This window comes from Dipodomys merriami, unplaced genomic scaffold (assembly GCF_024711535.1).
Source record: "Dipodomys merriami isolate MVZ:Mamm:240054 unplaced genomic scaffold, mDipMer1.0.p SCAF_1, whole genome shotgun sequence".
Classification (NCBI taxonomy): domain Eukaryota; kingdom Metazoa; phylum Chordata; class Mammalia; order Rodentia; family Heteromyidae; genus Dipodomys; species Dipodomys merriami.
Window position 1 is genome coordinate 119,659,253 of NW_027202270.1, and position 144,179 is coordinate 119,803,431.

General features: G+C 34.8%; 1 long non-coding RNA gene across 1 annotated transcript; it reads right to left on the reverse strand.

The window, feature by feature from the left end:
- Positions 1–51,438: 51,438 nt before the first annotated feature.
- LOC138804901 (uncharacterized) lies at positions 51,439–120,469 on the reverse strand. The gene is made up of 3 exons (XR_011365383.1): positions 120,394–120,469; positions 77,029–77,098; positions 51,439–51,533 (listed from the first exon to the last, which is right to left on the reverse strand). It is a non-coding gene; the product is annotated as an uncharacterized lncRNA (long non-coding RNA).
- Between the last annotated feature and the right edge of the window lie 23,710 nt (positions 120,470–144,179).

Sequence of the window (144,179 nt, forward strand, 5' to 3'; positions counted from 1 at the left end):
GATCTGAGGATCATGATTCAAAGCTAGCCCAGAAATCAAAGTCTGTGAGACTCTTACCTCCAATTAACAATCAGAAAACCAAAAGTGGCACTGTGGTTAAAGTTGTAAAGCACTGGCCTTGAGCTGAAGAGCTCAGGGACAGTGCCCAGGCCTAGAGTTCAAGCCCCAGATTGATTAAATAAATAAATAAAAATTAAAAATAAAGAAAATGTCAAACATCATCAACAGATACCTGTTATGACCTACATTATACAGGACTAATAGTCCTGACTTAATCATAAATTCACTCACCCACTTTTTAGTTTTCTCTCAAAAGTGAGTGAAGGATATGCCTTTTACTCCTCTTCCCTTATCAGGTAGTTCAGTATTAAAAGAGGCTGTTGAATAATGTTTTTGCTGAATAAAACATCCGATCACCCATCCTCCATACATAAAGGCCTTGAAGAAATTTATTTGGTGGAAAATACCTTAAATGAATTTAGGAACTTTAATATGAGGAAAAGATGTGAATAAAAAACAAAAATATGTTCAATGCTTTCTTTTTAAGACCAACAAGGCTTTTTCATTTGTGTACTCAAAAAGATTTTACTAGCATGTTCAAAATTAAACCACATTAAAGCAATCAAAACACTCATAGAACTGACTCCATAATAATGACTGGACTTGAAGATACAGCTGTTTTTATTTAAAGACTCCCTCTTGAAAATCATTTGCAGTAAAATGAATAGTAAGAAAAAAACTAATTGTCTATAGTTTAGAATATTAATATATGAAGGCACCAGGTGGGGAGGTTGGCCAAGAATCAATGGCATTGTTGTATAAAGGGACCCTTTGACTAGAAGGATGTGGGAAAACTCGGAAATGTGTCAATGTTGTTTATATCAAGTCCATAGTGCCAGAATTTCCTCTCCATAATCCAGGCATTCCTCACACTTTTTACTCTTGGCTATTCAGAAAGCCAAATGACATATAATGCACTTGTTTCCACCCTCATCCCCGTTTCTATTTCTTCATTCATTCAGTGTTTAGTTTACCAAGTTCCACTTCTCATATGTGAAAAGATGATACACATTGTGCCACAAGGGACTAGTTTTGAACCAAGCCCCTAGTTGAATTGTGCCTTGATTCTTTATTTTAACATTATAAACTGTACTAAGATTTGTCAGATTGGAAAAGTTAGTCAGACAATAATGAAGACATTATTCAGTACACCAAAAATATAAGCTTTACCATGAACATACACTGAACCTTGGGTTAACTAATTCATTTTATTTTAGGGATAATATGAGTCATAAAATGTTTCAAAACATAGTAGGAACTAGTGATTATAATTATGATGATGATGATGATGATGATGATGATGATGGCGATATTAATTTTGAAAATAGCAATATATAAATTAAAACATACAAACAACCCAAGATTGTCCAGGAAAAAAGGAACTAGAGAAATGAAACATTATACTTATTGGATCTTTTGTGTGGACTAAATTCAAATTAAATAATTTACACAAAGCAATTTGTCCTTTCTTTGTTTGCATTGTTCCATTTCTTTTGCCACAAAGCACTTTTTTTCAACAGTATATTTTGACTTCCTTTCCTTAGAATTCAATGTTTTTTTATCCAAGAAAGTGGACCTATTCTTTCCTCTTTTTTGAAAGAACCTCCAAGTATTCCTAGTTTCTTAGTGGAAAAGTGCTATTCTTCTTGCTTTTTAGGCCAAGTGTAACCTGGTCTCCATAGACCAACCTTTCTTTCCTTTCCAAATACTTCTACAACTTGAGTAAACTAGTATTATGAACTTTCACCCTGTGATTAGACTATATCCTTGGGGAAATCAGCATGTTGACTGACTAGATAGTCAAGATCATTGAGTGAAACTCTCAACACTGCTTTCTTGACTTTTTCTAATATTGAGATTTAGTGGAAAGCTTACTGCAAACATAAACTTTGTCCCAAGATCCCAAAAGGGAGCCAACAATAATTTCCATGTATTAGTATTCGAAGAAGGGAATTCTTATAAAGATTATATCAAAATTTGTGCCTTAAATAAAAGAAAATTGGCATAATTTTATCTAAGTTCCCTACTTGTAATTTCTTACATGATCTAGAAACATATTCTCTCTCCTTGCTCAAACACGCTGAAAATATGTTACAAGGTGACATTCCTATCACTTTTCTGGAATTATAGATTAGACAACATTTTGATCTTTCAACACTTCAGTTTATGAAATGATACTTGCTTAATTTGTGGATAACATATGGATATAATAACTTTTTTTCTTTTCTTTCCCCCTCTCCCTCCCTCCTCATATGTTTGTCTTTCTGCAAAAATTATGTACAAAATTCTGCTGAGATTCATGTTATAGAAAGACAATCTACTTTGGTAAATAGTTCTTATATTACAACAATGAAAAATTGGAAGAAAAGTAGATAGAAAGGAAGGAATGAAGCAAAGAAAATAGAGAGAAAGAACAGAAAAAGGAAGAAAGAAGAGAAAAATAAATAAATGAAAGAAGGAAGGAAAAAGGAAGGAAGTATGAAATTAGAAAGGAAGGAAGAAGGAAGGAAAGAAGGAAGGAAGGAAGGAAGGAAGGAAGGAAGGAAGGAAGGAAGGAAGGAAGAAAGGAAGGAAGAAAGAAGGAAAGAAAAAAGAAAGAAAGAAAGAAAGAAAGAAAGAAAGAAAGAAAGAAAGAAAGAAAGAAAGAAAGAAAGAAAGAAAGAAAGAAAGACTGAAGACTGATTCTTGGTTAACATATCATTAAGTCCTTAACAGAAACAAGAAGAGTAGCAGTTTCCCACTAAGAAACTAGGAATGTTTGAAGGTTCTTTCAAAATTATATACTGAGATTTATTATTAGGAATTGAGTCAGGCAATAATAATTTATCTTGAGAATTTCCATGATATACTGGATGAGCACCCTGGAAAGTGGCTGGTGTATTTCTGTGGTTTGTGAATCAGTGTCAGTAGTGTAAATGCTATGTTGGGTATGAAAACTTAAGCATAAGAAGACTCAAGCACAGGTGAAAGTTAATGTCCAGCACAAGCAATCAGGCACAAAGAAAATTCATGTTTCTACTTTATTATTTGATTTAGGTCCCTAGAAGATTGAATAATTACTAAGCACATTGAAAAGGCTAGCTTCTCTACTGTGTCCAATTATTCAAATGCTATCCTCATCTAAAAATACTCAAGTAACAAGAATATCATTACATATCTGGGCATCTTGTAGCCAATCAAGTTGACACATAAAATCAACTGTTATACCAATAAACTCTTTTTAAAGTGGAATTTCTAGCTTTTTAAAGGTGAGCTGAAACATTGTTGTTGTTTGAAGCTCTCTACTACCATATATGTGGTCAAGTGCATTGTTAACAAGAAATATGGAAATGATGCAAAATAAAATACTTATATGGCAATTATCCACTCAGTCCACTTCAGTGGTTGAAATGGAGGAGAAAAGAATAAAACTGAATTTATATCTGTACTGTATACAAAACAGAGTTAGGGTATTTTTTCATGCTGAGGCTTACTTCACTCTTCTTCATTTTACAGCATTCCATTTCAATGAATGATATTCCTGGTGTACATTTCCTTAAAAGTACTAACATCTGTTCAGATTCTTAGTCACCTTTTCAGACAAAATGGGCTTACCTTTATCTATCCATACTCTTTGTACTTGCAGATTGTGATTTTTACCAAAAGCCACCAAAAACCAAATGTTCTTTCTGTCCTTTACAAATTAAATCTTGCTTTCACCCCAAAGCTCAGTTCCTTGCTAAAATCTTCAGTAATTCCTCAGCTGGTAGCCCTGGTTAGAAAGTGGTCACCTTACTATCCTTCCTTCCATATAACCTCTCTACTTTGTCATGTTTTCCCTGTTACTAGAGCCATTCTCATGACTTTATGGAGAACATCTATATGCTCAAACTCGACAGTTCAATAAACATCATTTTATATGATCATATGCACCTAGTTATTGAGCCTTTGTGATCCTCTCCTAAGAATATTCTCCTTTAGTCTCACTATGTGAATGTTTATAGTCCTGTAAATTTATCATGTCCAAGTGTATTTTTTGTCTTTTACCATTCAGTGTATTTACCTGTATATTTATAGACACATTATAATTACAACAAATGAGGGGGCCATACAATGTATATTTCTTCGGGCCTGGCTTACTTCTCTTAATATAATTGTTTCCAAGTCTTTCCATTACTTTATGAATGGCACAATATCCTTTCTAATGGAAGCATAGAATTCTATTGTGTATATATACCACATTTTCCTGATCCATTCATGTGCTGAGGGGTATTTGGGTTGATTCCATATCTTGGCTATGATAAAGAGTAGTAGCCATCTTCTACTACAAGATATTCAAATAACAATCTTTTGAAGACATTAAAGCTGCAAAAACAGGATGCCGAAGTCATTATTTTTAGTTGTGGAGATTCATTTCTCACTGGAGTATGGAAAGCATAAGATCCAGTTAATGATTACTGCCCACATCCTAGTTTACAGATGATCCCATAGGGTAGAGAACAAAAAGCTGGTGCAGGCTCTGTATCACTCACAAGGACACTGATTCCATATCTATGGCTGAACCTTTCTGATCTACTTAATTGTATAGGCCCCCACCATGTAATATAACCAAAATGGAAGATAGGATTTCAAAACTTGAATTGGGGAAGACTCAGATTTGCAACCCCTTGCACACCCTTCAGGGTTTCTTTTGTTAATGTTACATCATTTTTCTATTGGGTCAATATAGAAATTTCAATTTTCTATAGTGATCGTTCTCATAAAATGCTTGGTTTGGGTGAGAGGTTTATCTTTCTCACCTTATGAATTGAAAGATGTTCATTTCCACTCATAGGCAGCAATGTGCAATTTTAAAAAAATAGCTTATTTCAACCTAAAATAATCACTAGATTTGGAAGTGTAGCAAAATTAAATTAGAATATTTAGGTCTTGTTTAGGATTAACTTCAGACCTGACACTTTTTTAGTAAGTTTTTTATTGTGAAAATACTGTACAGAGGGGTTACAATCACATGAGCAAGGTAATGAGCACATTTCTTATCAAGGATTATTGCCTCTTTGTTTTTTCCCTACCATCCCTTCCTTCCACCTCCACAACTGCATTTCTCCCTTCTCCCCCTGCCTAAATTGTAAAGTTTTTTCAACATAGCATCTTGTACATCTTATTGTTGCAATGGGCCAACCTCTATCCCTATTTAAACAATTTTAAACAAGTATTATGAATATGCAGAAAATAGGAATAAAATGAATGGTTCAGGCAATCATTAAATAGAAAATATTTACCAAATTCTAGGTCTGCCAGAAAAAATATGCATATAAGCATGTATATGTAATGTCACTATATAAAATACATATTCATAATATATATTATAGTATATGTAACATATTTCAATATATTTTTCTTTCATTATATATAATGAAAGCTACAACAATAATATTAGTATTTTTCCAATCACATTCCCTTATCAAAATAAGCATATACATGAGTATCTTGGTTTGGGAAAATGCTCATTAGACATTAAAAAATTCAATGTAAAACTGCTTGAAGAAATATTCAAAGAATATTATATTCCAATTTTATTTTATATTTATATGCATATATGAAGCAACATTCACTTTATGTAAATTATATGTAGATCTTATGAGTCATCAGAACATTATGTGAATGATATGCATACATAAAATTATTTGCAAGACCTACACTGCCTTCTTTGAATATTTTTATTGGTAGAACTTCATCCCAAATTGTCAATTCTGCCCCTTAAGTTCACTTGTTCTATCATTCTACACACACAAACACACACACACATTCACATATGTGCACACACGCGTACATGCACAATTGCATAACCGCTCTCATTCTCTGTAACTCTATATAGATAGAGGGAAATATTCATAGATCTATACTAACACCATGCATGTGGTTGATTATGAATATATAAAAATTTCCTTAAAAGGTCACTATCATCCATTGGAGAATGGAATTTTATAGCAGAAACTTTCATTGTTCTCTGGTCTGTGGCTCCACATTGATGCAACCCTCAGACTTTGGCATTTGTATTTCTTCCTGGATTTCCTGGATCATTGAGATCATAGTTCCTAGGTACTTGTTGTTACTTTTTACTTTTCTCTTTTCCATCTTAGAGTAGAACACATTTCACAATAATCCCTCAGTTTCCAAATAACATAAATATATGAGAAGATAGTGTTGTTTATCACTGTGCAAGACTGTATTCTGTGTTTATAGAAGAGAGCTACACATTTTCTCATTGTACACCAAGTATCTCTTATCAGCGTCATCTTTTGATGAATTTTACTTAAATAAAGCAAAGGTAGACTTTATACAATTAAAAAATTACATTATAGGAAAAAACAGTATTTCCAGGAAATATTGGGAAAATGTGTTTAATTTACTACATTTTAAACACTTAAAAATAATATAACATGGAATTCTTAGTGGAGCAGTTCAACTTTATTGTTCTGACGGTGTTTATATAGATCTGCACTGAAATGCATATGAAACAAGGGAAAGTCTCCAAATAAACTTTTAGTCAAAAATATTAGACATTTTGTGACCAAAGAGGATTTGATCTTTCAAAATAGTTAGCATGGAAAGTTGTAAATTTATTCCAATCAGATTGTCATTTCATAACACTTCTCAGGAATTTCTAGAATTATTCACAGTGTTTGCGCTTGAATGTCTCAGAGGTGGTAAAACTTTGTTATAGAAAATCAATTCCAGTCCTAAAGGTTAGTCTAAACATGGCCAGAGTTGGTGGGAAATTTGGCATAACGCCCTTGCCTGGCAAGAGAAGCCTCTCATTGTGAAGCTATTTCACTTCAAGGATTGTGCACTGATGTGAATTGCAAATGCCATTTTCTGATAAGCTCGACATGACACATTGGTTAAAAATCAAAGGGAAATACACAATATGTTTTACATCTGAAATGAGAATGCATTGAATAGTGAGAAATTGTTCTTTTAGATTTAGGAAGCAAACTCATCAATCACCCACTAGATAAATGATACATTTACTTTGAACATGTCAGTAAGGAAGATCAATGAATCTTATCAGTCTGTAAGAACACAACAGGATGTCATTTGTTTCTTGACCCGGTTCAGAGTTCAGCATTTGCTCTCTAGTTGTCTAATTGGAAAAAAAAAATTCTTCATTTTAAGAAAAAATTTCTTTGATAACTTTTAATGAATCCTGATATGTTGAAACATATTTACCCTGGTTATTTTCAGTATAGTGTTGTTGAAAAATGCACTCTAATACTTTTTCTGTTCTAATTCAATTGTTTACGTGATATTCTGTTCCTGAAAACTATTACAGGTCAGAATATGCTCCAAACCAAATGAGAAAAACAAAAACAAAAACAAAAACTCAATTGTGACTTTCTCTCTCTTATCCTGATTTCTAGCCACCCCCAATTAGATTAAACTGAAATTTCACAGTTCTTACTTCACTCTTCCCATTTTTAGTAAAGACAAGGTAATTATGACCCAAATTATTTAAGTTTCTTGATATAGTACTACTTTACCAGATTATTTACCTTCTGTAATATGAAATGATGATCAGACAACTGTATTTCTTATTTTAACAAAGTGGTTATACTTTTTAAATGCATAACTTGAGACATCCTAATATTCTTTAAGTATAAAGTTAAGGAAATCCAGTAATTTTATATTTATTTACTATTATTTCATGTTACAACTAAATAAATAAACTTCTTTCAGGTAGAAAGTTGCAATTGTTTGGAAGGACTTTGCTGTTTTCTGTTTGTGGCTTGTTTGTTTTGGTGAATATGTTCAATGTTAGAATATTGTCCCAAATTGACAATTTTGTACCTAAATTTTCTATTCATTTTTCTAGGAATCACTCTACTTGCCTATGCACAACACACCCCCATACAACACACATACACAAACCCATACAGAGGTCTCTCTCCCTTTATTTTCATAAACACAGAGCACCATAGATACATAAACAGATATACACAAATGCGATATACATTATGCATGCGGTTGAGTGTGAAGATATAACAATTTCCTTGAAAGGTCAGTGTCCTTGAGTGAAGAATTGAATTTTGAAACAAAAGTCTTGCTATTCCTTTTGTCTCTGGCTCCAAGCTGTGAGACTACTGAATAAAGCATTATATTTCTTAAATCATGTTATCCTCTCTACTTGTAAATATAATGATCATATTCCATCTTTATAATCTTTTTCTCTTTTTAACTGAGTTGTAGTTATTTTGCAATAAAACTTTTCTGCCTTTCTCAAGGTTCTATCTTCCTCAACTGATTTGTTGGACAAATAGATTTCCTTTCACTTTTTATATACCACATTTCAGTTGTATACGTTTTGCATTGTCTTTTTCTCACTCCTAGATTGAGAACTTGTTTAGAGAAATTAAAGCTCATTATTATGGTTTTATATGACATGAACATTCAGTAGATAACTGTTTGGCCAAAGTGATATTTATAACATCCTCAGGGGCATTTATACACTTAGATGATTTTACATGTTGAGATTAGTTGCTATAGAATTCCATGTAGGAGAAGAGCATTTTAAGGTCTACTGCTATCACAGTCATACTATTTGCAGTAGAACCAGGACAAAACACCCAGAAGCCAATTATCTATTGAAGTATGCCACTAAACTCACATCACTGAGACAATACTGCTCAATAGCATGATAGCAGTCTTCTCTCAAAATGGAGATACCTTTATCTACTTTGTCTACTGTGATTACCATATCTAATTCAACATAAATAAAAAAACATCCAACCAAATCATCCAAGAGTAAGTTATAAACTTAAAACATTTTGTAAGTAGAAATCTTGACAAAAATGGAAGATAATACATATCCGTCTTCTCAAAAGCATGATTTCATAAATGTCAAATTATCATTCATTAATAATCTCATGTAATTTGATACAAATCTCTGTTTTTCTTTTCCCTTATATCTTTGGTAATTTATGTGTTGTTTGTAGTTCTTGTGGGTGAATCATAAAACTTGAAAGACTATAAATTATCATTTACAATGATAATGTCTGAGAAATTCATGTATTTTACTATGCAATTTCTTAAATTAGAGTCATATGGAAGTATAATTTTTTTCCTCCATATGCTTTTAGTTGCCAGGCCACAAAACATGTTTTATTTGAAGCTATGCCTTAAACAGGACTTTTTGCTTAATTATTTCTTTTTTTTTAATTAACAGACAAAAGAAAAGTAAAAAATATAAGCATAAAGAAAAATTTTAAAATAAAGCAATAAAGCCAATAAAACAAATGCAGACCATTCTGACAATGTCATTCCAAGTGAGAATATTTTGAGGATTCATCATCAGATGTAGTAAACTGTGTGCTGCTAGCACAGAACATCTGAGGCTGGAAACTTTGTAAAAGAGAAAAGTTTTGTTGATCTTACAGCTCTGTCTATTAAGCAGTATGGAGCCAGCATCTCATGTTTTTGATGAGGGCTTCATGGTGGATGCTTCATGAAGCTGGAACATCTGCAGAACAGAGATATCTTACGTTGAGATAGAAAGGAAGAGACTTGGTGAGTGGTCATGCTGTTCCTCCTTTACTGAAAGCAGCCATGACCCAGTCACATCCCAGGAAGCCCAGCCTCTTGAAGGTTCAGTGCTACCACTCTTCAACACCACCAAACTGCTGACCAACTTTTTATCCTTTGAACTCTGGGGCCATAAACTTGTATCCAAATCATGGCAAACTTAAAAAGATGACAGTCCAATTCCTTAGAATCAAATCTTACTGGAGGAAAAACCAGAGGCCAACAGAGAAGGTATTATTCTCATGAGAAGTCATTCAGTCTAGGAAAGTCTGGTTGTACATAGTGGAATTTCCTTTCCTGGAACAAGTCCACCATAGAGCAGAAAACATCCTACCTTTGCATCTGACAATGCTGGATTATGTGCACAGAATGTTGTAGCACTTCTAGCTTGTTGATTAAGATGTGGGTATGGTTAACTTATTACTTGGCCTGGTCTGGAATCATAGTTCTTCTTATCTCTGCCTCCTGAGTAGTGGAGACTACAGATATAAGCTACCACACCTGGCCTCCAAAATGCTATGAGTCGTGATATATTTAGGAATTGATTCATGACAGATGCTTAAAAAGAGATTCAACAACAACAACAAAAAAAACCTTCTAAACGAATAGCTTGTCACTGCAAAAATACAAAGAAATGGAAAGGTAGAGATCCTTCATTTTGAACTTTATTATTTTTGAAGTAAAGAATTCTGTGAAGATGCTAAATTCCAAACTCCCATTGGCATCAGTTTTCTCTACAATGCATTATTTCAGCAGTGTTATTGGTCAAGTTAATATTCTAATATTCCAGTTGTTCTGGAATGGTACCCTTTCTAAACTTTAGGTGTTTTACAAATTGATCCTCGTGATTTTTACAAATGTCTGAAATATACTGGTAAATAAGATCCTGTATGTGAGGCTGAGGGATGGGTGGTGATTGCTGGAAAGGCAGTGAACTATAACATACAAATGAAATGATACATTGAATAGCTCAATGCACCTGTCTTCCATTAACATTTATTAATATTGAAATAATTAGTAGTAGAATATACAATAAGAACACAGCAACATCATCAAAGAGGAGACCTTAATATGTCTCTTGGAAACAGTTTGTTTTTATGAACTTTCATATCTTAATTAGCAAAAAATAATAAAAAAGATATATGGCTACTCATAAGACTGGGCCAGGGAGGGATTATTGTCAGATAGGAAAGTAGAGATACAATACTCAAACTTAGAAAAGTGTAAGTCAATCTTTATATGTTATGACCATTACCCTTTTTTACCTTCAGGAATATGGAGAAAAGAAATGTACACCATTGTACTGGATTGACACCATTGCAAGAAGGTAGGCTGGTGGAACCATCCAGGCAAGAAAAGGTAGGACATGACTTTCAAATTTAAGCTGAGAGACTATGGCTAGTACCAAATTTAAACAGTGAAAAGTTAATCTGTTAATAAGGTGACCATTCTTGGACTCCTCATTTTCCTAGAGGTAAATAACTTATGGAGGCCTCCTCAATGAAAGAGATGTTCAAGGACTAGACAACAAAGAGTAGGCAAGTGACAGGAGAATTAGAAAGATGATGAGGAATCTCTCATAATACTTGTATTATGTTTTGGTGGCCCATCGGTTAACCAGTAAATGCTAAGGGAAAGAGGGCCAAATATCAAGCACTGCCTAGAAAGTATTTCAATAGTTCATTGCTTTCGTGTGGGAATTAGGGAAAGGTTCAAGGAATTGGTATACCATTATATTCCATGGAAAAAAAGCTTAAACAGAGAACTGGTAACTCAATTGGGTTTAAATGGCTATGGGCTATAAGTAGGGGTAATGATGGGTCGTTAGCAAATCCAGAAAGGAAGGCTTCTTTAACATCAGAGATACATACTACTTTTAATTACACGTTATCAAAACTTCCTAGTAGCTGAAGCTACCATGATGTAGAAGGCAGTAAAATTCTGTAGATGCAGAATGATGTAGAAGAAATAAAATTCTGGCTGGGTGCTGGTGGCTCATGCCTATAATCCTAGCTACTCAGGAGGCTGAGATCTGAGGATCATGGTTCAAAGCCAGCTGGGGCAGGAAACTCCATGAAACTCATCTCCAATAAATCATCAGCAAACGAAGTGGCGCTGTAGCTCAAGTGGTAGAGTGCTAGCCTTGAGCTGAAGAGCTGAATGACAGCGCCCAGGCCCAGAGTTCAAGCCCCACGACTGACAAAAAGGAAAAAAAAAAGAAATAAAATTCTGTAGAAAGCAATTTATTATTTTCTTCAGAAGTAAATTGTATTTTTATTTCATATAAGACCCATACATACCCACAGACATATATATTGGTTCACAGGTGAGAATATGAAGTTCTATAAGGCTTTATTTAAATATAATTTACTATGTGGAAAATATTACGTGAATGCTGAAGATAAAAAAAAATGGGCATAATAAATCTCATATTATCATTGGAGTTTTTCATTAAAACCAGAACAAAAATTTATGAAATGGAAGAAAAATGAAGGGTAAGGTGATTATCTCTTTTATGTTGCTTTTCATTTTAGATGTACTGTTGAGAGGTTGTGAATAACAGATTTGCTTCTGAAAGGAGACTTTTGCTGCATTATGTAATCACATCACATCATTATGGATCAACAAGAAAAAAAGAATTAGAATTGAACATTAAATTCACCTAGTATAATAAAATGCATCTGTCATTTTGATCAAAACAGTAAATGTAGCAGTTTTTAAATGCATTTCCATGAAGAATAAGTTTTCCTTTTTAAATCTGGCTTCTTTCATTCACATTTTGGGTTAGAAGCTGGATATTTCTTTCAGGTTTTTTCTCAATAGCCTAGGTGAATCAGATTGTTGACCAAATACACAATCACACTTTATGTCATCAATGAACTAAAATCCAAAGTGAGACCTCAGCACACCTGTCCCCAGTGATTCCCAATGATAAAAATTCAAAGCTGGGCCTGAGACAAAACTGAAAACAGTATTTTTGATTCCCTAAAAGAATGATCTATCTAATGAGAGCTTGTCAGATCAAAGGAACTTTGCTATTTTTTTTCTTTTCAACTTGTGTTATTTATTGACTCTTAGAGAACCAAGCATGTAAAACTTAATGATATATTATTTGTTCTTCACATTGAATAAAGGATAATTTTAAATGGGAAACAAAATTATAAATCTAATGTTTTGGAAATGACTTTGAGATATTTAGATTTTCTATAAAATGAAGTTGTAGTCCATCCACAGGAGTAGTCCATCCACAGGAGAATGTATCAAGGTTGCATATAGAGTTATTTTTTGTAACTTCATTGCAAAGGTGATGTATACAGACGCATTACAATTACATAAGTAAGCTAATAAGTACATCTCTTGTCATAAGTAAGCTAATAAGTACATTTCTTGTCAAATGTTGTTACCCACCTCCCTGTTTTCTCCCATGATCCCTCCTCAATTTCCCCTCCCCAACAAATTGTAAAGTTCATTTCCAGGATAGTATCTTGTGAGTATCACTGTTGCATTGGTTCACACTTTGTCCTTTGTCTCACCATTTGGTAATTCCCTTTCTCTTACCTAATTCAGATAAATGTATATATAAGACATAGGGTACCTAAAAAAAACAGCAACAGTGATACAGGGGATAATCCAAAGGGAAATAAAGAAAGAAAGGAAAACAAAATAAATTCACCAATATGATCACAAACAAGGTCACACTAAAACTACCAGCACAACTATGTTCATTGCAGCATTATTTATTATAGCTAAGATATGGAATCAACCCAGGTACCCCTCAGTAGATGAATGGTTCAAGAAAATGTGGCATATATACATAATGGAACTCTATTCTTCCATCTGAAAGAAGTAGAAAGACTTGGAAAAAATCTTATTAAGTAAAGTAAGCTAGACAGAAAGAAACATATGCCCCATGGTTTCCCTCATGTGTAATAATTAGTATATGTCTGGGATAGTCCTAGCAGAAGATCACAATAGCTCAATATCTATGTACATATAACCATATAAAATGATATTAATCGAAGTGAATTCCAAGCTATGGAAACTAGAGGTTTTGTTTTTGGTTTTGCTTTGCACATATATAGTTATTTAACCTCCCTTGTGTTCTACTCTTCCCTTGTTCACTCCTTATATCTGTTCATGGTCATCCTAGCCTCATGTTTTAAATATTATTCTGAGTCCTAAGAGAGAAAATATTGACATATTTTCAATCTTTCAAATTATAAAAAAGAATATGCAATATAAACATGAACTACTTGGGTACCCAGAAGAGAATCATGTGCCCACTTTCCTTTTGGGTTTATTACCAACAGAAACTCTAGATTTGGTATATGTGACTATGTCAACTTATGTTTAGACTTACAGGCTTAACAGACTTAATGTTTGGAAGCAAAGTATGGAGATAACACAAAAACCAATAACTTTTCTTTGCATAACTCTATACCACATTCATTTTCTACTTATTAATTAAACAAAAACTAATAGTGCAGACTAAAGATGGCTACATCAAGCAGGTTCTTAAAACACTGCCTTTGGAAAGACAGCATCCACAAGAAACTCCCTCGATAAGAACATTTTATCCTCTCTGAGAACTGTTGATGCAAAATCTCTAAGAATGGATCCCAGGAAATCCCTTTGGAGAATCGTGAATCTGTATGCTCCATTCTCTTGTTATAAAGACCATTATTTATGGGCAGCAGGTCAGTATATTCTAGGTTTCTGTTATTGATGTTGTTGTAGTATTGGGGTTTTATCTCAGTATTTTTGGGGGGTCAAAGAAGTTCTTTACCACTGATGCTGGGCTGGTAGCCCTTGTTCCTTTAGTTCATTTTCATCTAAGGACTAGTTTCTATACAGGGAGGTCCTCAAACGGATCCTTAGACAAATGCCTCTTGTGTAACTGGAACCACTGGTACACTAGCACCATGTTTGACTAAGCTGAAATAGAGCCCTGATAACTAACTTGGAACTTGATCTTCCTGATTCCTCAAGATTCGTAAGTGTGGAAACTAAAATCGTTACTTAACATTGAAGGTCCCGTACCATTCATACAGCATCATGAATGTCCTTTGTTGAAAGGCACTCTTCTTTCCTTCCACATTTATGTTTCTTATGCTGTTAATCTGGTGGCTTCAGCACTTCTTCAAAATGATAAAATATGGCCACATTTATACCCATTAGTCCTTGATAAATAAAATGTAGACATTAAGGAGATGTAGTACTTTAACTCTTCTAGGAATGGTGGACTTTCTCTCATCGTATGATAGATTTCAAAAAGTCCTCTCTAATTAGGGCCAAATGTACCCCATCTACTCATTAGTACATACTACTTTTGTGAGTTCATTATACCTAGATGAACATGAGGTAATTCTTTCCTAATTGAGTAATTCAAGGAATGTAGGTTAAATTTTGAGCATTTTCTTAGAAGTTATTAAACCTAAAATTTCTGAGGAGTTGGAAGGGGCAACTACAATTATTAAAAAAATAATTTTAAAAATCTTATTTTTTCCAGACAAAACAAATCTTTTTAAAGTTACACTTATTTTATCTTTTTTTCTTGGCCTGTGGCGAGGGGAATTGTTAACTACACAATCTTTGAAGTGTAAGTGCATTTTATCTTATATTTTGATATATATACTATTCATTAAATTTGTCTAAAAACTTGTAATTTCTTTTGAATTCATTTATATATATTATATGCTTTATTCATTAAATTTATTTGAGAACAAAAAATGCAGAAATATCTACTGAAAAGTCAAAATGTTCATGACTTTTAAAGGTAAAACTACGAGTAAAATGTAGTGGATTACTTCACCTCCTGTAAATGTAATTGAATAGAAAATGAATAGAAGTCTTCCTAGGTTTTGACTAGATATTCTCCAAGGCCTTTTTAAATTCATCCTGTAGAATTTCATTCTGAGGTGGCTTATAGTCTGGTGTGGTTTAAAAGTTCCCATGAAGAATTGACCACCAATAGTCAATTTATTTGAATGGTAAAGATTTTGCCTACTAAGTGAAAGGAAAGGCCGTGGCTTGATCCCCAGCACAAACCACATGCACAGGATCTCACACACACACACACACACACACACACACACACACACACACACACACACACCACATTTACAAAAATATGCATATTTGTGTGCATACACACAAGCTCAGAATATTGCAAAAGCTTTCCCTATGAAAGGAGTGAGGAAGGCATGATTTTTTTTTAACTGAATTGTTTCTGTGAAGTGCATTAAGATTTATATCACGTGTTCGGGTACTACAAAGGAATTAAGTTTAGAGATCTTAGAAGATCTCCAAGAAGGAAGGCAGAGAAAAGCATTTCAACCATTCCTCTTTTGTTGTTATTGAAATACATTCTGTAATACATTCTGTAGAGTGTGGCAAATCAGAAGAGAAAAACTGAAATGAATTTTCAAACAAAATAAGGGTTAGCAAATTTATTGCCAAGTGCCTCTCTGCTTTGGACCCAGATGGTTCACTTTTTCTAAAGTGAAGGTAATGAGGTGGCTGATTGCTTTGTTCATCATTCTTGGCAGACTATCTGGGTGATAAGACACGGTTTCTCTAAAGAGCAATAGGTGCCCAGAGTTTCAGAATGGCTGTCTCCCCTCTTAAGTAGCTAGAATTTAACCTGAAAGTTAGTTGCTAATATACAGACATCTGGAGAACAATCAGCTAATGAGCTACTAACTTGTTTTATTTCCTTTCACAACTACTGAGTGTGAACAATTAGGGCCAAGGTGTGACCTGTCACATAAGCATTTAAAAAAAGAAAAGGAATGAAGATATATTACAGCCTTACAAGCATAAATCCTCATGTTAAGTATTCTTACACCTAAAAAATTGCTTCAGAGACTGCTACATAGGATACTGAAAGGCTACAGAGAAAGCACTTAAGAAAAATTGATGTGTTTGTTTGCTATTGCTGTGGTGAGCACCTACCACAGAAAGGCTTTCCAAACCCAAACTGTATTGACATACACTTCTGGAGTGAATAAGTTCAATTAGATCTCATTGGGATAAAATCAAGGTGTTGATAGGGCTACATTCCTTTTGAAGATTTTAGGAGAAAATATGTTTCCTTGGTGTTTTGTGCTTTGAGGGACTGCCCTATACAACTGTGGACTCGTGATTTTTACCTCCATCATAAAAGTCTGAAATGTTGCTTCTATCTCTAAGCATGCTTCTCGAGTCACATGGCCTCCCAGTGTGCCCTCATCCTGTACTGTAGGTATGTTGGACACATCTGAAGAATGAAGAATAACCTCCTCATCACAAAATTCATATTTGATTCACAAGTCAGTGTAACTCTATACTTTCCAAGTGAGCAGTATTGACATCGTCTAAGAATTAATGCACGCATCTATCTTTAGAAACCTTTCACTACCAAATACAAAAAACACTTTTATTAAAATTATCTTTGAGATCTTCTTAGCTCCTTTAGCTACTATAAGCCTGAGGTTGGCATTTGAGCTGCTATAAATATGGCAATCAGTGCATTACACAAGTTATATAATTTATTTTCAGTAGCCATACTATGTTAGAATAATTTTTTAGCTTACATTCAATAATCATTAATACAATTATTAGAGCTTAAAAATGGGTTCTACCTCTAACTATAAACGTTACATAGGGTATGGGAAGGGGAAACAAAGGAGGAGGCTACAATGCTTGATAAGAAATGTACTCATTATCTTGCCCATGTAATTGTAACCCCTCTGTACAGTATGTTCACGATTAAAAAATAATACATAGTACATTTAACCAATATCCTGTTTGAGAATAAATAGCAGTATTTTTACTTAAGCAGAGATTCCTAGTCCCATATTCTCTCTCCTCTTTTATCATTAGTCATCAAATATAGGCCATTTTATCAAATATTATACACTTCCTTAAATTTTGAGATCAGATAAAGAGTTATGGCTATCTCACCCCCTGCCTTATCTTTTTCTGCCTCTTTCTCCTGGCAGCAGAACAATACACTTGTGAGAGGAATATTCAGTACCTCTGTCTCAGGTCCAAGACCTGGCCAATGAACATATTTGGTACTTAGAACCAACATATCTAAAACTGAGATTTCTGGCTTTGCTGTATCTGATGTAAGTAGAGTGAGTTTGGTGTTTCTCTTTATTACTGTTTTTAAGTGTTCCTGGAGGACAGAGAAAGAGATTTTGAGATGGAAGGAATATAGCCTCTCTGAAATGCTAAGGAACAGAAGTTTTTCTACTTGCTGGGTTCAAAGTTTGCTCTGAGAAAGAGAATCACACTGCATTCACAATGTAACGTCTCTAAATATGTCCAGAAGAAAGTCTAGTTGTTTCTGCAACTTTGCACTAGGACAATATGCCAATCAAACAAGGACAACTTCCCCAAGTGAACTCAGGTTGGGCATGGGGAGAGAAATAAGGGGTTGGAGAGCCAAAGAATGATACATTTTATTATTGCTAAATGTAATGAAAACCATGGTGGAACATATGTATCTTGTTTCTTTTTCTTTTTTCTTTTTCTTTTACTTTTAAGATGTACAAGTCGTTATGTCGAAAAACAAACTTTACAACTTTGGTGGGGGGGAGGATCGGGTATGGGGAACTGGGTGGGGGGTATGGGAAGGGATAGGAAGGGGAAACAAAGGAGAAGGCAACAATGCTTGATAAGAAATGTACTCGTTATCTTGCCCATGTAATTATAACCCCTCTGTACGGTATTTTCACACATAAAATTTTTTTTATTTACTTTTATTGTAAAGTTGATGTACAGAAGGGCTACATTTACATAAGTAAGGAAATGAATACAATTCTTTTTTTGGGGGGGGGTTCTGGTCGTGGGGCCTCAACTCGGCCTGGGCGCTGTCCCTCAGTTCTTCAGCGCAAGGCTAGTGCTCTACCACTTGAACCACAGCGCCACTTCCAGCTTTTTTTCTTTTTGCTTATGCGGTGCTGAGGAATCAAACCCAGGGCCTCAGGCATGCAAGGCAAGCGCTCTACCACTGAGCCACCTTCCCAACCCCATGAATATGATTCTTGTTGAACACTGTTATCCCTTCCCTCATTTTCTCCCACGATCCCTCCCCCACTCCTCTGTTCCAAAGTTGCAAAGTTCATTTCCAACATAGTGTCTTGTGAGTATCACTGTTGCATTGGTTCACTCTTTGTCCTTTGTATTGCCATTTCCGTAATTCCTCTTCCTATCTCCAAATCAGATAAGCTTATATATACTATGCAAAGGGTACAAACTAAAAAAACAATGACATCAAGGGGTAAACCAAAGGAAAAAAATGAAAGAAAATAGAAATAAATGACTTTGTACAGTTCACTAAGGAGGAAAATGCTTGCTTCCATATTGTAAGGAGTTCATTTTGATAGCATAATTTTATAAGGTCATATGTGCATAGCTGATGAGCTATTGTGATCCTCTGCTAAAACTATCCTAGACATATACTAATTACTACAAATGAGAGAAACCAGGCAGCATATTTTTCTTTGGGTCTGGCTTGTTTCACTGAATATGATTTTTTCCAGGACTTTCCATTTCTTTACAAATGGGGCAATGTCATTCTTCATGATGGAAGCATTGAATGTATCAGATTTTCTTGATCCATTCATCCACTGAGGGGCACCTAGGTTGATTCCATGTCTTGACTATGGTAAATAATATTGCAATGAACATAGTTGTGATGGTAGCTTTTGTTCATTAAACTGCAGAGCTTCCTCATGGCAAAGGACATAGCTAGCAAGATGAATAGAAAGCCCACAGATTGGGAGAAGGTCTTCACTAACCATACAACACACAAGAGCCTCATATCTAAAATACACGTCAAACTCAAAAAATTAACCCCCCACATAACAAATCTTCAAAGAAACAACCACCACAACTCTTAGCTTATGATTGATGCCTCCAATCTATACCCACTCACTACTAACAAAAAGTGCCAAGGGAGACTTGAGTCAATCACATTAACATGAAATGCCTCAATTTTGATTATCAGTTGTTATAAATTCAAAATGTAAAGCATATATGCTATCGTGGGAATTGGTTTGGAATGGCAAAAATTTTACATATGAAACCCCTTTTCATCCCCAAACTATATTAAATGGAATTAAATATGTGGGAAAAGGTCCCTTCACCTGGAAAGAGTGAAACTTAAACATTCAAATGTTAGAATCATAAAAGTAAGACTAACTTGCCTTATAAAGAATTGAAAAAAAATTTTATATTATTAAGAACTGAAAAACATAAAACCAAATTCAAAATAAAAAAAAAAAGAAAGAAAACAAACAACCCTCCAATAATAAGTGGGATAAAGACTTAAAGAGAGAATTCTCTGAAGAGGAAATAAGATTAGCCAATAGACACATGAACAAATGCTCACCAGAAAAGAAATGCAAAACAAAATGACATTGAGATTCCACCTCACCCTAGTTAGAATGACCATTATATCAAGAACTAATAATACAGATGAGGGTGTGGCCAAAAGGGAATGCTACTACACCCTTGGTGGGAATGTAAATTTGTTCAACCACTCTGGAAAGCAGTATGGGGTTCCCCAAAGCTTAAAAATAGAGCTCTCCTATGATCCAGGATTCCATTCCTGGGCATTTACCACAGTAATCTTGTTTGTTTTAATCACTTTACTACTTTTTCTAACCCCCTCATTCATGCATGTTATTGTATGTGAGTGCATGGACACAAATTCTGCTTTACAAAGAATGAACAAAATAAGCAAGAGAATAATTGCAAACAGTTTGGGATTGAGCATGCGCAAAACTTTGTTATGGCAAATAGTAATGAATTTCAAAGAGGGTCAAGGGAGATGAGAATGTTGCCACTGTGAATACACAAATCAAATGTCAGAAACCAACTGTATTCTCAACTTTGCCACGAATCATTGGTGTGACTCTGGTAATAACTCAAGTTACCTTTCTGACCTCAGGACCTCTTTTACAAGTGTCCATAGTAATATAATGTACATCATGGGAGTGAATTATGTAATCTGCAGCATGTTTACTAAAATATTTGCAGATAATAGGTGCTCAATATGTGCAGTTGTTAATGCTAATATTGAGAATTAAATTATTATTAGTGCTATGGTTTGGGGCTCAATATGTGCAGTTATTAATGCTAATATTGAGAATTTTGAATCACTGTTATTATTAGTAGTATGGCTCAGGTAATAAAATCCAATTGCAGCAAATTTTCCCAAGGGCTAGCTCTAAAATAGACTCAAAAATAATGGACTTGTTAGCACCACTACACTGATGGTAATTGGTACTGTGGGAAATTGCGGACAGGAAACCTAAAAGCTCATTATGCCTTCTTGTTTCTCAGTACTGAACATTAAAAAATGCTGAGCTCTCTAATCTGAAATAAAGACAATTTGACCTCCAACTTTTATTGCCATCTTTGTTACAGATGCTCAAAATATCCTCCCCATAGCTACTACACAAAGAAATGTTCTCTGGTCTCAGTCTAGCTGGAATAGATACCGTTGCTTCCCAGCCAACATTTTCCTTGATTTCTCAGTTGTCATCAAATATATTCAGAACCAAGGCATCGAAATAGGAAGCTAGAAAAATAATTTAATCCAAAATAGTTATTGTACCTTCTCTCTGTTAGTTCCTTGCAATGCCACAGTTCAATTTAAGGAGGGGAAAAATACTTGTGTTGATGAAAACCAGGAGGAAAATTACAGGAACATTTAAATACATTTTCCATTGCATTTACAACAGGAGTTTCAAAGAAAGATCGAAAAGTTCTGTGCAAAGAGGATGATCGTATTGGAAGCAATTACACATCAATTTTTTTTCCTCAAGAAAAATTCCCTCATATTGAAATGTTTTGAATGTCATGACCTTCCCTGAACCCTTCACATTATCTGGAAAAGATCTAATTTTCAGCGAGCCCCACTCTCTCTTCAATATTGAGTGTTTCCTTACGTCCCTACTGAATGCAGTACTTGAACATCAAGTTTGGAGGTAATTAGAAATACATATTCTGCTTTTTCAAGTGACTTGTACATGCTATGCCTTATTTTTCAGAGGTAGTCAGGTTAAGAATTCTTTTTTATTATTTTTAAATAGTTATAATAAGGGGTTCAACTCAACATGTCTGTCTGTTTGGACAGTGCCTTTGAACACTGTTATAACTTTCATCTCTGAGATTTATAGACTTTTTCTGTCACAAGATATCAACAATAGAAAAATAGCATTTCTTCTTTAGTTCTATATGCCAAAATAGAGAGTTGGGCTTATTGTATACTGTATCATGATCATTTAAAATGTATTTTAACTCAGGTAATTTATGGGTATTCAGGAAGTTTTAGTGTAGTGTTCTTTTCCTTGAAATTAGTCTCATGAAATTTTCTTTCATTTTCACTTTTAAATATGCACACCTAATTAAAAATCAGTTTCTATTTTTTTCTAGGAAATTCATAAAGATTTTTGTAGACACATCTTGGAAGATTAATTTTGTTTCTTATTGAATTTCAAATACTTTAATTGAATTTACTGTGCTAATTTTTTAGCTTTAAAATTATAAAGTATTTTCTAATTTTTGCTCAATATGATTCAAAGCCATAGAAAGGCCTGCTTATGAATATAGATAAAACATAGAAAAATTAAATCATGGATTTGCTTTCTTATAGATATTTGTTTTTACAGAAACTCACCTTTGTTTTCAAAAAATGATATAAATTTGAGTCATAAAATGAAAATTTGTAATTTATGTAGATTCAAAAATGTAACAATTTTTCTCCGGGCGCCCGTGACTGATGCCTGTAATCCTAGCTACTCAGGAGGCTGAGATCTGAGGATCGTGGTTCAAAGCCAGCCAGGGCAGGAAAGTCTGTGAAACTCTTATGTCCAATAAACCACCAGAAAACAGGAAGTTGCGCTGTAGCTCAAGTGGTAGAGCGCTAGCCTTGAGTTGAAGAGCTGAGGGACAGTGCTCAGGCTAGAGTTCAAGGCCTACTTCCAACAACAACAAAAACAACAACAACAAAAAACAATTTTTGTAATCACCATCAAAAATACTACCTTACTTTAATAATAACAATCCTTTTAAAGATATTTATCAGAAATTCTTGAAGAAGTGGTATAAACACATTTATTTTCTTCCTTCCTTCCTTCCTTCTTTCCTTTCTTCCTTCCTTCCTTCCTTTATTTCTTCTTTCCCTCCTTCATTTCCTTTTCCTCTCCTTCCTTTTCTTTTTCTTTCATTTTCTTTCTCTCTTTCTCATTCTTTTGCTCATTCTTTTTCATTCACTCATTCTCTCTTCCTCTCTCTCATTTTCTCTTTTCCTCTTTTTCTTTCCTTCTTTCCTTTTTTCTTTCTTTCTTTTCTTTCTTTCTCTCTTTCTTTCATTTTTCATCAGTGCATTTGTGTGTCTGTGCCAGCCCTGGTGCTTGAAGTCAGTTCTATACACTATCCCTTAGCTTTGTTACTCAAGGCTGGTAACACTTGAGCCAAAGCTCTACTTCTGTTTTTTGTTTTTTGCTTTTTGTTGATGGTTAATTGGATATCAGAATCTTATGCACATTGTTACTTAAGCTGTCTTTCAAATATTGATACTCAGATCTCAGCCTACTAAGTAGCTAGGACTACAGGCTTGAGCCACTAGTGCCCAGCTTAGTTTTCATACAGTTTAAGATATTTTAGCTTTCATATTTGAACTTTATTTTTCCAAAATTTGGATATAACATCATATATGAAAGAGAACATGTAGAAATATTAGTATATGTACCTGAATACCCATACAAATTTCTACTAGGTATACAGCATTGCAAATACCTATCATTTCTCTTTTAATCTATTCTTTTTCATATTTGGGTGGTGGAAGTATTAAAATGTACAAAGCATCTAGCAGATAATATATGGTACACTAAAGAAATATTTGTTAGCTGTGTTCCTTTCTTCTGTCTATTGTTTGTTGCCAACTTTAAATTGAAGAAGATCCAGCAGTCTTGAACAAAGTAACCATTTGGATGGATCCTATAATGGTTTCAGAGAATCAAATGATACTATGCTAAAATATAATTGCAATCAATATGCAAAACATTTCCCTTTAATTCTTCAAATTACAAAATAACTGATAAAATGTTAGTTTGGTTTTTCATAAAAGATCATCAATTTCTTACTTTCTTTGCTTTTCAAAATTAATTTACTATTTATTTGAGATAACCTTTTAGGGATAAAATATAACTGGGTAAGAAACAGGGTCTAAAAGACACAAAGTAGAATTTGTTTGTTTGCTGACCTTCTGCTAAAGACTCAATGAAACTCCCAGTAAGATGTTTGTTTATAAGCTTTTGTTTGGAAAGGAGGCAGTGACAGCCAGTGACCAGATGTTATTTCATTAACTCTTGTATTATTGCAATAAATATTGAACATCTGTTCTTGTTATGTCTTGTAATATGTGGATGAGATAAAAATGAATATATATTGATTGTTCCCTCCTGATTCCTGCACTAGAGAGGCATGGGTTTTCAGGAGACACTATGATTGTCATAGGAGCTCAAAAGTACATCTTCAGAGTTTTGTGTAAACTATAACATTCCAGGGCAAGAGATGTCCCAACAAATGCTAAATAATGGAAGTACTGGGTATTTCAGTGAGAGAAAATGATTCTGCAAAAGCTTTGTAGAAGTATTTATAAAATTTCATGAACTTTCCTTGACTAGAGTATAATTTACAGACTGTCACGGTTGAAAAGTAAGCCTAGAAATCTCCCAGGGGAGAGATAAAACAAGAGACAATGTTAGAACACCTACAAATGACTCAAAGAGAAATTGATTGTTCAGACTTTTTTTTGTTGTTTTTGGTTAGTCATGTGAGCTGAACTCTGGGCCTGGGCGCTGTCCCTCAGCTCTTCAGCTTCAGGCTAGTGCTCTACCACTTTGAGCCACAGCACCACTTCTGCCTCTTTCTTTTTTCTTTCTTTCTTTCTTTCTTTCTTTCTTTCTTTCTTTCTTTCTTTCTTTCTTTCTTTCTTTCTTTCTTTCTTTCTTCCTTTCTTTCTTCCTTCCTTCCTTCCTTCTTTCCTTCCTTCCTTCCTTCCTTCCTTCCTTCCTTTCTTCCTTCCTTTCTTTCTTCCTTTCTTTCTTCCTTTCTTTCTTTCTTTCTTTCTTTCTTTCTTTCTTTCTTTCTTTCTTTCTTTCTTTCTTCTTTCTTTCTTTCTTTCTTTCTTTCTTTCTTTCTTTCTTTCTTTCTTTCTTTCTTTCTTTCTTTCTTTCTTTCTTTTTTCATGCTTATGTGGTGCTGAGGAATGGAACCCAGGGCTTCATGCGTGGGTGACAAACCTACCACTGAGCCAACTTCCTAGCCCAATTGTTTAGTCTTTTGTGGAACCTCCCTACTACTTTCCAGAGTGGTTGAACAAGGTTACTTTACAATCAACTGTGTAATAGAGTTCCCTTTTTGTCTCATCCTTGCCAGCATTTGTTACCATAAATTTTTCTTGATAATGGTCATTCTAATTAGAGTGAGGTGGAATCTTAATTTTATTTTGATTTGCATTTCTTTTATGGCCAGAGATGTTGAACAATTCTTCATGTGTCTTTTAGCCCAATCTTACTTCTTCATTGAGAAGTCTAAATTTTTAGCCCTTTTATTGATTGGGTTGTTGATTTTAAAAAAAAATTTTCGAGGGCTTAAATTTTGAGCTCTAAGTATATTTTAGATATGAGGTCCTTGTCTGATGCATAGCTGGTAAACATCTTATCTCTGAGGGAGTTCTGTGGGATTTCTATGTATCTTGTTAGTGATATCCTTTGTGATGGAGAGCTACCCTAAGGCCCAGCAGTTCCACTCCTGGGCATTTATCTTGTAGAACACAAACAAAGCCACACTAACGTAACCAGCACAACTATGTTCACTGCAGCATTGTTTGCCATAGCCAAGATATAAAATCAACTCAGATGCCCCTCAGTGGATGAATGGATCAAGAAAATGTAGTGGGATTCTACTCATCCACCAGAAAAAAATGCTACTGTGCCATTCATAAGAAAAAGGAAAGCATCTGTAAATTATATCAAGCAAAGTAAGCCAGAGCTAAAGAAACATAGGTTGCATGCTTTCCTTCATGCTTAGTAGCTAGAATGTGCCTATTAATCTACAAGGAAACTCACTGAATTATATATATATATATATATATATATATATAATATACATAATATACGTTATATATTATATAATGCACACATGCATACACACATAAACACACACACACACAGACATGATAAGTTATATAGTTCTCTAGACATTCACACACTGAGGCCAAAGGAGGATACTCACAGGAGCAGATGACAAAGGCTCAATAGCTTTGTCCATATGATCACATGAAGTAATATTTTATGAAATGAACTACATGTAAAAGAGTCAAGAGATTTGTTTTTATTTGCTGCTGTTGCTATTTTTTCTTTTCTTTTTGTTTTGTTAGTGTTTGGGAGGATAAAGGGGTTGCAGAAAAGATAGAACAAAAGGTGAACAAATATAACAGTGGTATTCATTAGACTCTATGTGGAAAATGAACTGTATATCTTTCAGGTAGGGGGTCTGAAGGGAAAAACTGGGAGAGAACAAGGGAAGGGGATACATGGTTCATAAAGAACTCTACTCATTACCTGACTCATAACTGTAACCCCTCTGTTTATAACCTCTACCTAAACAATTAAAAAAAAGAAATAAAAAAGGAATGGATTATGTGTGAGTAGTTTGTTTGGACAAATAATCCATTAATTGAACCTGTACAAACTTTTTTTAAGATATAATGTTTTATGATTCTAAGTCACTGATAAAGTTTCCTCAATTTCTTCGTGATCCTTACTACAAAAAGAAGTTTCCACTAGTATAATGTATGGTCTATGCAGGGGAGGATATCAATGGTGTAACTCTTGATTAACTCACAATTTAGCACATGTTCTAGTTGAAGCATGTGTGTGGCAGTGATGAGAATAAGGGGAGTGGGTAGACAAATGGAAAGGGGAAGGGTGGACGATATAATCATAATATTGAATACTTATATGTGAAAATGGAACCAGGTAAATTGAGGAGAAAGGTAAGTTTGGGAGAGATTGGGGAGAACGATGAAAGTATTGGCATTGGTCCTACTTCATTACACTCACAAATTGATTCACTAAATTGAAACCCCTTTATCCAACCACTTAATGTTAATATAAATAATAAATAAATTGAAAAAAGAAGTTCCCAAACAATAAATTCATTGTCTTAATAAGACAAATTTTTAAAAAATCTTAACAACTTCAAAGATGTTTTGTTGTATCATTCACTTGGACTCTCATTCTTTGATTCTCAGTTTCCAGTGAGATCTGAAAGACTGGAAATCTACTGATGGGTACTAAAATCTTGCTTAAAGATCAACAATACATATTCATGACTGAGTGAATGTTATTAATGCACATCATTCTATCAAATCCCACACCTACTGAACCTAATATCTCATGGTTCCTTACAGTCTAGCTTAAATAATAGATTGAAAGTGAGGGTTTATTAGAAGTATTCACAATTTACTTTACTCAGACTGAACAACAAACTACCTACCTATCCATGGTCAACAAAAAGTACATAAACTCTTTCCTTTCCAAAGGAAAGAGGATAAAATGATGATTTATGGATTGGGTCAAAATTCAGAAAAATGATTAGTGCTTAGAAATGTACACAGAAATCTCAGAAGAGTAATTTTTAAAGTCCATTTGTAAAAATGGAAAATGATGAGACAGACATCTTACCAAGAGGACAACCACTCTTATAAAATATATATTAAACATTGTAACTGTTAGAAAAACAAAATTAGCACAATTGTACATCACTATTCATCTTTAGAATGGCTAAAATAGAAAATCATGATACTTGCACATACTGGCAAAGAAGAAGAGAAACTTGTTCACTCATATCTTCCTGATGAGAGTATAAATTGACACGTTCCCTCTGAAAGTTTATCATTTCGATATTTCTACAAAAAATGTACATTCTTTTGTTCATGGCAGAATAAGAAGTATTTATTAATAAAATATCCCCGATACTTTTTCATCAGATGAACCGGTGACCAAATTGTGTTAAAAATGTTTTATGCAATATTACTTACCAGTATATATAGAGAAACGATTTATTGTCTAACTATATTAAATTTCAAGGATTATATTGAAAGAATGCCATTTGCAAAGGATGTATAAGTTGCAATATTTATAAATTTCTTTAATTTACAAAATGGTAAAAAAAATGTGGGGTATTTTAATAGTTGTAATAAGTTAGTCACTATGAAAGGAGGTCAATTGACAGGAGGTGGATCTGGGTAGAAAAAGTCAACATGAGTGATTTTACATTGGAATCATATTGGAGTTGTCCGGTTTTATGACTTGGTAAGACTTGAGCTTAAAAATGTTATAGAATTGTAGAGAATTAAATATGCACACATACAAATGTGTGCAACATAAACTTGGGGAATCTAAATTGGATCACTATAAATGACCATATCTATCTTGGAACAGAATATAGTAACTGTCTGTATTATTTTTCCAACTACATACAAATATATATTTCTTATTTTAATTAAAATACTTATGATTCTTCAAACATTTCAAAGTATTTTTTATCTTCTTTGTAACTTGTCTATAAAAATTGCAAGTACATGTAGCATGTGGACTAATCAGCTTATCAATGTATTGTTTTTAATTTCATGCTTCCATGGCAACTATTTTTACTCAATTGATCATAATACAATGACATCTATTAAGCCTTATTATACAAGTGACATTGACTCATCTTGAATCATTTTTTCGATAACTTAATATCCTACATTTATGGCTTTAGAAGCATTATGGAAATTCCATAGTTAATTCTTGGGTAAGATCATCTACTATTATTTCAAGCTGATTGGTCATGATGTTTGAGGCAGGCCCTTTGGATTTTTGTCTGTCAGACCCCTAAGGAAATAAACTGTGCTCAACTTTGGACCATAAATCATAAAGATGTGAATTTAATGTTGTGCATTGAAAAATGATGACACTTAGATTCCAAGGAAGAATTATTAACTTATATTTCCCTAAGACTTATGAATTTTTGTTTTCATGTTATTGCATTTTTAACTAGTCATAGCCTGAAAGCTGACAACAATGAATAATTTATTAGCAAAATATTAGCTGCTCATATATCACTTCTAAAATCATTAAGGAAAAAGGAAAATTGGTGAATAATTACAAATTTAAGTGATATAGAAAATTAAACAGATATTTCACTTATGGGAAGATGGTTATTTTTCACTTTACAAAGGGCACACACTAGTTCAAAAGTTAGAATACAATATCAAAAAATTAATCTTATTATATAGTTTATAATACTTGAATCAAAAAAGTGTGTTTAGCTAGAAAACTTTTCTTGTTATTCATAAAACTTGACCAAAGCAACATCCAAGTGTTATATAGATACAGAATTGATTCTGATTTTAAAAAATAAAAGATTGATATCAAAGGGAAATACTGTTAATAGTGCATGGAGGAATATTTTGGAAATTATATGGAATATATTATACATATTTCTGCAGATCTAATGAAATATTTAATGTAGTTTATTTCTTAATCTATCAAAAATAACTGATTCCTTTTCTTTTCTTTCTTTCTTTTTCTTTTTTTTTTTTTTGAGTCCAGTCATGGGGCCTGAACTCTGAGCCTGGGCACTGTCCCTCAGCTCTTCAGCTCAAGGCTAGTGCTCTACCACTTGAGCCACAGTGCCACTTCCGGCTTTTTTCTTTTTGCTTATGTGATACTGAGGAATTGAACCCAGGGCCTCATTCATGCATGTCAATCTTTCTACCACTGAGCCACCTTCCCAGTCCTCCTTTTATTTTCTAACTAATGTCAATCATATGTGAATATTAGTCATTATTCTGTCTTCAAAATGGCTTTGCATGTCCGCCATTGTACAAAATTCAAAGGTCACAAAAGCCATCCAGTCTAATTTTGAGAAAAGCCACAGCAAGGCTGCCTTGGCTCCACTTAATATTTTTTCCTTGCAGATTCTCAGAAAGGTTCACTCAGCAGAAAATACTTGCTTCAAAAAATAAATGGATTGCATATTTTCTTTGACAACAGGAGTATGCTGTCATCTGTCCTGCATATGGACTGTTCATGAAATTGCAGCATTCATGATGGATTTGCTAGCTTTTTAATTGACAAAACTAATTACATGGGTACTCTGCAGACAAAATACATGATAAGATGAGTAAACAGAGAAACAGAGAAAGTACTGTTGAGATACCAAAACATGTTCAGAAATTAGTTTGTTGAGTTCATCTAATGACAATATTTAGCATGCTGTTTCATTAATACTGCAAGGTAAGACTTTATATTAGAGTGTTTTCCTAAATAGGGTGTTACATACAAAGAAATGCTTCCAATAATGGTTTATGAGTGGTAAAATGTTCTTGGCATCTTGTACTATCAAAGAATATGAGAAGAATTTAAGTACCATTGGGAAATTGACATAGAGTTTAGCTATTTTTTTCCCTTTAAATCATGACAAATTTAAGGAGAATCATGTAAATGGTTGGCAATAGTGTAGTTCCGGTTTTCAAAGAGACAGCTTCTTATCTTTAAAAGGTTGCTTGTAAAGCCAGATGCCAGTGCCTGTGTCTTTTAATCCTAGCTACTCAGGAGGCCAAGAGCTAAGGATCTTGGTTCTAAGCCAGCCCAAGCAGAAAAGTCATGGGATTCTTACCTCCAATTTACCACCAAAAAATTGCAAGTAGAACTGTGGCTCGAGTAGTAGAACTCTAATCTTGCGCAAAAACATTAGAGATAAGGCCAGGGCTCTGAGCTCGAACTGCATAACCAACACACAGACACAAACACAAACACAGACACACAAACACATACACATACACACACAGGGACACTTCTATGTCCATACTGTGATCTGTTTCAGCTAAATAAGTAACAAAATGTTATCCATAGTGAGTAAAACATTCCAAAAATAAATTATAGTACATTGATTAGTGTTAGGGAAAAAATAAAAGTAAGTTTGATGAATTTACTAAAGTGGTTTCTTCTTATTCACTGGGAATAATGCACACTATATGAAGTGTGACATTCATTTAGGTAAAGACCAAAGACACTATAATCATCAATTAAATTTTATCAGATTGAAGAAAGCCTTTACGTTACCCATCTCCACTATGAATCTAGGATCAGCTTCTTGAGCTTCTCTCAATGTTATACTTGAAGTGAAAGTGAACCTGACAGATCTGTTCTGATGAAAGATCTGTTCTCTCCTAAGATTAAATGTATCCATGAAACCAACAATTTTGATCTTAGATTATACCCAATGCATATATTAATCGGCACATTTTACTTAGAAGTTAAGTGTCCTTCCCACCTATGGATGTTGTAAAGATCATTTCAATATTCATTTGACCTGTATCTCCACTACTCTTAATTTTGAGATCTAGATGAATTCTCATGATGAAAACTGAATTTTAGCACAGGCTTAAACCATTGATCTCATAGTGTTTTTCAAGTTACAGCAGATTTTCAAGATCTTATCCTGATTAGAGAGAAAGAATTTTTCTTTCTTCTTTTGTGGTCTCTATTTCTCCAGTTATTTGGTGAAGGGATTGAATCCCAGAATTGTTGCAATCTGAGCAAGAAACAAACACTTGTTTAATAGGAGATTAAAAGAACTACAACAAAAGAAATGATGATACTAGAGTAGGTAAACCTCAACATTATTTTTATTATTTATCTGTTTCGCATTAGCAAAACAAATCCTGTTTTACGTAAACAACTTTGGATTTGGTTGCTAATACTTGTATCCAAAGCTTTTCCAACAAATAAATCTCTTTATCCATTATTTAAAGTTATCTCAACTAGTTTATTTAACATTAATACTCATATTTATTGAGATATTACTAAATTAAAAGTGTGTTTTGGGTACTTTATGTAGAATAGTACATGAACAAAATAATCCCATTTTTCTGAGAATGAAAGAAAGCCTTTTAAAAACCTATTGTTATAGAGTGTAGTCCTGAGCAAAACAGATTCTATGTGTTGGATGTTACAAAAATGGACAGATTTGATTACAGGATTGTGGAATGAGAACAATAGGGCATGTGTCACCTACTGATATTTCTGTTGAAGACTTAATCTAAACAAATTTCAAAAATGTTTCTAACATAGTTATCTAAGGTTGTCTTTTCAGTGCTCCCTTCTGTGCTATATATCCACCTAAGGCTAAAGCAGCTCCAAGAAAAATAAACAATCTCCTTATTTGATGTAAACTACCCCATATAAAATGCTATATTGATAGCAAAAATGGGAATAAAACACTTTACAATGTTTAGTGAGAGCTCATGCTGCTGCATTGTGTGGGAATAGGTATACCTGGATTGTTAAAAGGATTTTTAAAATTGGATTGTTAAAAGATTGCTAAAATACTTTAATGGTAAAGACAGATAAATAAAAAAGAAAAAAGAAAAAGAAGAGTAGGAAGGGAAGTAAGCAGGAAGGAAAGGAGATAAAGAAGAGAGGGAGGGTGAGAGAGAGAAGGAGGGATGGATAGAATGAGGGAAAGAGGGAAGGAAGGAAGGAAGGAAGGAAGGAAGGAAGGAAGGAAAATAGGAAAGGAGGGAAAGAAGGAGGTAAGAAAGAAAGGAGGGAGGAAGGGAAAGAAAGGAAGAGTACAAGAAAGGGAGAGAAGAAGACAATGATTAGTGAGAGAAAATATAAAGTATTTTAACTATGTATGGAATTTTAAGCCCTCTTGATTCTCTTAACTTAAAAAATCCATAAGGAATAGAAGAGAGAGACACAAAAACATACTGGTTCATATATATTAGCAATAGAAATATCTAAATATATGTTGCTGTATTGTTTATTGTATTAGAGGAGCACACACTGCCTTAGAGTCCAGCCTTTCCCATGGCCTACATTGTTTAACCTCTCACTACATTTAATCAAATTTGATAGACTATATAACAAAAGAGGAATTCCAGCTAGTATTTATTCTCATTCTTTTATTCCCTGGGTAGAGATAGAGTGAAGAGGCAAAAACATCAGTCTGAGGAATGGAGAGCTTCAGCATAATGCACTGATTTCTAGAACAACCTCATTCCACGTGAAAGTGTTCATGTCAATAATAATAATAAAAGGTTAGCACCATTAATTTCATGATCTCTTGTTTTGACAGCCAAGATAAATCTGTCTGTTTTCTCAACCCTTTTATCCTCTTTCCTGAGTAGGGATCGCATTCACAATCATGGCAGTGAGGCAACTCATACAAATTTTTGAAAGGATTTATGTAACAATGACCATTAGGCAAATTGAGACAAACGTTTAAAACATTGATAATAGCATAAATCTTTATAATGATTTTACGAATTGCTTCAAAACATTCACATCAAGGTTTTTTCTTATATTATACTTCTTTGTACGAAGTCACTGTTAATTCAACTGACTTAGACGTTTCAAAATATTAAACAAAGTAAAAATAACGACTCTGGAAAGGATCTGTGTTCTCTTCCTGGTCCAGTCTAAATGTAAAATTTTTCTTTGAAATAATGGCAACGTCAATCACTCTATTTCCATTTTAATGCAGACATCAGAGTTGTTGTATTTTTACATTGTTTTGCTAAACATCTAGGTCTCTAAAATTGTAAATGTCTCTGATAATAATTTTCTAAATGGCTCAGTGGAACCATATAAGTTAAAAATATAGATCCCAAATTCCAGGGACTAATAGTCAAGAAGAATGTGTTTCTAATGTCTTCTTCCTTTTAGTTCTGTCTCTATATGTGGTTCAGAGATTTGAATATTGAATCATCATAAAAAGGGAAAATATATGCACACCTGCATGAGCCAAAAGTTTCTTAGAAAGACAGACCATAAATAGGCATATATAAGTCATAAAGAAGAGAAAGAGAAACTGTACATACCCTCTACTTTTGCGTAAGGTTAGTTGTTATACACAAACTAATTTCCTCCATCAAAAGTTTTAATTGTATGGGAGGTTTGAGTTTTTGCTTTGAGCCCCATATCTTTAACCACTTGTGTTATTTTCATAAGGCCTTTGTAACTTACCATGCAAAAGATATTTACCACCTCCATGTATTTAACTACATTTACAAAATTAGAAAATGAGCCAGAAAAATCCCACTTTTACAGCAATTATTTTGCATGTTTTTTTTTTCTGTTATGGTAGATATTTAGCCAAGTCCTCTACAAAATAAGCAGAAATCTTCTGATGAGAAGAGGTTAGTTTTTCTTTTTAACTGACTATATAATAAGCAAGGAAGTGATCATTTTGTCCTTCATTTGCTTGTTGTGTTGACAACAGATTAAGCAGCACATATATATATATATATATAGAAGTCATATAATCATAGGAGTCCATGGGAAACACATAAATAAAGAAAAATCAACAAACATTGAGAAACAAAGTAGAAGATTCTATATCTTGAATTCAATGCTCAGTGCCCAAATGCTACCAAAATCTACTCTCAGATAGAATCATTATAGTATGTTTTAGTACATTGCATGCATACCTGAAAAGAAAAAATAAACTACAGTTCAAAAAAAATCAAGAAATTTTTAAAGGGGTGGGACAATGGAGAATGGAAAGATAAGATAAGAATAGAGGTTAAGTATGATCAAAATACATTATATGTATACATGGTAATATCACAATGAAACCTTTCACTTTGTACACCTAATGTACACTTCTGTAACATTTTTTAGGACACTATAGAGCTGAGCAATTGTGTCTTAAACCTATAATGGTAGCTAAAGAGGTGGCTGAGATCATGGTTTGAAAGTAGCCCCAGCAGGGAAGTCCATGAGACTCATATCTCCAAAGAAGCACTAAAAAATCATAAGTAGAGCTGTGGCTCAAGTGATAGAGCATTGGCTTTGAGCCATAAAGTTCAGGGACAGTGCCTGGACCATAAGTTCAAGCCCATGGTCTGAAATAAATATAAATGAAAAATAATGGTTTTTCTTAAAAAAAAAAAACAGTCTCATGCTGGGCTCTGGTGGCTCACACCTATAATCCTAGCTATTCAGGAGGCTGAGATCTGAGCATCACAGTTCAAAGCCAGCCCTGGCAGGAAAGTGGGTGAGGCTATTTCCAATAAACCACCAGAAAAACAGAAGCGGCGCTGTGGCTGAAATGGTAGAGGGCTTGCCTTGAGCTGAAGAGCACAGAGACAGTGCCCAAGCCCAGAATTCAAGCCCCATGACAGAAAATATTTTAAAAAGACTGTATCATATTACTTTCCAATTCTTACAGCTTAATTGATGTTCACGTGATTCAAAATAATTCTTAAAAAAATCTTTGTAAATTGCAAACATTTAGTTTTATTAATATGAAACTATAAATACAATAAGACTTGACAGACTTTAATGAGCACATAAAATGCCTTCTAAGATATTTAAAAATATACATAAATCTCTTATGTTAAAAATATTTTAATGTATTGGCACTACCTCAAAAATGTTGATGGAGTTTTATATTTCATCTTTATTGCCTCACATACCATTTATTTGATCAACTTTTAGATTCACTTGGTGAGTCTATTTGCTCTCCCATGAGTCCCCATAAAGATAATAAAAAGGTATTTTATGTTTCATGTATTGTGCCACTAGAAAAGGCATGCAGAATATAAACTATGTGACTCTATCTTGCCATGTAATAAATCATTTTAATGCCTATGTGTTTAATGGATTAATATTTGATAAATAGGTACAATTATACATTCATCACCAAGGGCCAACTCAACCCAAAGTGCATAGCACTTTGCAAAACGGAATAGAAGGGTGTAAAATTTGAATTCCAACTTGTACTCCACTCTGTGCCTCAGGTCATCTTGTCACTCACTTTAAAAGCCATGCTCCACAACCGAAAGTTTATTTTACCCATCATTGTTTCACAGTTAAATGTGAACCACCAAACTAATTCGACACAGTACTTTGCACATAGAAGACAACCAATGTAGGTCAGTCCCTTCCTTTTCTTCTCTAATGTGGCCATTCAATGTTCACTTAGAATATAGAAATCAAATGTTATTGGCAGACTTCGAGATAGAAACTGTGACAATTTCCTGATGTGTATCTGTGAATGCTCACTTTGTACTTGCCATTTGATTAGAGCTAAGGGTCAACAATATTATATTCACATTTGTCAGGATCCCTATGAATTAACTTTTAAAAAATCTGTCTACAATTAGGGAATCAGAAAGGCAGAGTTTGGTAAACTTATCTAAAGTCTATTAGGTCAACCAAAGTGAACTTTGGGTAGAGTAGAACCTTGAATGTGGTCACTGTAGTTTGAAAGCCTGTCTGAAATTCTTTAAATCTTACCCTACAGGGAGCAAACCCTATACTCAGATCAAATGTCACAAAACAGCCAAAACTGCCAATAGTAACAACCAGTGTTTAATACTTTTAAGTGAAAGTGTCCATGTGCACATTCTTTTACCCTTTTATTCCTTATAAGTAGGTAAGTACTTACATTACATGAAGTAGATAAGTACTTCAGCTAGTGACATAATTATAAAGCCATACATTACATGAAGTACATGATCCTGTTTTCTTTTCCTGACTTCAAGGCTGAACTCAAACACTTTGTACTTGCTTACTCAGATGGGACTCTGCCCACTTGAGCCACACTTCCAGCATGTCTTTTTGATGGTTAGTTGGTGATAGACTAGTAGACTTTTCAATCCAGGCTAACTTTGAATTGTGATCCCTGTTGAATATCTAAGATTATGGTCAAGATCTATTAACATGTTACAATAGTAAAGACAGAACATCTCAGATTTTTTGATACATGTGAAATATAACATGTATTATTTAATTCAGTACTTCTTATGACACATCTGGATTTAATATCTGATCAACAGACCTATTTAAAAGAAGCCCAAAAAAGTCTGAAAATCTTTTATATTCTGCTGTTTTCAAATAACTTTTCTATACTTTATACTCAAGAACTTTTATATTTAATAAACTTACAATTTTTAAATAAATTACATGGTTTTATTTATTCACCTCTTTAGGAAATGAATATAAGTAGATCCAAATCTTAACTTTTAATACATTTTTATTAAAGATGTGGAATTGCAAATCAGCTGTTTGAAGCAAACCTTATAAATCACCTGAACTGCTTCACTATTGGCATATCTTGGAGTCATTATGTATAATTGGTTAATGGTGTATTTATTCTCACATTATTGGATCAGCTCCAGGGATAATCACTGATGAATTTCAAAACTCCAGGAGGATTTCTATGTAAAGGTAAATGAATTAAAACACAAGATTAATTACTTTTATTTAAATTCAATTTTGGGGGTAATCACTGTGTCTTGAGGGTCTTGCCACAGGTTTTAGAAGTGATAAATTTGCTTCTTTTTTCTAAGTTACATTTCCCTAGATCTGAGGGCATAAGTGATTGGGATGAAAATCAGAAAAGAAGCCATTTAAACTAAAGTTAGTGGTAGGATCACTTATCTTAATTTATAATGCTATCTTCTTCTTCTGGGTTCTGTCCCTGATTCCAGGATCCTCAAGGCTATTGCTCTACCATTTTGGTTTTTCTAGTGTTAAGAGTCTCATGAACTTTCCTGCCCAGGCTGGCTTTGAACTGTATTCCTCAGATCTCAGCCCCCTGATTAGCTAGAGTTACAGGCAAGAGCCACTGGTTCCTGGCTGCTTTCTTCTTTTTAATGGTCCTCTTAATTAAATTAAGCTAAAAATAGGAAAACAGGACCACTTTCAAAGTCAGTGCACATGTACATTTTTAAAGGTATTGAGATTTGTAGAAATTAGACACAACAGTAGCAAAAAGATCTACACATGTTTTGAAGTATGTTACAGGGATCAACTGAAATGGGAAGGAGTTCATAAAATTCTGTACTTCACATGTATTAAAAACTGAGTTTTATCAAGTCATAGTCAAATGTCATTTATCACAATGTCATTAGTTAGTATTTTATTTAATATCTGACACAAAACCTTTTTTACCTGAGGCTAGATTTACCCTAAGATTATAAATGGCACTAAAACAGTTTCATCTATTAAATATTGTCATATATATATATATATATATATATATATATATATATACACACATTCCATAGTATTTTTCCCAACATGTACATTTGGATAAGGAAATCAATGTATTACATCAATCTTTGTTGATGACATCAATTAAATTAGATTCAGCTACATGGAAAAGGACATATCAGTAAGATTGGATGAACAAGAAGTGAGTTTCCCCATAAAAGACTATAGAAAAGTGTTACTGAAGTACTGTGATTACTTTATATTATCAAGGATTGAAGGTCATTGTACTTTTCTGTTCCTGCAACTCTCTCTGTTTCTTCACTTCAATTTCCTATTGTAGTAATGAACGACAGAAGACAAGAAACAAGTGAAAAGACAAATAATGCAAATTGCCTTGCTATTATTCAGCATTTCCCTGTAATAGAAGCCACAGAAAGCTAACAATCATGTTTCAGGAAAAGTCTGACACACATTGAGTAGAGTTTCCCTGAGGTGCTGAGAAGAATCTTGAGAGACTCAAGTAGCTCTGAATTCCTGGGGACTTCAAAATCAATGGAGTTCAGGTGAGGCTCTGACATTCTGACATTAAGTTCTCATTTCTTTATCTCAATGAGTCAGAGAGATAGAAATGAGTTAGATATAAGATATAATTATTATCTGTTTCATGAACTACCTGGTTGCTTTGCACTTCTGTGTGTATGATGAGCTGATTCACTAGAACAATACAACCAAATTGAACCTACATTTTATATAGTTGCTCTGTTAGAAATACAGCATCACTAAAAAGCAAAAATAATTTTCTTTTTTTTTCCTGTCAAAAAGAGTGAAAGCCAGGTAAATAATTTTGTTACTATACTTATGAAGATGACTTTTTAACATATCCTCTTTATAAAGCCCCCCAAAATATAAAAGTCAAACATAATGTGGAGTTACAAAGGAAAGAATCTTTCAGATCTTGGGAATCCTGTGGAAACTGTTCTTGTTGCCTTATGATTCCAGTATGGAATAAAAAAGAAAATGTTTTCACGAAATGCCAATTCTCAGATCTTTGACTCAAGTTTATTCATGCTGGTACTATAGAGCCTGATAAGCTGAGTGTCTATGCTATCTTGCCAAAGGCCTTGATATGAACAGAACAAAAAAGTCATTATAAAGTGGCTGTTGAAGATACAGGCATATGGTAAAAGGCCTAGATCTCTCCCTAGTCAGATTTGCTATAAGTTTGTTATTTACTAAACTCCCTTTTGCCAGTCAGGGAAGGTGGGTGAGAAAGGCAGACAGAGAAGTCTAGATCAAGATCCTATGACTAGTTTCCCCCCACTGATAATCTTAATTTCTTAATTAAGCCTTGGGGGGAGGGAATTTGATGGAATTTGTTTTGTTGTGATGTGGTCATTTTTGAAAAATTATTAAATTTTTGTAGGAATTCAAATAACCCATTGATCCTAAGAATAATATATTTCCACTGAGAAGAATCTGATGCAATTAGCCTTAGATGAAACACTGAAGGTTAGGCCTGTGACATCTCAGGAGATTTTGATAAGTTCTTGTGAAAAACAAAATGGAAAGTAAATGGATGTAAGTTATTTCTCAGATTCTGCACATGAGGAGTCTCACTTTGCATTTTGGGTTAACTTTTTAAATAAAATACTTTGAATAGTTGTTTAGGGTTTTCATTATGTCCACAAGTATGCAGATTTAAGAGATATAAAATATTATTTATCTCCCTGCATGTGGCTCATGTATCCTGCAGAGAACAGCTTAACTGTAATTTGTTACATACAACATGACATAAGTTTATCAGAAATACAGAATTTAAGTGAAGTTTTAATAAAATTTTTGAGATAAATGTCACATATAGTATGGTATCATCATAAATAGTATGAAAGCATCACGTTTTCCTATCGTTTTCTATAATTTCTACTGAATGTTTAGATAAATCCACTGTCTTTGACATACTTGTAAACTATGTCTGATATAAATAATACATCTAAACAGATTATATTTTTATCTCTGGACTTTGAGATGCTTCTTCTTCTCCTTCCTCCACCACCTCCTCGTTCTCCTCCTCTTCCTTCTCCTCCTCCTCCTTCTCTTCCTCTTCTTTCTTTTTGCTCTTCTTTTTCCTTCTTCCTAAAGTTTGAATTTAAAACTTGTGTTTGGTAAGCTTGTACTTTATTACTTGAGCGATGTCTCCAGTTGATCTTTTATGCTGGTTCTTTTGGTGATGAAGTCTCATTGACTTTCTTCCCAAACTGTCCTTCAATTATGATCCTCCAGCTTTCAGCCTCCCCAGTAGCAAGATCACAGGCATGAGTCATTAGTATACCGCTGTATTTTGGCTCTTGTTACCTGTCAGTAAAATCTTCAGAAATATTCTAGATCTTGGCTTTTATCTGCACTTAAATCACTAAATTTGGGAACATTTTAGAATCATACGAACCTCAGAAAGAAAAGAAGTCTTCCTCAGGTTTTCAATTTCTGCATCTGCTGCCATTTAAAATGTTCTTCCGTTCACTAGAAGTCTTCCTTCAAAACCAAAGCCAATCCTATTCACTTTCATCTATGGTAAATTTTGTTTCTAACCTCTTATTTACATTCTTCCATCCTTCAGCTAGCAAAATAATTCATGTTTAATTTCAAGCAAAAAAGAATGGAAGCTATATCCATTTTCTAAATCTGATATAAATATCCCTCCTCATTAAAAACTTAGTTAGGTCTGAGAAGCAAAGGACATGGCTAATAATCTGGTGCATTCTGCTACTTTAAAACAGGAAAATAGGGAGAAGTTTTGAGTCCCATATAACAAGAGTATGGAATTTATTATCAAATGAACCCAGTGTTGGGTACTGATTTTGCTCTTCTACACATAAACTAGATAGACTTTGGCAATTGACTTCATGTCTGTGGGTCACAATTTCCTCACTGGTTGAAAAGTATCTGTTAAAATTTATTTTGGCAAATTATTATAACAAATAGGTAACATTTTGAGTGAAAGTAATGGCTCCTATTTCTACACAGAGCTTAAATTAATATTATTTGCATTTAATTACATTATTCTTACATTAATTTTTACATTGAATCAATAAAACTGACATATATTATGATTCTATCAATATTAAATTTAGTAGAGTAATATGTTATATTATAATATAACTGTATCAACATAGTAATATATACAATAGTATGTTAATATCCAATCATATATTAGTAGCATTGATATAATTAGAATGCAATATCTTATGACTATAATACATATATTAATATATCAAATAACATATTAACATAGTTAATATAAGTTGTAACTAGTAGGACATCTAGAACAAACTTAGATATTGAAAGGTAATATAAGTCATATTGGAGGCTGAGACATTAATTAAGGATAAGATTCCACATGTGTATTTGTCTTAATATTTCATTGTATTTAGATTGAGGAATCAGAACTACAAAATAGAGGTGATAGGTAAAAACATGATAGAGTAAAAAGCAAAGGTCATTATCATTACTTACCTCTTATGGAAAAGCCAACCAAAGCAACTCTTCACTTCTCCATTGCAATTCATTGCTTCTGCAGAGTTTGGTGTATTTATAATAGGCACTTCTCCATAGACTCATGTACTCAAGTCAGAAACAGATGAACCAGGAGTATTCCATGTTGCTCAAAGTCTCATTAGAGACATACTGGAAATTGTTTGACAAAGAAGTAAGGGATTCAGAACTGATCATTTATTAATCATTAGCATGCATTCCTGTAAACTCTTTACTAAGTGATTTCTGCCTTTGACAGGAAAATCAATGGAAGATGATATTTCCCTGAACCCAAGCAGCAATGATTTTTCTCCTTTTTGTTTTTGTGTGGGAGCTTTCAGCTGTATAATGAGATCAGAGGTGTGTGTGTGAGTGTGTGTGTGTGTTTGTATAACAGGCCCAAGCTTGAATTCAGGGCCTGGGCACTATCCCTGAGATTTTATGTTCATGGTTAGCACTCTTTTTTTTTTTTTTTTACCTTTTTGTGGTTAACTGGAGATGAATGTCTCATGGACTTCCTTTCCTGGTCTGGTTTCAATCCTCAGATCTTAGCCTCTTGTATGGCTGGGATTACAGAGGTGAGACACCGATGCTCATCATATAGTTTTATTAAAAAAGGAGCACATTTAATGTTAGTGAGACATATAAACTGGAAAAAAAGAAGAAATTGAAATACATATAGACTTTTTAATAAAGAAGTAGGTTTGGTGTAATTTGTCAGGCACCTCCACATGCAAATAAGAAAACAAAGCTCAACAGTGGCTTTGCAATTACTCTAATTTTTAGTAATCTTGGTAATGTATCCAGTTTTGTCTCTTTCTTTCGGTCACACTCACTCTCTCTCTCACAGTCTTTCTCTCTCTTTCATACGCGCACGTGCACACACACACACACACACACACACACACACACACACACACACACACACACACACACACACGTACCTCTTCTGTAACAATTCTAAGATAATCATTTCAGAAGATATTCACCGAAGTCCCAAGTACATGAAATTTTCCAAACTACATAGTAGCTATTTTTTGCAACATCTGATAGCCTGAGATTTCTCTTATACACTTGAGAACCATTAAGTGAGGAAAAACCAATTCGTGGTCTGAAATGTTTATAGACTATTTTAAATCAGTGGTCATTAGAGTGATTTGTAGCCCTTTGAATTCTTTGCTTGGCAAGTGCTTTAAATGAAACATGTCACTGAGGTTCTGCCACAAGCCTACCACAGGAGCTGGGGCTGGTGTCTTATTTGATTCATTCTTGATAGGTTGCTACCATGGAATGCTTATGGTAGGCTAGACAATAAAGAACTTGTGTCAGAAGAAATAAATTATGTCATCAAGACCAAGCCATTGTTTATAGCCACATAATTATATGTGGTCTCTTAGAGTGTCAGCTCTAAAACTAGTTATTGCCCCAGCAGGGAAGATCAATTTGCAAATTCACAAATCACTTATGTTACATTTTCTTTCAAAAGATGTTAATTTGTTGGTTTAACTAAAACCTCTAATCTAAAATACAGATGCTGTTTCCAGCCAGCAGTGACAAAACACAGAGCCCCGAAGCATTGAGACCATCTTTATTACTTTTGGAAATCAGATGGAATTATAAACTGACTTCTAAATAGAAACCAAACTGGTAATACACCATTTATTCTTCTTCAATATAAAAGCTTCCTATTATGTAAATGGCTGTTGTAATATCGTCTCGATATTTACAAAGATCAATGCTTTCACACTAGTCTTGAAGGCTCATCTGTAACTTCCATGGCCATTATTCATCATAGTCAGAGTGATAACAGTGACAACATATTGTCAGGAATTTGGAGATACATACATTGAGGTTTTTAGTATGTTAATGCAATATAGAGAGCAGAGGTTTTGAGTTAAAGTCATGTGTCATGGTATGATTGCTTTATTATAAAGTCGCTACCTCTCAGGTAGCTGTGAGATTTACACAAAATGATTTGTATAAAATACTTACAATGTTGGTGGAACAGTGGACACATTTATGTCTTCCTTTCTCACACATATATAATATATATATATAGAATATATAATATATATACAGAATATATATACTACATTTTATATTTTATATATCTCTATATTACTATCCCTTTTCTGTGGACAATAATAGCCTGAGTTCTATATTCTTTTAACTTGCCAGTAAAATTTGAAATACAATATATCTTCTTTCCTTCTCTTTTTTTAAAGCAATGTTCTTGTGTGTCTGTTCATGTGGACATCACAAATGTGTATGTGCTCCCTCACTTTATATATATATATATATATATATATATATATATATATGTATGTATATGTATATATATGTATATATATATATACATACATACATATTTTATACAAAATATCTTTTGGATTTTGTTTGTTATGCAAATTTTTGGTTGAAATACTTTACATTGTCTTTAACATACCCCTATAGTTCCAATAGCAAATATCTACCAATAAAAAATAAAGCACAAATATAAATAAAAAAGTGGGTACTGGTGGCTCATGCCTGTAATCCTAGCTTCTCAGGAGGCTAAAATCTGAGGATTGCCATTCACAGCCAGCCCTGGCAGGAAAGTCTGTGAGACTTTTATCTCCAATAAGCCACTAGAAAACTGGAAGTGGTGCTATGGCTCAAGTGTTAGAGCACTCACCTTGAACTAAAGAGTCTAGAGACAGTGCCCATGTCCAGAGTTCAGAGTTCAAGCCCCATGACCGGGGGGGGGGGGGGAGAGGATATGTAAGGATAGTAGTCCTTTGTAATCAGGATGTGGAGAAATTAGATTGAATAAGGTACATAAGGTATCTTTCTCATTTTGAATGAATAATATGTGGAAAATATTAATCATTTCAAGTTTATTGAATGACTATGTTTGTGCAATAAGGAATGAACTAATGGATGAACAACTTCAGAATATGCCAATCTATTGAAGCAAATTGGTAAGAGCCATGAATCAGAGCTTGACCAAGGTAGTGACTAAAACCTAGATTCACATTTTAATGTGTCTAGGAATTAACTATGTAATTGTGGAGAAATTTCAATATCATTGACCCAAATTCTCTTCTTATACTATAAGCAATGGATCTAATGGTTTGAAATCTATTTCTGTTGTAGGCAATAAGATAATGTAGGTAAAACTCTCTATACCTGGTTTTCACTGTATGGTCATAAAAGATGATGACAACAATGGTTACAAAAGATCATTAGAATTCCAGTGAATTAACATAAGGTGCATTATATTACTATTCTCAATCTATTATATAAATCCACGCAAGTGAAATTTGGAGTTTTTTCACACATCATGTGAACAAATAAAAAACATATAGCCAACACATTTTGATAATGATTAGTTGTCAGTCTACTTGTTTTAAATCATGCTGCTCACTCATTATATATTTTAGCTTTTGGGGGTTTGAACTCAGGGCTTGGGCTCTATCCCTCAGCTCTTCAGCTCAATGTGAGCACTCCACCGCTTGAGCCACAGCACCCCTTCTAGTTTTCTAGTGGTTTATTGGAGGTAAAAGTCTCATGGACTTTCCTGCCCAGGCTGGCTTTGAACCATGATCTTCATATCTTAGCCTCCTGAAGAGCTAGGATTACAAGCATAAACCACCAACGTTTGGCGTTTTTAGCTTTTTTCACTGAAGAATTCCTCTAAAATTTAGCTTGTATTTCAAAAAGCTGTGTGTTCTTTGGGATTGGGATAACTCAAGTGATCCTTGTGGTGAGTCTATACCTGTACTATTCTCTTCACAGTTGAGATATTGGCATGAAATCATCTTTTGCAAGTAAAGTTGATTGTGTATCCCACAGGATGACTTGGCATGTTCTCATGATGATAATTGTACAGAGTAGAAATGAAGGGAACTGCTGGGCACTGGTGGCTCATGTTTGTAATCCTAGCTATTCAGGAAGCTGACATCTGAGGATCAGAGTTAGATGCCAACTTGGGCAGGAAAGTCCATAAGACTCATATCTTCAATAAACTGCTCAGAAAAAGCCCAAAGTAGTGCTGTGATTCAAATTATAGAGCACTCACCTTGAGCAAATAAGCCAAGGATTAGTACCCAGACACTGTGTTCCAGACCCAGGACCAGCACAAAAAAGTGGGGAGAAACACTAAGAGTAGAAGTACTGTTCAAGCTTTTACTTATGTCATGTCTCCTCATTGCCTATTGGATTAATAGAAAAAGGCATATAGTGAAGGTAAGAGTAGCAACATTCTCAGTGGGTCCTCCACTTTGTTATGAAAGAAATCTATAGTGATTATACTATATGACTTCATTCTATCATATTCTATTTTGTAGCTACTTTATTAAACGTTGCCTTTAATGTTCCAGAACTTACTCAGTACAACTTTTGATTACATTTGAATAAAGAATTTTGACTCAGGGAAAAAAAAAATCTAAAGATAAACACTTGTTACTTTAAAATCCACAGTTTATTTCAATTAAACTTAAAGTAAAAAACGTGTCTCCTATTTTCAGATACAAAAAAGACTGTCAAATGGGAAAAATACATTCATTTTTTCTAAAAGCTTGGCATTTATATTGTCTACCATGTCATTTAAATTCACTACATCTGGCTGTGTAATAAAACTTGGAAACAAATTTTATACTCTTACCTGTGAGTCAAATGCAACACCATATGGTAAAGGTTTCATTAATTGTAAGACAAATGATCTTAATAATAAATCACCAAATGTTGTCTTCAAATCTAATTGTATTAACATGAAACCCAGTTCATCTAGTTATATAGGGATATATATATATATATATATATATATATATATATATATATATATATATATCCTATTTAGGGATATATAGGGATACATTTAGCTATAGATCTCTGTGCAAGGCATAGTCTTGCAATCCAACTTTTGACCTAATAATTAATTGCATTGAAAATGTGGAACAATTGTATGTCAGTAATAGTTCAGATGTAATCTCAAAAGTTCTAGTAGTATCCATTTCCCTAACTTGTTCTAAACCATTGATTCTTGAGAGCTGAATAGGAAATGTCATTTTTACTCAGTGATGCTTTTGTGGGGTTGATTTTATTTCTTTGAGACCTATTAGGTAGCATTATGAAACCGTTTAGATTGTCACAACTTAGAGACTCTTGATTGGTGGAGGAAAGGTATGCTATTAAACACATACAGCAAAGAAGACGGACTGTTAAGTCTGTAATGGTAAGTATGAGAGAAGCTTCTTTACTAAATGAAGAATTGACTAAAACTGTTATTGTTTTATTATAATGTAGTTGATATTGGTAATAATGAAGTCCGTGGTGAGGGAAGGGATGTGCTAAAGGAAGGGAGCTATTTTATTTTCTTTTCCTTTCATCGAGAGTAATCAAAGGACGACAAGACAGTGTGGAGCAACCTCTTTTCTCCAGGCCCAGTAGCAGAACCTGGTGGTGCTTCCCAGGGTTGACGAATCCTCAGCGGCTTCCTCCTTCTGGAGCTATCATACTGACATTTCCTTATTTGATTGAAGCATCAATCAAGCCATTGACTGGGTCCTGAAAGTTGATGAATTGCCATCAAACTTCTCCATTTTTATCAAGGAAGCCAGAGGGGTGAGAGAAGCTGAATTCTGGCATGTGTCCCAGGTGTTTGTTTTGACTGTCTGACGGCTGCATACCAGCCTGAGGGACTCACAAATGTCTCTGGTGTGTGAGGGTCTAATTTTCCTGCAGCTCCGAAGAGTATTCTGTGTTAATCTCTCGGCCTGTCTGGCAACTTTCAAACTAGAGGTAAAGCCAGTTCCACCAAGCTGAAAAACAAAATCCGAAGTCCTCATTTTGTCTTTGTAAGGATAGAGAACGTTTTTAGTGTGCATTTGGCCTGTTTCATTATTGAGAATTTACAACAGCTCAGTTTTCACCAGGGCTAATTGATTTTCACAGCTGGTACAGGAAAGTCTCCAGGTGATATGAAACTTAGAAAGTCTCTTTGTCTGGACTTTGAAACTCATGGGTTCTGCATAGACTTCAGATTTAGACTTGAATAAGAGATGCTGACATCTGGAAAACAACACAAAGCAAAGCAAAACAACAGCAACAACAACAATGGGACATCAGTAGGAAAGGGTGAGTTTATATAAGGAATGGTGTGAAAAGCTGATAACCTGCCATCTGGCATCATTACCAATTCATTATTTACCCATTCCCATTAGTTAGCATCGTGTTACCTAGCAGAAATTTGTTTTATGTGCTACTACCAAATAATCCCACTCCTCAACTTGACATTGTAGATAAAGAAAATCTCTCTTTCCTTTCCTTTACCATTGACAGAAGACCCTCTTTCTGACCAGTAAGTAGTCTACATCACAGACTTTTTCTGTTGTTTCTCATGAGAAGTAGCGTGAAATGGCAATCTGAAGTATGGAGCACAGAGCTTGGATGTAGTCATAGAGAGACCCAGTTGAAGGGAAGGATTCCATCACATGGAATAATATTAGAGTGATAAATGCAATGCAAACATTAATGAGAGGAAGCACACTAAACATTAGGTCGGGTAGCTCTGGCTTCTAATCCAAACTTGTCCACGGAGAACTAAATGGATACTGGATGAGATCCATTTGCCCTTCTGTAGAGCTTTGAGACCTGAAGATGTATGAAGTGACTGGTAATTCATGGCACACCGCATGACCTCTTTTTCCCCTTTGGCTTGCCTTCTTAGAAGTGGGGTCCAAAGTCAGTCTTATTATACCAGTGTTAAGTCCTAAACTATGCTGTAGACGTTGGTGTAATTTTAATGTTCATTTCCAGAATTGGTCTTCTGTTTGTGGTTCATCAGTTGTGTTAATTTATTGAGAGAATGTCTATAAAACCAAATTAGTATTAGAAAAGTATGTCATCAAACATAATCAAGATTATTGTCTGACGCTGTACTCAACAAACATTTGGGTTGTGTTCATCTTTTAGTCAGAGAGCCACCTGACCTTTCCCGAATATATTTCCATTTGATAATAAAAAGAAATTCCACAGGCATTGGAGGCTCAAGCCTACAATCTTAGCTACTCAGGAGGCTGAGATATGAGGATCACAATTCAAAGACAACCCAAGCAGCAAAGTCCATGAGACACTTATCTCCAATTAACCACCAGAAAACTGGAAGTGGCACTGTGGCTAAAATGATTGAGTGCTCGCTTTGAGCTGAAGAGCTGAGGGACAGTGTCCAGGCCCAGAGATCAAGGCCTACGACCGACCAAAATAGCAACAACAACAACAACAAAATTCCAGGTAAAGTGTAAGCATTGAACATATACTTCATAAAAGACGGAAATAAGATTAAAGTCAACTTTATTATTCAGAGACATTGTTCATAAAATTACCTAGCTATTAATTCGTAAAGTTATGTAAAAAGTATTTATCTTTGGTAAGATATCACCAATAAAATGCAAATTCATTTCAAACTGTGTGTTGGTAAGCAAAATTTAATTACATAGATATAGAAACCTATTGGAAATTTTGAGTAGAAGAAATTATAATGATACTGTTATAAAGTCTTGTTAAAAAGCATATTGATCAGAAGTAGTGATAAGTCTCATAAATCCCACTATACAATGTAATGTTGCATATGACCACAAAATAAGCCGATATGATTATGATAAAACCTAGGAGGTTATTTTTAAGTAAAACATAAAAGATTCAAAATTGTGTAGTCCATTCAATTTTATGCATTGCTATTCGTTCATTGACGCAAATACCCTTTGTAAAAATGAGTAATTCATACAGTAACAGCAAATACCCTTTATAAAAATGAGTAATTCCTTTAAAATGTGTGGATATTTAGCCAGAGCATTACACATCACCATGTTTTGTTTTTGTTTTTGTTTTTTGTCAGTCATGGGGCTTGAACTCTGGGCTTGAGCGCTGTCCCTCAGATCTTCAGCTCAAGGCGAGCGCTCTACCACTTGAGCCACAGCGCCACTTCCATACATCACCATTCTTGAAGGTAGGGTTACTGTAATTTACATTCAATTATTTTGATATTCAGTTGTATTTGTTTTGCAGGATGACATACAAAATGTTTATTTTTATATTGTTAACTTTTGTACTTATATCATTCCTTCATTTTTCTTTGAGATAAATTAATACTTTAAAATGTGCATATTAAATAGATTATATATTGTTCTCTTCAAATCTTCTACTAGTAATTTTCCATGAAGTAGTTTTAAATTGTTTATCATGCAAAGAAAATTTTTCTATTGTGATATTTCAGATGTTTTTGTTATATTTTATACTTTGTGTTTCCTTTATTCACAATTAAATTCATAAGAATCATTAGCATTTTAAAATATTGAACTGCTTAATCAGTAGTTTAAAATTTAAATTTGACAATCTAACTATGAACATATATCATATATCTAGAATGAATTGCTTCCAATTAGCTTTAAACAAACAGGAGACTATATCTGATTTTAAAACTGTTATAATTAAGTTATATAATAAAGCTCTACAAAGTAAATATAATTAGAATTAATAAATGGATATAATTAGGTTTTACAATTTTGTTTAAAATTATAAAAATTCTTAATTTTAGTTGCTTTTGACTGAACCCCTTCCATCATGGAAATATATTTTCTATCTTCACTTGATTTCATAATTTATTAGGCTTCTTTACCCATCCATTTTTTAAAGTTTTATATATTTTAGGTAGGAAACATTTGGAGATGACACCTATGTTCTTGGCTTTTTATTTCTTAAATTTTTATTAGTGCTCAGCTCCTTTAAATGCCCTTGGCTCAAAATAAATTCTTTTTTCAAATATGTTCTGAGAATCTTTGGTACACTGAAAAAGAAATAACATGTTTTCTGATCATGAACACAATCACAATGCTCACAGTAACTGGTAGAGATTTTGTCATGAATCTTCGTTCATGTTTCCACTGGGAGTGGCCATATTACATGGTTCTAATGATAGTGTACATGTAAATTCCTTACTGAGAATGCCAGCATTTAGCAATTATAAACTTTACCAATAAACGTCAAAAAATAAAACAAATGAATTTATAGGTCTTCCAAACTTTAGATTCTCGCCCCAATCCATGGGGTTTATTACGGACACTTTCATTCAAGGCTGTTAAGATTGAGATCTTGATAACTGGACTTGAGGAAGTCATTCTTATTTGCTGTATTTTATTTTGCATTAATCCCATTTCTCTTGATGTATTTGTGTTTTTTTTTACCTGAAGCAAAGTTGTAAGAAATATTAACTATATTGTGACAAGAGAGAACTACTGTAAATTTCTCTCTCAATTTTTATTTGTGATATTTTCTTTTCATTATTTATTCAGTTCCCTAGTAAATATATGCAATGTGCTTTGTATGTATCATCAAACAAAGTTTCTCTTTCAGAAATTTATTTTCTTGAAGAGGGATTTTTTTTGTTGCTATTTTAAGGAAAATTCTGAGACCTGGTAATTCACATGAAGATCATGCTATTTAGCTCACAGTTCTGGACACTAAGAAGTCCATCTGAATAGACCAGCAAGAGCCTGGTGCTGCTTCAAGTCTTGGCAGATCACAGAAAGACACATGGATATGTGCAGAAGAGAGAGAGAGATGAGAAACATGGTAGAGAAAACTTACATCTTAACAGGTTGCTCTTGCAGTAACTACCAGTCAGGGGTAAGACTTATTCCTGTAAGAAAGATGTTAATTCCTTTAAAAGTACCTATTCATCTCTTAACAGGCTAACATCTGGATGCCACCCACTGCATTGGGAATTAACTTCTCATCATGTGAACTTTCTGAGAACACTCTTAAAACCTAACAGGAGATTGTAGCAGAAAATAGAAAAGTCAATTTGTTCTAGGTTAGTAATTATAAAGACAGAAAGTAGAGCAGGGGAAATGACACCAACAGTGTTGAGCATGTGTTTTACACAGTTAAATAAGCAGGTCAGAACAGGGATTTGAATAAAACAATAAAGGTGAGATTATGTTCCCACCAAATACCTGGCACAATTTGGTTCCAGCCTAAAACCATAGCATTTCCTGTGCTTTCAAAGCTCATCCACTTTCATTAACTCAGTCCATATATATTCATAGCCCATTGAAGAAATCACAGTTGCAAGCTCAAGAAATTTCATAAGAGAGAGGTAACACATCCAGATTCACTTAGCCACATTCTATTTTTATGACAAAGAAAGCAGAGGTACTCACCCATTCTTTAGAGACATTCTAGTTCTTATAAAATGAATGACATCTTGGAATTTGAGGGGTTAAGAGATTCTTCCAAAGACGAAAAACATATTTGGAAGGAGTTTCTTCCCTGACCCTGCAGAGTAAAACAGCAAAAGTAACAAAATATATTGTTCAGTGAATAATATTAGGCTGTAGCTCTAATTAACTGATCAGCATGTGTTTACCTCAAACCCACTATGGCTTCAATCACATAGATGCTTATTGGGAGATGCAAAGAATGCATTTACACTTTCTATTTTTTATTAATATCATACCTTATTTGAAATAAGACAGTAAATGAGAGAAACAAAGAGGATCACAGTTCAAAGCCAGAGCAAGCAGGAAAGCCATGACACTCTAATCTCCAATTAATCACCAAAAACCTGAAGTAGAGCTGTGGCTCAAAGCTAGCACTCAAAGAGTGCTGAGTTCAAAGTGCACGATTGAATCAACAACAACAAAAAGACAAATTGCATGAAATCAACACACCCTCAAAAATTCTATTGTACTTTTGCAAGTTTTCTATATTGTCATATCCTTCAGAAAACTTATCTTCACCTGTATCATTCAGGATTCATAAAATAATATTCAGTGAAAGTCTGGATATACAACAGATTGCAGACTATTTTATTTCTGCATACATCTTAATAACCAGTTATATCCAGTATGCTAGATACATTTTGTCTCTACTACATTACTGTAGTTGTTCCTCTGGTTTTGTGTATGTTTAATTATCTTTAAATAGATATACAAAATGATTTCAAGTCAATATGTCAATTTATGAGTACAATGCATCTCAAGCCCTCTTATCCCTTCCCTCATTCTCCTTCATCTCTCCCAACTATCCCCTTGTTACCTGGTACCATTTTCTGTTCTTTTCTTTCAAAGCAGTAATCCAATTGGGTTATTCCAGTAGTTAAGTAAATTGATAGATTTAAGTAAATTTATATTTATGTAAACTAGTAGATTCATGGATCAAATCTAATTAATTTGGTGCCAAATGTAGCATTCGAATAACTGCCATTAATTTCATTTTTTTTAATTTAATTTAATTTTATTTGTGAACATACTGTACAGAGGAGTTACAATTACATGGGCTGGATAATGCGTACATTTCTTACCAAGCATTGCAGCCTCCTCCTTTGTTTATCCTTCACATCCCTTCCCAGCCTCCCCCCTCCCCCCAAATCCCAATCCTTCTCCTTCTCCCCCATTCCCCCCTCACCCCCGCACCAACGTTGTAAAGCTCGTTTTGGACATGACAACTTGTACTTCTCATTGTTGCAACAGGTCCACCTGTATCCTTAAACAACTGGTTTTTCCCCATCTCCTCCACAAGTTATATTGACATCAAATATAGTGAAAGCAGGGGTTATACTGTGGGGGAGGGACATACAAAGCAACAAAGAGATAATCTTATAAATGCATTAGAAACACATGCATGAAAGAAAAGAACATTAAAATACACATCTAAGGGTTCATTTTCCTGACATCACATTATCTGACCTTTTCCGCTTGACTCATACATATACTAAATATTACAAATAAGCGAAACCATGGGACCTATGTTTCTTTGGGCCTGGCTTACTTCACTTAATATAATTTTTTCCAAGTTTTTCCATTTCCTAACAAATGGTGCAATGTCATTCTTTCTGATGGAGGCATAGAATTCCATTGTGTATATATACCACATTTTCTTGATCCATTCATCTACTGAGGGGCATCTGGGTGGGTTCCATATCTTAGCTATGGTAAATAATGCTGCAATAAACATAGTTGTGCTGGTAGCTTTAGTGTGGTCTTGTTTGTAAACATTTGGGTAAATGCCCAAAAGTGGGATTGCTGGGTCATAGGGGAGTTCTATGTGAAGTCTTTTGAGGAACCTCCATACTGCTTTCCAAAGTGGTTGAACAAGTTTACATTCCCACCAACAATGAAGTAAGGCTCCTTTCTGTCCACATCCCCTCCAGCATCTGTTGTTGTTAGAGTTCTTGATTTTTGCAGTTCTAACTGGAGTGAGGTGATATCTCAATGTTGTTTTGATTTGCATTTCTTTTATAACTGCCATTAATTTCTGAAAATTAATTTAGTCTCCCTATGTCTCTATTCTCTGATGAACTAATCTTGGCAAAAGAAGATGTCTTCAAACAGTATGAGGATGACTACTTTCTACAGTCTATTAGATAATTTTCCTATCGTCTTGGAAATTCAGGCTGTTGGTTTAATAATTTGTATTAGAACTCTAAATAAAAAGTAAAATGGATACAGAAATAGCTAAAATCATATTACTACAACATACATCTGATGATAGAATTTGAACATTAAAATCCCCTATCAACAGACCTTCAATAAATGACCTTTCCTTCTAAATAGGGTTAACTAGTCATAGCTATGTTATTCAAAACTATTCGTGCTGGGTGAGTTATAGGAATGCAGGCACCTGGAATATATTACAAAGGTTAACACAAAAAGCACACAGGGACAGAGAGAGACCTCTACTTCAACCCCTTTCTGCTTTCCCTGACCAAAGAGCTGAGAATGTTGATTTTCTGATGGGGGAAAATATCTGATCAAAACTTATTCACTAAAATTGATAAAATGCTCCATTACCTAAGGATCAAAGAGAAGTCAAGAAAAAATTACACCTAAGGGGACTAGGAGAGCCCATCGAAGCCCATCAACAAGCAGGCAAGTGACAGAACAGGAAGCAATTGTAGAGCTATCAACCTAACTGTCTGTGAAATCTACCAGGGACCCATGCTCTGCCACCCGGAGAATATTATCTCCAGACGAAAGCACCTGGGACCTGTCACTCATTCAAGCCCCGAGAATTAAGAGTTATATTATAATTGTCTCCATTTCATAGCCTTAGTTTTCAATGAACTGGAAAAGTACTAGGCTCAAAAACAATTTGCTTTTTAAAGGACTGCAGGAAATAGAAATTGAGATGAAATCTTACGGTTGTTAAGATAGAAATGTAGAACAAATTGTATTGAAATTTACTAACAATAATATATATTATTTTTAATGGTCAGCTCAAAGTTGCTATTCAAATTACAATCCTCTAATTACAAAGTAATTGTACCATAGGGTCATTTTCTAGGTACAAAATTGTTTTGTTTTTAACCAATTATTTTCTGATATAACATTACATTTTGTTTGAATTACAAGCTAAAAAATGGATAATTTTAATGAATTTTTTATAAAGGGTAGACACTTGATATATTTAAATAAGTTAAGTCCATAAAACAGAGTTTGAAAGAAGTCATTTTGTTATGCTAATATTGTGTTTCTTCATTAAATTGTGTTAATTTGTTATAGATGCCGTCCTTTTTGAGAGTCATTTGTCTAATGGTGATAAAAGTACCATGATTGTTCTTGGAAACCAAAAAATAAACCCAACAAAAAAACTCATTATATTATCAAGTCTGCCATTCACCTAGTGATGTTTTCATATGGATAAGCATCACCCTTAGAATACTTACAGGATTAAACAACTGAGTTTTGAATATAATAGAATGTAGGCAATTTGTATCCATGAGTACAAAGTTGTCTCTTAGAGTTGAAGACCATGTATGAACTTCCAAGAGTGGGAGAGGAATTTGATTAACAACTTGGTAAGTCATACCTGACAATTCTACCACACTTTGGTTTGAGAAAAGGCTTTCTCCTAAGATACCACATTGGATGCTCACAAAAATCTCTGATAATTATACCTTTATATTCTTCACATCTGGTCTCTTCTTTATTCGCAAACACTAGCTCATAACATCCAGAGACATAACAATGAGTATAATAAAAAATGCTGGCCAACTCTAATTCTGGGGTTCTTTTGAGGGCTTTGTTGTTGAACGCCCTCTATTCTTCGTAGTCAAGTAGACCCTACCAGGTACAGCAGATTCACCGCTGCAGCTAACAAGTAGGCAATGGTCATCTTGCCTAGGGCTTTAATATTTTGTCAGCTAAAGCTCAGCTATGACTACTATGAAAAAATTGTAGTCTGCCAACCTTGTTCTTATGAAGGAATACAGACATCAATATCTATGACTAGCCCTGGAATTAAAATGCATTGACCACTAAGCTCAGAAAAGAACTATGAATTCCTCACTGAATTCTGTTAAGATTTCTACATCCCAGATAAGATTTTTCCACAATTCATCTGCTGGAGTATGAGTTCGCTGAGACAAAACACTTATACCATTATTCAGACAAAGCAATGTTAATACTAACAGAGAGGAAACAGGAATCAACCCAAACCTAGGCTTTCTGGAAAGCCAGTTCCTGGAAACTCAAGAAAAGTACCTAGGCTAGAGGTGACTCATTTCTTACTACAACTGAATGGCCCCAGGTCAGTTCATTTTAGTGTTATGCCCTGAATTACTGTGTTGACATATTGTAGGAAAAGTGAGTAAAATGTCTGGACTGTGCCCTATAGTTCCTTCTTACGTCATGTGTTATATTCTCTGCACATTCTGCTTGAAAATTGCAAACAAGACCATAAGGGAGGCAAGTTTATGCTTCTATGTATAACGGGTTGTTGAAAGTAATTAAGTAGTAGTCACAAGAAAACTGTCTGTATTCCTATTGTCTGCTTAAAAGCAGATCATGGAATTACAAAGACAAATGGCACCCTGGCCCACTGTCTGCCAGGTAAAACCTAAACTAACTACTGAAGACAACTTTAGCCTCATCATCAGGACATGCTATCAAAAGAAGTCTACGTTAACAAGTTTCTTCAGCTGGTTTTAATCTGCCATTGATTTGCCTTTCCTTGGATGTCAAAGTTCTTCCTTCGTCTGTCTGGTCAGCTCACTAGGTATTTTCTGTTTGTTGAAGAACTAAGCAGTAGTTCTCTTTGAGAACTACTAATTCACTGGGTACCTCTCCTTTCATAGAAAGCAGACATGGTATTATACTGCTCCTTTTCGCTTCTTCTATCTTTTATTACAAGACTCTTTTCAAGCTAAGAACATACTACTAGAAAAAAATCTTTTTTTTTTTTTTTATACAAAGAGAAGAGCTGGGACAGGGCCAAATTTTGCAATAATTTACCTTTCTGAACTTCCCAAACCTAAAGTTGAGTAGATCTCAAGCTGATAAGGTTTCACATGGTGTTTAGATAGCAATGAAATTTGATAGCCTGGATGGTACGTTCCTTTAACTGTAGATCTCTTCTAGTTGTTTAGAAAATTAAAAAATACATATTTATAATATATATTAATATATATATGAAGGGTTTATTTTTTCCAAAATATGGTCTTGTTATATCAACTAGTAAACCAGGTTGGTATTGAATTCAAGATCCTCCTACCTCAGCCATATGAGCACTAGATGATGAGAGTGGACAATCATGTGCTAATCATAAGAACTTACTAGTAGTTAAGTGCAGGTTAAAGTATATTTATCACAGGTCAAAATTTTCTTCAAGGATAAGGTACTTCTTTTGATGTCCTGGAGAGAATTTGTTATCTTCATTTTGGATACAACGATATATATATAATAATATATATTTTTATATATATAATAATAACTGCAACCAACCTCCCTAGGTTCCCCCTTAAGCTTCTACAATTCTTATGGTACTGCTAGAGTGATGAGCCAAAGAATATATTGTCTGAATCTTTCTGAATTCAGCCAACTGGCATCTCCCTCTGCAATCATACCCAGATGATACTTAAATGCTCTTTGTTTTATTCCTTCAAATCCTGTTGTTAATTCCTTATAGCCTATTTTTAGTCCAAAGCAGAATTCTAAAACCAGTAGGTTCATAGTTGTCATATTTTCTGATGTATAAATCATATTGTATCTGTGATATGTCAGTATGTTACTGACAAACCAGCAATTTTATACAGTACATGTGTGTGTGTGAGTGTGTGTGTGTGTGCATATATATATATATATATATATATATATATATATATGTGTTATTATGATAACAAAATACCTGAGACTGGGGAACTTAATAAAGTGGAAAAAATAAGGTTTATTTAGGTAACAGTTCTGGAGACTTGCACAATCTCCCAAATATCAGCTTTGCTCCTGTGAGGACTTCATGATAGATGGGGCCATAATGATAGGCACATGTATAGGACAAAGAGATTGTATATCTCAAGGCAGGAAGCTAGGAAGAGATTCTGGGTTTGGATTTTCTTTATAATATCTTTCTCTTGCAAAAACAAATTTAGGATCCATAAGGGCTATGTTAATCCTTTCCAATAGTAACCCCCCTCCCCGCCCCCAATAATCTAAGAATCTCCTGTTAGGCTCCATCACATAAAAGCCCAAACTATCTCCTAATGTGAATGCCCCACAGATCAAGGCCCTAATAACACATGAACACTCCACACAAGGTACTCCACTGTCTCCCTCTCTACTAAAATTATTTCCTTTTGTATTTTTCACAAACAATATTTTTATACCTAATTGACTTTAGAGTTTGAAATATTATAGACTATAAAAATGACAGTGAGAGAAATTTGTTTGGCTCTAGACAACTATGAAGATTTCCCAGACTAAAAAGAGTATGGTCAACATTCTTGAATGGAACCATTACATTCTTTGTTATTATTACTTTTAATTATGTTTTTGCCCAAATGCTTTCCTGAGTTTTGTGGCTTTTTTGGTGGTAAAATCAGTTTTTGTCTTTCTGTAAACAGTGAAGTCCAAAGTCATATGATTTGAACACCAAACCTTTAAGATGAAATCTAAACAGAAATTTTCTTCCAAAGGTAGAAAACTTTGCAAAACTTACATTATAGGAATGTGTTTATTAAAAAGCTGCTTTTCCATATTATAGTTAATGAGATAAAATCAGCATTGGCAGCTTATCCTTTAGTATTGGAAGAATTCCCTGGATCCAAATTATGTTTTACCCAATTTCTTTAAACAATATTTTATTATTTTGAGTTGTATTCAAACTGTTTTACTACTATCAGAAACAGCCTATGAAATGACTGGTCAACTTCTTCTTTCTTTTTTTTAATTCTCTAAACTTCCATGAAACTTCCCATACTACAATCTTACTTCTCTGACAAATAGAGTAACATGTTATTATCTGATTCTTTTTTTTTTCACCAGCAACCTCCATAAATGGGAAAAGCAGTAAGACTGTGTCTCACTTTTCCATTTTCTCTTCACTCCGTAATTTTTAAATGTAATATAATTTAGGTTTCTCCCAAGAAAAATGTCCTGCATATCCTGAAACTATCCAAGGCATCCAAATTCAAAATCTATCATTTAAGAGTCAGAAGGAACTTAGGAGAAAGTTCTGTGGAATGTTTTAGAAGATGACATAAAGATGTGAAGAACTGCTTTTGAGCAGAGTGAATTTTTATTACTTAGAACATTAGAGTGATAGCTGAGTTTTCACATTTCTCTTACAGGTAAAAAAAGAAAAATGTTAAATTTCCAAAGTTTGTTTCAAGTTGTAGAATGCCTAATCAGCTATTTGTAGAGGAGACTATTTCAATCAAGAGAATAATAACAAAAACATGGAAACATAGACTTTCTTCTTCCTCTATATGGCATCATGGAGCTATATTGAGGAATAAAATGACAAAAAAAAACCTCAAGGAGCTGGGAGCTGGTGGCTCATGCCTGTAATCCTAGCTACTCAAGAGGATGAGATCTGAAGATTGTGGTTCAAAGCCAACCTGGGCAGGAAAGTCTGTGAAACTCTTAACTCCAGTAAACCACCGAAAACTGGAAGTGGTGTTGTGGCTCAGTGGTAGAGCACTAATCTTGAGCTGAAGATCTAAGGGGCAGTGCCCAGGCCCAGAATTCAAACCCATAACCAACAAAAACAAACAAACAAACAAAAAACTCACTGAATCTTGAGAAATATGTAAATTTGTCATAAGTTATGTTGCATACTTGGGGAGTGAGGGGGAAAGCGAGATGAGATTGAGAACACTCAAATTGTACCCTTCCACATAATAAATGATGGACTGACATCCTTCAACAAACCCATTCCTTCCTTCCACACCCCATTTCCTTACATCTAATAAATCACCCTAATGAGATAGTGAAGCCCATGCACTTCTGTGTTGTGCAGTGGTCCTCCTCCATCCTACCTGGGATCCTCCAGTGACCAATTTGTTTTTCTGATTACATTCACTCACTCCTTTCCCTTCCTTCCTTTTATTTGTTCTCATTCTGGAAAGTCTCTCTCTGTCTTTCTGTCTCTCTCTATCTCTTTCTGCCTCTGTCTCTCTCTCTCTATCTCTCTGTCTCTCTCTCTCTGTCTCTTTGTCTCTCTCTCTCCATTACCTGAGAAAATACATTCACCAAGTGAATGACAGGAAAAGAGAGGAATCAATGGATGTCTTAAGTCTCCTTGGGTTTGAATTGTCATTCCATCAATTTAATAGTAGGAACGCAGCATATAGCCTATTGACCCTATTGGATTCTAATAGTGGTATTCTTATTTCATTTTGTTCCCTTTTTCTACCCCACTCCCACTACTTGGAACAGGAAATGTGTTGGTGTGACTCCCTTGAAAGTTAACATATCTTGTTCAAGGTGTTCTCTTTGAACCTTTATACTCAGATTCCACATAACTGCATCTTTGTCTCTCAGTGACTTCTGCAGCTTTAAAAATCATAAAAGAGAAAAAAACAATATGAAGCCTTCTCAATAAAAAGAGCAGTGACTTCAGGCCTCTTCTTTGAGGTGCTCACTTAGGGACAGCAAGACCCAGTCGAAATCTAACAGTGACTCACAATTTCTAGCAGAGATTTTTTTTTCTAGTTTAAAGTTTGAAATATCAGGGCATAAAATAGTGCTAAGTTTTAAGACTTATGGATATTTTATAAGAAATTTAATATTTCTGTTATGACTCACGGACTCTGTACTAATCAAAATATTCTTTGTTGAGTGTAAAAGTGAATCTAAGATGGCATCACAGATATTACATGTATTTTTTATACACTAGGAATATTAAGGGTTGCCAGAAATAAAATATTCTATACTACACAAATTCTTAGTTTGCTCCTAGTTAGAACTCTGCAAGGTTCAATCCTGCAATACTCAGGCCTCCTGAGTTTCGACAGTTTTGTATGCATGTGAGTTAGGAAACTTTCCACTCTCTTCCAATAACTATGATTCAAAAAATGGTATTTCATCACTTTTTACTATTTTGAAGATGGAATTAAGTCTAGCCTTTCTTAGTGGCCAGAATGTGTTCCATTCCTTCTTCAAAGAAAGCATTTGGCAGGAGCTAATGTAGAAAAAAGACAGACATTAAATACTACAAGATGTGAACTGAATGATTAGAGGATAATTCACAGATCTTGCTGACAAGAGGCATATATGATAGGAAGAAGTAGTAGCAGTGGTAGAGGTTCAGCTTAGCTGTGCACGAAGAGGAAACCCTGTGAGGTTCACATAGGCTGCATAAACCATTATTTCCCTAATAAAGATGTTTTGATATATAGACCACTAACAGTGGTTTTAAGGTTTAATAGGGCTACTATAATTGTGAGGTATCCTGCTTCTTTTCCTAACATAAGAAGGTCACATGTAGTCTTTCATAGGTAGAAGCTAGACCTAAAAAACAAAACATGCACACTTACAAATAGAATCTTATATGCATACTTGTATGTATATAAGAATATTGGTATGCATTTGAATCTTATACGCATGTTTGTACTTGTGAGTCTGTTGAGAGCATAAATGGATGGGGAATCAAAGAGAATGGTAGAGGGTTGGCAATATGGTGAAGCATTGTGGATCAAGGGGAAAAGGGAAAGAGTAAACCCATTCCAATCTGCAGAATGATAAGGAATATGATGAGGAAAAGGAAGGGATCAATCTGATTAAATTACTGTATAAAATTACTGTATATGTATAACTGAAACCCCTTTGAACAATTAACATACATTTAAAATGAGTGAATGAAATTATCTTAAACCAGGTCCCGTCTGGAATATGGCTGCTAGCGGGTATGGGGAGGAGAGTGGATATGTCAAAATTCTTTCTGTTCACATGTGAAAATGATGAATTTGGGGTATTGTTTTGGGATGCTGAGGAAGAATACAGATGGAGTCTAATCAAGGGAGAATTAATACATATATGGTTACTTCAGAATGAGGCAAGTTACATATCTAAAAATTGCCATTAAAATATAGGAAAAGAACAAGAATACCAGAATACCACCACTATAATGAAACTAAAGAAATATTTGCTTTGAATCAGACACAAACATGAAAAAAAATAAATCCCAGATAGAAAGATCATCATTACCGCAAAACTGATGATAGCCAAGCAGTTTTTACACCACTGTTGGATCCTTTATAAAGTGATTTATTGATCATTTGTACTATGACAATTTGTTCACTAACTGCAAGTCAACATTAAGTAGCATCAGAAATGTCTGTTTCACTAGAGATGATTGTCCATAGACCACTAGAATGCCTAAAATATAAAAGAGTTAGACAATATCAAAATGATATGGCAAAGGTAAACAGTTTCTCCTATCAACAGTGTTTCCTTCAAGTTGCATTGATGGTCTCAGAACAAAAAGAACTTGGGAACTGTCTAAACCACCACCTTCATTGACCTGATCTGCTTCTCTAGCTACCTAAGCTGTAGGATGTTCTGCCATTTTCTCAATGATAATCAAATGTTGCATAATAAAGGGGGGGGTTAATTCTATTAGGCAAATACTTTATTGAAATGCAACTCATGTATAACAAAAGTCACGTGTCGAGATTAAATTTCAGTGTTGTCTAGGATAGTAACAGAGCTCTGTGACAATAATCATTATGGGATTTTAGAATGTTTTTATTACCCTCAAGAAAAGTCCCATATACTTTAACAGCCACTTCCCATTCCATCCTTTCTTAACCCCTGGAAGACAATAATCTATTTGCTTTCTTCATGCAACTGCCATTTTTGGACTTTTCATATATATACATGTATGTGTGTGTATGTGTGTGTGTGTGTATATATATATATATATATATATATATATATATATATATATACGTATATACATATGTGGTCACTTATGACTGGCTTCTGTTGAAGGGGATGCAGTACTAGAGCATAACCTTAGGATTGTCTCCATACTTGAGTCATGCCTCTACATCCTTTTCTTTGAGTTTAACTTTTAGGCAAAATCTCATTTTTTTCTCCAGTTTAACTTTAGACTTCCAAACTCCTAGGACCCCTTAGTAATTGCTATAACCAATATGTACTACCATGCTTCGGCTTATTTTTTTTTCTTTTACTATGTTATCAAGGTAATCACTTGGTTGGTTGTGGTATTTATTCCTTCTATTACTGAGTAATATTCTATTGCATGGAATTATGTTTTGTTCATCAATTCAGTAGATAGTCATCTGGGATGTTTTTGGACATATCATCCTTCTTGCACTGATCTTCCAATGGGAACCTGTTTTGACTTCTTTTAGAGAGTTGTGTAAAAGTGAAATTGTGATTAATCTAGTAACTCTGTTTAATGTTTGGAGGAGCTGCCAAAATATTTTCCACAGAAATAGTGTTGTTTTTGCGTTTCCATCAGTGATATGATTTTTCTACAACTATCCAGCACTTGGTGTACCATTCTTTAATTACAGTTATTGGAGTGGTTATGAAGAGTTGTTTCACTGTGATTCGTATTTACTTAGTGATTGAGGGCTTTGAGCATCTCTTTATGTGTTTACTGTCACTTATATATCCTCTTAGGAAAACTATTGAAATAACTGTCTATTGTTTTCATGTGAATATTTGTCTTCTTATTGTTGAGTTTCAAAATTACTTATATTAGCTAGGTAATGGTCCTTTACCGTATTCATGACTTGAAAATGTTTTCTTCTATTGTTTGACATTCTTACAGCATCCTTTGAAGTACAAATGCTTATTTTTAATTGGAGAAGGTACAATATGTCTATTTTTTCTTTGGTTAATATGACTTACATATAGAATCAAAGAAATCACCCAAATCAAGGTCATGAAAGTTAATTTACTTAAGACTTACATACTTTCAGCTTGAAGTCTTTGATGTAGTTTAAACTAATTTTTGTCTGTGCTATGAAATAAGGACTCAAACACATTCATTTTTATGTGAATATCAACTTGTGCTCGCATTATTCATTGATACAATTATGCTTGTGCTTGGTCTAAAAAAATCACAGACCAAATTAACGTGAATGTTTATTTTTATATTATCAAGCCTATTCCATTGCATTTTCTACACACACACACACACACACACACACACACACACACACACAAATATTGCCTATCTGTATGTGTCATACATATGTAAAATGTGTTTTATATATTATGTAACATATAATAGATAATATCAATTTTTACAACAGCACCATGCTAGATTGATGGTTTGAACATTCTTTGTTTTTATGAGATAAGGTCGTACTGAGTAGCCCAGGATGGCTTCAAGCTCACTGTGATCATCGGGCCTTTCTCTGCCAAGTTGTAGGATTTTATGTATATCATCATGCCCAGTATTGCTTTACAGTTTTTCAATTCTGAAAGTAGAAAAAATGGATCTCTCAACTTTGTGTTCACTGTTTCTACAGAGTTTTAGCTATGCTTTGCCCTTTGTCATACTTGGAGATTTTTAGTCTCAATTTTTATGTTTCTGCCATTTTTTAAGGCATCACCTATGTTGAGAAGACTTATGGTTGACTTTGTAGTCAAATTTTTTGGGAATTGTCATTGCTGATATTTCTAAAACAATGTGCTGATCGTTTGGGTAAATGCCCAAAAGTGGGATTGCTGGCTCATAGGGGAGCTGTATGTGAAGCCTTTTGAGGAACCTCCACACTGCTTTCCAAAGTGGTTGAACAAGTTTACACCCTCACCAACAATACGATAGGGTTCCCTTATGGCCACAATCCCTCCAGCATCAGTTGTTACTAGATTTCCTGATTCTAGCCATTCTAACTGGGTTGAGGTGGAATCCTAATGTTTTGATTTGCATTCCTTTTATGGCTAGAGAAGTTGATCATTTCTTCATGTGTCTATTGGCTATTCTTATTTCCTCTTCAGAGAAGTCTCTATTTAAGTCTTTAGCCCACTTATTTATCGGACAGTCGTTCCTTTAAGGATTTGTTTTTGGAGGATTTAATTTTTTGAGTTCCAGGTATATTTTAGATATGAGACCCTTCTTCTCCCAATCCGTGGGCTTTCTATTGATCTTGCTTGCTCTGTCCTCTGCCATGCAGAAGCTCTGCAGTCCATATACTATGATGTTAAGTGAAATGAACCCAACATAGGGACACATTTTTTTTCTTCCTTGCAATTGTTTTTTTTTAACGTATTTATAATGTACCATGTGATTATTTTTTGTTTCTTTCGTATGTTCCTACCCCACGTATAATCCCTGTTTTCAGTGTATTTGATGTTAGTGCCTTGCATCTTGTATATACACTTCTCTAATTTGGGGAGGAGAAGGGAAAAAAACAAAATGTTTAAATGGGGATACAGGTTGACTTTGAAACAATAAGACATACAAGACACTATGTTGAAAACAAACTTTACAACTTCAGCGTGGAGGCACGGGGGAGTAGTTGGGGAGGTGGTGAAGGAAGGGATGATAGGGGGAAATCAAAGGAAGAGGCAACAATGCTTGATAGGAAATGTACTCATTACCTTACTCATGTAAATGTAACCCCTCTGTACAGTATTTTTACTATGTGTGTGTGTGTGTGTGTGTGTGTGTGTATATATATATATATATATATTAAAAAATATATAGAAATGTGCTGAGGTGGTTTTGCATGAGCTACTCTATTCTTCACATGATTTCCACCTCTTAGTGCCTGATTGTTATTTGCTTTTGTAAGGAACAGTTTTAATTTTTTGCTGTTTCTGAGTGTGTTTGTGAGTGTTCATGTGTGCATGTATGCATGTGTGTTTGTATGTACATACTTTCAACCCTTTCACTAACTTCAGACACATTAAGACACAAGAAATTAATGGGCAACATGGAAATTCGTCATATATTGTCTTGTCTGATGGAATGTGATGTTACACCACCAGCCTAGAAATCAAGCTAGATGATAGATATATTGCAAAGAAGCAGGACCAGTGGGAGGCTAAAATTGGCTCTACCACTTCCAACTTGGAGCCAACAAGGGTGATAAATGACACTTCTCTTTAGGACTCAGATGTCAGTGTTATTTGGTAGATAGGTCTGTGTTCAATTAAAATATCTCCAAGTTTACCAAAAATTCTCACTATTGCTACTCTTTACAATTAAACTGGGCAGAATTATTTCTTGGCTGCTATAAGATTAATGCTTCATAAAAATTCTTCTTTAAGTATGTGCAGACATGAGAAACACTCTTTGAGGACCTATATTAGAAAGTTGGAACCAGATTGTCCTCAGGAGAGAAGAAAGGAGATGAATTGTGAACTATTGAAGTAATACACAATTTCTGAAAGATGTTTGAATATAGTCACTAATGTAAATGTACACTATAGTAAATATTTAAAAAGGCTAAAACAAGGTATGAACAAAATGGAAATAGTACTTAATATAACATGGAAAACTTAGAACACAGGAGCCAACCATTTCAAATATCTACAGATTTATAGTTCCAAGCCAGTTGTTGTTAAATGCAAATGAAAATTATAAGTTATCTTCATTAAACATATATATATATATATTTATGAATATTTATTTGTAAGGTTAAGTTTTCAATTAAAGGAACTCTTAAAAATCAGAAAAGTAAATATAAATTTAGATTTCAAGTCTTTTCATGTTATAATATATGAATTACCTAAGCTCTCTGGACCTCTATTTTTCTTTCTTCCTTCCTTCCTTTCTTTCTTTCTTTCTTTCTTTCTTTCTTTCTTTCTTTCTTTCTTTCTTTCTTTCTTCCTTTCTTTCTTTCTTCCTTTCTTTCTTTGTTTCCTTCTTTCTCTCTTTCTCTTTCTTTCTCCCTCCTTCCTTCCTTCTGTCTTTCTTCTTTCCTTCCTTCCTTCCTTCCTTCCTTCCTTCCTTCCTTCCTTCCTTCCTTCCTTCCTTCCTTCCTTTCTTTCTTTCTTTCTTTCTTTCTTTCTTTCTTTCTTTCGTTCTTTCGTTCTTTCGTTCTTTCTTCTTTCTCCCCCCTCTCTCTTTCGCTCTCTCTTTCTACCTTTCTTTCTTTCTTCAGGTCTTGGGGCTTGAAGTCAAAGCCTAGGTACTATCCCTTATCTTCTCTCCACTCAAAGTTAGCAGTCTATCACTTGAGCCACAGCCCCAATTTTGTTTCGTTTGTTTTTTGAGTAGTTTATTGAAGATAAGAATCTCAATGACTTTCCTGCCTGTGCTGGAATCAAACCATGATCCTCAAATTTCAACCTCCTGAGTAGCAAGATTACAGGTGTGAGATTCTGGTGTCTGGATTGTTTTCCAATCTTAAAAAACCTAATAATAATTAAAGACTATTTTGAAGTATGTGAGCCAACCTAAAAGACAAATCCAATCAGGTTAAAAATAATGAATAATTTATCTATAGTGTAAATTTCTTTAGAATAATTTTTCTGTAGTGGTTGATCTAGAAAAAGTCTTTTGACCCAGTGAAGCCCAATTAAGAGTTATTTGTGCAGCTCTCTCTGTTCAGTCATTTGGATATGAATGACTCTAATGTGCAGATCAAAATTTGACCTTCACAGGCATTAGAGTCCTGTCTTCTTTCATTTAGTGCCAAGGAACATCATAGCATCTCTATAAGAAATATCATTCTCTTGGAAGAGGAAAAGTGATTTAAAATAAGGAAAATGATTCATGTGATTGAAAATTCAAAAGGTATAATGGGTTTCAGGTAAAGTTTAAACTGAAGGTTATTTCATATTGCATGCATTGTCTGAATATTTCTTTCCTTTCTCTTGTAATGTGAATTGCATCCATAGGTCATTTTTTCTTGTGATGTCAAAATTATTTCAATAGTTTTATATGAACAGCTACTTTATTCATACCTTATAAAAATACTTCCGTTTCAGAATTTCCAGCAAGTGTCTTAAGAACAAATGTGATTGAACAAGTCTAGGTTACATGTTTACTTATGACAATTTATCATGGCTAATGGGATGGAAGCTTTTGTTTATTTAGCTTGAATGACATTCTTACTCATGTATCCAAGCATTGGGAGAATCAGTGGCAATCCAGTGACATTGAGAATGGGACCAAATAGTTTTCCTTTGGATCATAAAGGGATATATACAACAAGCAGTCTTCACATAAGTAAAAAGATACATAAATTATTAAAAAAACTAAAAGTATTGGAGAACAAAAAAAAACAGTGAAGTGCATAGAGAATTAAAGGGATTATATAAGCACTCAAAATAAACTTGGATGGCATTTGCTAATTAGCAAGAAATGAATAAGAAATTGAATAGAGCTTTTCAACACAGATTTTTTTGAGCAGACAAGAAAAATAATATATATGAATTTGTTAATGATAAATACCTATGGTTCATATGATGTCTACCCATAGATCTTCAGTCTTGTACAGAAATGTACCTTGCTCGTGTAATTGTAACCCTTCTGTATGGTATTTTCACAATAAAAAAAAATGTAAACCAAAGCTCAATAATTTGTGTCACTTCTCTCGTTTTGTAGGCCAGTATTTCTAAGAATGTTTCTAGGTATCTATCTTTAATGTATCTATGCATCTATTTTAATGTATCTGTCTTTAATGTATCTATGTTTCTACCTTTAGTGTATCTATCTTGATTGTATCTAATTTTTGAAAATGCTGGCTTCCTGTCAGTGAGGTTTTGTGTGTGTGTGTGATTTGCCCAATTTCATTATTTTAAATTTTTCTTGAAATACCATTTGTTATTTCATAAATATAGCTACAAAAATTTATTCCAAATCTTGTTTGAGATGAACAAGAGAAATTTTAGTTCAGACTTTCTATTCAAAATCAACTCATATGAATGAATAAAATAATACATAATTAATGTGTATATATATAATCAATCAAAACATTCTGGATTTTATTTTGTTCTGGACCTTTCAGACTTCCTGTCTTTCAGTAATTTGTTCTTTAAAAACTTTTTAGGTATCTGAAAAAATATTTCCCGAATCTCCAGAGAAACAAGGTCATACATACTATTTGAACTCACAAGTGTTTGAAACATTAGATTTTTTTCAAGACAGATTTCAAATTAGCAAATGGTATTTTATAACAATTTTTATAAAAATCATTTACATTCATTTGACTGTGCTAGTATTGTTAAAAATGAAACCAAAATTAGTGTATTTTATTGTATGTCAAAAAGAACAACTTTAAATACAAGAAAACTAAAAAATACAATGAACTAAAATAAAGGGGAAATCATGGCAAATGGCAATTAAATTGGGCTAGAGTTCATGTTATATTTGAGAGGAAATATATTTTATTTTTCAGATATAGTTAAAATTCTACATAATTGCTGCTTCATAATAAGAAATAACTTTCCAATATAGAATTGAATAATACAATATTGTGATTTAAGGTGGGCATAGGTCAAACACAGCCAGGGGAAATATCTTGATCTTCAGAATTTATCCCAGGAACAACAGGAACAATAGACTTGCCTATTCAGAAGGTTTGTCTTATTTATTTACTTATTTATTTTTTTGTCGGTCATGGGGCTTGAACTCTGGGCCTGGGTACTGTCCCTCAGCACTTCAGCTCAAGGCTAGCGCTCTACCACTTGATCTACAGTGCCATTTCTGGTTTTCTTGTAGAGTTTCACAGGCTTTCTTGCCAGGGTTGACTTTGAACCAAGATCCTCAGATCTCACCCTCCTGAGTAGCTAGGATTACAGGCGTGAGCCACTGGTGCCCGGCTAAGGCTTGTCTTTAATAACTGATGAAAATTATTTCAAAATACTTGCTCCCCTTAATGTATAAAATAAGCCTTTGTAAGAACTGGGATGGGCTAAAAAAAAAAAGATTTGTTAACTATTTAGCAAAAACTGCTACTTGTTGACTAGGTGGATGAATGAAGTTTGAAACTCCCTTCAAGGTCACTAACTTACATTATTGGTGATGAAAATAGTTTCCTATAAAACATAACTGCTTTGAACTCCAATGCTAAGGCAAGAGGGGAGATTCTAGCTTTCTCCAGAGTTTCCTTGCCTACCTGAGTAATGATTCCCCTTCCTTCCCCTCCCCCACCCAAGGCAAAATAAAACTGAACTTCCCTTTCATCTTCTTACCATAATTTCCTTAAACATAAAAGATGAAACCTGTATCATAAAAGATATTTCAATTAAAACATAGGACATAAAGCCAAAATACATTTTGAAGAAATACAACTTGATTAAAAAAAAAAAAACTTAAGAGAAGGGGGAGGGAATGCAATCAAGAATTCAACGTGGGCTGGGAAGGTGGCTCAGTGGTATGGTTGTTTGCCTTGCATGCCTGAGGCCCTGGGTTCAAGTCTTCAGCACCACGTAAGCAGGAAAAGCCAAAGTGGAGGTGTGGCTCAAAGTGATAGGGCCCTAGCCTTGAGCTAAAAAGCTGAGGGACAGTGCCCAGGCCCAGAGTTCAGGCCCCATGACCCTACCCCCCACAAACAAAAGTATTCAAAGTATGTCCTACAAAGTTAAGAAGCATGAGGGTAGTGTGGGTAAAAGAGGGGTGGGTAAGAATATTGAAATTGCTTTACTAAATGGAAATTCCTTCATACAATTTCTTAAAGATAAAAATATAATAAAGATAATATAAAAGATAAAAATAATAAAAAAGAAATGAATTCAAGAAAAAGTTCTCAAGACCCTCTATATTATAGTGTGATCTGCATGCTTGTTTTATGAAGAAATGATTGTCAAATAGTAAAATTCTGTAGAATGGAGAACATCATTCAAGAGCTGTGATTCTAATTTTTTCTTAAATTTAGACTATTTTAATTGACTCACATTTGTACATATGAATGGCGTGCTGTTTGATAATGTAAGATATGCACACAAAAAAAGTCCAAGCAAAATGGTATTCTATTAATCTATTCATATTCTGCACAACAAATAAATCAGCAAACAATATTGTCAAGACAGCTTGAAGAGTATGAGAAAATATTCACAAACTATCCATATGACAAAACCATAAACCATTCATGAATCTAGTATCCTATCACTGTCTCTGTAGAAACTTAAGCTAATCACTTACCAATTCTGAATTTCAATATCAATATTTGTAAACTGACAAGCCACATAAATCCTTTGGATTTGATTCTTTTAAACTGTCACACTATTTGGGCCATTCCTGGGAATCTGGAGTTTTAGGAAGTCACTTGGGTGCGAACATGTGTATTGCATATTTTTTAATAGATCTTTTAGAAAACCCTTTCAAGTTCAAAGTTCTGAGATTCAATAAAACTATACAAACTTTAAAAGAGATAAGCATGAATACCTGAAAGAAATTAGAAATTTGGTACATTTATGGAAAAAAATGGTTTGAATTGCAAATAATCTCTTCCCCCCCCCCTTTTTTTTTAAATTCAAATTAAAAACCTGACCTTTACATCTGCATCAAAGCCCAGCTGAGTGGCTTTTGTGTCTTGAATGGTGTGCCTCCTATGGGAACTAATTGACTTCAATCCTTGATTATAGAAATTCCCTTTATGGCTCATTTACTAGTTGAGGTTTATGACTCTTCTTTTCTTAGACTATTTTCTTAATAGGAGATATTTATTACAAATTTTTCCGAAGGTAAATTAAACATTAGCGCCACACCACATTTCAGTCAAACCTCCTTAAGGAAAGGCCTTAAGTGTGGATTAAATAAAGACATCAAAACAAGCCCGTCATTATGGTTTGGAAAGCTAATTAGAGCAGAAATTAGCAATGGCTCCTCTAATGATAGCCAAATGTCTGATTGTTCCCAGCAGTGAAATAAATTGTAAGGTTTCTGGGATTGGGTTTTTAGGGTTAAAATGTTCAAACTTAACAGCTTCGTGTACAGGATACAACCAATCCACCAGAAAGACTCTTGTCAGGGATCTGCTGATTGGCTCCTAAAACTATAGTCAAGTTCATCACAGGCAACTCTGACCAGTAATGATTTGGGCATATTAAAATAAAAGTATTATTGCAATCAGTTCTACTTGCTCTAGGTTTAATACATAAAATTAAACAGTTGAAGGCTGGGACAATTAAAGTGTCTCCTTTAAAAATCCAAAATTAACCCATATTTACAGCAACAACTTAAAATATCATGACATTATTTTTTAGTTCCATTATTAGAATTGGTTGATTTTATTATTTGTGTGTGTATGTGTGTGCATGTGTAATATTATTATTTGTGTGTGTGTATGTGTTTGTGTGTATGTGTATTGGTCATGAGGTCTGAACTCTGGGCCTGGGTGCTGTCCCTCAGCTCAAGGCTAGTGCTCTACCACTTGAGCCACAGAACCACCTGTGGCTTTTTCTGCTTCTGTGATGCTGAGGAATCGTACCCAGGGCCTCATGCATGCAAGGCAAGCCCTCTACCACTGACCCACCTTCCCAGCCACTGGTTGGTTTTCTTATAAGTACTTTCTGGGATTTTTGGGTTTTTTTGGTCTGTTTAAGCAAAAAGAAAGTATTTTAGCCTTCCTAAGTTTCCTCTTAGTCCCCAAAAGCAAGTCAGCTCTGCCTAAGACTGATTAACTATTTGAATGCACATCAGGATCCCATAAGCAGTTTTTATTTGCACAGGCAAAATACCATATAAACCTGAGTTATGCAATGTTGTCCTCACTGCCTCACGAAAGCAGCTGCCATCCTCTTCTATCTCTTAATAATCTAGCAGTATTATTTGGTTAATTCCTTCAAGTGAAGCACAGCACAAACCAACTACATGCCAGTATTTTAGCAAGTTGACAAGGTGAAAAATCATAGTTACTTTAACAACCTGTTGACATTTAATTAAGGCAGAGACATACTTTTTGTATCAATGTGAAAACAAAAGCTGATATTTCCTGTTTCAGCCATGATATTATCATAGTGATTGCATAAACCAAGAAAGAACAAGAAGCTAGACTCCATGATACAACCATGGATGACAAGAATATAAAACCCCAGGGAAAGGAAATCAAAGATGCTGAATAGTCAAGCCATCCTAGAATTCTTTCAAGAATTGTTCCTAATCTATACCAGTGGACAATGTTAGATAGGGTTTATTAGTCAGGCTGGTAGAGATTAGAAATCAGGGAGGTTGAAGTGACTGAACTCTGTAGAGCTAAGTGCTGTAGAAAAATGGCCTACATAAGAGTAAGAGCTTCAAACATCTGCAAGAGTCCCTTTGCATATACACGGGCAGACATGTACAAGCAAGTATGCATCTTCCGATTTTCTGTGACTATCAGGACACGGAGACATCCTAATGGAGAGAAGAGCATGTGTGCTTCTACTTTCTGGCTGATTCTTTTCTCAGGAGCTGGTCACTATGAGAAGCAATACAGATTAGATCTATATAGGTTGAAAATTACCCAGAATGAAATTATCCTATATACAGCCCCTGATAGTAACCAGCAAAGATCGATCAACAAACCTCACAAGTTAAAAGACAGATGGCCATACAAACTTGCATTAAAACACAAGAAATAAGTGAGCAATCAATCGGTTTGTAGACTTGCAAACCCTTGTCTATTGTATTAAGTCACACATATCTGGGCCTACTGGTTCTCTTTGTTCTTGCAATCTAGAGCATTCGGATACATTAATTCTGAAACAACTCCAAGAATATTTTGCCAACTTAAAATGTGAATTGAAATAGCATTAAAATAAGGATGTTTTATTCTTCCTGATTCCTTTTGTCTTCTAATTTTATTCCTGATTATGTAACAGTAGGCAGTTAAAATGCAAATGAAAGTGTGTTGAAATGTGAGACACATAAAGAAGTTTAAATAATAAAACAAATTTAATAAAAGTCCATGATACGGAACCCTATAATATGGTTAAATATTATTATTCTAAATAATATAATTATAATTTTAACCATTCACTGCATATAAAATAAAATTTAAATTAAATGTATTTCATAATTCATGAACATTAAGACCACCAAAATTCTAAATAAAAGATACTTGTAGCTGTGTTTATCAATAATAGCATTCAGATAAATAACTTTTCATTAAAATTTCATTTGTATGTATATTTTAACATTGGTAGTCTACTAAGTAGTGTTGCTTAACTCATTTGTTCCATAGAATAACAAAATTTATTTGTGAAAGCTATACACAAGAATTTGTTATTGAAAAAATTTTCATAACCTGCTCTGATTTCTACTTATCCATAGTGCGATATTGGAAAATTTGTCTTAGGAATTTAAATTATTAATAAGTGTGCATAAATATTGGGATTGCAAGAAAAGCTTATATTACTATGCCCTGGAATTTCCATAGAATTCTAAAAATAAAAATGGTAGATTTTCTCCAGAACAGTAAGGAATTTAGATATTATTAACAAAACACAACATTCACATCTGTCCATAAAATAAAAGCAGAATACATGAGCAATGAATAAAAATCATGAGAAATAAATGGACAGAATATATTTCAGGAAGATTCTTAATTTAGAAATTAAACTTTTCTGAACAAATAAGTGAACATATAAAGGTTGTATTATTTGAATATTTATCATTCAGTAGACACAATAAAGGGACCAAAATTAATGCTCATAATTTGCCTTCAAAGTGATGTGTTATGAGTAGAGAGATACCAATAATTAGATATAATAAAATGATATAATGAAATAATGAGTATAATGAAATAAAGTGAGCAAAGAGGAAACAAGGAGGAGAAGGGAGAGGGGAGATGGGGAGAGAGTAAAAAACAAAACAAAAAACAAAAAACCTCAATGAGTGTAATGGGAAACCGCGATGATTTCTGGTTTGACCTCCCATTAGGGCTTGTGTTAGTAACTCCTTGAAGCTGTGACAAAAATACCTAAGCAAATCAGTTTAGAGGAGGAAAATTTATTTGGGGTATTCAATGCCAGACTGTGTTGTTTGGGTGCCAGAATGAGACAAAATTCCCTTACAGGGAACAAGTCATAGCAACAAGGAAGAAGGGCAGGAAGGAGAGAGGGAGAGGGAGAGAGAGGAAGAGAGGGAAGAAGAAAGAGAGGGAGGGAAAGGAGAGCAGAGTGAGGGAGAGTGAGAGAGAGGGAGAGAGGGAAGAAGAAAGAGAGGGAGGGAAAGGAGAGCAGAGTGAGGGAGAGTGAGAGAGAGGGAGAGGGAGAGAAAGAGGGAGAGGGAGAGGGAGAGAGAGAGAGAGGGAGAGGGAGAGGGAGAAGGAGAGGGAAAGAAGAAGATGGAGAGGCAGAGGGAGAGGGAGAGGAAGAGGGAGAGGGAGAGGGAGAAGGAGAAGGAGAGGGAGAGGGAGAGGGAGAGGGACAGAGAGAGGGAGGGACAGAGAGAGGGAGAGGGACAGAGAGAGGGAGAGGGAGAAAAGGAGACAGCAAGGGCCCAGAAACAACATATGTACCACAAAGGCCTATAGTGACTGCAGTTTCCTCCAACTAAGCTCCATCTCCTAATAGGTTTTTGAGTACAAATCAATCAATTTAATGTTCCATTGATTCTCTAGATTCAGTCACCACTGCTGAAGACCATGTCTTAAAACACAAAACAGTTTTTGTTTGTTTTTATAAATATATTTATGATAAACACTTCATATTCAAAGCACAACGCTACTGCATGTAAGAGGAAATTCACTTGATTTTTTATTTGATCTTTTATTTTTTTCTTTTATGTATTTACTTATTTTTGTTGTCAAGGTGATGTACAGAGGGGTTACGGTTACATATATAAGCTAGTGAGTACATTTCTTGAAGAACTTGTTACCCCCTCACTTTTCTCCCACTTTTCCTCCTCCCAGTCCACGCCCCCACGTTGTACAGATCATTTCTCACATATTGTCTTGCATTGGTGACTCCCTTGTCCTTCGTCTCACCATTCTGTTGTTCCCCTTCCCTTCCCTAATTCCGATAAACATATATAAAATACCCAGGGTACTAAAATCAGATAAAGTGACAACAGGGGCTAAACCATAGAGGGGAAGAACACACAGAAGAAACAAGAAATCACATAGTACATTAAAAATAAAAACAATAACAACAAAGAAAAATCTCTTGTATCCGTGTCTTGGAGTTCATTTTGCTTAGCATCATCTTATAAGTTCATATGTACGAAGTTATTGAGTTACTCTGCTCATCTGCCAATATTATCCTAGATGTATATTAATTGTTGCAAATAAGGGAAACCATGGGACCTATCTTTCTTCAGGTCTGTATTTGTGAGAAAGTCAATGTTACTTTTGATAAACAAGCTCTTAGTTTGAGCAAATCTCATTTCTCAGGGCCCTTCAGCCTGTAATTACTTCATGAATTAAATGATTTCAGAAGCAAAGAGGAAAATGAATAACAATGTGGCAAGATTTGAAGGGAAATAGAGATAGATAAGGGAACAGGAGTATTCAATCTGTTGTCATCTGGAACATGAATGAAGGCAGAAAGTCTTGTCACATAAAACATTCGCTAAACTGCCTAGAATTTGGTGTCTGCTGAGGTAAAGGTGGAAGGCAGGTGGGCATGGAAATTTTAGGTGAAATACTGTTTTTCAATGATATGTTTTCCAAGCACAGATTGGTATGTCATTAACCACATAAGGTAACATTGCTTTATTCTTAAATTATATTTCAACGATCTTTAAGTAGTTGTACAAAGGAATTATCAATTGACAAATCAGCTTATGGACACAATGCATCTTGATCCCCGTCACCTCTTTCATCATGTTCCTCTCTCCCAACCTCCCACCCCGACCTTTTTATTTTTGTAAGTTTTTTTTAATTTCATAGGATAAGCATTAATATTATGACTACGTTCTCATCCCCAGAACGATCTATAAAAGTATGAGATAGTGTTGCTGCTTAAAAAATAGGCATAAAGTGGGGAGGGCACTATTCTAAGGTCAAAGAAATTTGAGAAACTCTGTTGAAGAAAGATACATACGCGAAAAACTGTATTACAGCTTCAATTACAGCTTTTTCAAAGACACATAATTCTCAACTTTTCCCAGTTAATTTGTTGAAGGAATTTTTTTGCTGGGACAAAATGTCTGTGAATATTAGTAAATGGTACAGACTGTGAACTGAAGTGTGCTCATCTGGAAAAGGCAGAACTCTTAAGAAACACTGAACTAAGTCAAGCATATGTTAGTAGAGGTTGTAAAGGTCAATGGTAGGTAGAGTGGATGGATAGACTAAAGCCCATCCATTGACCTTCACAATTCCACTTCAGAGGAGGTGGCAGATAGAGCTTGAAATTGGTCATGATTAGTTGGTGACATGGTAGAATAAATCATTCTTTGATTTAGATCTATGCCATTTATTTGTGTCATTTGTGGCTACCTATCAACTTGCTTAACTGAAGATCTTCAAACCACATCTATTTAGCATCATACAGTTACGAGGAGAAGAGCAAATCTAGACAAAATTTAGCTAGCTGTATAGTTTCAGGTCTCTCACAAGGCTAAACCAAGTAGTAAGCTGAACCTGTAGTTTCATGTTAAGGCTAACCTGGGTGAAAAGTCTACTTTCCATGCTGACATCCATGTTTGTAGGTAGAATTCAGCAACTTTGGGGCTGCTGGAATAAGCCTACCTTTTCTCCAACTGCTGTGCAGAGTCTACCATCAGTTCTTTTCTCTCTCCATTTACTGTAGGCCAGGTTGCTTCAGGAAGAGAGAATGCAAGTAAGAGAAAAGTTGTTAGCAAGCAGAAGTTACCATCTTTGCAAATCTTATCTTGGGATTGATATCCAAACCCATTTGCCATTTTCAATTTATTGGAAATAAACAATTATGTGCAAGTCAGGAAAAATTTCCTTAGAAGAATTCACTTTAAAAAATATACATCACAGTGACTACTATTTATATCAATCCTTGTGTACCTGAAAATTTTTTTATTAGGGGACTAGATTTCAAATATTGTTCACTACTAAAGTACCCTGAGTATATGAAATTATATAGTTTTATTTAGCCATATTACATATGTGCATATGGTCAAATCAGGGAAAGATTAAGATACAAATAAATAAATTTAATAGCTAAGTAAATGACAATTTTAAATTAAAAACAAAATAAAAATATTAGAAGGATGTAGTTAAAGAAAGGCAAAATAATTAAAAAGTCTGAATTGTTATTGGCCATTTTAAAAGGTTATCTTCTTCACAATCTAGTAGAATATATGAAAAGGTATCTGCAGGAATCCATCACATAACTTGGAGATATATTGATTAAAAGGAAAAACAACAACCAAGAAAATTTCTATAATTTTAAAGTGAAATAAAATTCATTTTCTAGGAGCTAAAGATTATTGGGCAGCTGCCACATAAGGTGTCGAAAATTTTCTTTTAATCAATGGAGTCTATGAGCTGAATATGATTAGTGATAATGTACTTTCAAATGAAAGTGTTTTACAATGTACTTAACATATACAAAGCAAATCCACACAGAAATAAGACCTATTGGTAATTAGAATGTTTACTCCCAGACTTAATTTAGTTTTTTATTGAGTTTTCTTAAAACAAAATATTCATGATTGGCTTTCCTTTGTACTGTAATATAATATCCAATGTCATTCCCTTTTTCTCTCTCTTGTCCTTAATAGATATGGTTTGAGGAAATCATATGCACTGGCTTAAAGACTTAGTGTTTGCTAAATTGTTATGGCCTTTTAAATTCTTCACACCTCTTATTTCCTCATTCCCCCAATTTCAGTATTATAAAGACACATTTATGATTATTTTTCCTGCTAATGGATAACTCACTGGGTGACCATACTCTGGGCAGTTTAAAAATATGTAAACATCCCTGCGAAGAATGTGATGTACATTTCAATTTTATATCTCTAGCACCAGTCAGATTAAATGGGTTTAGAGTTAACCCCAGCACTTGAGAGCTATTGAGCTTATACTTAAAAGACAGGTATATGGATCTCATAGTTACTGACCACATCCTGAAAAAAAAAATTGAGTATTTTTGTGTGCTGCTCTTATTTACAAAGATGTACTACTGACTTTGTTGCCATAGCTATTTCAGTTTCCTAGATAAAGGAGGTTATCCTCCATAGGGTTGAAATGAAGTAAAAGAAGGTGTGTGTGTGTGTGTGTGTGTGAGAGAGAGAGAGAGAGAGAGAGAGAGAGAGAGAGAGAGAGAGAGAGAGAGAGAGAGAGAGAGAGAGAGAGAGAGAGAGAGAGAGAGAGAGAGAGAGAGAGGGAAAGTAAAAGGAAAAGAAAGAGAAAGGAAAAGGAAAAGGAAAAGAAAGAGAAAGAAAGAGGGAGAGGGATGATCACATTTGGCATAGATGATACAGGAATTAATACATTTTGATATTACATAGAGAATTAAGGGTAGATGAAGTTTATGCTATTTTGGAGTGTGAAATATAAGGAAATGGAAAGATGCGGAAAATGCAAAATACAGTTCCTAGACCAACTCTGTGAATCTCTTTCTAGATGTGATCCAAAGGACAGAAAAAGATGAAATAACTCAAATATTAATCCTAGTTCTCTGGAGTTTATAGTTGGAGGTATAATATTGCCACTTAAACATTTGCTTTCAGGTAGGTTTGGAAATGTTGGCTTGGAAAAACTCATATTCAAAAATGGTGTCAAAGATGAGCCAGCTACATTATAATTAAACTTGATGGGCCATGAATAGAGAAAATATGAGAATTATGGAAATATAGATTGAACAAGTTAACAATTATTCAGGACCTCTAAGTAACTGATATATAGAACACATTAGCTCTGAATGGCTGAAGTTGCTCTATTATTTTTGCTATTATTGACACCCATCAAGGGAAAAGATGAGGACCAAAGACTAATTATAAAACACTCTACTCAAAATTCAATATTTTTTAATCCAATATATGCAGCAAATCCAAGAGAGGTGGCTGTAGCAAAGGTGACTTGAAATATTATGAAAATTAATTAGAAAGGAAAATGCATGTGTACCATAATGCTACTCTAAAAGAAAGCACAATTGGATTAAAGCACAAAGTTTATATTAACCTAAACACTAGAAGGAAATGTATGAGGATATAAGAATGACTCTTAGCTGAGTACCAGTGGCCCATACCTGTAATCCTAGCTACTCAGGAGGCTGAGATCTGGAGATCACAGTTCTAAGCCAGTCTAGGCTGAAAATTCCATGAGACTTTTATCTTTGATAAACTAATCAGAAAAAAGCTGAAGTGTTGCTGTGGCTCAAGTGGTAGAGGGCTAGCCTTGAGTAGAATGACAGCATCAAACCCCAAGCTCAAGACCAAAAAAAAAAAAGACAAGACACTTTTGTGTGAATCTGTGAATCCATGAGTTCCATGACTGTAGTTTCCTAGTAATTTGGAAATAGAAATATGTTTGAGGAAGAGGGGTAGAAACAGGAAGGACCAATGTAAGAGTCATGATAATGAACAACATTTTGAAAGATGTTATTCCAAAAGGGATCAGATAGACAATGCGGTTGGTGGACCAATTAATAGTCATTGATATTGTAGATTTTTAAAACAGCAAATCTTACATTATGTTTTATGTTACAAAATGAACCAGTAGAAACCAGAAAATCATAATTTAGATGGAAAGTGATGGTGATACATTTTAAGAAACTTAAAAGAATCATGGAATTTAGAGAACCAGTAAGATATTTATACTTGATCAGATTCTAGAAATCTTATCATTATGGTGAATTAAAAGCCAGAATGTGAAACAGTTTTAGAAGATCCTGTCTGATTTCTTTTACTTGTGGGAAAGAGATAGGTATTTCAGATTTTAGGTATGAGAAGAATATGTAAAGTAAGGAAAATTCCCCTAAATGAAAATTGGAATGAACTTTCTCTATACTATCATCTTCCCTTTGATGTCTGAGGTGAGTAGCAAGCTCAATTTCATAGCATCTCTGTGCAATTACTTGTGTACAAGCACAAAGAAGTAGGTACTTAACTTCAAATATTTTTAATCTTTTGAGGTAAACGTCAGATGGAAAAAGGAAGAAAGAATTTCAGAATGCTATAATATAATCATATTGATTATATTTTTATAATCATAAACCACAAAACATAAAAGGTGGAATGAAGAAATGACCTGAAGAGGAGATGGATAGATAGACTACAATGGATCAATGGAAATGAGGCAAATATAAAATTGGAACATACAGAAAAAAAAGAGCATGTGGAACAGGAGGTGGTGTCATAGAGTTCAACATTTACATTTTAGAAGTAATACATTCATGACAAAATCAATAGTATGGTCTAAGAATGATCATATTAAGATGGATTAGTCTATCATTGGCTCAATAGGTCAAGAATATTCAAGTTGTGGTTGTTGCATAGGTCATATAGGACATCCAATCTATGATAAGAATGAAAAACAGTAATGGAGAAACAGCATGGAGAAACACAATTACAAGCAGAGTGGTGAAATTTTCACCAAGTAATAATAATAAATGATAGCAAGAGTGGAGTAGTAGGGTTACTGTAATCAGGTAAGGTATAATTCAAAGGTAAAGGAGGTTTTGAAAGACTAAATATCAGTAGAAAGTATACTACTGAAATAGGTGAGGTATACATTTATCCTTTTCCAGGTTCCTCTTCAAGAAATAAGAGTGACACATGACCTCAAGTATGAAATGTTGGGAGGGTGGTTATCAGGGAAGGATAGAATTTCATTAATCCATAAAGATAAGGAGAACATTTGAAAGAGAGACTAAGACAACAGACTTATCAGGGGACTCAATATAAAACATAGCTAAACTGATTTTATGGCTAACAAGAAAAGATATATTAACTTTTTGTTAATGAAATTCAAACTCAAAACCTCACTATCACTTGAATTTTGTTCTGAAGGTATTCTATCACTTGAGTTATGCCTCCAGGCCAGTTTTCCTGGATATTTTCATATAGTATCTACTTAACTTTCCTGCCTGGCCTGGATCTTGAGTTGCTAGAATTATAGACATGAATCAATGGCCTCTGACTAAGATAACTTATCTTGTTCTCATTCTTTATGGTCTACATGAAAATAAGTAGAAAATTGTAGGTTAATGTGATAACAAAATTGGTGAATAAAGTACTAGGAATATTTAATCTAATTATAAAAAATCTAGTTTTTCCACTAATAATGTTCAGTAACTACTGCTTCAAGAGGTTCTTAAATAGAATAAAGTTCTTAGAACTTATGTGTTTTTTTTATTTTTAACATTAATTATTTAAGTAATTTTGGGACAGTTATGTCGATTATTAGCATTTACTTTTTGATCTTCTGAAAGACCAATCTTTCTTCATTGCCACACATGTATCTCCAGTTTATATTCTGTTTTATTTTATTTTCTTTATAATCTATTTTATTTCTACCTGCTTTGGTAAAACAATTGAGTCAACTGCACATGAGTGAAACTTCATAGAAAGTTGTAGGTGATATGATGTCACACTTTGTTTTGTAGACCCTAGGATCACCTGTCTTCATGATTCAGTGACTCAAAACCAATCAGAAGACTAACTAATAACAATACAGATTATATTTCAGATTTGCATGCTAAAGTCAGAGTGGCCATTCTTCTGCTCAAAAGTAAACAAGAGACAACAACTCCAAATACATGTGGGAAATTGTGAAGAGGTAATTGTTTAATAAGCCAATTTCGTGTAATGGTGGCCAAAATGCTTAACAGAAAAGGTGAATCTTGGCCCACTGTTTCAGAGGCTTTGGTTCGTGGACTCTGGACCTCCTCTACTTAAGAAAAACATCATGGAGGCAGAGACTGGTGGCAGAGCAATTCTTTACCTCATGATGGACAAGAAGCAGATGGAGGGATTTAAACAGGGATCAGAGCAAGATAGACCAAAGATCTGCCCTCAATGAGCTACTTCCTCTAGCAATGCCCACACCTTAGCTTTTCCAAAACCTTCCCAAAGAGTGCTTTTAGCTGGGAACAAAATATGCCATCCGTGAATCTGTAGAGAACATATCTGTAGAGAACACAGCAAACTATTTTCACTTGCTATTAACTAACCACAGTATATTATGTAGCAGTAAATTCGTGATTAATACATAATTATCTACTAATTAAATTATAGTATTTACTTGAGGAAATAGACATTTTATTACTACAGATTTAATTATCAGAATGATTTGTCAGAGTGGTAAGATATTATTTCTGTATGCTGCAAATTTGGTCTTATAACAATACTTTGTTCATTTTGTTTCTCCACTAGAAGAATAAATGATGAAATAATTTTCAGAACTCAAACAGAATCATAGTATAGATGAAAATGAAAATGCTTCAGTATATAAGCTTTTTAAGAAGTAGGCAAAGTATCAGAATTTGATCATTCTATAGAATGTACTGACAGCAGGAGAGGATACAAATATTGTCCTCTACCTCTATGTCACTCATAGCAGATGAAAATGAAGAAAATCAATTATCTAGAAATTCCACTCAAATTAATATAAAGTTGTCTTGATTTGGATACAAAATGAACAGTAAAAGGAAGCAATGACAGGAAAGTAGAACAGGCTCTATTGGAAGGGGAAGTATTAATGAGAAAGAGGAAAGCTAAGCCATTAAGAGATTGAATAAAACTGAAAATTGTTATATTTTCATGTATGAAAATAGAACATTTTTGTTTATTTGCATGTAGAAAAGTAGAACTTTGGCTCCTGATAAAATTGTTTAATTGAAAGAAGAAAGCAGATTTGAAGTTCGAGAGAGTAATAGAGGAGATTTTGATTGTAATATATCATTTATGTATTGGAAATGTCAAATGAAATTCTCCTTGTACAAGCAATATATGCTAATAAGATTATTGGTTACTTGGTCAGTTTTATTGAAAACTGTCATAGAGACATTTTAATTTTCTTTTGGTAGCTTTGTGAATTGAGTTTGCTGATTGCCAGAAAATAAAGCACACAGAGGCACTAATATGCTCATTTGAATGAGAGTCACACCAATTTTGAAACCTAAAGAAGCATCAGACAGTTGAGGCTTCAAAGTTTTCTTGACAGGAGACAGGAGAGGGGTTAGAGGCTTTTCTAGAGAAGCTTTTTATTTATTTATTTTATAGAGCATATCTCCCAAGGAAAGACTATAGCAGGCAACAAACTTCCTCTGGGCATTAGGTGTCATGTTTGATTTCTACTCTCTGGATAGAAGTTTTTTTTTTCTTCGATTAATAGAATTTCAGCAAAAGGTTGAAGATAAATACATCTCTTGGTCAAATCAGTATTTAGCTAAGAAATATTTTTCTTCAACTTTCTGTACAGTACATTTTAGACCACCCTTTTCTTAGATGTAAACAACATTTACTTTGACAACAGTATTTTAACTCTTTTGGGACTATATGAATATAAATATATTATAAAAATACACCCTATTTTAGTCATCTTGATCTATTTTAAATGAAGTCTCTTAACTTTTATTCAATTGCAATTGTTTTCTGAATGAAAAGCACTTGAAAGAAAACACATATTTCAGCTTTTCCACATCGATCCTGTATTGGGCATAAAGGAAAATGAACACCACCAATAGAGTATATAAATGGAAATGTGACTCTTTGAAATTGCAGTTCCATAACAAAAAATGATATGAACATAACAGGAAATGTTGGTTTTGAATGCATAGTCTACATGATTCTACTTTTCACTGGTAATGTCTCCTGCTGAAAGCATTATTTGGCAGGAGTCAGAACCTACATTCATGACATTATAAAAGAATTTTAGGCAGAATAAAATTATTGTGCAACATATTTCACAATTCATTAAACATTGATACACATAGTGAAATGATCAACTTAAGAACATATGCAAAAATAATTAAATAAGAAATGACACGTGTTTCTCAGTTATTACAATTTTTCATGTAAGTCATGCAGATGACAAAATTGTGTTGTGTATTCTTCATGTGACTATATTCAGAAATATTTATGTTCTTTATTTCATTCACTGGAGAAGACTTCCAAATGGTTAGTAGGCTTTTACACAAAATAATACAATGTATAAATGAATAAAATTTTGTGACCCAAACCAAACCAATTTTATCTCAAAAGAAAATGGTTTATCCATATTCATAAGGTTACAAAGCTCTCCAGATAGAGTGATAAAACAAGTCCAAGAAAGTATATGTAGTATCCTGTGAACAAATTTTGATGCTGATGTTATTTTAAAATGGCATATTATTCTATAACATGATATAAATAAATTAAATATTCACTTAGTTTCCTCCCATCCAATTAAAATGTGAATTCATTAAAGATCTATCTATTTTGTTGATTGTTTACCCCCTCCCCTTATAAGAAATAGGCATTATACTAGTAGAACATCAGTATAGTTGTATCCAATAAAATAAGAGGAAATGTAAAGCCGGAAGTGGCGCTGTGGCTCAAGTGGTAGAGCGTTACCCTTGAGCTGAAGAGCTGAGAGACAGAACCCAGGCCCAGAGTTCAGACCTCATGACTGGCAAAAAAAAGATAGGAAATGCATGTAAACTGACACAAAAATATATAAACTTAATTCACCATATAAGATATATTTAAAATATGTAACATAAATTATACATTATAATTCACCAAAGGAGGAAAAAATAGGAGTTCCCACAAGTATGGATGATATCCTATCTTTATTTTTGTTAAAAATGTAATAAAATATAATTAAAAATTTTCATAAATCATATTGAGTTTCTTCTACTCAATTTCAGCATCATAAGTAGTATGAAATAGCATGTTTTTTTCTCTAAAAACCATACACAATGAAAAAATGTTTGCTTCTCATATTTATTTAATGTTTTAAGTGTTACAGAAGATATTTCTGTCTGACCATAAATAAAAGTAATATTGAGATAATTTTATTTGGAATTAATAACAGATTCTTTACAACTAGAACAAAGAGAAAACATACGCTCTTTAATTCATATTCTAAAACACTTCTTACTACTAATGTCATGAAACATTTCCTTTACATTTTTATTCTGATCTTACAGTTTTGAGACTTACATCCTAGGTTTTTAATTCAAGTTGAGTTTGATTTATGTGTATAATATAGGATAGGTGTACCTAATCTTTTGTATGTAGATATCCAGTTGGCCCAATAATTTACCCTTTCCCTATCCTGTGTTGTTGACCATTTTGTTAAAATTCAACTGTCAAAGGATCTTCATGTTCTCAAAGAAGTCTCACAAGCATCCACCAAGAATATGAACAAATGTTGAGCTTCTCTAGTCATTTATGAAATGAAATTTAAAACTCTAATACAATATCACATCACCTTTGCTAGATTGGCTCTCTGAAACAAAGCATGAAGTTATTAGTGAGAATGTAGAGAAACATAAAACTGAATAGTGTTGATGAAGATAATAAACCTGTACCAGCACTATGGAGTGCCCTGAATCAATGAAGAGTACCACATGATTCAGTAATGTTACTTACGGTTAGGATCCACTAAGTAATGTGTATGTGCTGCAGAGAAATGTGCCCTCCTGCGATGTTCATTCAGAATTATTCAAATTACTAAAACATTAATTAACATAAGTGACAGTCAACAGATGAATAAAGTATGATAGATATACAATGAAATACTATACAGCCATAAACAGGAAATAAATTATTTCAGTTTAGACAATGTAAATGAATGGAGGGAATTGCATTATGTGAAATAACCCAGGAACAGAAATACAGATCCTGCATGCTCTCATTTTTGTGTGGAATCTAGGAAAGGTGAAGTCATAAAAGTGAAAAGTAGAGTGGTCATTACAAGGGTTGTAATGTATCATTACAACCATATATCATGTATCATGTATCATGGCACAAAATTTGCTCGCTAGGAGCAATAAGTTCTACTGGACACATATACAATATGATAATCAAGGTAAGAAAAATGTATTGTAATCCTGAAAAATTCTCAGTACATGAGTTAATCAGTTGCACAAAGCATATATATATATATGTATATTTCAAAGGATGTATAACATGATACATCTACAAATATACATTTGTTTATTTTAAGTAAAAAGTAAATAAAAAGAATTAGCATTCCCGAGCCTTTGGGTTGAAATGGCAATAGAAAGAAGTTACCTTCAGCCAAGTAAATAAGCAAGTAGGAAAAAAATACAGAGTGATACAAATGAAAAAAAATAGAATGCAGCTATGGAGTACTGTTTAACAATGTGTGTGTGTGTGTGTGTGTGTGTGTGTGTGTGTGTGTATGTGTGTGTGCGCGCGCACGCGCGCGCCTAACGCTCCATGTTTAGTCTGCCCGCCATTTCACTAGGTCCTGCATGTACAGATTCAGCCACAGATACAAAACACTCCCTCCATACTGACGTTGGAGGCTTTTTCTTATGATCATTCCTTACTCTGTGTAGAATAACAACCCTACACAAAGTGCTACACTGTATTTGCTATTACAAGGAATGTAAGTTGACAGAGTATAGATGATGTAAGTAGGTTATATGCAAATAAGGACCACTTTGTATCCTTGCCTAAGTATCAGGATGGTGTTATTGTTGTGGTAGAAATTGCCTGGGACAAATGCCTTGAAAACATCAAGAATAATTATACATCTCTAAACATATCCAGATAAAATTTCTAAAACTACACTTGTGCAGTGTAACTTATATAAGTTACTAACTTATATAACTTACACAGTCGCTTAAATTTCAGTACCGATTACAATATAAATGTTGTAAAAAAAAAAAACTCCATACAAAAGGGAATCTACCATAACATAGAGTAAATACCACATGATGATACAATCAATGCGTCTTTACTTTTAAAGAAATAAATTCAAGAAGCAAGAAACATGGACCATTTTCCTTCCAAACATTTAGGGTACCATGATAAAACACTGGCCTCCATATGAGGGAGACTAGCCAGTTACAAGAAAATGGAAATCCAGAAGCCTCTGAATTCATAATGACTAACAATTCATAATGACTCTAATATCGCTGTAAATGATATCATGATGAACATTGTTTTATATGATTTGTGAGCAGAAGTAATACAGCTTATTAATTTTAGCAAAAATTGTGCAGCATTTGCAATATTTTTCAGCCATGAAGAAGAATGAAATACTACCATTTGTAGAAAAATAGATAAAACTAGCAAAATAATAGAGAAATGAGCAAAATAAGCTAGTCAAATGGAGTGGGGAAGTACCCATTGTTCCTTCATATATGAAGGGATTTGAAAAGGAAAACATTCATTCTGAATGTAGACTAGTGATTGGCAAATGTTGTCAAGGGAAAGGTGGATAAGGGAAGGCTAGATCTGATCACTGTGGACCTCACAGCACTTATTGAAATGTCAAACTAAACCCTAATAATAAAGATATAGTTAATCCATGTTACTCAAGCACTTAGAGTAAATATAAAGTAGGACAAGTAAGGAGCTCTTTAAGATGATGCAACATCAGAAACTAGTAAAATGAGATTAGTTAACAAGATATCATTGTTTAAAAAAGTCCAGGCATACTAAAGCTTCAGTAACCAGAAACTGAGATTAATACTTCAATTTTGTTGATTAATTAAATGATTGTAGTTATTGATGCTTATGCAACCTTATAAATACAAGCCTCAATCTGCATATTTTAGTATTAGGAAAATAGTAAGAAGAAAAACTGGCTCAAGTTGACATTTTTATCTTCTAAACAAACTTTTCTCCAAGACTATTTTTATTAAGCCTGTTTGTCATGAGAAATATTTAATGGCGACGCCTGGAAAATGTTACCTTTCATTATGCTACACTATTTTATTTACCAGTTTTCCTTACAACGCGGCCAGGGTAAAGCATTCTGTCAGTATTTCCATTTTATTTAGGCATCAGCCATAGCACTTGGCTTTGGGATAAAATCTGGTATGTGATCCAAAAGTCAGTTTTATTTTTTCTTAAATAAATGTTGAAAATACTTTTTGGCTAACCATTTTAGTTAGCATAGAACATAAATAAATGACTCCAGATGTGTTTGGTACCCAATGAAAAACAACAGAAAAGATCAGTTTCCTTAAAAAGTAAAAATAAAATAAAATAAAAATAAAAGCAATGGCCAATGGGCTCCTTCGGTCCACAGAAATAGGGTGTCGTCATTTAAATTTATGTTATTGGTTTAAGTATATTCAGAGAAGAGAAAATTAATATACCCGGTATCTGAATTTATAATAACTCATTATCTTTCTATAGATACTTACCTACAGATATGCAACTGTTTTAAATAAAAATGCAAAAGTCAATTGGACCTGAATTTGATCAATAAAGTACTCTGCATAAAGTTGTAGACCCTAAAGTCATCTATGCCTAATAACCTTAGGAAAGTTATGCTCATCTTCCAGACCTGCAAATAGTTCACCTGATTATTGCTATGTGTTGACTCAGCCTTGGAGAAAGGGGGTCAGCATGTTGGCCAGATAAAAACTTTCTGTTTATTAAACACTGGGAATGTGGTGGGAACCAAAATGGCAGGCTTTCCATAGTGCAGAACATTTCCTTTTTAAACCCCTTGAACATGATGCTCAGATAATAGAAGTGAAGTAAACCAGCAGATCCCCAGTTTACCTGGACAGGCATTCAGATATGACTGTACTGCCTGATCAGGTGTCACACAGACCCTTTGTCTGCAGTTCCTGGCATTACTTCTGTCATCGTATTAAAGCACCTGGCCCTGGCATTCCATTGAGTAGAGAGGTAAGCTCCTGACATTTTGATAGTTTAAGGGTATAAGATTGGCAGGAGCTCCACACCTGCTCTGAAGAGGTATCTGCAATCTCCTGGTTACAATGGCATAAAAGTCACCAGCAGAAGTAGAACTCTATTGAAACTGCACAGCAGACTCAGATCCCTACATAGATACTTTTTAGGTCAGGCAAGAGACAGTTACTTGGGCAAGAGACAAATCTGAAAGAAAATAAAATGCTTGTGGACTAAGCCAATAAGAGCACTGATGTGGGATTACATGACTGAAAGAACTCTTCTTTGATTTTGAGGACAGACCCATCAGTTTTTAAACTTAACTTTCCAAGCCATGCAATGTGAATAACATGCTTTGATGAATAACAAAAGCATGTTCCTTTATGGAACTGTGAACTTCCAGAAAGACATTATAGGTAGAATATATTACAGAAATATAAGACCCACAGAAGTAAAAAGAAAAAAATAACATAATGTGACATTACTTATACATTAATATAAGTAACATATTAATATTAAGAAAATGTTGTCATAATATTAAATGCATATCTCAAGCAACCAAGAGAGTTGAGGGGAGGGATTATTTTGGTGTTGGGAATGAATAAGGAAAGGGTTGACACCAATCAAAATGCACTGTATGCATGTATTTAATTGCTGATTGATTACCTCCTTTGTTTAACTAGTTAATGAAATAATTTAAGAAAAAAGAAATTGAGTATTCTTAATATTGCTTTGATAAATTGGTCTATGAATGAATATAAAAAGGTGAAAATTTAGGTGATCCCAGGAAACACACAACCTCACTGTATCTCAAAGTCCTTATCTAGAAAAGTAAACAAACACCCTGTAGAGTTATGAGAAATAAATGGGGTGCCCATAAATGATGAGTTTACTAGGATTCAAATCATGACTCACATATCAGTACCAAGAACATGTTGACAAGTCAGCTGACTGACCTACATACAGGGTGCCCTCAGAGTAACCAGAAGCCTTAGAGCAGGCTCTCCCCAAAGCTATGACTAGGGATCTCTAATGTCACTGGCTGGCAGAAAGGTAAAACCTTTCCAGAACACTCCTGGATGTGTGGCTTTTGCTGTTAGCCACAGGATGATTTCTCCCATTTTCAATCTTGCATACATAGTTGAGACAGAATGATGGTAAAAATGCCATAAGTAGATAACAAACTGATTTAATTAATCAATTAATTAATTAATCAGTGGTAAAATAAACTATTTTTAGTGAAACAATGACATTTTCATTTACCCAACTAGGACATGGCTGGGTTTTTTTGTTTGTTTTAATCTCCCTATGGCTAAAATAAGCCACAGGTGTGCTTACAATGCCTGGCTACTTTGAGATGATGATATATCAACAGTAGCTATTACACAAACTAAAATTATATATATATATATATATATATATATACAAAAAATCACAAGGTATTGGTTATTGAGTAGAATTCCAAAATCATCAGTTACATGGTCAAAATGATCATAATTTATTTTCACTTTAAAAAATTTCCTGGAGGACAGGAGTCCACTTAGTCATATTTTTTTGTTAATTTTCTAAGCTAAAAGCCATCGATTATCTACAGATGAACTCTTGGTAGATCATCCACTTTAAAAATTGGTTTCTTCTTTCTTCTCCTATATTTTCTTTTTCTTTCTAACTCCATGAAGTTCTTCTCTAGTCTATTAAGTTATTCTTGTATATACCACTCAGACAAGGCATAGAGTTCCTGTGGAATATCTATGTGTGAAATTTTGTAACACAATAATTCGCCCAAATAAAAAATTTGTATTAGACTGGCACATCTATAACTCTGGACCTTATATACACTAAAGTGTTTCTTTATAGATCCCAAGAGTGTAATTTCTCTGAATTTATGTTTTGCCTTTATGAATGTCTAAGAGAATATGGTCCTATTAAATATCTCTCCCTCAGACCTTTAGTCCAATGGACCAGAAAATGCATGTTCTAGAACATTATTTATTGCCAGTTTCCTTGCTTCCAAGCCGATTTTCTGACTTGAGCCATTGATGAGATATGAAGGTAGGAGGATCATAAAGAAAATATTTAGAGTAAACCTTCTAATTGTTAGAAGACTAAAAATAGGAGATGCTGAAGAAAAGCTCATCTACAAAAGGATGTACTTAAGTAAGATCTTAATAGTTTATGTAAGACCTACTCATATAACTGATTTCTGAGTAATAACATAAATTTTCTACCTTTAGTGACAGTCATACACAAAGATTTTTGCAGGGTGATAGAGTTAAGTTTCTTTATCCTTTTGAATATTTGAGAAAATAATTTCTTTTATGACCTTGCATTTCTACCAGATACTTTCTGTAAAAGCTTATGCCTATGGAACTCATTAAAACAAATATATTTAGAGTGTTGCTTTTTGGCTAATGTGAAGTACAAATTTTATTAAATATTGTTATCTACAGAGAGAAGGGAAGAGAGAGACGGAAAAAGGTAAGAGAAAGATATAGAGGAAGAGAGAGTGAGACAGAGAGATCGAAATGGAGGTAAGAAAAAGATATAAATGAAGACAGAGGGATACAGAAAGACAAAGATAAGAGAAAGATGGAAGAAGAAACAGAGAGACATATTTTGTAATTCAAATTCATTTCATATCAAGAAAAATATTTTAATTCAAGAGTTAGCTGGTTATTATACCTCCACCTTTCTACCTTTACTAAATCCATTCTTGAGTTTGATACAAACATCTTGGCTTGTTATACCCAGATTGATTTGAAAGGATTACATAAAGAGATGATTGAAGGAATGAGACTTTTAAGTATGGAATGACTTGTTTTAACAAGCTCAGAAGTGACTTTGAAGATTGATTCATTTAACCTTCTACCTTTCCAATAATTTCACTGTGCAGTTTCCATTTGGGTTGCATTTAATCACATGAAATCCATACAAGTTTCAATTGTGTGTAAGATATTCTGTTTCATATCACATGAAAATTATGTTTCTATGTGTCCTGAATACTCCTCTAAAAATTCTCTGAATCATATCTGTATCATTAAGTGTCAGTCTTTTTATTTTCCTGTCATTTCCTACTATATTCAGTCCACTAGCATTTTCTGTGCACTGTCTCCATAAAGATAACTCTGAACCTGCTACTGTGTGAACTTCATTGTCACTGTGAAACTCTTCACACCGGGCTCCCCTTTCTAGTCTAAATATTCTATTCTGTCGCTCCTTGGAGTCAAAATCATGGAGATTATTCTCTAGTTATGTTTTGCATTAAATTTTGTAAATGGTAGTATTATTGAACTCAGATTACCTTCCCATCATGAAAAGATCCTGAGATAAAGTTATCAGTCTCAGATATACCTTCCAAATCTGAGATGGAATGAACTTCTAAACTCCAGGATTGAAACATTTAACTTCATCTATTCTTGTCATTCACAACTCTGCTCTGGCTTTTAGTAAATAACAAATGAGGGGAATCAGGGTTAGATATGGTGGTACTTGGGATTTTGTCTTCTATCTTATGAATCTAGTAATGGATATATAATAAAGCATCTAAAAATCTCTATTGTTGCCGGGCGCTGGTGGCTCATGCCTGTAATCCTAGCTACTCAGGAGGCTGAGATCTGAGGATCGCGGTTCAAGCCAAGCCCGGGCAGGAGAGACTGTGAGACTCCTATCTCCAATAAACCATCAGAAAACTGGAAGTGGTGCTGTAGCTCAAGTGGTAGAGCGCTTTCCTTGAGCTGAAGAGCTGAGGGACAGCGCCCAGGCCCAGAGTTCAAGCCCCACGACCGACAAAAAATAAAATATATATATATTGTTTGGTAGAGATACAGGTTTCCAATGCATTATATGAAAATAATACACCTTCATTATCTTCCATCTTACTGAAATCTAAGTTAAATCATGATAGGGGAACTAGAAATGTTTCTGTGGTGTTTGTTTTCATCAATGTGTATATAAAATATACATTATTTTGCCCATTGTACTTGTGAATAAAAACTTTTATGGACATCATCTGTAGTTAAAATGGTGCATTAGTGTCTTCTGATTTTAATATTCAGATGAACTAACTCTACTCTGTAGTAAAAATAGAAAATACCAGTTAGAGAATGTCTCAATCTTAGTAGATTATATTTCAAAGTCTTTTGGTCAACCCACCAAATCTGAGAATGTGTAATGGCTAGCATGAACATTGATGATTAAATTAGCCATATTGTTTCATGGAACTTTACTGAAATGTGTTAATTTTTCTCTCTTTTCCTGGTATCACCTACCCACTAGCCTTCTCCTGCCTCCCGATGGCAATTAGAAGACCCTGGGACAAAGGGCCTTGAAAATGACATCCTATTAGGAAGGATGATAGCTTGTCTTAAAAATCAAGCAGAACTACACTAGAAATTCTACTTCATTCACAGATAATGGACTTGCATAGACAAGCTGCCTCATTCTTATCATCCTTAATGACCACCACAGCTATTTTTTTCCAAAGAGAAGCTTCATAATGAAGAGAATTTAAACATTTTTCTGAGTTTATTTTAGGTTTTTGTAACTTCCCTAAAATTTTAGGCATAGTGTCAAGCAATGATTTAGACACCCGGGTAAACTCTACTATCAATTCTGACTTCAGTAACATTTTTGCTGATTAGCTTCTGGAATAGCCATTTTGTCTTTGCCTTTTGGGGCTAATTTGATGTGACTTTTGTTGTAAATACTTGAAATAGTTTGACATTATTTTTCTAGATGATAGGAGAAATCGTATCCTGTGTGGTTCCTAGGATTGTTTTATAATCTTTATGCAGCACATGCCAAGGTTAGGGTTTGGGTTTGTTTGTTTGTCTTTGTGAGACATGGGGCTTACACTCAGGATATAAATGCTGTTCCTGATTTCTTAGCTAAGAATAGCGCTCTACCACTCTGAGCCCCAGCTCCACTTCTGGTTTTTCTGGTGGTAATTGGAGCTAAGAGTATCATGGACTTTCATCATGATGACTAGCTTTGAACTGCATCCTTAGACCTCAACCAAGAGCTGGAGTCCCTAGGATTTCAGCATAACCTCACTGGTAGCCATTAGCTCCCAGCAAAGTTAGCTTTTGTAATACAAGCTTTAATGTCTGTGTACCCTCAGTGATATACTTCAGTGCATCTCAGTGTCTAAGGATGTTGAATATACATAATGAATTCAGCTTCACATAAAGAAGTAAAATATGAAGAAAATGTAAACAGTATTATGCAAACAGTCAGGAAAGCAAGAACTGAAACTCTGGGTGGTCTCTTAGAATAGTAAAGTATTCTTAATACAGAAACCGACACAGAGCAAAACTGTAGTCTTTTATTATATTGTTAACAGTTCTTTCAAATAAAGATTTGTTCCAAATGTTAAAATATAATTCTTCTTTGTATCTGCATGCAGTAGAACCTCAACGTCAAGAAGTCACTAGAATTTTTATCAACCAAACTAACAAAACAAGCAAATAGTTGAATAAAACCATAGGCAGCAATAAGAGCACATGTGTTCTACAAAATTTGACTCTCAGAAAAATTATAATCTCAATTACAAGTATCATCCTACATTTCTATTTTTCTCATACACTGAACTTAATAAAAGCCAAGCTTTTATTATTTTATTATTAAACTTTCCTTTCACTCTGCTGCCATCCTTGACCCTCCCTACCCTCATTTCCTTTCTCCTATTCCTACATTCCCCTCCCCTCCCTTGGCTTCCCCTTTCCCCACTTTCCTTCCTTCTCTCCCTCTCTTCCTTCCATTCTTCCTTCCTTCCTTCCTTCCTTCCTTCTTTCCTTCTTTCCTTCCTTCCTTCCTTCCTTCCTTCCTTCCTTCCTTCCTTCCTTCCTTCCTTCCTTCCCTTTCTTCTTTCCTTCACTCCTTTTTCTTTCTTCCTTCTTTCCTTCTTCCTACTCCTTCCCATATCTCCTTTTTCCTCACCAATATTTTTATGTTTTTATTGTGAAAATACTGTACAGAGTGGTTACAATTACACGAGCAAGGTAATGTGTACATTCCTTATCAAGCATTGTTGCCTCCTCCTTTGTTTCCCCCTATCATCCCTTTGCCCTTCCCCTTCCCTCCTGCTTCCACAACTACACTTCCCTCCCCTCCCCGCTGCCTAAATTGTAAAGTTCATTTTTCAACATAGCATCTTGTAAATCCCATTGTTGCAATGGGTCAACAATTTTTTTCCCTTCTGCTCCCCAAGTTATAAACAGGGGATATACCATGGGGATACAAAGCAACAAAAAATCACATGGTAACTCATAAATACATTAGGAACAATAGCAAGAAAGAAAAACGCCACTTGGGTCCCTATCTTGGGGTTCATTTTTCCTAACATCATCTTATCTGGTCAGATGTACATAGCTTTTGACCTTTTCTGCTTTTCCCAGACATATGCTAGTTATTGCAAATAAGGCAAACCATGGGACCTATGTTTCTTTGGGCCTGGCTTACTTCAATTAATATATTTTTTCCAAGTCTTTCTATTTCCTAACAAATGGGATGATGTCATTCTTTCTGATAGAGGCATATATTTCCATTGTACATGTATACCACATTTTCTTGATCCATTCATCTACTGAGGGGCATCTAGGCTGGTTCCATCTCTTACCTATGGTAAATAATGCTGCAATCAACATAGTTGTGCTGCTTCTGCATGGCAAAGAACATAGCTTGCAAGGTCAAAAGAAAGCCCATGGATTGGGAGATCTTCACTAATCATACAATGGAAAAGGGTCTCATATCTAAATTATACTTGAAACTCAAAAAATTAAATCCCCCAACAACAAATCCTCAAGGAAACAACTGCCCAATAAATAAGTGGGCTAATGACTTAAAGGGAAACTTCTCTGAAGAGGAAATAAGAATGGCCAATAGACACATGAAGAAATGCTCAACCTCTGCAGCCATAAAAGAAATGCAAATAAAAACAACATAGAGATACCACCTCATCCCAGTTAGAATGGCTATAATCAAGAACTCTAATAACAACAGATGCTGGAGGGGATGTGGCCAGAAGGGAACCCTACTCCATTGTTGGTGGGTAATCTTTTCAACCACGTTGGAAAGCAGTATGGAGATTCCTCAAAAGATTCCACATACAGCTCTTCTATGACCCAGCAATCCCATTTTTGGGCATTTACCCAAATGAACACAAACAAGACCATATTAAAGCTACCCTCTCTGATATCTCTTGTACTATCCTTATTACTATGACACTGCACATCAAGGCTATATTCTTCAAAGTTTCTATTCCAGTATCCTTTTTCTTTCTACTTTTGTGAATATTTTCTTATATCTGTTCATAGCCATCTTGTTAGGAAGCTCCAGATTATAGTCCACAATCAAGTTCCAGGGATAATTCTACATTTCCCTCCATTATCCCTTTATTATGCTTTTGGTATAGGAATATAAATGGTCTTTATTTAACATTTTATTGTACCACTGGACATTTTCTCCTCTAAAAACAAATTGACTTGGTAGCAGTCACACAATCGAGCAACACTAGACAATTTAAAGTCTGCATTTGTTTTACAATATATTTATAAATTAATTCTCTTGTACATTATTGTAAGGATACATACTTGTTTCTATAATACTTTTCCATTTTTAACATAAGAAAAATCAGGAATAGTACAGAGAAAGCAGTAGATTCTTGTTTCACTAGTAGTTGCATAAAGATGTATTTTTTTTATGGGAACAGGGAAGCTTTGAAATTTCAATCAGGTGGAGAAATACTTCATGGTAGACTCTCCACAAGATATCTTTCCATTGCCTGGTAGTTCCCAACAATCCTGAGTTTTCTCAAATTGCTGCCTTTAATATAATTAAATATAATTTTTATAATTACTTATATTTTATAGGCCACTCATGAAGTGACTATGAATGTAAAAAAACAAAAAACAAGAATTCCTTAGCTAGATCAGTTTAAATTTTTTGCATCTAAAACAGTTAAATATTTTGCTTATGTACTTACTCAGCATGTGTTGTGTTAGGTTGCATTATATTTGTATTACATTGCATTACACTGTATTTTTTTAATGTAAACTACAGAAGACAGAAGTCTATGATTAGGCTCTCTCTGCCTTTTCCTCTCTGCTCACCTGTTTTGCCGATCACTGTATTATGTGACATACGTGTTTTTCCTTTAGTATTACCCTATGATCAGAAAGGTGGCTAATGAAATATGGCAGAAGCAGCCCAGGGCCTGTTTCTCATCTGGAATCTGCTGGATTACAGACTCTTATTTATCCTGATGAGTTGACAGTGGAACTCTAGAGACTTCGTTCAATTTCCTGCCCTAGACAGGCTCTGTGAATATCATGCCCCTGCCTAAAAGTTTTCCTTGAAGGATGGCACATATCATAGATTTACAAGATAAACACAAGCACTCTGCCTCTCATTTTCAGGCCTTTTTATTTTTATTTTTTGTAATACAACCAGAAAAAAAATCAAGGAACATAATCATATATTTATCTTACCTTTAATATCTATAGTTTAAAGCAGACTGTGCTTTAAGAATGTAAGCGGTATCAAGAAGCAATATTTGTCCTTCAATTATGATACCCATCCACATAGAAATTAAGGAATACCTGGGTTGCAGAAGACTGGAGCATCTGGTATTCTTTGCATATTATCGGAAAGTTCCTTGACAGAATAACGATGTTACAATTTGAATATCCTATGCTAGCATCTCCCAGTGAAATTACCATCAGCAGCACCATCACTTCCAGCACCTCCCCCCACCCCCACCACACACACACACACACTGGTAGCCCATGGTGATGCTATGTTGATAGCAAATGGAAACACTCACTCTAGCCAGGGGAGTAACTCATGCAGGACTCCTGGATGGTGCATTACACACTGCCTTTGATAAAACTTGATTCTCATCATATCATTTGCAGTATAGAAACTATGCTCTGTAGAGAGAGATTATAACTAAGCAATAATGCAGATTGTATTTTCTTGACAGGTCCCCAGACCTCCATTTCACTGAGTTACTAAGCCATCCTGGAATACGCCACAGGCCTGAAAAGCTAAACAGGGTGAGCTGACTGCACACAGAAATTATCTAGAAGCCAGAATCTAATATCTTCCAGCCCCTCCCAAACACGCATTATTCCTATACTATTTCTTTTCAGAAAAAGAAAAAAAAATTACTTCCTCTCTAAAGAGTTGTAGTAATTGGAGGCCAACGGTAACATAAGGACATATTGGACAGATTAATAATTTAATATTATTGGAAAGCAAATAAGTATCCATGCTTTAAACTAGTATTGCTTCTCCAACTCCTATTTATTAAGGTTTGTAACAGAGTGCTCCATGAGGTTCAGTAGATGTGGTTCAATAAAAAATAATTCTATTGTGTCAATTCAGTCTGGTCCCAAATTATCTATTAACAAGACAAGGCTTCCTTTGGCTAAAAAAAAAAGAAGGAAAAAGGGAGATCTTGTCTGTCAAGTCTCTTGCCACTGTTTTTAATAGCATAACGTTTTTCAATGTCAGAGCTCTGGGAGACACAATTTCTTTATCACTTATCATATTCTTATCATAGTTGTCATATTCTTAAATAGTATAACTTGCAATATAGGTTGACATTCCCAACAATGCCACGAATGGACCACCTCCTCAAGCAGCAATCTCAATCCTAAACTCAGCCTTCCAAGCACATGTCCATAAAACAAAATCTATTAGATCAGTGCTTCTCAGACTTCAACAAGCATATGCTCATCCAAGAACCTTATTCAGCAACAAATTCTTATTTGCTAAGAGCAGGAATGAGATTCTATATAAAAAAAAATAAGTTTCAGAAAATGTATCATAGACCACTGATTGAAGGCCAAGTCCGGAGCTAGAAGTACAAATCATTGAGTGGAAAAAATGTGCCAGGTAAATGTGCAGTGTAATATCCTGGGATAAATCCCCAACACTCACAAAAAGAAAAGAAGGGAGCCTTGTTCTCCAACAAACAAACTCTTTGCATGGGCTAAGTGAGTACTTAAACAATGGCCTACAACTGCAGCCCTGGGAATCTCCTTTAAACAGACCCAACATCCAAGATCAATTAGTTTTTGTTCCCGAAAACAACTGATAGGATATTCCTTTAAATAGGAAGCCAATTAATGTTTTAATGTGGGTCTCATAAAAATGTGATACACACGAAATCCTCTCCTGACAAGTCTTGATGATTTAACGTGGTTTATTTAAATAAACATACCATTAAAGATAACCATGCATAAGGCATATTGATGTAACAAGAACAGAAAATATCAAGTTAATATTAGAATTAACTGTAGGATAAATGCAATTCAGAGATGGATAGAAAGTGTGCACATGTGGTTTGGAAAGTTCTAGGAAAACCAGAGATTGACTGGCTTAGCATTTATATTGCCTTTGAATGTGAGATTCTTGTTTATAAACTCCCTCTTTGAAGCAAATAATTTCAAGCCTAGGAAAAGGCTAAACTAGAATGGAGGGTTTTACTTCTATATCTATAAGATGTAACTTTTCTTCTCTATATTCTTCTCCTATTTTCTGACAGACATATACAGAAGCCAGCAATATTTCTCATTAAAAGTCAAATGTTCTATCTTTTCAGTACATATAATACTGATGTCGAACAGGACAGACAATCCTGTGTAATTCTTTTCAGAATATGACATCTTGCTCCTATTTCCCCACTAAGGTCCCCATTCATTTTCACCCCCACATCATGGCTGTCTGTAATTTCCTTTTGCTTCATTCTTCTGACTTCTTCACCCTCTTACAAACTTCATTTATGCAGATAGGGAGAAACATGATCACCATTCTGCTTTGTGGCTATTATTTCTGAATGGATCTCTCTCTGATTGAGTGACTAAGCCTTTAGATCCCTCTTCGTTGCATTCTTTATGGTTTGCAGGCAGGCTGCACCTGAATTATAATGCCTTCACTTTCAGGCTTCTGATAGAACAACTCTGCATAATCCCCAAAGGGGTAATCAGAAGTTATCCTCCTTCTGGGACAAAGGAAAATCAAGCAAGATTATTTCATTCTGTTTTAAGTGCCAGTGAGCTGGTTTAGACAAGAGAAGAATACAGCAAAGTCCCTATCTATCTCTTCCAACAGATGTGTTCAATCCCAGTACATTTCAGCACATTTAGATGTAAAAATAGAGACTGCTTTTTTTAAGTAAACAGTGCCTTGTAGTCCATGAATAACCATTTGAATACAATTGTGCATTTCAGATGTATTGTGTTTTTAATAAAGAACACAAATATCGCATCATTTAAATGGAAATGGTTTTCTCATCTAATCTTATCTTATGTGATGGTGACAATCTTACAGCAAGAAATAAAATAAAATACTTGTCAGGGCTAAGTGAGGTTGCAAAAAATGTATAACTTTGCTCGCATTTTTGTAAATATGACAGCTGTCTGAAATATGAAATAAGAAGAGGCCATGGCTTTGATTATGACAGTGGTGACTCAGATGGAAGATGAATAAAAATTGAATTTATTATCTTTGGACAAGAGTGGGTAGTTGGGCCTGTTTATATATTTTTATATAGATTTTCATCTTAAGGAAAAGAAGGGACCTCTCATATCTATCATATACATGAAACAATACTACCATGAGAATTGGTACTTTAATGCAGGTGACTCATGCCTAAATTCCTATACTCAGGGGACTGAGATCTGAGGTTAACAATTAGAAGCCAGATTGGACATGAGACTCTTATCTCCAATTAACTAGCATAAAGCTGGAGATGGAACTAACTGTAGTTCAAAATGTAGATCAATAGCCATGAGAATAAACTAAGGAACAACACCCAGGCCCTGAGTTCAAGCCTTGTATTAGCTCTACTACTACTATTACTATGGCTGCTACTGTTGCTGCTACTGCTGTGATGACTACTACTACCTTTACGACTACTAAATACATCTTGTTGTATGGCATGTCTCTACTGCATAATTCTGATCTTCAGTTATCATCAACTCACTTTACATTCTTCCCCCACAGAACAAGTTTTTGTTTGCTTTAAAAATTATTTTCTTGTAAAGATGTTATATAGAGGGGTTACAGTTAAATCAGTAAGGTAAATGAGTGCATTTCTTGTCCAGCATTGTTACCCCTCCTTTGTTTTTCTCATACTATCCCTTCCTACTCCACCTCCCCCATTCCTCCCTTTGTTTGTTTTTATAAATAGTTGTCACACTGCATCTTTGTTAGCTGTTGCTTTTGTCCTTATTTTTTCAAGCATAACTGCTACAATTTTATACATTTTTTGCCCAGAATGTTCACTATTTTTTTTAACAGTCTATAAATGCATACCAAATCATTTACTGAGAACACGGACTCATTCTATCAATGAATGCCTTTGAGCAGTTACAGTCCAGCAGTGTTGTCTTAAACACTATAGATAAAATAAATAGGGTAAAAAATAGAAATATTAATCTGCTAGTTGAATCTAACTGGGGTATGAATGAGCACCTAGGTCACTTGGGATGTAACATCAGAAATGGTTTAATGCCTGAAGAACAATGGTCCCTTGAAATTCATGGGAGGAATTCCTTTGCTATAAAGACAGGGTCAATACAGACTGGTAGAAGATATTCCTAATAAATAAGTTAAATTCCATTTTGTGTGTGTGTGTGTATAAATATATATCCCACGTTTTCTTCATCTATTTGCCCATTGAGAGTTATCTGGGCTGATTCCATACCTTGGCTATGCAGCAGTAAACATGGTTGTGCTGGCGGGTTTACTGTCTCCTTGCTTGAATTCAATTGGAACAATGCCCATGAGTGCCATTTCTGGGTCATATTAGCAAGGATGACATTGTAAAATTTGTAAGGATATGGAAAAGTTTGGGAAAATTATATTTAGTGAAGTAGATTCAGAGAAACAAAGGTTGAATGGTTTTCCTCATTTTCTGTGGATAAAATGTACCTATAAATGATATGCAACTGGTTACAAGCAAATTAATTGATGAATAATAGAGTCTATGGATAGCTCTTCCAGAAAGACTGGTTGAAAGGCCAAGAAAATCACCAGCAGGAAATGGTATATGCATGTGAGTGAGTGGCAAGAGGAGAGGTGTAGGTAAATGAGGGAGGAAAGCAGGGAGGATATACTCCATAATTCATTTCATATACCAGGACATTAAGAAAAGTAAGGAAAGAGGTAGGTTAAAGGAGGGTAAGAATGTGACATTGATCAATATGCATTGCGATCATAAATGCTTTGTTAAATGAAACCTCCTTGGAACAACTATTAAAGATAATAAAAAAGGAAGAAAATATTCCTAAAATATCAAAGGATGGTAAGGAAGGAAGATACTGGAAATAATTCTGTTGCAACAGAGAAAACAGAATTTGCCTAGAGGTAAAGTTTAAAAAGTAGTTCACATAGGTCCCATGGTTTCCCTTACTTGCAATAACTAGTATACATAAGTTGATGTTAGGGAAATGAACCCTAAGATATGTATTCAAATATTTTTTTTATTATTTCATGGGATTGTTTCTAACACATTTATAAGATTATTTCTTTGTTGCTTTGTATGTCCTTCCCCCCACAGTACAACCCCTGTTTTCACTGTATTTGATGTTGGTATAATTTGTGGAGGGAAGGGAAAAAACAAATCGTTTAAATAGGGATACAGGTGGACTCATTTCAACAATGAGATGTACAAGTCGTTATGTGGAAAAATGAGCTTTACAACTTTGGTGAGGTGGGGAGAGGGGGAGGAGGATTCGGTTGGGGGGACAGGGGAAGGATGGGAAGGGGAAACAAAGGAGGAGGCTGCAATGCTTGATAAGAAATGTACTCATTGTCTTGCCTATATAATTGTAACCTCTCTGTACAGTATTTTCACAATAAAAAAAAGTAGTTCACTCAGAATATTTCACCCAAGTTGAAAATATGGGGTAGTGAGTACTGTATTCTGTGAGATAACTCTGTATGATAATTATGACTTCCCATCAAACCTATGTTGGAAAGTTTGACCTTCATTTCAAGGCAAATGGGAAAAGTAAGAACATGTATTGGGAGCAAATACCCTTTGTTTAGGGGAGGTAAAATGTTTCTGTGCAACTTGCCTACAACCATGTCTGTGGCACTTAATGAAGTGTGAATGGGCATTCAGTGCTCGTTTGGGAGTCCTATGTATGGAATGAAAGGCTAAGCACATTCCCAATGCAGATGCTTTTTCTAGATCATGGGAAAAGGATAAATTTAGTTGAATTGAATGCAGATGTTTTTCTAGACCATGGGAATAGGATAATGTAGATTCATTGAAGGTTCATTTAATGTAGAATAAACAGAAAGAAAATATATTTCATGTCAAATTTAGCCAACTTCTTGAAATTACCTTCATTCAAAAGCCAAAGAACCAAGTCCGGTGTCTGAGTAGTTTATTTTAATTGTTATTGGTAGTGTTTTTATTTTGTTCTTAAGATAAGAGTAATGACGTTCCGTATTTCAGCAACTACAGCTGAAATGAAGGATACATTCCATTTCCTTAGCTCCTCCTGGGGTCACTGCTAAAATGTAGCAAGCAATGAGGCACTCACCTTGACCATAAAAAGTCTATTCATTTACTTGAGACAAATTACTTCTTTTTTCTTATGCCTGCTGGAAAAATATGAAATAAGTGCTAACTTTTTTCACTGAATTTCCTCATTTTCTTCCCTCTATGTTGGTTCTTATGCATTTAGTTAGCATTATTTGGTGATGGTGACCATTGATCAAGAGCTTAGTTGATGGTAGGTCAAGAATGAAATACATGAAGGTGTAGCCAGACAACATTCCAGCAAGACCTTTGAAAATTATTTTATATCACTTTCTCCATACAATGATTTGTATTCCACATTATTTTAATATATCTGAGAATGTTTGCCATAAAGTAGTAAGTATACTTGGCATTGTTTAATCTCGTGACTTCCATTGCTCATTAAATTATAGAATTGTTTCTTCTGTGACACCTGCTCAATATCTTTGGACTGTATGTATATCAAAATATAATTTGGGAGAAATTAGCCTGGTAAGATTTTGTACCAGGTTTCATTTATAGGAGAGAATGTATCAGCATCCTGCGAATAGTAGTAGAAAACTCCTTTATACGTATTGAAGATTTTCCTCCAAATTAAAGGAGGGAAAAAATCTTTGCATGGTAAATCTTGACAGGATTTTTCACTGTGTGGTTGCAGATAATAAAAGGGAGAAATTAAGTGTTCACTTGACTTCATTTAAATGAAAGAAACATGACTGATATTGCTATTTTCTATTTTTGTGACAGAAGTAGCATTATTCAAATTCTTAGACTGGTGTGTTCTTTGTTATTGAATATCTGTGAAGCAACATGTAGTAGCACTTGTAGACTCACTGATTCTCCTAAGTAAGATTTGTGATATCAATGACACCTCAGTGAGCTTTTTCTTATTTCTCCAAAGGACTTGCTACTCCAGGCTGACTACCCATGTTAAACACAACCCATAACTTAGCAAGATCTCTTGGACTTCATTTTTTTAATGATATTTTGTTACTGGGGAAGCCTTAGTTCAACACATTGTAGGAAAAGTATTCTACCACCTGAGCCCTACTCTGGCCTGTGGAATTCAACACTTGTGCTTTTGTTTCTTTGTCATGAAAATATAGGTTCTAGCCAGGGACTGGTGGCTCACATTTATAATCCAGAATCTTTTGGAGGCTGAGATCCTGAAATTTGTGGTTTGAAGCCAGCCCAGGCAGAAAGATTATGGGACCATATCTCTAAAATAACAATTAAAAAGTAATGCTAAGGCAAGGCTCATGTGACAGACCACCAACCAAGGAAGCAAGCTGAATGAGCACGAGGCCATGAGTTCAAACCTCCAAAGCTATACATCTATACATATGTTCTATACATATGTGTATAGACATATATGCAAATGAATACGTGCTCTATTTATTGGAGGGAGGAGTTGAGTGAATGAATACAATGAAGCAATAACAACAATTAATAAAACCTAATTGAAAATGAGTAAAGGGCATACATGGACAATTCCCTAAGGAAGATGTATAAATTACTAATAAGAAACTAGTCAGAATTACTATTCATTAGAAATCCAAGATCATAACCAAAATGAGACTACCATATCAAATTGATTACAGGGAATATTATTCAGCCTTAAATATAAGTGAAATTCTGATACATGCTACAATATGGTTAAACCTTGAGGATATGATAGTAAAATAAACTATTAAACAAGAATCATCCTACCATAGGGCCCTTCAAACAGTGCAATTCATAGGCAGAATATAGAATGATGGTTGCTGAGGTTAAGAGGAATGGAAAATGAGGAGGTGTTGTGAAATAAACATGGCTTCTCTGTTTGGGAAAAATCACAAGTGTTCTAGATTTGAATTATGGTGATGGTTGCATATTGTATCAGTGGAATTAATGCCACTGAGAAAATGGATTGTGTGGTAAATTTTATCTTGTCTATATTCGACCTCCATAATAGATATTGAATAAAGAATGGATGCATAGAGGCATGGATTCAGGCTTCAGGCTGCTGGCTTCACTTTTTTTGGTGTGAGTCAATGCTTGTTCAAGCACCTTGGGATTTTCACCTTCCCCATGCTAGTGATAAGCCACTCCAGCAAGAGAAAAGTGAGATAGTCTAGCACTCTTCAGATTTAAACATGATATATAAATGATTGAACCCAGCACCTAGGCCAAGAGATATTACCCCTGAAATAATTCAAAACTGTCTGGTGTTTTAATCTGTTTTATCCTCCTTTGCTATGGAATTTTGGTCCAAGTCTGCTGATTCAAGCTTAAGGCAAACCATTGTTCTGAGCTCTGGACATGTCTTGAACGTGATCCCATACATGTTTGCTATGATTTTATTGTGAATAAAAGTAAACAGTTGAAGAACAACAATGAATTACCAGACATTGCTTTAAGTATGTTGCATGTATATGTATTATTTGCATTTAAATTGTTTAATGTAGTTCCATAGAGGATCTTTGGAAAGTTTTCAGTGCTGAAAGCAAAGAAGTTTTCACAAGCTGCCATACGGTAAAGCAAAGAATACTGCCAACGCATTGTCTTTGTGCTCCTACAAGGAAAGTTTGATAATGGGCCTATTCATTCATGTGAATGACTCATTCAGTTCAAAGTCACTACCTTTGAAGAAACTAAAAGGCATTTAGTAGTGATTTATTAAATTTATTGTAAACCTTGTCATCTTTGTAACAAAGTTGAGATCACAGTATCCAAATTATAGCTCTGAGCTTTTATAAACTAGAGATTCCAAGGACACTGGTGAAGGGTGAAGCTGACCTAACTCAGGAGTGAATTTACTCAAACTTCTTGCCAGTTCAACACAGTAATGTCTTTAATATGTCTCCGATGAGATCACTCTCTGTTTTCTGCTTCTTAACTAGATTTCTTTTGTCTGAATCCCTGGTTTTGTTTGTTTTCAGGAGCCCCCCAGTAGTATCAGTCTGATCAAAAAGTAAGGTATTTTACTTTACAGGTAAGAGTCTAGTTCAATGCCTAGGAAGCCCTAAGCATTCATTTCTTTTCCTGAAAAGATCCATGATTCCTTTCTTCAGAGGAAAATTCTGGCAAACCTCTCCTATTCAATGGAAAACTTTTTTTGTTGTAATTGTGAAAATATCATACAGAGGGGTTACAATTACATGGGCAAGGTAATGAGTACATTTCTTATCAAGCATTGTTGCCTCCTCCTTTGTTTCCCCTTCCCATCCCTTTCCATCTCCACCCCACCCCTGCCAAAGTTGTAAAGTTCATTTTTCGACATAACGTCTTGTACATCTCATGGTTGCAATGGGTCCACCTGTATCCCTATTAAAACAATTTGTTTTTTTTTCCCCTACCACTCCTCAAAGTATACCAATATCAAATACAATGAAAACAGGAGTTATATCTTGGGGGAGGGACATACAAAGCAACAAAGACATCATCTTATAAATGTGTTAGAAACAATCGCAAGAAAGAAAAAAAAAACATTTGAATCCTTATCTTGGGGTTCATTTCGCCTAACATCATAGAGTTGATATCCAGAGGAGTTACAGTTACATGAATCAGGTAATGAGTAAATGAGTACAAAGTATTTTTGACATGTCTCCCCTGCCTTTGCTCTATCCAGTCTTTCCCTTCTACCTCCACCCACAAGATACCAGTTCATTTCCCACATAGTGTCCAGTGAGTATCACTGTTGTATTTGTTCCCAAATACAAACAAACAAGACAAAAGGAAAAGAAAATAAAAACAGCAACAATAGCACCTAAAAATGTCTCCTGTTTCCTTTTCTTGGGTTCATTCGATAGAATATTATTGTATATGATCATCTGTACACAGCTATGGAGCTTTTGTCCACCACTCCTATGTATCTCCTCCTTTGGCCTCTGTATTTGAATAACTGAGATACTATATAATTTATCATGACCCAGTGTCTGTGCATATATATATATATATATATATTATATATGCATAATTCAGTGTGGTCACTTGTAGATTCATAGGCACATTTTACTTACCACAAAATAGGGAAACCATGCTGCCTATGTTTCTTTGGCTCTGGCTTACTTCACTTGATATAATTTTTCCCCAAGTCTTTCCATTTCGTATAATATCATTCTTTCTGATGGATTAGTAGAATTCCATTGTGTTTTCTTTGTAGAGGGTAAATGTAATAGAGTTCTGAGAATTTCAAAATTAATAGTCATAAAAAATAATAATGGGCTAACTTCTTCAACTACTGCTTTTAGGCCAAGGTGCTAGTATTAAAGCAATGTGTGGAACAAGGACAATAAAGTGAAAATACAATTGCTTTTGACAATGCTAACCCAAAACTCTCCCCATTTATCGCTCCAGTTAGAAATTTGATATCCTAATAACTCAAACATCTTTAATTTTTATTTAGTGCTGTCTCTACTTTTGTTAGATAAAACAGTCCCTAGGAAATTATTGTATTTAGAAATTAGTCCACTTTGATCTGTTCCTGCAATTGCTTTCCTTGTAATTTTTAATTTTGTGATCGCTGCCAAGATTCAGGCCTTAAAAAAGGAGTGTACAGGAATTGAAATCACTTCCACATTTGAGGTGCATGTGGCAGGAAGCTGGAAGAACCACCAGAAAGCATCTAATCCAGTACTTTCCATTTCCTAGAAAAGTTCTTTATACTCCTGAAAAGAGCCTCATGCCCTTCTTCCATTTACTTCTGTATGCCACTTGCCCCAGTCTGTTTCTTCTACCTCTGCATCACTTTATCTCATCAGAAAGCTCATACAAATGTTACAAGAATAGAAAGCAAGCATTTTAGGTGGTTAAAGGCTTTTACTTTGGCATCGATGCCCATAGAAGAGCGACAATGTTGGCAGGGCAGGATGTTAGGGAGCTCTGTATTTATATATTCTACAATCAAGCACAATTCTACATATCATATAACTTTTGATTTAGTTTTAGCTTTTGATGATGAAATTTGGGTGTATTTTTGAAGAGTACCAATTTGAGGCACCTTTTATAAGAAACTGTGAAACAAACACATATTGGACTAAGGAAAGAAACAGTACTGAGAAAATCAAACATAAACAAATGAAGACAATTTGGATTCCAAGTCAATGGAATCAACGCTGGGGAAGAGTTAGAATTGTCAGAAGGATTTAGAGAATCACCTTGTTTTTGGTAATGAGATTGGGTGGTTTCATGAAAAGCACTGACTTTGAAACTTGGAATTTGACAAGATAGTTGATGTGAATGATTTTGGAATAGCTATGCAGGCTTTCTGGTTACCCAGGCATATATCATAGGATATGAAGACTCAATTTTTAATTTTATTGTTCCAAAAATTTATTTGTTCTATTTGTGAACTTTCTCTTTGGCTACATTTGAAATCATCTGTTTACATTTTGTGGGAAAGACAATTTTCCCCTGAATGAAAGGTAAACATCTTTTCTCCTTCTGGCAAAAGAGAAGGAGCCAGCTTACTTCCAAAGTCTAAAGCTCCTTTTTCTTGTGGAAAGAGAAAAAAATATATAAGAATAATTCATGTTGTTCTGAGCTCTATGTGATTTGGTTTCTCTTTCTTTTGTTTTCATGTGTGTTTTGTTTAGTTTTAAGGAAATAGGTTCTTTGTTGTAATCTATCATTCATGTGTATTGCGATAGGAATCATGATAGTGAAATGAATTGTCCAGTAAAAAGGAACAGAAGAAATGTAAGAAGCAAACTGGATAAGAAATGAAGAACAGAGGAGAGGAGTTGGTAAGGGGAAGGAGTTCTCCAGAGGTTCTACTGCTTGTCAGTCTCTGGGAGTGGCCTGCTGTTATAACCATGGTACAGAAAAGAGGATACATTGTGGGTCAACAGTGTAGTATTCAGTGTGAGGTACCTGCTAGCACTGTGATTAACTTTGTTATAGATGACTTTGCCCTTGGTTCTTGTTCCTGTGAGTGAAAACGCTATAGCAGAACCTGCAGGCAACATCCAGATAATTATCTGGTTGCATTCCCAGGTTGCATTCTCCCAGGTTGCATTCTCCCAGGTTGCAACATCCAGATAATTATCTGGTTGCATTCCCAGGTTGCATTCTCTTATATGCCAGACCAAAACAAAAACAAAAACAAAACAAAACAAAAAAAAAAACAAAAAACAAAAACAGGTACTCAGCATTGGGTGGGGTGACCATACACTTTAGAAAGAGAGGTAGAGACAAGCACTTCTGAGAGTCTTCATCCGGGACATTGGTGAATGGACACCTGCATTTTATGGATAGGCATGCTTGGTTCCCCTTTTGAGACCAACAACAACTATTCTTGCTTTTTGCCCATAAAAAAAGTAATATAGCTGTCAAAACTGTCACTTCTTCTGTCCTGTGATGTGTAGGATTATAGAAGACGCTGGAGGATTGGGGCAAGAAAAAAAGTAGAGAGGTCAAACTAAGTCCTAGCTTTGCTTTGAGACATGCCTTGCATGACTGGTGGCATTGTGCCCTGAAGGATTTGTGCATAGACATCCTATCATTCCGAAGGAAAAAATGCTTGATAACCACATGACAAAGTCAGAGTGCTACATCTTACCAGATAGACACAAGAAGGTTGGTTTTATCTTTTAAACATGGAATACGGAGTAAATTTTGGGGAAAACTTCCTTAGTAGTCTTCTAAATTTATATAGAAATAGATCCTTTGTGATTTAAAAATTCACCTAACTGGGCTGGGAAGGTGGCTCAGTGGTAGAGCACGTGCCTTGCAGGCATGAGGCCCTGGGTTCGATTCCTCAGCACCACATAAGCAAAAAGAAAAAACCTGAAAGTGGCGCTGTGGCTCAAGTGGTAGAGCGCTAGCCTTGAGCTGAAGAGCTGAGGGACAGTGCCCAGGCCCAGAGTTCAGGCCCACGACTGGACCCCGACCCAAAAATATTCACCTAACTTGAAGGTAATCCCAATAGTTGCTATTTCCATATACTATCTCACTTTCTTTGGAATTATTTTGTCTCTGGTTTTTAAATAAATTGACATTGTCCATAATTATGTAACATAGTTTTTCCAACTTTACTCCCTTGCTACATAGAAATGATTTCAATGCTATTGGAAATTTGGAGATTTCAAAAAATAAGCCTCAAATATGTAATTTGTCCAAAAGAGGGTATATTGTGGAAGTTTGTTATTAATCAAAATAACTAGAATAGCTATTAACACTGCATGCTATTTTTGGAATGCTGTTTGTCTGTGCAAAACCAAAGTTTTATTGAGGAAGTTAATGTTTCAGTGTTACCATATTAGGAGCATCACATACAAATAATATTCACAAATTGAAGAGAGAGAATTTTCTGTATCAACTGCTCATGAACACAATTTTTACACATATTTTAGTTTGGGCATGATCAAAGGAAAATTGCTAACATATGCTGGAGAGTTTCTTTCCCTCTCTTCTCTTTTTGTAAGCAAAATCTACAATCATAACCTGCACATGAGATTGTATACATAAGTAGGAAAGACATATTTATAAAGTAATTAAATTGAAATAGATGTTTGACATCAGGTACACAAATATTTTTTGACTGACAGTACATGACGTTCTTAACAGAATTGATGTGATACCAGGTAGACTTCAATCTCAAGAGGAATCTTATTTAAAAGCTTGTGGAACATAGAAAGTTCTGTTCATCTATATAGCATTCACAAAAGAATACCTCAACATCAGAATAAAATTTGAGTTTGCTATTTAAATTGTGTTTAACAGCATCTAATGATTTTTATCTCCCATGTATTAAGCACCAAATAGTTGACTTATTGAGCATGAATTATTTCATATAATCAGTTTACATTTGAAGAAACTGGGTCTAGCCTGTGAACATTTGGTTAGTGTTGGAGATATGTAGAGAAAAGCAGAAATCTGGTCTCCCAAGAATATAAATGAAGTATCTAAAATATAAATAATGTTTCATTCAGCCCTTTAAGTTTGAGTCGGATACTCAAATTGAGCTTAACATAAGTATGTGTGTATGTGCATGTGCATGCATGCACATGTGTGAAAATCCTCAGGCTAAAACTTTCTTCTCAAATTCTTATTACAATAAAATCCTTAAGCACTTAGCATTAGAACAGGCCCTTTGAACTTTCTCTTAAACAAACAAACAAACACAGCCTTCTTACTTGGACCCGTGAATTAGCTGTTAAATAGGATAAAAACTTAGCATCTTGGTCTCCATTTTTCATCCATGTCCTTGGCTGTGACTCTTTCTAATTCTAAAATCACCTTGAAATCCAGGAAAGACAGGACTGATTGACACCATCTTTACAAAGGAAACTAACTATCAGCTATCTGCACCTCACAGAAGGGACCACCCTACCTAGAAGGGAGAGGGTGTTCCTTGAGGCTGGATGATTGTCTCATGAGATAATCATGCTTTTCTCAAGTGCTGATAGTGATAGCAATTTCTCTGGAGTTTTAGGATAGGAAGAACCAGAACTGAGATGGTCAAACAGGCCATTCTTTTCCTGAGACTGCTTACCTCTACATACCTCTCATCTTGCACCCAATTCTTCCTCTTTTTGTACCTAAAGCCCATGTGTGTATATCTCAAAAACAGGCTAAGTGCTTTAATGTTGACTTTTCCCATGATTTTCCCATGTCACCTGTAATAAACCCAGTTTCTCTATTCACCACTGTTCTTTATCTCCTTATTTAGCATAACAATACAAAGGCTAAGACTTGAACTGAAGAGCCCCTAAAGTTGGGCTTGTGTCCTGAAACTCCAGTTGCAGTATAGTTAGTATATTTTACCTAGCTTGTGACTCAATAACCATTTCTTAAAGGTCATTAACGTGCATGGAAGGTATCATGCTAAAAGTTGAAAGCAAAGAAAATTATGAATGTGTGTGATTGCAGAGATTATGTACTTATTTCTAATGGCTGTTATACCTAAAGACCACAAAGTAGATGGCTTTCAACAGAAATTCTCCAATAGCTTTAGTGGCTTGAAGTCTAAAATCAGTATCATGGAGCAGAAATCAAAGTGTCAGTCTGGGTTTTCTCTGAAAACAGATTAACCTTTCCCTCCTACTTTGGTTTCTGGCAGCTGCCTCCATTCTGTGTTATGTAGCTGCAACATTTGAGACTTCATGGCTAGGAACTTCAGATCTCTGTTCTGCCTATAGATCATCAACTTGGTTGTCTGGATATCATCTCTCACTAACTCTCTTTTATAATAAATAGTACATATGATTGCATTTAGAGCTCACAAGGAAAATCCAAGATAATCTTCTCACCTCAAGTCCCTTAATTTAATCACATCTGACAAAACCCACCCCATTTTCACTATAGAAAGCAACATTCCTAGGTTACAGAAATTGGGAGGTTAATTTTTTGGAAAGAGTGTAATTTTAAGTCAATCACAGGTAATACTGCATTTAACAGTTTTGTAAGCTATCAAATAACAAGGAGATGTTGTTCCTGAAACAGAGTACTGGATAAATATTACAGGAGCATGAAAATAAATTAAATCCGGAAATGACAAAAATCTTGAAGGGAATATATAAGTTAGTAAATTTGACAATTGGGAGAAAACCTTTAAGTATTAAAAACTGTGGGATCTCTGAATGTTTGGCATTAAGCAAGGTAAAACAGATAAATGAATTATACTTTATTCTGTACTCCTAAGCAGAGAACTTTGATTTAGTCCCTATCTTTGCTCAGCCTTTAGAGAATCCAAACTAATATAAGGCATGATATTTGTAAAACTTTATAAACTTCCCTCATCCTTAGGGAAATAAGATGTGCATACATGACACAAATGAAGAACCATATAATCAATATGCAATTATATGCTAACCTTTGTAATATTTACTAAGACTTCAGGGATAGAAACAAAGCAGCAGGAAGATTTATTTTGGGGTAAGGTTCATATGATTTAGAAAAGATGGGTAGGTTTGAGTATGTGAAGGAGGTAGAACATGCAACATAGTTTAAGCAGAGGAAAGAGAATGTCCTATTGCAGTAAAATAAATTAGTGAATGAAAATGAGAGTAAGACATGACTGAAGCAAGTTCCTTGATAGATAACAAGAAATGAAATGAAGTAAAGTAAGCAGCAGGCCTGCTACTGACAGATTTAACATCAAGCGATTGGCTCCTTAATGCTCTCATCAAATACTATGGACCATACTGACACATTTATTTCTCCTACAAAATTCAGACTGTGTAGCTTTTGTCCTGTCTAAACAAGCACGGTGAATGTTCTGTATAGATTTTTCTAATCTAGAAAGAGGAGGTACAGGAGGAAATCTTTACTGGAGTTCCTTTTGACAATGGTTAGATCAGATGCATATTGGTATTGCGTCTTTGTGTTCCTCTCCTAAGGATATTCTCCTTTGGTCTCATTGTGTGTGAATGCCTAGGAATATGTATAACTGACCATGTATGTCCCAGTGCACTTTTTTTTTTTTTTTACTATACAGTGGTATACTTGTAGATTTATAGGCACGTTCTAGTTACCACAAATGAGGGAAACAATGCAACCTATGTTTCTTTGGGTCTAGGTTTCTATTTATCTGTCTTTGGAAAGGTAATTGTGGTCATTGAAGGTGAACAAATACATCAGTGATAATCACTATATACTATGTTGAAAATGAGCTATACAACTTGTGGGTGGGAACAGGAGGGAAATATTGAAAGAGACTGAGGGAAAGGGTGACACTGTTCCAAAAGAAATGTACTGTTTATCTGACTTACATAGCTGTAACTTCTCTGTACATCACCTTAACAATAATTAACAAGTCAAAAAGAAAAACCTTTTACTGACAAAGGGAGAGACTTCCTTGAATTTAAAGGCAGATAGGGGGAAATTCTGCTATATATGAGTTACTAGTAGTTAACAGAATGAACCTGGTATATGACAATTTGGCAGGGAAATCATTTCAATGATTAATCCACATCCGCGCTTGATCTTCTCTGGGGTAATTTTTGTTGATGCACAATAAGATGAAAGAGAGAATGAGAGACACAGCATACTATGGGACAATTTTCACTCCTCCCAACCCCCAAACACACAACTTTTCTTCTGGCCTTGCTCATTTCAAACATAAGTGCATTGCTTTTGGCCTGTCTGCCTTAGCCAAGTTGATGGGATAATATTTACAAATTGTTCTGGGAAGCATGAAAGTTTTTCTACTAATAAAAAAATATTTTCCTGAGATGACATTTGATTTGCAAGGCTTAAAAAGAGTCTCTGTGCACTTGAGGAGATATTGTAAGCAAATGATAAAATTTCAGTAATCAGGAAATCGAGCTGGAACTGCTTTCTTTTTGTTGATTTTACACATATTTCAGAATTGATTATAAGACAAGCAATGTACAGGAATATGACATTTCATTTTGTCCTGCTTTCAATTATGGATTGATGTGTTAAGAGACCCCTGCATATTCACTCATTTAGTCATTCATTCATTCATTTATGAAAGCATAGATAATTTTTTTTTCTGCCTAACAGTGAAAACTTATTTTTCCCAGTGGCATGCTCTACTTCAGACACTGTATTCAACTCAGGAAATGTATACCCCAAAAGACAGGGTTTCTGCTTGTGAAATACTAGCATGCAAAAAATAATGCATGAAAAAAAGTAATGCAAAAAGTAATGCATGAAATTAAGTTGTTAATGGAAAGTACTCACTGGGAATTTTTAGTTGCTTAGTTCTACTGTGACCATTGAGAAGACCTCACTAAGACTTCAGAAGCTATCCAATGATGAGACTCTCCCGAGAGACTTGAAAAATAAAGATGTTTTAAGTACAACCCTGAGAATGATTTTTTTTAAAACAATCTCAGCTGCATGAAATACTTGGAGATCTCTCATTTATATGTTAGGTGTTTAACAATTACAGCTCATGGTAAAGGTAAGCATGGTGGCAAATTGGAGGACAGCCTTAACCAATGCAGAGCTGGACAGGTGAGGCCTGTCATCCCATTTGCCCAGGAACCATAAATAAGGGGGTCACAATCCAAGTGAGTCTAGGCAAAAAATCCAAGTTAGTCTAGCCTTAACCAATGCAAAGCTGGACAAGGAAGTGGAGGCCTGTCATCCCATCTGTCCAGGAAACATAAATAAGAGGGTCACAATCCAAGTTAGGCAAAATGTGAGACTCTATTTGAAAATAATGAATACAAAAAGGTCTAGGAGCATGACTATCGTGGTAGAATATCTACCTAGCAAAGGCAAGGCCCTGAGTTCAAACAGCAGTACAGAGAGAGAAAGAGACAGACAGACAGATGGAGACAGAGAGAGGCCCTGTATACATATTTTCACATGGAGTCATTTAAGTAGTTTAAGTAGTGGAGACGTAATTCGTCAAATTTTCCTTCATAGATAACTACGCTGCAAGAAATGATCAGAAACTGATAGCATAAAATGTTCTAACGTATTAATTAATGGAAGTGTAAACTATTCCATGGTGATGTGGTATTTAGTGATCGTATGTACCTGCTATTTTAATGCTGATTACTTCTGCTCCCAAGCATGGAGATATACTCAACAGATACATATTTAAGGATCTTACCTGTTTTCTTATTCTGGGAGTTTGGTCTTTCTACCTGTCTGTTCATCACTAAGTCCTGGCTATACCACTCACTCTTGCTATGGTGACTAAGGAAATATCAGTCTTAGAAGGGCAGGTTGGGAAATAACAGGGCTGAAAATAGTACTTAGTGGGAGAGTCACCAAAGAAAAGTAATTACTATAGTTTAACCTGTGCAGAGAGGGAGCTTGACCTCTCTGGAATCATACTAGATTCAGCAGATGCTCCAATAGTTGTCTGGACTTGCGAAGAGATACATACGTCTTCCCTACCAGGCTAAATAACCTTTCTGAGAGAACCCTACTGTGGAAGAACATAAAGGGCTTATGTATGCTGAGTTAATTCAGGACATACAGTCATTCAAAAGTCCAGGGTCAGTTGCTGAGAAGGAAGAAATTCATGTACAATCCTAAAAGGAATAATCTATTTTCAGAAGAATGAGATTGGTTAACACCTGAGTTACTACAACTGAATTGCCCAAGAAAAGAAATGACAAGGCATCTCTCTGAAAAGAACTAAAGGCCAACTTGAAGAATGAAAATACAGCTTCCCTGCCACCTTGCCAGAAGTACTTCCTATATAAGCCTTCACTTAAGCCTCTTTGGCAAAGTTCTCAATCTGCAATGAGGTTTTATTAATGAGACTTGCATTTCTAATATGAGCTCAAAGGCCTCATATTTTCTTGTAACCTTGTGCTTTAGAACATCAGGGAGATAGAAATTGTTATATGTTTTACCAGTGATAGCCAATATTTAATATTAATTAATATCAGAGTGCTCACCTGGGAATATGGCTTGTATGGCAGTAGTTGTATAATCAGAGAGGAAATAGTACTCCAAAGGGATCCAAAAGTGATATCAATTTTGCACAAAAACCAATCTTTGAAGAGTAAGGAATTCAACCTGGGACTAAACATTAGAGGAACAGAAACCTTAGGAACTTGTCCAGTGGAAGAAACTGGAATCTAAACTAGCCTGTTCCCTAGTCCTCAAGTCTATTTGCTTTGATTCATGTTCACCCATGCTTAGAAGAATCACAAAGCCTAGGCTTTCTTCCTTCCCAAATCAGTTCCATTTCTCTTGACTCAAGAAAACACTGCAAAGGAGCATTTCCTGTCTACTCTTCACGCAGAGCAAGTACAGACTGTGATGGAGAAGGGGTTATTGTCTTCTTTGGGATAGTATGTTATAAGATGACTCCAATTTCTCTAGACATAAACTAAATAATCTTATATAGCTCTGGGGGTCAACAATTAGTTTTGGACCTTTGCAAACACAAAGTGGATCATTAGGTTGTGATAAAAAGATGTGTTCTCAGCTTAGCTGAATTTATCAGAGAAAGCACCCACAATGGGATTGAAGAGAAACTGTGAAATTAGAGATAGTTTAGAAATTAGACAAAAAAAATGCCCAGAGCTGATTATCTCCAAATATCTTGCCTTTAATGAAAGCCAATTATGCTTTGGTGTCTGAAACATTAGTAATATACATTGGGAGAAAAAAATAACTTAATCTCACCAAAAGTCTCTCGCTTCTTCTTGAAGTAGTATATGTGTGTGAGAGATAAAGAGAGAAAAAATGAGAGAGAGAGAGAGAGAGAGAGAGAGAGAGAGAGAGAGAGAGAGAGAGAGAGAGAGAGGCCCATATTAAAATATTGCTGTAACAATATACTATATGATTTGGGGATTTTACTGGGTGAGTTTTACAAGAAAAAAAGGTAAGGTTTCATTTTACTTCTGAACTGTAAAGACACAAAATTATTGAAATTAAAAATAATCTTTCAACTGATTCCTTACTTATCTGCTATCTTGTATGGCTAATACTGTGGCTGAATTATAACTTGATGAACCCTTGGGGATTTGCAGGCCTGCTTATCCTCTGAATTTGCATTGACATGGTTTTCAGTCAGTTCTGTAACTTAATCCTGCGGCCATAAGCAAGACCTGCAGTATTTGCATTGAAAATCAGTCAGAGATTGGAGGAAGAAGGGCTCTGCACAGACTCTGTAAGTAGATTTGATGATGAAAATTTGGGATCCTTTAAAACACCATTCACTTCCATTAAGTGACTGTCACTGTTAAGCTCTGTCTTCCATCAAAAACCCAAAGTAACAAGGGAAAACATACAGTCACTGAAATATGATGCATATTTGTGAAATGGTCATTTGCCTGGATGTATTTAGATGGTTATTTGGAGTGGAAATAGGAGGGCACTCTTGCTAAAACCTGAAACTCTTAGTCCAAAACAATAATGGAAGCATCATTTTCTTTGAGTGTATGGAACTCAGTGTTTAGGGCCAATTTTGAGCTTACTGCCTTCTGTGATGTCACCAAATATAATCAGGAAACATTTAAAAGGCAATCAATGCGATAATCTGTAAAACAAAACCCAGTGACCTCTTGTGGGTTGATATTTCCTGAGATTCATGTCTCACCTGCTATGCTAGGTCTCGTGACAAATGCACTCGCACCCAACTGTTGAAGGTCAAAGAATAGCCTACAGAGAGACAGGAAGTGAAGCTGGTAGTGCAAATTTGATGGTGGTTTTGCAAGTCAGGATGTCTGATGAGCAGGTATGCTGGGCAGGTACAGCAAGAAATTTATCCTTGGTGTGCAAAAGCCCTGTGCTCATTCATTCCATATGGGCTGAGTACTATGGTGTGCATTTTCATTGCTTGAGTTTCATTAGTTTCTGTTGGCTGATTCTAATACATGCACTTCTTGAGATTGATTGAAGCAGGTATTGGCTGTCTCCATTTCTCCTGTTTGTCTTTTGGAAGGAAAGTTTTCCTGAGCATCTGCTTTCTGACATGTACACAGGTTTTTAAAAATCTATTTTTTCCTTTTTATTGAAGTCCATACATCCCCGGCTATTGGGTCCTTTGCCTAGGTACTTTCCTATGCATAAAGTTTATCATGTCTGCAACTCACTATGGAAATATGCTACCAACAATTTTTCACTCAGGGTCCAAAGCCTTGTCTTAAAAATGGATGACCAAGTCAGGTGCTGGTGGTTCATGCCTGTAATCCTAGCTACTCAGGAGGCTGAGATTTGAGAATCACAGTTCAATGCCAGCCCAGGCAGAAAAGTCCATGAGACACTTATCTCCAATTAACCACCAGAAAACCAGAAGTGGTGCTGTGACTCAAGTGGTGGAGCACTCACCTTCAGCTGAAGAGCTGAGAGACAGCCCCCAGGCCCAGAGTTAAAAAAAAAAAAAAGATTACCATTGACTTTATTTCTAACTTTATTTCTAAGTGCCAAAGAACCAAATACTTTCACATCAAGCCAATTGATTTGTTGAGCTCTCTTTTCTCTTTCTACAGTGTGTGTGTGTGTGTGTGTGTGTGAGTGTGTGTGTGTATGTCTGTCTGTGTGTGTGCATAGTAAGCAATGTATAATATATATTGATATATAATATATTACATATACAGTTCTATATAAACATACATTTTATATGTATATATTTCACAAACTGTTTCCAATATGAACCTGAAAAATATTAAAGATCTACATATTGAAGGAAGCTAAATTTCCCAGGGCTACAGAAAATAGCTACTAGTTTAAGTATACAAAATAACTTTGCTGCCAGAGAGACTGTATATAGACTTGTATATAGACTTCAGTAAAGACAACACATTAAGAAAATGATGCCATAACATTGAGGAGGATTGGCATTTCCTTGTGTATCATCTCCTTTCCCTGAGCACAGATATCGATGAGAACTGTATGAGTCCAGGGTTCCAGAAAAGTCACCCTGTTGTGGGAACAGGGGTTTCAGTTCAGATGCAATTAGCAAACAAACAAAAAGGTAGATCAGCCCTTGTTCCCAGTTAGGGAAACACTCAAATTGGCCCATGGGCCTCATTTGGAAGTATACCCTTATTACCCACACCGGATGTATATTTTCATGTTCCAGGTAATGAAAAGCAGCAGTAATGGATAAGCCAACATTCAGGGTAGTTCCAGGAAATTGCAGATATCATAGCAGAAGAAAAGCCACAACACTTCAAGTCTATGTAAACTTGTAACAGGAATAGTTTAGAGAACTGGGAATACCTCAACAAGCCCAGACAAATAATGCTTGTGTGAAGAAAGTAATCTGAGTTTTCCAAGAAGTTACATCACTGAAAAAATATACAAACTTATCAATTATAAAATAAGGTAACCATGCAAAAGTACCAAAAGATAAGTTTCTCAGGAAAGTGTAGGATGGGAAGAAAAATGTCTTACGGGTTTAGAAGGATGAGAGTGAAGTTTGGACAACTTTTTCAGTACGACTTGAAGCCATGTTCCTGATAGTTGTGTTTTATTCTGCAAATGCTGGCCCCTCTTTAATTTTCTGGGTAAGTAAAAAGAAGATAAACAACAGTAACAAAATGTGTCTTGTAAGATAACAGCCAGAAGAAAATCATCTTTCTCTGTGATTAACTTACCTCCTCATTTCACAACAGTCATCTCTCTCTGGTAGCTGTGGTTTCCATGGGCAATACAAACCCAGTTTCTACTCTTTTAATCTCAAATAGCATGAGCAGAGACTTACAAGTCCCTATTTGTCATGCTAAGAGCAAAGCCTGTCTTACAAAGTTCTCTAGTTATTTCTGGTACATCCTGAGGACTGAGTACAACTGTTACAAACATTAGGGCTCCTAAAATTTTTATAACTCATCCCTTCCCAGCTAGGAGAACACTCAGTGTACAAGTTTGTTTTTTTTCTTGGTACTTTTTTCTGTAATTTTTAAAAACAGGCTACATTTTATCCATTAAAATAAATGATAGTTTTTCTAAATGCCATGTTATTTCTTCATAAGGGGGAAAAAGTGTAACATTGAAATGGTTAATTTTTTTGAGCTGTGTATTCAATACCCATTATACAACCCCCTATTCAGCCTATGTAAAGATTTGAAAATGCTTGTCCTGCTCTTGATAGAACTACATGTTTTTCATGAAACACTTTCATTGTGTGAAAAATATATTCAATAAAAGAAATTTAATAAAATAGAGATGGTTTTAGGAGCCAGTTCCTAACATTTCAATTTGTTTCCAATATATCAGTTCTTTATAGCTCTCTTTTGAAGTGTTGGTTGGTTGCCTAGCAAGCCACAGGACATTGTTGTTAACTTTTTTTCAAATGTCGTAAATATCAAATTATCTAACGTTTCAAGGTAAAACTATTCAACAAAATTTATATTTTGCTGTTTTATTACCCCAGGAATTCTCTACATGCTTTATTTCCTCCTTATAAAATAGAAAGGAAGATGATAGATAGATGACAGATAATAGGGAGATGATAGATCGATGATGTTCATGTTTATTTATGGTGTATCAATACTACATACAGGGCATGTATCCACACTAATTTTCCTGTATTTTGACATAAATTTGATTCAATAAAAATATAGAGGAAGGAAATAGTATCTGAGCTACTATTTGGAGAAAAAAACTCTCCATCATAATTGACACTTTCTTAATTGAATGAATCAAAATGGTGACTTCTGCCCCTTTGTAGCTTCTTCTTGTTTTTCTAGGATATTCAAGATGAGAACTGCACTATAAGAAATGAACTATCCATTAGATTTTAATACTCAGGAAATTCAGAAATCTTCAGAACATTATATTTTGTGGTGGAGTTCTCCATGCTGGTCAGTAAACCTAACAGCCTACATGGGATGGATGGATATCCATCTATCTAAGGTTGCAAGTCAGAAAGCCAGAAAAGCTTGCAGAACTATAAGTAAATATTTTGCCGTGTATACACAGATAAGCGTGTCAGATATATGATACTTATAATGCACACATAGATGCTTTTAAAATCACAAATTGATTTTCTTCCCAAGAGTTTCTTTTGAAAGACTTTCCTATTAACAGTTAAAGCAGATGGGTTTCATTAAACTGCCCCAACCATTTTTTTCCCCCTAATCATCTGCCTCACCCAGTCTGGGGGGAAAAGGGCAGACATATGAGGAATCTATTCCTCACTAACTCTCCCTGCAAGGCATCTGCTAAGACCTCATTCATCACAGTGAAAGCTGTGAATGGATAGCCATGCAATACCCTGAGGTCTCATTGGGAGGGGGTCTGCAACGCCTAACCTCTCCTCTGTGAAAGCAAAAGCAACATGTACTTTTGTCAAGTTGTCAGCAAACACTTCTCTCTTGATACAGTTTGCTCAACCCAACCTTTCGCAGTGTCAACTGGGCTCAAATGTTTCATTTTGTAAGAATGAGTAAATAAAACCCGAACAGTTGCCTTCATAGGGTCCTCACAAATGAGTACATTTTTGCCTCTGTGGTGGTGACTGAAAGTATCCACTACAGTATCCGCTATATGTGCCCCCAAAGGGGCCCAAATTAACATACAAAATGGCGTGTAACTTTGATTATCAAATTAGGCTGTGAGTACTGAATAAGATCCCAAATACGTCTTCCCTCAACCCTTCCCATCATGATGGAGATCATTCAGTCATTTATAATATCCAAGAAGTGCTGCTGGAAAGCTGAGAAAGTAATGAATGGTGGCCATAGGAGCCACAAGACACCACATCCCTCTACCCCACCCCAGCCTCAGCTGGGATTGAATAGTAATGAGGTGTTAACTACATGGACCACATTTACTTTCCATCACAAGTATCATAATTTTTCAATAAAAAGTTAAATCTAGAATCATAATCCACTCATTAACTAAAATATGAAATGCTTCAATCACTTTGATTTTAGAGATGGCAGGGGAATGATAAATTATAGCTAGATGATTCTGCGAGTTATTCAAGATGGGAAGTAGCTTTGGCTATTTCCAAGTACCATATTCTCCCTGACTTTCCTCCTAATTCCAGTGACTAGTTTTCAAAGAATAAGCAACCTGAGAAATCGAAACACACAGAAATCCATGAAACCATCAAACTCTCAATTATGGCTTAATTTCCTTGGAATGCCTTTAATCACCAAGAGCTTGACATTCTCAAATATTTTATTCATTTTTTTAATATATCAGTCTTTGCTTCTCTCTAATTAATCACATATCCACTGGGTATCATAGGAATAATTGCCATATCTAGTGTGATAATTTCACTCTCTTATTGTCAGCTGGAGTTTAGATTCTCACCATTTTGTTTCTCTGCTTGTGATTACATTGACCAAGGCACTAAATATTACATTTGTTGAGATTATACCTCTTAAAGTCTAGTGTTTCTTGTTTTATTTTTAATTTTTAATAGTAAATTGGTTGAATGCTAACAATATCTTCCAAAGGGCTTCGATGATTATCCATTTCCTTTGCAGAATTACATACATATCCACACAGATTATGCTTTTGATTAAAAAAAAGTATGTGTTTCTTTTTCTTTTCAAATACATCATCTAACAGCAAGCCATCTGCAGTACTAAAGAATAGCTTATGAAGCCAATAATGATAATATGATTTTGTATTAGTCTGTCTTTGAAGGTAAATTTGCATTTAGGTCTTTCAAAATACATGAATGGAACATGTGATTCTTTGGGATAATAAAAATGATTAAATTATTACTTTCTCATAATTCGAGGGCCACGATTATATCTTAGAATTATAGTATCAACTGAATTATTACAAATGAAGTTTGATCAATTTTTCAAGTCTCTGGGAAGAAACTTTCACAACAGCTATATTTACCTTTGATAATAAGTCCAGTTTTCTCTGAGTTGCTGCTCTCAGCTAAACCATTTGTGCAAGAAATGTAGGGAAGCCAAGTCACATTCAAGCCTTCTCTTACCTGTGGATGGTCACTGCCAGTTTCAGTACACTGACTCTCTTCCATGACTTGCGTCACTGGACATCCACACACAATTGATGACTTCCCCATATGGAAGTGGTGAAAAGCTACTTAATTTTAAGCCCTAAATCAAGCCCTGTTCAGTACTTTGAAACAAGCTGTGCTCTGTGTGATGAAGGGTTACAGAAACAGCGAGAAGTAGGATCTCGGAATTCTGCTCCTTTGCTTCAACCACAGCGGTAACCCTTTGCTGAGGGATTGATTAAATAAAGCTTCTGAACACATTACAACTTTAAAAAAATCCAAAATAAGATAAATAAACATAATCACTTTATGCTAGATTATAAATAACAAGAAACAAATCATTTATAAGTTTCTTTCCATTCTCAGTATCATTTTTTCCCCTACAATTTGGGGAAGGAATTTAAAAAATGTTGTTAAGTGGGCTGGCTGATATCATGCACAATGTAAGAAAAATTAAAGTATTTTTGAAAGAAACTCTATGCATTATAAAAAGGAAATGAAGCTGAAATTTAGTAAGGACAGCTCAAACTTGCAACTGTCTTGCTTTAGTATCAGGGTGATACCACTCCATTGATTACTGAGTTCTAGTTAAATTGGACAATAATTACTGAATGCTGCATGTGCTACAGGGAGGCACTAATATTATAGTGAACAATTTGGGCTTTGAAGCTAGACTGCTCCAGTTCAAATCCTGCTGTGAATTATCCTTTTGAACTTGGTCAAGTTACACAGTCTTCCTAAAGTTCTCCATTTCCCTATGCTAAGTAGATATCAAATTAAGACCTACTTGAGAGCACTGTTGAATGAGTTGGTTCTTGTGTAGTACTGAGATTAAAGGAGGAAGCATTGGAAAACATAAAGCTCTGGGAAGGGAAGACATGACTTAAGTTACCTCAATGTATGTAATTTTCTCTTAAGGCTTTTCAAACTACTTAGCATACAGCATTTCAGAAGGGTGTCACAATTGTCATATATCCTATAAAGTTTTGCACTGGAACACTATTAAACTATAATCATGATCATTTTTTGTCACTATCAACCAAAACAATAAGAACAAGTTCTATGGTTGCAACTTATCTAGAAGTATTGTAAACCCATGAAAGATGTGCTATAAGCTACCTTATGAAAGCTGATATTGGGAAAAGCATTCTTTTTGTTTTAATTGGTTTCTCCTCATGAGAAATTTTTTTAAGAATAGGACTTCAATGTAGGAGCTCTCTTAGTTTACTTGGGACTCCTTTCAGCTGCAGACCTCAATCTGAGCAACACTTGGGTCCCAGCCAAACCAGAACAACTGACAAGTTCCCTCAGATACATTTAGCCCATTGTTGTCAAAACCCATCCATCAGTTCACTATGCACCAGGTAGTTTTCATGACTATAGGAAATATCCTGAGTTTATGCGGTAGTAAAGTTAGCAGGTAAGTTGATGTAGACCCAGGAAGGAGAAGGAATATTAAAGGATAAAGTAAATTTGATAGTTCAATCAAAGAAAACTACCCAGAAAGTTTGAATACACAGTAATTAAATTTCTTCTTCATCTATTGGAAATTATAAGAGAGGTTAGTCTTAACTAGCCAGAGTAATAATGTATTAAACTCAGTGTCTGCATTTGGCATTCACTTTTATTTTAATATTCTGGTGTTTGTATATTTAATAAATACTAATGGCTTATTAAAAAATCTAGGAATGGAACCTTAGGGCAAAGACTCATGCAATATATTATTTAAGGATTTAAAAAATGTTTTACTAAATGGTATCTGTCGAGAATCATATACAATTAAACAAAGACATTAAACATTTCTGCTGTAAGGAAACCCTGGGTAATGGCCTCTACTAATTATTCATGGAGGATTCTGTTTGGCGAACTCCATCAAGGACCCCTTGGAGCTCATATTCCCTGGGGAGCTAATGAAAGCCTGGAAAGTTCACATTTCCCTTCCAGCTTTAGTGATAGTGCACCAAGGGGTGAGAGGTTCATAAATCATAGTTTCTACCCCAGTCAATGCTCCGAATATCAACAGAGCATACTTTCTGAAGAGTTTCAAGTACTTCCAACCTCTGTTGGAAACAGGAAGGGCAAAGGTAAAAACACAACATTTAAAATAAATAAATAAATAAAGGAAACCACATTGAACTTTAAAAAAAAGAAGAAAGAAAAAGATTCTTGTTTAGGGTTGGGTTTAGGAGGGTTCCCCCCTCTCTCTGTCTCTCTCTGTCTCTCTCTGTTTCTCTGTTTCTCTGTTTCTCTCTCTCTCTCTCTCTCTCTCTCTCTCTCTCTCTCTCTCTCTCTCTCTCTCTCTCTCTCTCTCTCTCTCTCTCTCTCTCTCTCTCTCTCTCTCTCTCTCTCTCTCTCTCTCTCTCTCTCTCTCTCCCTACTTACTAATTCATCCACCCCATGATCCTTTAGAGGGCAGAATGTCACATAGCCAACTCCTTGTGTACCTCTGTACTCTGGGTGACTCTTCCAAGTTCTGGGCTCCTACTGACTTCAAAGAGGGGAAAGGCCAAGGAAGAAATCCACAGGGTGCTGAGGGGAAAAGGCTGGGTACAAAGTACACACTTAAGTCATCTGAAGTGGAGCACTGTTTCTAAACCAAAGTCTGATGGGATCAATTAAGTTCTACCTTTCCTATTATATAGCAGATATACTTTAGGTGAAATGGAAACATCTGTATGTGTTCAAACATTTAAAACCCCATGAGAAAACAATAACTCTGAATTTTTATGTATATAAATGTCAGGATAGATATTAGGGGTGTCTTTCCCCCCTCATCAGAGGTCTCTATAATGTAAAAGCTACCTTGGAAATATTAATCACTCTGGCGTTGACAAAGCCTAATGGGAAGTCTCTAAGATGTTCATATCCATTTGAACAGTTCATAATTGACACAGAGACCGACCTGATTGTATGAAAGAGAGTCATAATTAGTCAAGATGAAGCAATCAGAAGCTACTATTATGTAATAGCTTAATTACACCACCATTGTGTAATCATTTTCTTACATAAACCTTTTCCTTACTGTATTTCATGCAACAATAATCCCATCTTTTCCATTTCTCTCACCTTCAAGTATTTTCTTGACCTATATTTTGAAGTGGAAATAAAAACAGACATATGCACTTTTTCTAAAGTGCTTCTTTCAACATGAATTATTCAGATTGTGCATCTTATTTATGTAACACATCTTTATGTCCAAATCTTGTTTTGTTTTGTTTTTGTTCCCCTGTTATTTTGTTACCATTTTTATCTGCTCTTTTAGCTCTCACATCAACTTCTTATTTTTTTCCTTTTCTGGTTACATGTTGGCCATTTTCAAGCTCCATTGTCAAACATCATATCATGATCTAGTTTCTAGTATTTTCACTAAGATTTCTACATCTCCATGTGGAATTCTTTACTTAACCATCACATTTATGTTATCCTGTTCCCACAAATCTAATAATAAGCCTGGAAACTGTGTGACTAATTTCATCCTGAACTTGTCACTACTAGGCCATTATAATGAATCTTATACTATTGGTGACTGTGAAGCCCTATCTTCCTCCAGGTTCCCTTACTTCCCAAATAGCCAAACTGTGAGACCAATTATATCACCAGAGAAATGTGTTTGCTATAGTTAGATTGTTATAGACTTGGTCATTATGACTAGGTTCCGGTTGACCTTTAGACACCTCTATTCTTGGTAAATACATGCTACTAGTTTGGAGGGTTTGTATCACAGCATAGAGTAACTCAAAAACATGACTTCTTTCCTGGCCCTTCCATTTTCTGATTACAAAATTCAAGCTCCTAACAAAATAGTCTGTGGTACATTCTATTCAAGGGAATGGCACACTTGGCTGAAAGGAGGCATTTCTGGTTACATCTGGCACATACATCATTTTCTTTCCTACTGTCTGTGGCTGCTTTGACCTATAACACATAATTGAGAAAATGCTGCAAGAACCATATCACCAAAATACACAGAATTTAAAATCTGGGTTGAGAAAAAATTTTCAACTGCTTCTCTAATCCAAAATAATAATAATAATAATAATAATAATAATAATAATAATAATAATAATAATAATAATAATAATTCATAAAATAAAGCTTCTGTCTCAGCATTGTGTTATCTTACCATTCACATCAAATGTGGATGTAATCTAGGAGAAATCTCAAGTGCTTCTCCTCTACTTGCACTATAATTCAGAACAAGAGTACTTAATATGTTTTTTCAGATGAGATATTTTTGAAGCAGTTTTTATATGTTTCTTTTTCTGTGTTCTCTTCACTTACCAGTGCATCATGTATTGAGTGAAGAACAGTTAGATACACATGGTTTGAGGGTTCAAATCCAAGCTTTCACACTTTGGCTGTGTTAGACTTTTACAGAATAGTAAAACTTCTCCAGGTTAGATTTTCTCATCTGAAAACAGAGAATCTATTTGTAAGTTTTTTTGGGGAGGGTCCCGTTGTGGGGCCTGGGCGCTGGGCCTCAGCTCTTCAGCTCAAGGCTAGCACTCTACCACTTGAGCCACAGCGCCACTTCCGGCGTTTTTCTTTTTGCTTATGTGGTGCTGAGGAATCGAACCCAGGGCCTCGTGAATGCAAGGCAAGCGCTCTACCACTGAGCCACCTTCCCAGCCCCCAGAGAATCTATTTGTATCTTCTTCTTCTTTTTTTTTTTTTTTTTTGGTCGGTCATGGGGCTTGAATTCTGGGCCTGAGCGCTATCCTTCAGTTATTCAGCTCAAGGCTAGCGCTCTACCATTTGAGCTATAGCACCCCTTCTGGTTTCTGGTGGTTTATTGGAGATAAGAGTTTCACAGGCTTTCCTGCCCAGGCTGGCTTTGAACCACGATCCTCAGATCTCAGCCTCCTGAGTAGCTAGTATTACAGGCGTGAGCCGCTGGTGCCCAGTCTATTTGTATCTTCTTGAAAATCCATGGTGATGATAAAAATAACCAAGATTCGATACACACAAACTCCTAATACAATTGAGAGTGCACCCCAATTGTCCTTTATCACCAGTTAGGAAATGTATTGAATATTCAATGCCAGAACACATCCATTTTTCACTCTTGTCTCTGAATTAATTTCAATCTAAGAAAATCCATCCAGGATAATGACAACAAATAATGAAACAATGACAACAAAGAATGAAATGATCAGAACCTACAATTTCACAGACAGTAGACTGATGAGGTATAGTGAAATGAGTTTCATAGAATGCAGCTTTAAAGCACACACGTTAAGTCCTTAGCTTATTTCTAAGAGTAGCCAGAAGTATTTGTAACCATATCAGCTTGTACCAGGATAATTTTCCATTTTTATGTTACTTTTAAACTGCTCTAGCAATTCCACCTTGACTGAAAATGGAGGAGAAGGTAGAATAGTTCAGTTTCAAGATGATTTCAAGACGATAAAACAATCCAGTAAGTTTCTCAAAGCCTGATGTATTTCCTTAAGAATTCTGTAGCACAGATGAGCCAAGAAGCTCAAAAGGTATGTACATATGACCATATAAGATAATGCTACGAAAAATCAACCCCAAGATATGGACACAAGAGGTTTTTCTTTGTTGTTGTCATTGTTAATGTAGTATGTGATTTTTGTTTGTTATTTCTTTTGTATGTTCCTCCCCCTATGGTATACCCCTGTTGTCACTGTGTTTGATTCCAGATGCCCTGCATCTTAAGTATACATTTATCTAATTTGGGGAGGGGAAGGGAAATAACAAAATGCTGAAACAAGGACACAGGATGACCCATTGCAACAATGATACTCACAAGACACTATGTTGGAAATAATCTTTACAACTTTGGCAAGGGGTGGGGGGAGGGTAAGAGGTAGTAGGAAAAAAACAAAGGAGAGGGTAATGATGCCCAACAAGAAATGTACTCATTCCTTATCCATGTAACTGTAACCCCTCTATATAGCTTTACAATAAAATTAAATTTAAAAAAATAAAAAAGTGACAAAAATTCTGTAGCACAAATAGACATTCAAAAAGAAATTTTGTTTTTCTTTTACAAAGTTGTTAAAATAACAATATTTCAAAGCGGAGAACTAAACAGAAGTGACAAATTTGCTTTCAGAAAGCAGATCTGCTTATTTTACATCCTATCCAATCTGAACTGATACCAGCCGTGTGGAGATTGACAGTATGTATGTTATGACTGTTTGAATTTCAGAAAGCCTTTGGTTAAATTCTGCATAATTGGTTCCTGCTTAAGACAGAGCTCACAAGAATCCAGGAGGAGACATGAGAGTAGATAAAGAATGAGTGGAAGAAACAAGAAACAGACACTCCCTGTAAGAGGAACCATGTCCATTCTGGGGGAAGTATTAAGAAGGTCCCACATGAAGCGGGGCTTAGATCTTGGCTGCCTTTTATCTGAGTAACTGATTCAGACAGGGGGATCAGATTTAAGTGGTTACATTTGCAGACGCTGATTGGACAGCAGTGAATTTGAAGGTAGTTGCCAGAGAAATTCGGAAGGCAGGGATGTACTTTAGAAGAGCACACAAGATCAACACATGGCATTTAATGGTTACAAACACATTATGTTCAGAATTCATTTACATAAAATGCAGGAGAAGAGCCCTAAATAGACATCTATGACACAGGATAAAAGAAAAGTCTAAACAAGCATGAATTTGTAAGTTTTCACTCTTAACACTTTAAGATCTTCAATATAAAGACTAATTGAATTAAACTATTTATGTGAGAATATCACATAGAAAACATTGTGTACTGCTTGGGGAACTTAGAATAGTTTTGGGTTCTTTTACAAATTGGAGACAACTTCAAAGGTCTTGAACAAATTAGTAATGTAATTCCAACAACTTTGGGAATCCAAAAAAGAAAGGTCATGTTCAATGCAGGTTTCCCTGCATACATACTTATTTATTTACTTATTCCATGTATACTTACTCTGTAAGAATGCATGCATAAATATAGAGGTTCAGAAAGATGACTGACAAAATGATTGAATTCATTAAGGGACACTGAACTGGTGATAAAAATATTCTTGGTCTCCATATTGTCAGTTTGGAAATAAACTAATATATGTATTCTCCAAAAGCAGCAACACCATGCATGTGTCAGCTTTGTAACTCCAATTTAAGGAAAGTAACTTAGTCAATTTCATGACTAGTTCACAAAGCAAATGAAATAAAAAGGAATGGTACCTGAATGATTATCTTAAGACACACAGTTATGAATGAACAACCAGATGACTCACACTGACTTTATAAAAGGCACCCTTCAGATACTGTAGAACACAGTCCTATTCGTGTCCTTCTTTAATTGATTATATAAAATACTTCAGGGTGATGACAGACCCCAGATTATCACTGTGATTGATCATCTGAGAGTAAAGAATAGAATTCAGGAAGTCAGCAAACAAACATTTAAAAATTGAAAACTTGAGAAATGGATTTCAAGTTTTTAGCTGATCGGCTAATTCTCATAAAAATAAACCTGAGCAGATAAAAGAAAGGAAAGTTGAGATCAGTTTAAAAAGTCTGGAATTATTTTACAAACAGTTTCATGTAACAAAATGTTCCTTTTGATTTCAAGTAAAAATGAAAGATAATTTTTTAGATCACCAACAACAACCACATTTCCTGAGTTTTCTTCTTAGAGAAATAGGATTAGATACAAATAAGAATTCAGTTTTTACTATTTTGTGCTACTTTCTGAGAATGTGCTAGAAAGATTCTGAGACAATTTCTAGGCTCCTCTATGAAATAATACTAGGGAAAATGATCAGTTTTTTTGTTTTCTGCCTTGGAGGGACTGCCTGTCTATGTCGCATTGATGTTAGGAATGGTATGTTGAAATATCTAAAATCTATTATTATGATTCTAAACAGGATCTGGACATAATGGCATTGTCTCTGTAGACATACTGGCATCAGTTTACTCAAAATATTTCCTATTCCAACTTCTACTATTTGAATATATTGTCAGACACACCGTTTCACTTGAAAAACATCAAGTTTCCATGTTATGATGTTTATATATATATATATTTTTTTTTTTTTTTGGGGTCCGGTCATGGGGCCTGAACTCTGGGCCTGGGCCCTGTCCCTCAGCTCTTCAGCTCAAGGCTAGTGTTCTACCACTTGAGCCACAGTGCCACTTCCGGCTTTTTTCTTTTTGCGTATGTGGTGCTGAGGAATCGAACCCAGGGTCTCAGGCATCCAAGGCAAGCGCTCTTCCACTGAGCCACCTTCTCAGCCCCCTGATGGTTATATTTTCTTCATTTTCCTAAAAAGGTAACTTGAATCTGCAATTGACTGTAGCCTATGTAATGCAGAAATAAAAGTTATAGTACACACTTAATGGTGACTTAACTCTTCCCCAAGTAATGCAGAAATGTTTTATGTCCTTTAACTTGTTAATGTAAAACACATAGGAGACTTTCTATCTTTGTTTTGCCGGTGAGGAAATGGAGTCTTTGTGAGTTTATGTACCTTGTTTAAGGTAATTTCTGTCCAAGGAACTAAATAAAACTCAGTTTGTTTTTTGAAATCCACATTAAGAAAGATAATAATAACATGAGCTGGAGAGAGGGCTCAACTTAGTAGAGAAATTACCTGGCCAGAATGAAATCTTGTGTCCAAACTTCAGACCAACAAATCCAAAATAATTAAGTAAATGCATAAAAGTATAAAAATTTACTCAACCATGAACATAGAATGATTTATTTCATGTCTATTATTCTGGGCATGGGAGTTAATATTAGTAAATGGAAGATTTACCATAATATATGGCCTTTTTTTAAACTTAAAGTAATACAGTGTCTAGAACTCTAAGCAGACAAAATACAATGCATGTTCAAAAGTATGTAACAAGAACAGTGGGAATGTCTATCAGATGTTTTCTTTGTTTAATACATGTATTTCTTTTAAAGGAAGCTAAACATACTATGCTAAGTTCTCCTAACTACTTCTCCAACTCTCTTTTTCAAATAAGTCTTCATAAAATTAAAATATAGATTTTTTGGGGGGTCCGGTCGTGGGGCCTGAACTCTGGGCCTGGGCACTGTCCCTCAGCTCTTCAGCTCAAAGCTAGCGCTCTACCACTTGAGCCACAGTGCCACTTCTGGTTTTTGTTTTTTTTTTTTTTGCTTATGTGGTGCTGAGGAATTGAACCCAGGGCCTCATGCATGCAAGGCAAGCGCTCTACCACTGAGCCACCTTCCCAGCCCCAAAAATATAGATTTTTATTTGAATAACTACAATATTACCAGAAGTGTTTTGCTATATATGTGCAGGGACACCGCTCATCATCCTGAGTTCAAATCCCTGTAACAATGGATAAAAGGTTTACAGCCCCTCCTCTCAGAGAGCGTTTAATAAATCCAGGCATCTTGAAGATACTAGCGGTAGAGCAGATTATAGAAGCTTTCATGCAAGTTTGACTCTCTCGAACTGCTGTTAGCTCCCTGACAAACCAAAAAAGCAACCATCAGGATCATAACTCTGATTCTTAAATAGACTCCTGTGGATAAGGGACACACATCCCTAGGGTAGTGTTTAAAGTTGCTTACAGAGCTCTATTCTTTATCCTGCTCTAGAGGGCAGACTCTGTGGCTGAAAGTCTAAATAAGGAAGAAATCCAGATGCTATGCATTATTTCATATATCTTTCAGCATTAGAGGGGTAAGCCCTGAACAAGAAAACATTGCTTTATTTCACATCTTAAAAGTTTTGTTTAACTTTGTAAAGCTCCATATATAATCACCATATCTGTAGACAATCTATAAATAGCACAACTGGATGTTTTACCCTATGTTGGCTTAAAAACTCTGCTAGCTGCAACATATTCCTCTAGTGTTTGGCTGTTTTACACTTATAAATCTTTTCTCTAGTGCATACAAAATAACACGTGGGGTATTACTGTGAGATCTGTAGGTGTTTGTGGCTCTAGCTCACTTTTTTTCCTCCTTCGAAATTCTTATGGATTTTTAAGTGGCAAAATGAGAAACAGTTGTACAAATGTTCTTAAAGACCACAAATTTGCATAGTGACCAATATGTTTGCTTCAGACCGAAAGCAAAGCTGTCCTTTTATGACAAAAATGGAATCATTCATATTGCCTGAATCTCCAGATGATCCTTGCTGTCTTTCACATCTCCATCACTCACTGCAATGGCCTGGCTGGCACCTCAGCTTTCTAATTTACAGAATAAATTCTGCCATTTGCAGACAATGCAAAAGCAGTTTTTTAAAATTAGTTGCTGGGTTTCTTATCTTCTAAGTTAGTGCAACAAATTCTAACTTCTTTCTGCTCTACACAAACTATTGAAGAGAATAAGTATCAAAGAAAAAAAAGAAAATTCAATTGAAGTATATGTGTATTTATGTTTGTATTTATACATGAAAGTATATATTCACATATCTATATATATAATAAATGTGTATGTATCGATATGTATATTTGTACATGGACACATATATATACACATATATATGGGTTTATATATGTATACCTAACTTTTTTAGAGTCTAATAAAGCCCCACAAACAAATGAGCAAAGTTCCATAACTGCAAAATGACAGGGAAAATTTCAAGCCATCAGACCCCCAAATCCATAGGGGAAAATGTAAGAAATATCCAAAAATTCATTGGAACATACTGACTGACTAGCTTCTATTGGTTGGTGAAACTCCATCACTGCTCAGCTCTATCTTTTAATTTTATTTTACTGTAAAGATGCTGTACAGAGGAGTTATAGTTACATGAGTAAGGCAATGAGTACATTTCTTGTTGAGCATTGCTAACCCCTCTTTTGTTTTTCTCCTATTATCCTTCATGTAGTCAAATCTGTGTGTGAGGGTTAAAGCATTATAGCACTAAAATTTATATTATGTTTGTGCTATAGTTCTGTATGTTAACATTGTAGAACATGGTAAGGAGAAGTTGGTATAATTTGTGGAGGGGAAGGGAAAAAAACAAATTGTTTAAATAGGGATACAGGTGGACCCATTTAACAAATGAGACGTACAAGACATTATTTCGAAAAACGAACTTTACAACTTTGACAGGGTGAGGGGAGGGATGGTGGGAGGAAAGGGGAGAAATAACATAAAATAAAACATTAAAAAATTAGGGGAATAAAAAAGGATCAACAGTACAGTACTGTGTCCTAACCTACAGCTGAAAGACAGGCTTGTACCTTCGTAGTATTATAGTCTGCTTTGCACTGGCAACTATTTCCCTCTCCATGTCTGCCACACTCGGCACACATAAAGGCATACACACCCAGATACACATCACACTTCTCTTCATACTTGCATGTCATCCAAACATTTCCTGACATGATATGTTTGAAGATTTAAATAAATAGTGTTTTCTGAATGGTTTATAAAGATCAAGGGAATTTTTGAGTGCAGGAAAGAAACCACACCAAAGAGTTAAAAGCTCTGCCAGAGAAAAGAAACATGCCCAAGTGAGTGTTTCAACAAGGTTCCCTGACTTCTTTAGACTTTGTTTTAAGACACAGCTTCCATAAGGTGATATGTCTGTGAATGTTGGTACTATGTATCTGAGATTTCAGAGAGCTCAATAACAGATACATCCCCTCCTGACTTCATTCAAAACAAAAGTAATCAGTATATTCTTAGATTTTTTTTCTGTAAGACAGAGAAATGAAGGATATCAGAAGCAAAGATTCTTCAATCGTTTGGAAGCCAATCAGAAAGGGACAGAATTTTAGATGTCACTTACTGTGTTGTAATATATAATGGGATATGCATGCCAAGGTCTTGGGCAACAAGAATATAATTTTGTGAAAATAACTAATAGTATGTATATCCAGGATGTTTTCTATACTTATTAGATATATTGTTAGGGTAGATGCTTCATGAAGAACTGGAGATTCAGAACAAGAAGCTGAAAGTCAAGCGGAAGCAGGCTTGAAGTGCAGGTGAATAGGTGACTGCAAAGAAGCCTGAACGTGAAATTCTGCTGTCACACATCTTATCCTTTTGAATGCAGAAAATTTCTGAATGGAATATGAGATTATGAAATATTTCCATATATAGTCTGTTAGTACTGATTTATTTGATAATTTTCTTAATACATAATTCAGTGGTATATTAATCACAGAAGCCACACATTGCATTCCCATGATATAGTTTGGATGCAAAAAATTAGGAAGCCTGCTTTTTCAGTTGATCTCATGAGAATTAAAACTACACAATACATATGCTGTAACCCTAAATAATTATTCCAGTATGATATTACTTTGAGTATATGGACAGAATGATGCAGAAGTATAGAAAATACCATCTTGTTAAGTTATCAAAAGCAATCTTTCCTACTTACTATTTAAGATATAAATATGTGAGGATGTAGTGTCAGAAGACAAATGTGGTTTTCAAAGCACTGAGTGGAAATGAGATTTCAAGATTTTGACAAATTGTCAAAGTTATTCATAACTAGATTTATAGATTAGTATCCAGAAAGGAAAATGGCATCTGGATTTACAAGGTGTTATAATCACAAAAGTGCTATTTTGTTGTTGTTGTTTGGTGGTGGTCATGGGGCTTGAACTCTGGGCCTGGGAGGTTCAGCTCAGGCTAGTACTCTACATACCACTTGAGCCACAGCGCCACTTCCAGTTTTCTGGTGGTTAATTGGAGATAAGATTCTCATAGACTTTCCTGCTTGGGCTGAATTTGAACCATGATACACAGATCTCAGCCTTCTGGTAGGTAGGATTACAGGTATGAGGCTCTGGCACCCAGCTCAGAAGTGTCATTTTTATTATTTTTTGTTTCAAAGTGTTGTTAAAGCTGAAATATATGTTTGTACAAATGCTTATGTATTCTCATATATTCATTTTCTATCTCTCTCTCTCTCTCTCTCTCTACATATATATATATATATATATATATATATATATATAGCAACAACATTTAAAATTTGAAGAAGTTCTTCTTGCTTGATGTGTTTTGGTCTACAAACATATTTTTTTATTTAAATACCTGTCTACCTGCTTGCCTATTATCTAGTTTTGACTTTAACATGTCTCCTCTTATACCTCCAGGTGTATTTTCAAATCTTTACCTCTAGAATAATAAGAAGACAGTGCTTTGCTTTGAATTAAAAAGCAAAGTCTCTTGTTGGAATTTGGTTATCTCTGGCTATCTATTTGCATTAAAACCATAATCTTTACAGAAAGGTTCTATATCATTTGACTATATGCCTAGCATGTTTAGAAAAATCCAAATTGACTTTGGCAAAGTAGCAGGGTATAAAATTAACCCTCAAAAATCAAGGGTTTTTCTGTATGACAACAATGAGAACAGTGTGGCTGAAATCACGAAAGCAAGTCCATTCATAATAGCCCCACAAAAAATAAAATACCTAGAAATTAACTTGACCAAAGAAGTGAAGGACCTCTATGATGAAAACCTTAAAAACTTGAAAAAGGAAATCAAAACAGAAGTTAGAAAGTGACAAAAACTCCCATGCTCTTGGATTGGAAGGATCAACATCATGAAAATGGCAATACTTCCCAAGGCTATCTACAAATTCAGTGTGGTACCTATCAATATTCCAACCTCATTCTTCAAGGAAATAGAAGAGGCAATCCAAAAATTCATAAGGAACAATAAAAGACCCCCAAATAGCAAAAACTATCCTTAACAGAAAAAACAGTGCTGGAGGAATATCAATACCAAATTTCAAACTCTACTACAAAGCCATATTAATCAAAACAGCTTGGTACTGGCACAAGAACAGACCGCAGGACCAATGGAATGGAATTGAAAACCCAGAAATGAACCTACTGACCTATAGCCATCTAATCTTTGATAAAGGAGCTAAAATATAGAATGGAAGAAAGACAGTCTCTTCAGTAAATGGTGCTGGCAAAATTGGTTGATCACTTGTAGAAAACTAAAGCTAGGTCCTTATATATCACCTTGCACCAGAATCAACTCCAAATGGATCAAAGACCTCGGAGTCAAAGTAGACACTGAAAACATTACAGGATGGAATAGGAGAAACCCTAGGTCTTGTTGGCACAGGTCAAAATGTTCTTAATAGAGACCTAGAAACACAACAAATCAAAGAAAGGTTGGGAAAATGAGATTGCATGAAATTCAGAGCTTCTGCATAGCAAAGGACATAGCTAGCAAGATCAATAGAAAGCCCACGGATTGGGAGAAGATCTTCACTAGCCATACAATGGACAAGGGTCTCATATCTAAAATATAACTGGAACTCAAAAAATTAAATCCCCCAACAACAAATCCTCAAAGAAGCAACTGCCCAAGAAATAAATGGGCTGAAGATTTAAAGAGAAACTTCTCTGAATAGGAAAGAAGGATGACCAATAGACACATGAAGAAATGCTCAACCTCTCTATAGCATAAAAAAATACAAATCAAAACAACATTGAGATACCACCTCACTGCAGTTAGAATGGCTGTAATCAAGAACTCTGATAACAAAAGATGCTGGAGGGGATGCGGACATTGTTGATGGGAGTATAAACTTTTTCAACAACTTTGGAAAGTAATATGGAAGTTCCTCAAAAGACTCCACATAGAGCTCCCCTATGACCCAGCAATCCCACTTTTGGGCATTTACCCAAATGATCATAAATAAGACCACACTAAAGCTACCAGCACAACTATGTTTATTTTAGCATTATTTACCATAGCTAAGATCTGGAACCAACCCAGATGTCCCTCAGTAGATGAATGGATCAACAAAATGTGGTATATATACACAATGGAATTCTATGCCTCCATCAGAAAGAATGACATTGCCCCATTTGTTAGGAATGGAAAGGCTTGGAAAAAATTATATTAAGTGAAGTAAGCCAAGCCCAAAGAAACATAGGTCCCATGGTTTTCCTTATTTGCAATAACTAGCATATGTTTGAGACAAACGGAAAAGTTGATGCTAGGTGAAATGAACCCCAAGATAAATATTCAATTTTTTTATTTCTTATGATTGCTTCTAAGACGAGTTCTTTGTTGCTTTGTATGTTCCTCCCCCATGGTATAAGCCCTGCTTTCACTGTATTTGAGATTGGTATAATTTGTGGAGGGGAAGGGAAAAAACAAATGGTTTAAATAGGGATACAGGTGGACCCATTGCAACAATGAGATGTACATGACGTTATGTCAAAAAACAAATTTTGCAACTTTGGGTGGGGGCAGTGGAGGTGGGAAATGGAAAGGGTTGGGAAGGAGAAACAAAGGAGGAGGCTACAATGCTTGATAAGAAATGTATTCATTATATTGCCCATGTAATTGTAACCCTTCTGTACGGTATTTTCACAATAAAAAAAAAATTCTAGAAGGTCTCAAAGCAGAAGAGCAAGTACCATACTGCAGCTCCTGTCAGGTTGATTCTCCATGTGCAGTAATACAATGTAACACTAGAAGTCAGGTAAGGAAGGAACTTGTATTAGAATCAAAAGGGCATATGGACAGTGGAGGTGTATGTTTTTTGTTTTTTGTTTTTTATTTTTTTCTTTATGTGTGTGTGTGTGTGTGTGTGTGTGTGTGTGTGTGTGTGTGTGTGTGTGTTGCCTACAGAATATTAGTATCTGATTTAGATGTGTTACTAAGTTCTTAAGAAAAAAATACTGGGTGCCAGTGACTCACACCTGTAATCCTAGCAACTCAGAAGGCTGAGATCTGAGGATCAAGGTTCAAAGCCAGCTCAGGCAGGAAAGACCGTGAGACTCTTATCTCCAATAAAGCAGAAAACTGGAAGCTGAGCTGTGGATCAAGTAGTAGAGTACTTGCCTTGAGCTGAAGATCTCAGGGACAGTGCCCAGGCCCAGAGTTCAAGCCCCATGACCACCACCAACAACAAAAAATTACTAGGTTATCAGCTTTGTCCCAGATTATCTAGTTTATTTGTAGAAAAGCCAATATTTGTATCTTGTTTTCTTATTGACCAACACATAGTATTTGTTTCAAATCTATATATTCCCTTTTTTTTTTGTCGGTCGTGGGGCTTGAACTCTGGGCCTGGGCGCTGTCCCTCAGCTCTTCAGCTCAAGGTGAGCACTCTACCACTTGAGCTACAGCGCCACTTCCGGTTTTCTGGTGGTTTATTGGAGATAGGAGTCTCATGGTCTCTCCTGCCCGGGCTGGCTTTGAACCGCGATCCTCAGATCTCAGCCTCCTGAGTAGCTAGGATTACAGGCATGAGCCACCAGCGCCTGGCTATATATTCCCTTTTATGAAACATACATAATCCAACCCAGCAACAATAAAATCACCAAATGCATAGACTGTACATATTATGATATTGCCTTTTGGAGAAAATACATACAGCTTTTTGCAAATCCATACATAGACTTACACATAGATATGCACACACACATAGATGCAAAATTCACATTGCTCTACAATGTTCTTTTCTGTTATATAATACTATTTTCCCCATTCTTTCTTTCCAGTTCTCTACTGGGACCACTGGAATATCACCTGTTTGCAGGTTTTATATTTCCTTGTACGCTTTGATATTTGATATGTTTACACACCTTTGCTTATAATTCATGTTCATTTAACTTAAGGTGAAAAAGAGCTAATTATTCAAGCTGGTACCTTTAAATTAAGACAAACAATATATAATAATCACTCATTGGTACACAAATGTCTCCTCTGGATTAAAATTAGCTGTGCAGGAAGCCAAATGGAGACTTATGATCAGGTTTTATCAGAGCTGAAAGTTAGGGGGCAAGTCTGTCAGTAAGTAGAACTGGCTTCTTGGTTCACAGTAGGTGGGCAAGCTCTTCTTTCTGAATTAGTGTCACATGATCAATATGCATTCCAGGTTGCTTTAGTATCCTACATCAACTGTCTCATAAATACCTGGAAAATTTCTAGATAATGGTTTTAAAAATTGAAGTTCACCACATCTTTAAGATACCAAAACATACTGAATGTAACTTTTATTACTCATTAGTTAATTAGTGAGCTTCATAACGTTATGGTTAAGATTTCAGACAACTTATGTTTTATTTCTCTGGAAATAATAACACATTTTTAGTGTGTCTGCCTCCATCTATAGTGAAGAAACTCTCCATTCCTACTGAGAGTTTATGCAACTTATAAGACAGAGAAGCAAAGGAAATTCATAAGTGACACAGTTCATACAACAGGCATTAGTATAAAACATAAAGATATCTGCAATGGTTAAAAAGAGAATAGCTAGAATCCCTCACTGACAATTTCTGTTTAGATTAAAGCATAATAGTCAATCATATGCTCCTTAATAATGTATTAAAATTATCACAAAATATAATGAGTGATCAAAGAATAATAAGTAGCTGAGCTTTGTGGTTTATACCTGGAATCTCAGCATTCAGAAGTTAAAAGGAGGCTTGCATTTTCAGGCATTTCCTTAATGAGTAGTGATGAGGACCTTTTAAAAATGTATCAATTGGTGGCTTATATGTTTTTTTTTCCATAAATGTCTAGTAAGGTCATTGGATATTGTTAAATTCTATTATTCTATTTTTGTGAAAACACTGTGCTACTTTTCCAAATTTCATAGGCAAGATCTTACCCTTTGCTCATTCATTATGTTATTAGCCATGGGTTTGATATTTTATTAAAACAAATTTACTGAGGATATGAATTTAATAAAGTTTTTCTGGATCAATGTGGAATTGATGTTAATAAAACAATTTAATAATTAATCCTACCATATGATACAATACAGTGTCCTACATATAAATATGCTATATATGGGTAGATTGGTGTAGCTATTATATATATATATATATATATATATATATATATATATATTACTTTTTCTCATGAGATCTTGCAAATTTTGTATATGTATTCCAATATTATAGATGAATGATGGGTTTATAGATTTTAAAGAATCAATCATGGGCCTGAAATTAGAAAATGGGAAAGCCTTATTTTGAATCACTTGCTTTTTTAATGTCTTTGTTCTTTACTAAGTTCCTGGCAATGACTCAACAGATCTTACATGAAATAACTATTCACTGAAACATTTAAGAAACATACTATGCTATGAGTAGAGTCAATTGGGTAAGTGGCTGTGAGAACAGTGAAAAAACAAAAACAAAAACATGCTGCTAAGTTAAAGAAGGAATAGTATTGTATTAATATGTTTAAGTTGCTATAAATTGTGCAATATAAATTCTATAACCTGAGCAATATATAAACAATGGAAATATATTCCCTGCAGTTCTGAAGGCTGTGGAGTATTGCAGAATGTGTAAGAGAGAGTTGCTGGTAGATTTATCATCTGGTTAGAATTTCTCTCCCACTTCTGACCTAGCATCCTTGATGGTGCTCTGGAAGTCTAATGCTGGGTTCGCACACAGAGGCATGCCAGGACAGCAAAGGCCTTGCACCTTGCCTTAGTCCCCTTCTTTAAATAATACAGAATTGGATTTCAAGTTTCAACAAAATCTAGGAAGGGACATAAGTATTCTAACAATTGATGATACAAAGGGAAAAATAATTTCCCCAACTCAGCTTAGAGGTAGATCTAGCCAAGCCTTAGGAGGATAGAAATGAAAGAAACTGTGAGGACTATTATGAGAAAGCTTTAGCATTTCAAGACACATACAAAGCAATTATTCAACACTTTTTATTCCTTTATATTATTGGATCTTTTAATTATATTATTGGATTCTTTAATTTTCTTTCACTAATAATATTGAGTATGCAGGTAGTTAGCAAAGTTAATAGGAGATACATAACAGTGAATACTAAAGACATACATTTAAATTGTAAGAATGAGGGTTATGATGGAGAATGTTTAAATATACCCATACCCTTCCATGGTAGGCTATGAAATCTTTAATGACAATTAAGGGAACATAAGACATCTGAAAAATAAAGAAAAGCTAGATATGGGATGAGGAAAGGAATAATAAAGGTGGTCAAGCCAGAAGACAGTGTTATAGCCAAGAAAGTATTTCTCATTTTAAAAAGGGAAGAAAACAAGTCATTCACAATGATTGGGAGATTGAGAGATCAGTGTTCAACCAAATGCAGAAAGAAAATTTAAGAAGGATATTGCTCTTAATGAAAGATAAAGTCCTTAAGGTAGTATTTTTTTATCCTTTTTCAAAATGTGTCTATCATTTTCTATGGAATCTTCTCCTTAGGTTTCTCAAATAGAGTTTTGTATTTATAAAATGGTAACTAGCTTCAAGAGAATAAGCATTTAGCTAATAAAGAGGTAGATTGTTCTATACTAGCAAGGACTGCTTCTTATACACTTAGGAAGCATGTGTGTGAAAAGTTAGTACTAGGAAAAGGAGCTGAAAAAAAACCCAGAAATAACAATACTACAAGCCAAGCCAAACAATAGCAACAGAAAAATAAAAAGTAGAAAAAAAGGAAATGTAGTGGTTAGAGAAAAAAAAAATCATTTCTTATCACCAGAATGGACAAAAAAACAATTGGTCTCTCAACAGCTGTTTCCATTATGATCCAAGAGACACAATCCAAGTGTAAATAAACAACCATGGGATCACCAGGAAATGAGACATATCTGATTAAATCAGAAAAATGTTTCCACCAGCATCATAAACAAGATGAATCTAACTGCATTGGTAAATGCAATCAGGTAAAAAAAATAAGGGAGTCGACTGAAAACAGGTCTTTGTGGTAAAACTTGTCTGGATTTCAGAGACCAAAATGCTAACCCACACTACGCAGAAGACAAGCCTGGTGGGAAATTAATATTCTACTCAAGGAAAAATACCGACTTTATTTTTTAGGGTTTTGTATTTTTCTATACTTATTTTATTGGGCTCTCTTTCTGTCTCTATTCTTCATTCCAGAAGATCATCATTTTCCCATTCAGCATTTTTTCCCAATCTGTCCTCAATCCTCTTCCTTTTGTTACTTAGTAATTAATAACTTTAGCTTTGAATTTTTTATGTTTTTATTGTAAAAATAGTGTACAGAGGGGTTACGTGAGTAAGGTAATGAGTACATTTCCTATTGAGCATTGTTACCTCCTCCTTTGTTTTTCCCCTACTATCCCTTCCTTCCTCACCTTCCCAACTTCCCCCTCCCCAGCAAAGTTGTAAAGTTCGTTTTCAACATAGTGTCTTGTATATCTCATTGTTACAATAGGTCAACCTGTACGCTGTTTCAGCATTTTGTTATTTCCCTTGCCCTCCCAAATTAGAAAAATGTATATACAAGTGCAGGGAACTGACTTCAAATACAGTGAAAATAGGGGTTATATCATGGGAGAAGAACATACAAAAGA